At 41.8% G+C, this 144,179-nt stretch overlaps 1 protein-coding gene across 1 annotated transcript; it reads left to right on the forward strand.

Annotated features, from left to right (window-relative positions):
• The first annotated feature begins 22,882 nt into the window (after window positions 1-22,882).
• Window positions 22,883-116,029, forward strand: PLCXD3 (phosphatidylinositol specific phospholipase C X domain containing 3). Its single transcript, XM_069880127.1, has 3 exons — window positions 22,883-22,989; window positions 84,196-84,904; window positions 115,150-116,029. Exons 1-3 carry the CDS (start codon window positions 22,887-22,889, stop codon window positions 115,304-115,306), a joined length of 969 nt encoding a protein of 322 aa, XP_069736228.1. The 5' UTR covers window positions 22,883-22,886; the 3' UTR covers window positions 115,307-116,029.
• The last annotated feature ends 28,150 nt before the right edge of the window (window positions 116,030-144,179 follow it).

Raw genomic sequence — 144,179 nt, forward strand, 5'->3', positions numbered from 1 at the left:
TAAGTAGCAGTGAAATGCACCTAACACTGCTAAGGAGCCAGAAGTCCGATGCAATAGGAAAAACAAGTGCTGGAAGTTGCAGGAAGAAAGGTGCTAATGGAGCTTGAGTGTCTGTCCATTTTCAGCAGCATGTTCCACATCAGGGAGCTGCCTCTCATGCTCATGGCACAGCAAACACAGGACTTGTGGTGGTACAACAGTGGCACGTGCTGCAGCCTGGTGAGTACAGCCAGCAGGCCTCTTTGTGTTAATGACTGTGATAAAAATCATTGCAGGTCCAAGTCCACAACGATTCAAAATTTCGAGAAACAAGGAGTACCTAAAATGAAGAAGCTTTAGCCTTCATCTCTGATTAAACCCGTTATGAGAAAGTACAGCTGTAAAAGTAGCTCTAACCTTGCATGTTGCTGGCATCCTTGCAGCCAGCAGCAATACTGCTGTTGCCTTCCTCTGAGTTTTGACATCACAGGGGCTGATTTGGGCCAGGGATCATCCGTGGGATTGCTCTAATACATACAGCAAGCAATTTTTACCAGCAGCAAGGGTGCTCTGACTGCTCCTTTTCTATCTGGGGAGCTGGATGTAAGTGGCTTAACTTCAGTGTCATAGGGTGTCTGGCACTAAAGCTGTTTCTCACTCCAGGGAAATCTCTTGCTTCCAGAAGGGCAGCTTTTTGGCCTTTTCTGACATTAAAGCACTGCTTCCACTGTAATGGGATTGACCTGATTTTGATTAGGTGCCTATAGTAATACCTGAGGTCGCGAAAATAGACTAAAATGTAAAGGAGGAAAGGAAAACTTACCAGAGTTTCTAACATATATTTTTTTACTACCTTTATACATTTATTGAGCTATGTCTTTCCAGCAAGTTTAGCAGGGAAAACATGAGTTTTGTTCTTGCCTTGACTGCAGACACTAAATGCTACACTGTGCAGGGGTGCAGTTTTGCACTGTATGGTGACCCTGTTTGTTTATCCTCACAAACCTAGGAGGTCATGAGCCTTGTGTTCGTTGGGTGGCAAATGCCTCCACTCAGCCTCTCCTTGTCCATGGCCACAGCAGGAGATAATCACACATACAAAGTCACTTTTGGAGTGTCTGCATCAGATAAATGTTGTAGCAATAAAGCATTAAAAGTAATACATTTCACACTTCACTTTTTAATGACAAAAATCCCCACCGAATCTACTTAGAGGTAAGAGAAGCAGAAACATGCATCAAACACAGTGTGTTTTGAATTGTTATGGGAAAACTTTTTAAATGCATTTGCATGCGTTTACTATCTTGCTTTTATGGTATCTAAATAGTCAGAAAAATATTGACAATGAAGTTAGACTTCAGACACAGCAGTGGTAGCTTGAAATACCATGGCTGGTTTCACAGAAGGCTGCAGCTGCAAGCTGTGCTGCTTGCGGGATAGCAGTCATGAGCAGGCTCTCCAACGGGGACAGCCTAGTTTGCTTTACAGCTGTGATATCTGCACAACTTCAAAGCTCTGCTGTGGTGTTTGTGTTGCACTCTCATACATGCCTTGTGAGACCACAAGGATGGTGACCCCACCAAGGTGAAGCCCTCCAAGAAGATGAAGGAAGGCAGTTGCTGCCCATGCAGCCTGGTGCACGGGAGAGAGGACACACTCCAACAGGTCATCCTGTTTTGGAAGGCTCTGAAGAAAGCCCAGGTGTGGGTAGGAAGAGGCTGAGAGCCCCCTTGGCCTCACACGAGGTATGCACCAAACAGGGATGAAGGCTGGGTCTTTGGTTGATACCTGCTTGTTAGATGGTAACAGATTGCTGGTTCTTGACATGTTCTTTTGTATTGGGCAGTTGCTAAGCTGCTGCTGACTAAAAATCCAATGATGACTTTAGATGGCAGTTTCAGAAGCCCTACAATTTTTCTAAAATCTGGATCAACTGAAAAACTGAAAATCAAAATTACTATCAGTTTTCTTTATGTGACAGTAACAGGAATTTAAGCTTTTTAAGCCACCATTGCAGTTCCACTGGTAGAAGGCTGTGTGCAACTATTTTATTTCTTCTGACAGCACTTACAAGTTCACAGAATGAAAAACAATGAAATAAAAAGTGTTTTAGCTTGTTGAAGAGCAATGGTATCCTTCCTCCATTCTGTGTCCAGATTTCCAATGCAATGACCACAATATTGGGGTCCTTTGGAACAAGGATGCAAAACAGGTTTGGATCTTTCAACCCATGTAATACTTGTTTCATCTTAGTTATGGTTTTGTGCTGGCGTATAATATATATCACATCTAGGCGCACACAAGTACCTTCTGCCTACTTGCTTATCATAGATTTATAGAATGGAAGAGACCTTACAGATCATTCAATTTCAACACCCCTGCCATGGGCAGGGACACCTTCTATTAGATCAAGTTGCTCAAAGCCCCATCCAGCCTGGTCTTCAACACCTCCAGGAATGGGGGAACTACAACTGCTCTGGGAAACTTGTACCAGTGCCTTGCCACCCTCATAGGAAAAAATTTCTTCCTACTATCTAATTTAAATCTATCCTTTTTCAGCTTAAAACCATTACTCCTTGTCCTATTGCTGAACTCTGATAAAGAGCCCCTACCCATGTTCCCTGTAGGCCACATTTACATACTGGAAGGCTGCTATAAAGTCTCCCTAGAGACTTCTTTAGGTTGAAAAGGCAACTGTCTCAGCCTGTCCTCATACTAGAGGTGCTCCAGCCCTTATGTGTTTGTAATGGTACTCAAGCTTGGCTTTAGCTGCTTTTTTCTCTCTCTGAGCAGCAAAAACACTTAGAAAAGCTGGCTGCTCCTGATCTCCACCAGCAGTCAAGTTTCTGTACCTTCACTCAATATGGGCTGTGGGGTTGCCATCACTCTGTAGAGAGTCAGCCCTGGCTTCAGTGGCAGAAATCTTGCCTCCCCACTCCATAACAGTGGCCTCTGCTACATTTAGATTTAAACCATTAAATTTGACATTTAAAAATGACCAAACAGGGTTATTTTTAAAAAGACTGGAAATTTTAAATTACCATTTAAGGTACATCTAAAATTAACAGCCCAGGGAGCGCTTCTCCCTTGGTATTGCTTTTCCCACGCACGAGGGGTTGAGCTCATGATCCCTTGGACTTTTTTTCCCACCTGTGAGGTTTTGTGCCTGTGATCCCCATGAAGTCAGCGCTGCCCATAAGCCCAGCAGCCACAGCCCACTTGGCTTTTCTCCCACTGCCACTCCTTGTTCAGTAATTTTTTGTAATGCTTTCTTTATGAGGCTTCTCAGTAGTAAAGTGTAACTCGAGAGTCAGTTGGGCAGTAATTATTCTCCTCATGAAGTATAATAACACTCAGTATTTCCTAAGGGAGCAAGGCAAATCATACCCTTTTCAGCTTCAACCTCTGAGTGTTAAGAGTATTTTCCCTGCACTGTGAAAAGAGAAGGGCCCCACACTGTGAGAAAAACCATGCTAGGACACTATTGGATATGTTTATTTTACTGATGCCTCTCGGTCTCTGCTTTTGAGGACTGCAGAATGTTTTTTTAAGGTAAGGATCAGTGCTTTTGTTAGAGTTTGGAGTGAAGGCTGTCGACATGAAATGGAGACAATGCAGAGACATCTTTAGATGAATTTTGCAGAGAACCAAGTGGCTCACCTCCTTTTAGGTTCTGTGAGAGAAGCACAAAGTTTCTTGCCTCATTATATGGGTAAAGGTGTATGTGTCTGTATGTGGTTATATGCTTTTGTATATATAGTTATATATATAGAGATACATATATATACACTCTTATATCTGTCTATTTGTATATATACACATATATAGATACAAAACAATCTTAAATCATTCTTAAGAACTCTTCTCAGTGAAGAAGGATTTACAAAATCAAGCAGCTGGAACTTAAGTGGAAGGAAAGTCATCCAGGCAGTTCAAAATCCTAAATCTCATTTACAGTCTTGTTTAAAGCAAGCCGATTGAATATGTGAGTGTTCATCATAATAAATAGATGTATTTTACAGGGCTGTCAGATTATCTCATGGGAAAGATATCAGAATCTTAAAAGCAGTCATAATCTGGTTATCGGTTATAAACCCTATTGATTTATTTTTTAAATGAAAACATAACTGGGAAGATACAATATTTGCTTTTAAAAGAAGACAATTTTACTGATTTGTGTGGGTTGAGAAAAAAAGAAGTGGCTGATGGAAAGTCTGCAAATCTGATTGAAGACTCAAACAGAAAATTATTCCTGCATAAGCTGAAGCATAGACAAATAGCTCATTTTACTGTGTTTATGATGGCTGTAAGAGATCTGGGACCAGAGAGTGGCAGCAGGGATTAATAACATTTCATTGCTGTTTAGGGAAATTTTAAATGGAGCCATTGTGATCCTTTACTGGTTAAAGCTTCATCAGGGAGAGAGAAATTACTTTTCTAGATAGTGAGTAAAGAAGATGGAATTTCTCACAGGTGGGTTTTGCATGTTGACCAGAACTGGTACTTCTAGGGCTACGGTGTGTTTGTTACACAGGATACAGGCATAGAAGATTACCTCACAGTCACATAGGCAAGAGAAAAATTTTTAGGGAAGAATATTTATGTAATTGAAAGAAGTTTTCAGTTCTGCAAAACAGTTAAATGGGAGACAAAAAGGAAAGAAAAAAAAAAAGAAGTTAACAACCCCCCAGATACTTACCTAGCTGCTGCTGAAAGACGTGTACCAGGGCTGGAAACTCATCTCAGAAATGTCAAGCATAGACATTTCACAGATGCTTTTCAATTTCTATGGCAATAAGAAAAGCGGAAAGCGTAGCATTCAGGATATAAAGAAATCAATGATGAGCTGCCTCGAAGGGTCCGGCAGTGCAACCCATTCCCTGTTCATTGTTTCTTTCCTGAGATGTAGTAAATCATTCCGAGGGGGAAGCGCATTCGTCTGCCATCATCCCATCTGATATTTTTGGTCCAGCGAAGAAAGAGGACATGGGACAGTGCTCTTCTCTTTGCCTGTCCCCTTGTGACAAGTTGTGACAAGCCGTAGCTTTGTGGATTTGCAGGGAGAGAAGGGCATCTGTGGGACTTGGGCTTTGTTTCAGGAGTTCTGAAGGGGAGGGGAGGATATGGAGAATGTGCACTTTTGCAGCAGGCATCCACTAACCAGCAGTTGCTGGCCAGTGCTCATGGCCCCGAGTGCTGCTGTCCAGCCCTGTGAGCCACAATTTCCGTACAGGCCCCACAGCTGTGTCTGGGTTTCTTTAAAGTCATCTTCCTCTCAGCCTTTTCAGAGGATGAATTTAGTCATTACTATTTTGCATCCACTTACTCCTAGAACTGGGGTGGTATGGCAGAATATTGATGTAAAATACTGCCTCCAATTCCTCTAAGGGAACTGCAATGTGCAGACCTGCTGACAGCCTGTTTTGATTCTGAATATAATTAGTTTTACTAGGATGGGTGCAAGGCACTGTCAAAATCCATCTTTTATTATCCCATAATCTGCCTGATTCTTTGTGCAGAACTAAACATAAACTGAAAAGCCATGAGCAGTTTCACTAGGACACTGAAGAAATCAGTATTTATGGAAGAGACAAAGGGTAAGAGACTAAGACAAAAATTTCTCTTTAACAGTTGCAAGTTGCTTCTTCCAATTAAAATAATAAACTGAAATAAAGTCGTGCCACTTAAAGTGAGGTTGCCAGATGTAAACAAGTGCACATGAGGCATAATGGCTAATAAAAAGGATAGACTACTGATGAATAATAAAACTTCTTGCACTTCTATCTCATCCTTTAACACTCCTATAAGGAATGGGTGTAAAAGCCAAAAAAACCAAAAGAAGCCAAACCAAACTTGCGCATCTTGAACCATATTTTTTTTTTTTACTCTTTCAATTACAAAAAGTTGTAATTCAGGGAAAGCATAAAATAGACAGCTTTATTTCCATAGTAATAATTTCAAGCTTCATATTAAAAGTATATACAAATTTGTAAAAACATGGATACAAATAATAAGCAAGTGAGCAGTAAAAGAACTGAAATACATTTGCATTTTCCATAGGTCTAGTTCTCCTTTTCCAAGGTTTCATACCAAAAGAACTTTTCTTACATTCTTGCATCTACATATACAAGACAAACATTTGGTTTTTTCACTTTTCTAGAAGGACCTGAAGGCCCTTTGGCTTCCTTGTGTTTTGAAGAGGACCAGTTTCTCAATTTTAGCATCTAGTGCCACTGCACAGGGGAGGCAGCATGCCTCTCTGCAGAGGAGAAGATAGTTGTATGCCATAGAACTCAATCAGAATTTGCACTCCAAATTACAGAAAAAACATATCTGAGCTTGTTGATAGCACTATGGCATGAAATTAGTACAACATATTTAGTGATACTATTCACATGATTAAAATCCATCTGCAATTCATAAAAGAAATTAGACACATGTTTAACTACTTTGTAGTGAGAGGGCCAGTTACCATTTCTTGAATCTCTGAAGGATTTCTGATTGACATAAAAATCTATGTTTGATTACGGTGGGTTAACAACAGGGAATGGAAGAACAAGCCTGATTTTGGTACTGCATTAGATCTCAAAGACATTTTAAATATTCAAAATTGAAGTGAGACCTGAGCTACACAAGCAGTGTTACAAGAATGTAAATCTGCAGTCAGGTAACACACCCTAATTTTTATTATTTTTTTAATTCAATATTTAGGATAAATGCAGCAGGGAAAAAACATTTTTAAAAAATTCAATATTATGCTTAACAGTTTTATCTTATTTTTAAATTAGGAACAGCTGCCAGCTGATGAGAATTTTGGTAGGTTATCATAAAAGATTTAAGGGAGAGCTCTGTTAAAGAAGCTGCACAGAATGGTATATTTTAAATCAGGAAAAAAATGAAGTGCAGGATGACATCCTAATCCTAAGAAGTAGGAATTGCTTTGCAACAAGACCAAAGAAAAGACCTAAATAAAAAATAAAAATAAAAATTTTAAAGAAAAGAGAGAGAGATAGAAGGAAACCATTTAGCACAAACAAAGTTCAAAGGATGAATGTAAATTAATTCCTACCTGCAAAAGGCAGGAACTGTTGTTAACTCTGGTCAGCTGGGATGGGATAAACCCTGACTGAGAGTGAAACAAACCTGATCCTAGCCACTTGGCTCTCTGGAGACCTTCACACAAGTATTCTCACTGCAACTTCAGAGCTTGAGCCCCAAAAATGAGGGATGGTCTAGCTGTCTTTACTAAGTCTTTCCCTGCTACTTACTGATATTTCCAGGGTGTAAATATTGGCATTGTATCCAAGCCACAAAGGTGGGAGGTGCTGGCCTGGGGGTATTTTCCATCTTGCAAAGCGCCAAAAGAAAACACTCTTCACAGGGCAGATGCTTGTGCTGATGCTGACATGACAGGGAAGGGCCAGGGAGAGACAATGATCTCTGCCTGCTCTGCCCCTGCATCAGGCCTGGCATAGCCAGCATGCACTCAAGGACATGAAAAATGGGTGCATTAGTTCCACTGTCAGCAGAATGTGACCCTTGGAGTGATCCCAGCATTTCCATGTTCCATCCTCACCTGTTGGTGAGCAGGCTTTCCTTGATTTCAGTGTTACAGGACCTGACACTTCATACACAAAGCATCGTTATTTTCCATAGTGGAATACACACTGGTATTTCAGAGTTTTTGTGGCTCCAGTAAGAGCAAACTAGGAGTGGGGATGAAATGTTGAGATAAGGGAGTGCTTGCTTTCTTACATTTTGCAACCCACAGGTGTTAGCTCTGCACCTGAAAAGCACCTAACTAGTGTTGGATCAGGGAGACTGATGCATAAACAGTAGCTTCAGCTTGTGAAAACTCAGCTTCCAAAGCAAATATCACCTTAACTAAAACAGTAATTCCTTTCAGAAAAATAGCGCTGTCTATCATGATTGCATTTCATAGAATCATAGAATAACCAGGTTGAAAAACACCTCCTGGATCATCAAGTCCAATCATGCCAATCTGCCACTAAACCATGCCCCTTAGCACCTCATCCACCTGTCTTTTAAATACCTCCAGAGATGGGGACTCAACCACCTCCCTGGGCAGCCTCTGCCAGTGCCCAATGACACTTTCAGTGAAGATATTTTTCCTGATATCCAGTCTTGATCTCCCCTGGTGGAGCTTGAGGCCATTCCCTCTTGTCCTGTCCCCTGTCACTGGGGAGAAGAGGCCAGCACCCTCCTCTCCACAACCTCCTTTCAGGTAGTTGTACAGAGCAATGAGGTCTCCCCTCAGCCTCCTCTTCTCCAGGCTAAACAACCCCAGCTCTCTTAGCCGCTCCTCATAAGGCCTGTTCTCCAGCCCCTTCACCAGATTTGTTGCTCTTCTCTGGACTCACTCCAGAGCCTCAACATCCTTCTTGTGGTGAGGGGCCGAGAACTGAACACAGTATTCGAGGAGCGGTCTCACCAGTGCCGAGTACAGAGGGAGGATAACCTCCCTGGACCTGTTGGTCACACCGTTTCTGATACAAGCCAAGATGCCATTGGCCTTCTTGGCCACCTGGGCACACTGCTGGCTCATGTTCAGTCGCTGTCAACCAACACCCCCAGGTCCCTCTCCTCCAGGCAGCTTTCCAGACATTCTTCTCCTAGTCTGTAGCACTGCATAGGGTTGTTGTGCCCCAAGTGCAGGACCCGGCACTTGGCCTTGTTAAACCTCATGCCATTGGTCTCAGCCCAGCAGTCCAGCCTGTTCAGATCCCTTTGCAGAGCCTCCCGACCCTCCAGCAGATCGACACTTCCACCCAGCTTAGTGTCGTCCGCAAACTTGCTAAGGGTGCACTCGATGCCTTCATCCAGGTCATTGATAAAGACATTGAACAGGGCTGGACCCAGCACTGAGCCCTGGGGAACCCCACTTGTCACTGGCCTCCGGCTGGAGTTAACTCCGTTTCCCACCACTCTCTGGGCCCGGCCAGCCAACCAGTTTTCCACCCAGGAGAGTGTGCGCCTGTCCAGGCCAGAGGCTGACAGTTTCCTAAGCAGAATGCTGTGAGAAACTGTGTCAAAGGCTTTGCTGAAGTCCAGGAAGATACATCCACAGCCTTCCCCTCATCCAGCAGCCGAGTCACTTTCTCATAGAAGGCAATCAGGTTACTTTGGCAAGACCTGCCTTTCATGAACCCGTGTTGACCGGGCCTGATCACCCGGTTCTCTTGCATGTGCTTCATGATAGCACTCAAGATGACCTGCTCCATGACTTTCCCTGGCACTGAGGTCAGACTGACAGGCCTGTAGTTCCCTGGATCCTCCCTGCGACCCTTCTTGTAGATGGGCACAACATCAGCCAGCCTCCAGCCCACTGGAACTTCCCCATTCAGCCAGGACTGCTGGAAGATGATGGAAAGGGGTTTGGCAGGCACAGCCACCAGCTCCTTCAATACTCTTGGGTGGATCCCATCCGGCCCCATTTGGCAAGCCTCGCTTGCTTTACAGTTGCTGTTTAGAAACATAGTGTTTGCTAACATGATACAATCGTAGATGCAAGTCTTTTTACTTCAAAGAGGAAACAGCTTTGAAAAAGCAATTATAGTTTAGCAAATTTTGGCAACTACGTTAACAGTGGATTATTAATAAAAATACTTCTTTGCTATGCAATTACTGTTTTACATGAGAACTCCTGCTGAGTCAGTTCAGAAACAGCAGACACAGTGGTACTACTTTTATAAGCTAAGGCAATCCTCAGTAAAGTATTAACATGTCTAGAGCTGTCACCTAAGAGCTGACTGATTTAAAACATTCTTTGCATACTGAGCATTTGGCAGGCTGAGCTGAGATGCTCAGATTATTTGATTGATTTCCATTTCTATAATAGTTCCATGTTTGTCCAGTTTTGCCTCCTGTTTGATGAAAGGATAGGTATTTGGGCTCCAGAGTTTTCCCTCAGCCCTCTCCCCATGTTGTACATACAAGAGTTAGCATTGCAGTTTGGTTTGTTGCTTGGAGACAGCTGCAGGGACGCACAGTGGCATAAATCACACCTGACTCTGTTGCTAAGGAAATAAGACTGTCTCCTGCTTTTACTTCAGGCCTTCTAACAAGAGAGGTAAACAAAATTCAGATTCAGGATACTTAAAATATTGCTTTAATTTAACAAAAGTGAAAAGGAAACTACATAATGTACATCTGTAACAGCTTTCCTGGGGAACAAATACTGCATTTTCTTTTTCTGGAGGTGATTATGGGAAGCATAGGATCTGAATGCTTTGTGTGATGGAGGAGAATAATTAGACACAATCTAGATTTGGGGCATAAAAACTCAATAAACTTTTTGGAGGGCTTTTAAACTTGCATATCTGCGCCTGCTGCTCACCCTAATGTTTATGGGGATTCAAAGAAAAAACAAGACATTTTTGCTACCGAAAGCTTGACTGTAAAAATGAAAATTGGAAGCTGGTTTCTCCTTCAGGAAGACCAAAAAAAGAATTTGTCAAGCTAATGAGCAATCACAGATGCATACTTCAGTTGTCCTTGACAAGATGCTTCTTAAAGAGCTATCTAAGAAAATATTTTTAGAGAACAACAGAGAATTTGTGAACACATTTCTCAGTCTCTTCCAGCTTTCCCTTAGGCTTCTTTCCTGAGAGAAAGCTGGGGAAAGGCACAAGCATGAAGGCTGCTTGGACGGACATATTGCTGCTGCTAGATTCTCAGAGTAGTGGGAAGGAGTCAAACATCCTCTACTCTGAATTATTTTCTCCTCTTGGTGAAAGCAGTGTGCAAATTCCTTGTTTTGTAAACACAACTTCACAATATGCAAGGTATGTTATTTTGCCCTTTTTCAAGTAAGACAAAATTTCTCATATTTCATCCTTTGAAAACCTCATTTAAGTCCATAATCAGCATAGCATACCAAATCTATGTGTTGCACTGTGTTGGAAATAAAGTTCATCAGTACAGGGAAACACATACTTGGAAATTTTACTCTTCAGAGGTATTAAGTGGTTTAGAGTTACATAAACATTATTACTGGAACTAATTTGGATGTCTCATCATTATTTCTTTATGTGCCATTTATTTATTTTGATTTCTATAACCAATAAAAGAACCTGTCCTTGTCCATAAGCATTCCTCATAACTTTTGAGATGTGCCTTAAAATTCCCGAGCTTTATCAGACAAAGCACAAGGTAAAAAATCTTACTACCTCTCATGAATCTTTTGAAAACCCCATCTTAAATGCCTATCACGTATCTTCCTGAGAAGTTTTGCTTTCAATACTTGGGAAACAGAGCTGGGTTTGTAGGCCTGACCAGAATACCTTTCTTTAGACAAAATGAAAATGTCAAACAATACAAATCTTTCCTGGAAATTCCTCTCATCTGATGCAGGGCAAGTCTGATGGCATGAACAGCTAGTCCAGTGGTGGCCAGTGGAGAGTCAGGCGGGTGGTGAGTCCTGCAGCTTTCCCCAACATGAAGGACTATGGAGACGTGGGAGCCGCTGAGGTGAGCTGTAGAAATGCCAAAGCAAGAACCTTCCCAGGATTTCACATGCACATTTAACCATGCGACTACTAGCATGCTAACTGTTCCTTCAGGTTATTAATTTGTACTGCATTAGTGAGAAGAGGTCCCTATTAGCATGTCACTGTGAACAATATCTGAGCTGAAGAATTTACTACTATAGTAAAGAAAGTAAACTGCAAGAAGGGGGAAAAGTGAGGAGACAGCAAGGCATTTCTGCTCAGGGTAGTATGTAGTGCTGCCAGAGTTTCTGCCTAACCATTGCAAGGTGTTTCATAGGTGCTGTGCTGTAAGTGGATTAAAAGTAGAATTTAAAAGAAATTACTGTTCTTTCTCCTGCCCTCTTATCTCTCACAGACACAGGCAGTTTTAGCAGAGAGATTAATTGCCTTTTTGTACTCATATTTTTAAATATTTTCTTTATGAATTGTGTGTACATGACATGCCAGAAGTTCCTTCTATATCTAGCAAGACTTCCTTTTTTCAAGGACTGGGTGCACTGTAAAAGGACATTCAGATTATAACAAAGTACTTCCATGAGGTTTTTTTTATAAAGGAATTATTCCTTGGTTGGCAAACCATTTATCCACTGCTGGCATGTGCACAGCTTCTCAAATCTTTTGCTCTCATATTTTTCTTAATTATCCTTCTTCATTGTCCTACAACTCCTCTCTGTGCAGTAGAAAGAAGGTGGCACTTCAAACCAGTCTCAGCTGAACTTCCCAGACTTAATGGAAGTTGCTCAAACAGCTTCTCCCAGTAAAGCAAATTTCTAGAATGTTTTCCAGTAAGAAGTATTGGAGAAGACAGTTGGGATGGTGACTAATAGATATTCTTCTCTCAAAGAAGCCACACAGGTGGGAGGTGCTGGCCTGGGGATATTTTCCATCTTGCAAAGCACCAAAAGAAAACACTCTTCACAGGGCAGATGCTTGTGCTGATGCTGACATGACAGGGAAGGGCCAGGGAGAGACAATGATCTCTGCCTGCTCTGCCCCTGCATCAGGCCTGGCATAGCCAGCATGCACTCAGGGACATGAAAAATGGGTGCATGCTCCTCTAGCATGGATGATGCAGCATGTCCCAGCTGTATTTCCAACTTCAAGTGTTCCTACACAGAGCACGACTCAAAAAGACTTTGCTTTTCCTGAAGGAAATTTGGGGGATTAAGGACATCTGTCACCACACAGGTAAACAAATTTTCAACCTGGGATGCCAGGTTTGTTTCCAGGGAAAAAGAAAAACACAGGATATCAGTGTGTATTTCTGAAATAGATTTGCAGTGGAAAAAAGTAGCTCCTGCTTTTTTTTCTCCTGCCTCAACATTCTGTCTGTTTATCCAACAGTGTGACTTGTAAAGCTCTTGCAGCATCCCAGGGAAAGCCAAAACAGTGTTCATGAAGGCTGCTCCCTTGCATCCAGTGCCAAGCTTCCTATCAGCTTCAAAGGGGTGAGGTTCTTACCCACTGTGTCTCCTTGGTCTGTGCATAATTCAAGTTGTTTATCATCCAGACCATTCACAAAACTCCCACTGCCACTTCTCTCCCAGCAGCGGAAAAGTCTTCCAAATATTAAATTCTAAAAATGTGTCTGAGTTTTTCTGGCTATTTCACTTCATGGCTAGTTAGAATAACACATCAATTGTTCCATTTTTCAGATAGCATATACATAACTTAACAGTAAGGAGAAATTATCAATCCATCTTTATACTGCTGCACCATTTCCACACAGAGATTTTCAAAAAAATACCTATGCCCTGAATCTATGTACATTTTCTTCCATTTGTAAATATGTATTGTCTGATTTTTATATGCTTACATATGTGAGCTGTAGAATAATTGCATAAATTTATTGATTTACATGGAACTGCATCTCATCACACTTCAACCCAGAAAGGATCTTGCTAAAATAAAAGGCTACTTAATTGAACCTAGCACTTAAAATTACAGTAATTAACTCTATATAAATACTTTGTTATGTTCTGCCACTGTGCTCCGCTCAGAAAGGTCTCTTTGTTCAAATAGTGATGAAACCAAACACGGGGCTGCTTTTCTCCACCTTCTCCCTCTTCTCCAAGTTCAGCTGCACTTTCTTTGTCTCATGGTGCCTTTGCTAGCACTGGTGACTACCTTGACAGTAGCTGTGGACACAACCCAGCCGTCCCCTGGCTCTTCAGGCTGAGGCTTTGAGTCAGCCCCAGCCCCTAAATAGCTTTCTCTGCATCATAGCCAGCCAATGCTGACAATCCCAGCAGCACTTCCACCAGCCCCTTCTCGAGGCTAGTTTACCTTAATCCTCAAGTTAATTGGCTTTGCAAAACTGTAATTGCCATGAGGAGAACATCTGGGATCTCCAGTTAGGTGAAAGAAACCAGCATGTACACTGGGTGGATTTTCTGCTTTCCACAGGAGCTGGAATTAGAAATCTGTTGCATTGCACACACAACAACTGGTACTTCAGTAAAGTTTGTACATCTGTGTGCAGGTTACTGCAGAATTCTTTTGATTTTCATTGTCTTGCCTGTGTGAGCTCCCTTTGACCTCCACAGGGTCTGAGGCCGACATGGGGAAGAGCCAATGTTGCACATAACAGCACAGTCATGCCCTAACCTGCTGAGATGTTGCAAAAACACATGTTGGAAGAAGCTGATTTGTGGAAAGGACAGGGAATATTTATTGCTGTAAAGGACTCTTTTCCCTATTGCCCTGAAAAATCAAAATGAGAGTACACAGTACTTGAAAAAAAAAAAGCAGAATAATTAAAAGATCAGGTGTATATTAAGGCAAAGTGAAGGTATTCTGAGTTCAGGCTACAAGTTAAAGTAGGGAGCACTGTTTTGGCATTGGAGAGGCTCTTTGGATTTGCAAGCAACACTTTGAATTTAGACTCCCCTTTTGATAAGAAATCCTTCTCCCTTAAAAAAAAAGATATGCTCTGTGGTGCCTACAGTGGGTGTTGTGGGGCAGGGCATAAACAGCTATGCTCCCAGTGCCAGAAAGGCAGGAACATTGTCTATCCCTCCAGATGCTCATTCTGAACAGTCCCGTTCCTCCCACTGCTGTTCTACTGAGATTCGTTGTCCCTGACTGTTATTTGGTTTAGTTGATGTCAAAAGACAACTTTTGAAGGGGTAATTTTAATTTGGCTACTGTGTTTTGAACAGGGCTCTGTTCCACACATGTCAGGAAAACGTGACCAGGCTTAAGGTTGTGCATCCATAAAGCACATATTGAAACTCCTTTGTTAGACCATGCTTCATGCAGGTGCTTCAGTGGATCAAGGCCTCGTTCTGATTTCCAAGCTTCTGCATCCAATGAAAAACGGCTTCAATGGGTAAAACACTGTGAAAATATCAGCAGACTGTGAGGAACACGGTATTAAAGCTGCAACATGCATGAGCTGCTGGCGGTGTGCAGCACTTGCAGTGGCTGAAGAGCAGTTTGCGGACTCTCCCACCATGAGCACAAGCTCATTGGAGCCAGACTGCACCTCCTGCCCTTCACATTGGTTTATGGTGCTTGCGGGTTATATAGGAAGAATTGCTGATGGCCTTTTTAGCTCTGGTCTTTCCCAAGAGAATTAGGAAAATGTTTTACAGCCCAGCAGCTAAAATGTGTGACTTCATATTGCAAAAAATAATGAGTTTTAATCTTCAGGGGATTGTATTTTTATTAGGAATTTCTCATATCTTTCATTCGTTCCATGTCATACGGATCATTACATTTTCAAACTTAATTATCTTTATAATCCAGAGTGCACTGCATTTAATGAAACTGTTTTTAACAACTTTTCATTCTGGTAGTAAGTCGTGATACACAGCAATTAGGGCCCCATCCTGCAGGAAGAAAATTCTTTCAGAATTTCAGATGCCTGATTTTCAAGCTCTAGTTAGAAACACATACAGCCTTTTTGAATGGTTCATTAGGTACAGTGCAGTCAGGCAATTAAGGTCTTAGGTGCATAATTTAATTTGCACATAGGTTAAGGATGAGGCAGCAATTCAAAGCAGAGGGCAGCAGAGCTGAATCTACAGGGACTGGGAGGAGCCAGGCAGCAGAGGGACCCACATTCTCTGAAGGAAAAGCAGGACTAGCTCCACCTTATCATCACCCCAGAACCTGGTCTTTAAACTCTTGGTGATACTGCCACCTTTGGATACAAACTGTATGCCCTTGCGGGATTCTTTCCCTCTCTTTGTTACCACATACTTTTCTTTGTTCTGTCCTCTTTTCTCTCTCACCTCATTTTCTTAGGCTAGAAGAACAAATAACCCTGGTGTCAAGTCAGAGATTTTAGGTTGTTGCACAGGATATTACCTTTAAGCAATGACCACATAGCATTCCTTAACATCACAAGGTGGAGTGGGACTGTAAAGACTGACTTCTATACTGCTTTTGCTGGTGTCTTAAACATTGGATGAATGCAGGACTGCACGCGCCTGAGGGATGTTTCTGTGGCTCCTGGTTAATGAGAGTGGGAGGTTTAGGAGAAGGCACTGCTCCCCCTCACCCCTTGCCTGCACAACTGCCGAAGAGGCAGGGGAGGAGGTGCAGCAGTAGGCACTGCCTCCCCCAGTCTGATGGTGCATGTGTACCCAAAGGGTTCAGGCAGAGGTTATTCTGGCAAGGGTCTGTTGACCTGTCAGTGACCCTGGAGCCCCCAGCCTCAATTCGAGGAGTTTCCTGAAGGAGCTTCTGTGCATGCTCCAATTCAAGAACTTTCACAGCAAGACCACCCCTCACACACTAATAGGCCATGCACCTGCGCTCTGAATAGAGCCTGCCAATAAGGCATACCCACCACTCCATGCAATTGACCTGAGGAAAGACTACCCTGAAGAACTGCTGGACCGTGTGTTCCTGAAGAATTGCTGCTGGAGCAGTGGCTGCCGGATAGACCATGTTTTCTTGAGGAACTGCCAGGCGCTACTGGAGTGGTGACTATTTTTCTTTTTCCCCTGCTACCTTTCTCTCTCTCTCTATCTCTTGCTTATCTTACTACACCTTCTTTTTATTTCTTAGCACGATGGATTGAATCTGAGTTGTGTTGTAGTTTGTTTAGTGACCTTGGTGGTGTTCAGGGTATCAGATTATGGATCTCTTTTTGCAGCTTTGAGAAGTTGCGACTCAGAGCACACATGAGTATCTGGCTTGTTATTTTGACTGTATGCAAAATAAATAGTGCATTTGATTTTACCCTGGAAGATTTGTCTGTCTCCAATTTGCCATGCAGCTGCTGAAAGACCCTCCCTCTTTACCGTGCAGATCAAGGTGGACCTGAATACTAGTGGTGCTGGGAATGGGCCCTAACAGGGACACACCACAGAAGTGCTGACCTGCCACAATTAGTTCTCATCCCCGTTTCTCTCATGCCAGTTCTGACCTCTTCCTGCCTCTTCCTCTAGAGAAGCCAGATGTTTCTTTCTTTGAGTTCGAAACACTGTCCTGCATCCAGTACTACATGGCCTGCAAATGCCAAGATGGAACAACTCCACTGCTCACATCTATCATAGGGCGTGTGCAATTAAAAAAGAACATTACCTCTCATTCCCCCAGCAGGCACTGACTACAGCCTGTGAAAAGTGGATAGCATACTGATTTGAGTAGTGTGCTAAAATCTTGTTAGTCTTGCTGACTATTTTCAGCACCTTTTGGAAGTGCTTCATTACCATGCAGACAGCACAAGACAGTTCACAAAGACTTATGCAGGAGGCAGAAATATGTCTTTCATGAAACATGACCCCAGTTGCCACTGCTGGAACTGACCACTGTTAACACTCTGCAGCTGCTGTTGCAAAGTCTCTGTGTCATCCACCAGCCTTTCTATTTAAAAATAGAAAAAACTTTTCATCTCTAGTGACTTAGGATGTAAGCACAGTAAATGCATCAGTTGTTAACCAACGGATACTGGTTTTTCATCCAGAGTATTCAAATCCCACTGAATTCAGTGGAGTATTTTCATTACCTTCACTGATTTTGGACTATTCTCCAACAGACATAGAAGAAAACTGTTTATTATTTGCTAAATATTCATTGCTTAAGCAGCTATTATACATCGGTTTGCTTTCATTATTTTCTTTTTTAATGTAGTTCCCGTTTCTTTTAAATAACATTTACTACAGAGCATGAATGGTTCGATGGATGTTTGCTCTTTAAAAAAAATTCTACTGCAAAGAAATGGGAACTACATCCTAGTGCATATGTGCTGTTTAGTCATAGCCAAGATTAATTACAAGATGTCAATCTGAATATCTCGATGGTAAAGAAACAGCTGTAAAATCTGACAGTCCTTTTTATTGCACTTAATTTTCATTCTTTCACAAATTAGAAAGTAGTTTACTATCTATTTAGAAACACTGTTTTCCTCTTCTCCCTGCCTAGTAGGTCTGAACAACATCCTAAATGGCTGACACACAAACATATTGCATCTTCTGTCTCTGGTGAGCCACTGTAAAATCTTGCTACCACTATCCACTTCTGATTATCTCACTGATTTTTCAAAAAATAAATGCTGTCAATAAGAGTAGATTATATTCTTGACTTGGTTCTGGCTTGCATTTTTAATAGTGTTTACCTAGCCTTGAACATTCCGAATTTATCTATGCTAGATACAACACCAAAGGCAAGATCTCAGCATCCAGACAATCCGAATTCTTCTGGAGTGTGTTGTCTATTATCATATAGTTTTTTAGTGAAGAATTTTGTTAGACTGATTAAAATTTTCTGTTCATGTAAAGGACTCTATTTTCTGACAAAACTAAGTAGACTTATCTGGACAATACAACTGCCTTGAAAACTTCCCATTCTTTTTTTGCTGCTGCTGGAAAACTTAAAAGAGGAGGGGAGAGGTTGGTTTAGGGGTTTCAACACTATTTTTTTTTCACCTGAGAAATACTCTTCAGGAGGAGTAGGTATAGTGAAACTGATTTCCATCTGAGGACTGGATGCAAACAGTATCATTTATCTTTTAGGCTATTTTTTTCAAGTTTCCAGAATTTGGTTAACTATAACAAACTGTCTTGCCATATTTTATTCCATTCTAATGGTTAATTTTGGGCTTGATTTTTATATTCATAAAGGCACATGTTCTCCCTTAGGTCCTCCATATATTACTGTAATGTCTCTGTTTTGGTTATAAAATATACAAGTAAAAATGTATGTTGGATCGTTATATTAACCCATCGGATTCACAGTCTCTGTTGTTCACAACAACAAAGAGTGGTGATAACAATGTTTCAATATTTGTCAGCTGCTCAGGACAAATATGGCTCCTTCTCATATTCAATATCAGCACAAGAAAGAATGCTTAGAATTTTCTTTGTAGAAAACAACAAACCAGAGTGCAGAACATAACACATTTTCTTTTGCTCGAGAAGCAGAAACAGACATACTCTTTCCCATAACATGAAGAAAAGACAATTTACCCTGTATCTATAAGGGGTTTTCTTCTGTATACTCAGAAATTTTTTAAGCTGTTTTGCCAGGACAACTAGAGCACCTCTCCAAACAGAGATTGCTAAATGAATGGAAGGTGACATTGTCAAAGTAGCCAGATGAAGTATGAAATGACAACAAAAATACTTTTCATCTCATCCATTCACATGTATGGTCATTTAAAAAATGATCTCTTCTCATTCAGCCAATCTACTTACTTTGAATATCTAGGTTTTCATGTGCTTGTCTTACAGATAAAAGTGACTTTTTACACCTGTTAGCCATGAAGAATAACAAAGTTGAGAATAACACAGATTCACTGCATTCTGAAATAACAAGAAAACAACTGGGAACTCAGCTGCAAACAACTGGGAGGGCTCTGCTGCCCAGATGTGACTGACGGCATCATTCAAAGGCAAGAGATGGCAGCCACGATTTGTTCTGAAAAACTTCTATTAACGGAAATGGGCAGTAAGAAGGAGGAAGAGACCAAACCTCAGAAGCAGAATCCAATGAAAACCTACAAATACTTAAAGAGTATTAATTCTTATGTTCAAAGCCTTATTTTGAATTCATAAAGAACAGATTTAGAGTAGCCTCTAAATAAATCAGGTATAATAGGAAAATTATAGAGACAATGCCCATTAAGCCATTTTTTCTTTTACCTTTCAGAGTGGAATGTACTTCATGTAATTTAGAGAAAAAGATCCTGTTACTTGTTTATTATTTACATGATTAAAACAGAGGCCAAGGACACAAAAAAAGGGCAAAGTATATGACTGTTCAAATGACAAAGTATAACAGTGAGTGTTTACAGTTAAAATGATAATTTTAAAGAGAGTAAAACAATGGAAAGACTTTTTTAGCAAAGAAATTAATTTTGAGTGTTGAAGTGACATTCCTACTGGCTAAATTGCTCTGTTTTTCTGTGCCATAGAAGCAGAGGTGTCACTGTTAATCCATGCTATTACAGCTGAAGCCTGGAGAGAATACAATACATGATGAATAGATAGTACGATTTCAATTTCCTTCTCTTTGTGGTATCTTCACTGAGCTCAGCACAGCTGTCTATAAAATAGCAAAGATGGTATTTTTCAGTATTTTGATGTTGCCTTTCATTGTAATTGTACTTGGATTCTCTTAAGCTTTCTGAAGTATTTTATTCCTGGACTCCACTTTCACTAACAGTTCAGACCTGCTAATCATAGGGATTTCAGTAATTTGACCACAGATGTGATTTTTTTTAAAAAAAAATCTTTTAAATAGGAACAAAAGTGTGTACAGGTGCTCTGACTTCGATTCACATGCTGCCATAGTTTGTGACTCAGTTAAAATCAGTAAAATGACAGGTTCAAGTTAAGCCACAGTAAGCTGCTCTTCAGACAAGATAAGTGACAAGTTTGCTGTTTTTTATGAAACTCTTCTCAAGCAGATTACCTAGACAAAAACTGAAGTTTCAAACAAATTAAAATCTAAAAAAAACCCCTTGCTTTTTATTTTAAGTCACAGCTTCCACATAAAAGTTTCTTTGGGTTGCTGTAGACGTTTCCTACTTTGTGTCCCATAAAAGCTCCTCCTCCTATCCTACTTCCCTCCAATTATTTGAGCCTGTATTTCCACAAGTTCATAGAGACCCAGTGACAGATTTTAAGACTGCACTCTTAGCAGTTACAGTGCATTAGAAACACAGGAAAACTTCTTCAAGAGTGATTAATGTGAGACGTTACAGGGAACTGTTCTTTACAAAGCAAGGTATCCATGGTTTGAAAATCTTGACTACGAAGGATCTCATCTTGGGCATTAAAAAATGAGAAGGTACAAAAGCTTTAAGTACTTATGGAAGCAAAGGCCAACAAGTTTACAGTCAGTGCACCAGTAAAGTAGAAAACATTACTGAGAGAACTGGAATGATACCAGATAGTTTATTATATTTAATAATACATTTTTTAAATGACAGGGTTTTACAGGTATTTGTTTTATTTTGCTGTCAGATACCCTCAAAGCTTTAGAGACTGCAACAGATCAGCAACTGTATTAACAACATGTTTAGACTTTTAAAAAGCTGAATACTTTATTATCTCAGAAAAGAGAGAACAAGTAGTCAAGTGGACAAAAATTCAGTAGCAGTTTTCCAGGTAACTAGTGCAATTCAATGATAAATATTCCATTTAAACATATTTGATCTAATCATCTTGATAACAGCATATATTACTCCTTACTTGGATGCTCCTTAGATATCTTGATTTTTTTTCTATAATTTCTTACTATCCTTTGAAGATAATGTAAGGTAACATCTTCAATCTTTAGATTATTAGTGGGTTTTAAGTGGTTGTATCCGAGATGTGTATTTGACTTCCCCCCCTACCATGTTTACTAATATCAGTGATTTTGGAAGAGGCAGATTAGCATCCTAATAGGTAGGAAGTAATACTGCAAAAGTTAAACCTGTCTCAATGACCGTTTGCTTACTCCTCCTCCTTTATCATGTACTACTTGATTCAGATTCAACATCTCCCTCAAGGTCAATCAGCTGTTCACATTTCCCCAGTCAAATCCCACTGTAAGAGCTATTTCTACTGAAAAAAAAAAACAAAACCAAAACCAAAAAAACGAGTCAGCAAATTTTCCTTTACTTATATACCTCAGAAATATTTACTTATTATACTTCCCAAGAAATCATTCCTTTATTTTGTGGCTGAAGGAAGACATGTCTTTATACTTGCTCTGGAAACTTGGACAGAAAAAGTTTGTGTTACTTGTTCCCTGCATTTTTTTTTTCCAAAGCCAGCTGTTACAGAAGATGACGAGCGAGAACACAAGCTATGGGACCACAGCTGACCCTCCTGGGAATTCAAGGTGAACCAATAATTGATCCTGGCTCAGGTAAGGCTCCTTACAGACATCACTTTTGACAGTTCTGTAGGTGAATTTTCACATTTGTATCAACAGCTTTGATAAAAACCAGTCATGGTGAAGTCAAAAGATCAAGCTTGTTGTAACATCTCAAGATGGCTCGCAGACCTTTATCAGGTTGATTCCTTCATTGATGTGGAGGCAGGAATATAAACGCTTCAATAATGCCAACATTTAAGATGCTTCTCCAAAGGCCGTTAGGTTAGAATAAAGAGTCGAAGATACTAATTTCATAGAATCATAGAATCACAGAGTCATTAAGGTTAGAATAGACCTCTAAGATTATTTGGTCCAACCATCAGCCCAACAGCACCATGCCTACTAAACCATGTCCTGAAGTGCCACGACTACACTTTTTTAGCAGCTCCGGGGATGGAGATCCCCCTGCTTCCCTGGGCAGCCTGTTCCAATTCTTCATCACTATTTAAGTAAGGGAATTTTTCCAATCTAAACCTCTCCTGATGCAACTTGAGCACACTTCCTCTCGCTCTGTTGCTAGTTACTTGGCAGAAACCTCAAAGGGTTTGGCTCATCCTCAAAGGACACTAAAAATATTGCAAAAAAAACCCCTTACAGGTCTCCAAAAAGCGTTCCCGGAGAAGTTTGTTTGGCAGACAAGCTGCCGCGGGAGCCGGCTGCGAGACGCGCCCCGCGGGGACGGCACCAGCCCCGCGATGGCCAAGGTCAGGGAGGTCAGCGCCAAGCCTCGGGGCTCCGCAGGGGAGCGGAGGCCACCCGGTGCCCCTCCTCGCACGGCAGGAGCACCCCCTGGGCGGCCGGAGCCCCCCCGCCCCGCGGTGACGGGGCGCACCGCCCGCCCGCCGGGTGTGGTGCGAGGCGCCGGGGCGGAGGTGACCTTGCTCCCTCCCCCGAGCCGCTCCGCGATATTTAGGGCGGCTTCGCCCTCCCGAGCGCCTCGGGCGGCGCCGGCAGAGAGAGGGGAGCGTGGCGCGGGGCAGCGGCGGCGGCGGCCCCGTCATCCCCATCCCGGAGGCGGGGCGGCGGAGCGAGCGGCGGCGGCGGCGACAGCGACAGCGGGCGGGGGGCTCGGCGATGGCTTCGTCGCAAGGGAAGAACGAGCTGCCGTTCGCCGACTGGATGGCAGCGCTGCCCGGCGGCATCCACCGCACCCCGCTCACCAACCTGGCCATCCCAGGTAGGCGCTCCGCCGCGCCCCCCCACCCCGCTCTCCCACCCCTTCGACCGGGGTCTCTGACCCGGGAACGCGGCTCCGCGGGGCGGAACGGGCGGTGCGAGGTGCTCGTCCCCCACCAAAAAACCTCGTGGCGAGCCGGGCAGGTGCGGGGCCGCCGGCGCGGTGCGAGCCGCGCGACTTCGGGTCTCGTCGCCTTCCCAAACGCGCTAATTCGCGTTGAGAAATGGCAGGTCGCGGTGCTCTGGCCGCGAACTCTTTCTTCCCCGCGCTCTTTGCCTTTTTTTTTAGTGAGATATTAACTGTAATTACATACTATGAGACTTCCACAAGATACGTGTCCGAATACAAAGCGGCGATGGGTGCGGGTGATTGCTGGTTTGAGGGAGAATGTCGTTTTGCAAGACCTTCATCAGCATCCCGTGCCCTCTGAGATGTTCAGCGGGAGCTGGTTTTCAGAGATGCTGAAGCTGTGATGTCTCCTAACCTCCTTATGAGAAATGTGCATTTCTTGCAAGTTCTCTGTGGCGGCTGCTTGTGTTGCGGTACTTTCTGTAACGCTACACAAGGAGATTCTTTTTAAGACAAAGTAATTGCAGCAGTTTCTTGCTAAAATGTATCTTCTATAGTGTTTTTTTATACACAGGTGTGGCCTTACGGGTCTCCAAATTTCTAACAGTTCTGTCAAACTGTCTAGTGTTTTACTTGTTACACTGATTTTTGCCCTTCGAATATATCCTGTGTACAATTGTGTCCCTGCAAGGCACAGGAAGACAGCAGCTGTAACTGCTCTGTCAAATCATTTTGGAATTGTAGAAGCTTTTTGTGTTAATAACTTTTCATTAACCCCCAAGCTGTGGCATGCTCTTGCAGAATACTGGCTATATTCATTTCTGATTATGTTAGCAATTCATTAGGCAATTACAGGTTAAATATTAAATTTTTTTAGAGACTTTTTCATTGTTTTGAGGGAGTCATGTTCAAAATTACTTGCTTTGAGATGCAAGAAATTGCCTTTGATACACAATCATCTTTAACTGGCTTCTTTGACTGAAGCATCATGAGGTTATTGATGCATCTATAGATGCATCTATAGACCTTTCTACTACTTTTTCAGAGCCTCTTTGTAAAACGCAGAGCAGTTTTCATTTTTTCACAGTGTTTTTCCGAGCTTTGGCAGTAACAATATAAACTTTCACACTTTGTTAACACATTTAATTGTGGGGAAGAAAAACCCAAAACCCCGAACCTACTGTTGTCTCTAAGTGGCAGTTAATCTGAGTATAAAGCAGTGGGCAAGTTCTGCAGCCTGTAAGTGCAGAGATTGATCCCTTATATTGGCAGAAGGTTTTTCTTCATGTAAGAAACATGCACACAGTCTTGCTTTTTGTGAAATTAGCTGCAAAACTTATGTGATCTGAATGGCATAGTGTCAAGACTATGATTCTATGACTCCAAGACACTTGCAGTTTGCTCTCCTGTTCTTGTAAATTGGCAAAAACCTCACCTATCTATCTATCTTACTTTTAAAATGCCAACTTTGGCACTTAGAGTCTTAGGGGGAGAGTCTTATATTTCATATGAATTTGTCCATTAGGGAGCCTCACACACAGGCTGTACGTGTTGGTGCAGTTTAATTATTGTCTTCTAACAGTAGATTTAATATTATATTCAACATACAAGTGGATTTATACAATATTAGTACAAAGACAAACATGGGATTAGTTTCATCCTTTAAGAAGATATAACCTTTAAGACATTCATAATGTTTATTTAGAAGTTTCCTCTCTTATCAACACAGATGAACATTAATGCTGTGTATGCTTAATCTTTTAACACGCAACTGCTACTCGAGTAGTTAATGCAAGTTGTGTGAAATCCAAAACCTTGTATGGCAAATCTCCATAGTTTTAACTTGTGAATTTTTAACCATTTTGGAATCTAACACTAAATTACTAGTATATTCATACAATGCTGTATCTTGTAAATAAAATTTTTACATTGCCTTTTTCCTTAGCAAAAGAAGCTAACAGTACATTATTATTTTGTTTTTTCCAGCAAGATGTAAACTTCTTTTGAAGCAGTAAGAGTTCTGCTTTTGACCTAAATTCAGGCAGATAGAACTCAGTTCTGGAGCCAGAATTCAGCTCTGGTCCAATGCTAATGCTGAAGAAAACAAATTATTAGCTTGAAAATGTTAGAATTAATTTTGCAAATGAGGGTATTGTCACTTATACAATAAAGAGGATATTTCAGTATAGTAAGGGAAAATGTTGCTATTGGAAGTAATCAATACATTTCTTATTGTTTAGGAGGAGTGCTTGGAACTGAGATGATACACTGGATTATCTTTGCATAGAAATGCATGTTCATATTGTGCTTAAAAACATGTTCAATCACACAGCTTTTTGTTGTTTTTAAATTGGTCAAGTTTCAGCTTATGGACACACAAATTTATGCTATTTATCAGCACTTATGCTTCCATAATCAGTGCTGGATTTTGTTAATATTCCAGTAAATTAAAATACTCCTTTCATTCTTTGCAGTGTAAGCCAGATATTTGTTTACCTAAGACCAGGAATCCATTAAATGAGGTAGAGATCTCTAATATAACTTGTGCTGGCTTTTTCAATCACAAACTTTTCCATTTGTATTTCTTCCAGATATGAGGATGATATGTTATACCATGAGGTTTTATTTCATGGTGCTTTCTATGTCTGCATTCTATTTCACTGCAAATGGCAGATTTTCCTGATGTGAAGGTTGCCAGTTGCGAATAATAGTATACACTCTTTGGAAATAAAATATTCTCTTAGCTTGCAGAAATATCACACATTTTTAATCTTCTATTGCTATGACACTTAGGGCAAAGAAAGGATATACAGTTAGGATTTCAGCCTGTGGTCAGTGTCTCCTGATATTTGTAAACAGCCTGTTATGTTAAACTGGCAACAGTCCAGCTAAGAAAAGAAGTGGAGGATTTTGGATTATTTTGGTTGTTGTTTTTGAGGGGTGTATCTTTTGGTGGCTGGTCAAGTGTAGTTTTGTCCAATGACTGTGCCTCTTAGACCAGGATCAGAAATAGAGGATTTTGTAGTTAATGTACGCTTATCAAACTGAAATCTTTGTGCCCCCAAGTTGAGGCTAGAAGGTGAGGTGCAGAGAATCTATGTATTATGCTGTGTAAATTGTCCTCTTAACCAGAGCTGAGATTACAAGCTATGTGCAATGTTGTAAAATAGACATCAGTAGGCAGCAGTTCCTTATGAACTGACCCACATACTGATCAATTAACTTTACCTTACTGACTATCTGTTAATATGTATCTAGTTTTATGTCAATCTGAGTTTTTAGCCAAATAATATGTATAATACATGTTACCTTTTCCCGTGATGCTAATATTCCAAGCTTCTGGGAAGACTGTAAAGATAATTTGTGATGGGGAAAAGTATTTTCTTCCCCAAGTATCTTATCCCTTCTCCAAAACCGGTGCTAGCCTAGGATCTACCATATAAGCAATCCTGATGTGTGCTATGGACATGCCTGTCCTTTGTATAGTGTAGACAAAATCTTTTAAATGAACTTGAGACCCAAAATGTCCCTTGAGTGCATAATTTTGAGAGTTGTGACTCTTCGGGCTTCGTTTCTTAGGAGGGCTTTCTGGCTTCTTTGGGCAAGTAAAACCTTTGGCCTCAACATGTACTTTTGTCACCAGAGGACTGACCATGAGTAATACAATTCTCAGTGAAAATTATTTTCACAGTGATATCAGCTTAGCAGCTCTGTTTTCTTAATGTGGTTCCTTAAGAGGATTGTGCAGGACACAACTGATTTCTTTTCTTTCTTAGATATTTTTGTGTGTTTGTGTTTTGACCGATCAAGTTCTTTGTCTGTCAGCCAGAAAGCCGTTACCAGATGCAGTAAAGCTAAAGTTGTCTCACTTTAAATAAGAAGCTGTTGGCAGGTGGAACTTTGTTACACTACACATCTTTAGAAACAGGATCCAAGACTTGAAATTTCTATTTCTAACTCCACCAACATCATCATCATACTTTGAAGAGAAAGCAAGACCTCGTAGACAATTAGTTTATGGGAAAGGGAAGATGTCTGTCAAAGATATATCAAGAGGTGGGAGATGGTATGGGAAGGCTTTGGAAAAGCACGCATGATATTATAGCTGGAATACTTTAGCCATTTTGTGAGTGACAGCTCTGTTTCAAATTACATTTTAAATTCCCGTCTCTTGTTGCTATGCCTTGCAAATGTTCAAGTGATTTCTTCTTGGGCAGACACTTTCATTCTCAGCCCTATGGGGAAATGATTTCATTTTAAAAATGGCTAGAAATAATCCTTCTTGGTTATGTAGATACAGAACATTTTCACTGTTTAAATATTGTTAGGGAGCTTTTTAATTTTGAGCTTGAATAGCTGATAAATTGGATGTTTTTTGACTGAAAAGTAATAATTGTTTTTGGGAAGCACTTGGGACCTGTTTAATCCTTGTCTGTCCACTAGTAGTCAACAGTGTACTTCTGCCTCACTTGCCAGGGTCTGATTCTATACTAATTAGCTCTGCCTAGAACTGTAAACAGATAATGCAGGTACAGTTACAATTAAACATATAACACAAATTGGTTATTAGCTTTTGACATGCACATAAGGATCTTGAAGGAGTGTTTCATTTTCCAGTGCGCCTTTCAGTGTTCTTCTACCTGAAATAAGTAGACATATAAACATATTCTAACTAACACATTTTCAAAGTGAAGGTCTTCCTGACCCTCATAACTATTTTAAGATAGCTCTCTTCTTCCTTGTTGATGGTCTTCTTTCACATAACTTTTCTCCACAAAGCAGTCTTTTACTGGTTCTGCACATGCTGACATGTAATTTCCAACCCTTTCGAAAATATTTGTGTGATAAAATTTCATGTGGTATTCACCTTTAATTTCCCTGCCATGATGTGTTTCTGGCATGAACAGAATTAAGCCATTTGGTTCCTCTTACTACCATAAAAATCAAATGGTTCAAGCCCTTCAGTTACTTGCCCATCTGCTACAAGACATAGTTCTCAACCACTTTTGTTTGGTTTCCCAACAGGAGCTATTTATTTAATCCAACAATCTCAATCCACTCTGTCTCCTGTGTCTTAGTTCCAGCAGAGCTGGCTTCCTCTTTGACCTGCCTTGCATCCTGCTACCATGGCAGGTGCAATGGAGGGACCAGCTTTACTGCCATCTGGAATTATTCCTCTCTTTCCGCCTCACTGAATTTCTGTTTCATTTCATCTCTTGGCCGAAAACTTGGTAACTGTTCTGTGTATCCAAACTGCTCTTACCTTCTGACAATTTTTGACTTTGATATGTGTTTGTTTGTTAGCTTTCTATAGTTCTTATTGTAGCGTAACTTTCATGATGTCTTTCACACAGAATTATGCATGCTTTAAAGGTGATCGGACACATGCAACTATGCAAGTAATTGAACATGGAGATAGTAGACAAAGCTATGGAAACTAAGCTCCATAAGAGGGCTGTGCAATCCCTTCTACTGCTTTGCATAGAAATATTAATTAAAATTTTAGCTGGTTGATTTGAAATTGATTGTAAATTTAATAAATACTTTTCAGATTTAGTAAACAGATTTGTTTTTAACAGCTCTACTCTTGAAAGAGCTACCAGTTCTCTGGAGAATAACCTCCATGACCATCTTGTTCTTTCTTTAAAGTAAGTACAAATTATAGGAGATAATTCATGAACATATTTGCTTGTGCAATCCTTACATTAAAGCTCACATGGCACTGCAGAGAATATGATTTGGAAGAAACATTGTTCAAAACCCGAATGTCTGGATTTTAATCTAAACTTTTGCTAAGCTGAATGACTTTTCATTTGACCTACTCTAGCATACCTTGGTTTAATCATGTATTTTCCGTTATTTTGAACACAATTTCATGGTATCAGCTAATAACTGCACAGGAATACTGAAATGCTGGGGTATTTCATGGTAAACAAATGCAATAAAAATTCTTTTCCCTTTTCAAGTAGCCTGCCAGAAATGGGTGTCACTAGTGATTTCTTCTGGGGGATTTCAGTGATGAATAGGTTGTGTGCTTATTTTCATGTATTTATGCTTCTGATAGAAAACTGTACCGGTGCTGCATATGTTTGCACAGCTAGACCACTTGAGGCCATATTTCACTTTTTTATTTTAAGGGTCCAGTTTTCTTGTTGGATATAGATAAGTACCAAATAAATAATTTGTGCTAATAAGTGGTTGGTTATCCTGGAGTTCTGAAATTATTGTTGTTAGCTGTTATTCCATGTAGCCAAAAGAAAATTCAAATTGCAGTTTATAATACCAATAGTAACCTTCCTCATTCTGCCATCTGTTCAAAATGCTTGAGACACTTTCAAGGTCTTTCATACCTCATAGGTTGGTGCCTGGTAGATAGGGACTGAAATGCGCTGGGTGGTGCCAGGTCCCTTGGAAGCTGTAGGTCCTTGGTTTTCTGTTATCTTAGGTCCAAGTAAACAAGGAGAATCTTCACTGTGTGACGTTTCTACCATAGCAAAATATCATAGCCACTTAAAAGTTGTTTTTCCTCAGATGAAGTGGAATGTTTTCTCTGGAAATATAGATTTGGTCTTTCTGTCTGCTTTAAAACCATCTCACAGTTTTCACTATGATCTAATTTAAAACAAATCACTAGAACAATTTTCAGATGCTTTGCCACTTTTTAAAAATCATCTCTGTTTGTATTAAATTTACCTAATCTTATCTGGTTAGCTTGCATACTTCATGTTTAAACACATCATTTTAGCATTTCAACTATAAAACAAAAATTGCAGAATAGCTAGAAAAAGAGAGGATGGATTTTCTTAGTTGTGGTTCCAGGCTCAGCTCCTCTCTTAAGTGTGTGACACTTAAGATATTTCGGGTGATTGAAAGTGTATGACATGCTGCTATGAAGGCAAAAACCTATCCATGAAGTTCATTTGAATATAAATTTTGCTTGTCATTTTATAAAGCCAGGATAAAGGGCATAGAACTAATCTGGCCTTTAAAGAAATGGTAAGGGTTTTTTTAATTTTTTTTTCTTACAAAACAAACCCTAGCGAGATGAGTAGCATACTTCATGCTTTGCCTCATTGGCATGCTTTCATCCACAACGTATTTGTGTATTGATAGATTTAAAAAAAAAAATCCTCTTAAACATTTGACATGCATTTATACTTCAGCAGCCATGCAACTTATTTTTATAACTACGAAAGGTTGCTAAATTGGGATGTAAGCGAGAGTAGGAAAAATGTACAATATGAGTTGTGTAGTGCTCTGCAATCACAGTATTGTCTTAGGGCTTCCAAGAGTATTAGTTGTTTTTGCTGTATCCATTTATAAAACTTTGTATTCTTCCAAAAATGCATGCCTCCAACTAGTCTGGATGTTCACACCAAAGCTAAATAATAACTTGTTTGTACATCTTATTGAACCAGTATGTGACTAGTACTGTCATCTTATATGTCACACTGATGCCTGCCATTGAAAGGTAGAAGAGAAGCAGAGAAGTTTTAGTCGTTTCCGTTATCTGTGAGGCTGCTGTCTGATCTCTTGAAAGCTGCTAGAAATCTCTGTGGTGTTTTTGGTGGGTTTTTTTTGGGGGGGGGAGGGAGAGGGGAGATGTTTCTTTTTTTTTTTTGGTAGACTGGGGCTGGTAATATCAACAAGATCACTGATACTATGGCTGGCTTTGTTCTTGGGAGGAGAGCTGGGTTAGGAAGTATGCTCCATGGGCTAAGGAACAAGTCACGGACCCCTAGACAGTTCTTCGGGAGAAAGGCTGTTGGTTTGGTTTGCACTGTAAAGCTCACACAAGCTTTTGGTGAAGTTCTGCTCTCCAGCAATGTGAATTCCACCCAGAAGTTGCATTGTCAGCAGAGGAGAAGTCTGAGTAGGTACTGAACCTACTTACTAACTCAGGAGTCTAGCCATGTTTGCTATTTTAAGGTTAGTCTTATTTCTTTCTGCTGAAGCCCTTACATTTTGCAAGACTTCTAATTTTGTAGATCATTTTCACAAATACTATTTCAGAAGCCATACAAGCCAGTGAGGTAGCATTCCTTATATATCGTGTCTTGTTCCTACCATGTGATCCAAAGACGTGAAGCTTTTGCATTGGTTCCCTCAAACTTGGAAGGGTTCTGTTTTCACATCTCAAAATTTACTTATCAGTGTCTGATGAACAGATCAGGACATTGCTTTGAAGCTACTGGAGAAGACATCTGCCTGTTGCTTTTCACATTGCTTGAAAGCAATGAGGACTACAGTGGCAGTCTGTTTTGCACTGCGGTAGGAACGTATCATTAGTCAGTGCACTGGGGTAACCTGGGACAGGATGAAGGTGTTTTTGAAGAGAAATTAGAATGATTTGGGTTGGAAGGGACCTTAAAGATCATCCAGTTCCACCTCCTCCCCTGCCATGGGCAGCCAGTTATCCTCAGTCCCCAGTTTTCCTCAGGCACAAGAAAAGGGAAAGAAGGCGTTGGTTGAAAGTTCTCCTGGCAGCAAAGATCTGACTTAGACATCGTCTGCATTTGTCTTGATACCCTCAGTGTACTAAAAAAAGGGCTTTGAGGGAGTTGTGTTGTTGGATCCTCAGAACCTCTTCTCAGCAGGTGTGCGCTGGAATTGGCTGTGCTTGCTGCTCGTGTGTAGTGGATCTCAGAGTATGCCACAGGAGTCAGCAGTGTATTTTTTCTGGTTAAAAAACTGCATGTCTAAATTTAGGACTACTCAGGAATTCTGTGCTTCAGTCAGTGCTTGTGGGTTGTCTCAAAAGAGTTCTGTTTGGGATGAGACCATGTATTTTAACCTTCTAGTCATGCTTCAAGGCTTATCTAGTCATGCAGGCTTTTGCTGTGAGAGGGAGCTGGACTCAGCTGTTAGCCAAGTGTTATTTAGCGCACATGCCTGATGTGTTTTTTGTGAAACCTTTTGTAAGTTGACAGTAAATAAGGAGAAGTCAAGCCAGCTTCAATAATTTTTGGATGTAGCTGTCTTATTGGGGAAACAAGGCAGGGGATACTGTGAAGGACATGAGCATTGCATGTACAGATAAGCGCACTTACTTTTAATGAGCAAGAAGCACAAATCGCTTTAGAAATCACAGTGTGGAATATGGAAAAAACTGGCATTCCTAAGATCAGTTTTAAGGAACTGGCTGTCAATGAGGGATGCTCTTCTGGCTGGAAATGATGTGACTAGGAACTGATACAATCAGATCTTGACTTTTCTGAGAGCTTGGGATGGTGAATTGGTAGAGAAACGGTTTGCTTTTGTGCTGTTAGGTGTTTGGCCCTGTTTTGTCTTCCTGCTCTAGAGGGGTCAGAACAAGTCATGAAAAGGTTGGCTGATCTGATACACCTTAGGACTTAATTTTGGTTTGGCAAGTGCAATTCTGGTTTGAAAGTTTTCCTCCTACACTACAGAATTCTTAGTTTCTTTTGAGGCTGCATCCTTTACAAAAAGCGAGTAGTCTCTGCTATCGGTTAGTGATTTCAGTTTTGTAGGAAAGCCCTGTTGGTACATGAACAAATAAATGTAATGAGGATTAAACTGAGCCAGGGCTACACAGTGTGTGCGATGTGAAGGTGGAGATCTAAGGCTGGGTAAAGAGAACTGCAGTGCTGAAGATGATCAAAGGTGTAGTTAGCTTAGTGTCTTGGCTCTAGCATTTCCTCTGGCCTGTGTCAGGGACAAGGCTTGAAGGACAAAGTGAGAGTAAAGGGATATTACCCCAGACACACACCCCTTCACTCTTCCAGCCGGTGGATGAGCCAAAAGGCTGCATGCAAACTAGTATGTTGTATAACCCCTGGTGAACTGTTTTTCTAGCATTTTTCAAGGGGCATCCATGTCCCTTAGGCTGTAAATGAGGCTAGATTAGAGACTTTCCACATTCTCCTTGGTTGCTAGATAGTGCGAGGTTTGTATGGGCATGAGGAAAAGGCATAAGAGCGTTTGACACTGTTTGGTCAGTAATGGGAGAACTTGACAGGGACAAGTGTGGGTCCTTGCTTCTGGGATTGCATAGGTTTTTGACACTGGATAGATGCTGGATAAAGCCACAAAAGCTACTAGGAACAGCAGCTGCAGTCTGAACACGTTCCCAGCCAAGCATGGGTGTTGATCTTGTTTGTGGTCTACAGGGGCCTATGAATCTCCCCCACTGTTGCGGAGATGTAGAGGGATGGCTGGCAGTTGTCCTCTTTCTCCCAGTGCTCAGTAGTTTCTGGCTATTTGCAATCTGTATAAATCAATGTTTCCCTTCTCTGGAGGAAGAATATATCCATCTGAATCACTTACCTTGTGCCACTTACCCTAGAGGAACTAACACTTGTGGTGGCCTCTTTCCAGCCCAGACTGCTTCTCAAGTAAGTCTTCAGGCAACAGTAGGTCACAAGTGTAATTTTCAGGACCGGATTTTATCTTTCTTTGGCATTACTTCCCCAGATGTGCCAGGAAAGATAAAGTTTCTTAATCTTAAAACCATCTTTCTAGGCTGTGAATTTGCTTGAATTTTATCAGAGAGAGGGAAGATGATGGTGTTCTGTTGTCATTTTAAGGTTTTAATAACAGGTGTTTTCATTTTTCAAGCAGTATTCAGAAGTGCCAATAAACAGACTTGATGCCTTGAAAACAACTTCTCTGAATCAAGTGAAAAATGTTGCCCTTTCCTTTCAAAAATTGCTATTGTCTAAAAGTGCATGCTTTTTATGCAACACTGAAGCCAAGAAGTTAAATGTAATCTCTTTTACATCGTCTTTTAATTCAGGAATCATTTCAACTCAGTTTTAAGTGTGGGATACAGGCCAAAAATACCTCATTAGTAAATACATAAAGCCTGTAGAAATGTGGAGCCGTACTCTTCTAATATGGAAACTGCATTTTAAAGTAAGTGTGGAGAGGCTAGTGATTGCGTCTCTCTGTCTCAGGGAATTATTTGTAAGGACTGTTTTAATCTAGGAGGCAAAGTAGTGTGTTTTGAAAACTGCCACAAACTTATGCACAAACTAGGAAAGAGGATGGAATGAGGGAAGAAAACATAATGCTTGATGTAAGCTTCTTTGAGTTCAGCCCAGTTTGCAGTTAAGTTTGGGTAGTGGGTGTTTTGTGGGTTTTTTGTTTGGTTTGGGGTTGTTTTTTTCTTGTTTTTTTTTTTTTTTTCTGTTGGTTGGTTTTCAGTGTTCTATTGGCTAATAGAATTCTACAGCTTCCAGGAGAAATTTTTTACATTGGTCTGTCCAGGCCTGGTTTTCTACTGCCTTTTACCATGTGTAAATGCAGATCTGTATGAATTATCACTAAAACAGAGCAGTAACTCTGCATTTTTTGTTTGTGCACCATGCAGTATGGAACTGAGTCTATCTTGGTTAGCTCTTGATGGATAAATTACTCTAAGCAGCTAAAGAAAGCAATACTGATGGGCTTAAATATGGTGGTCTAAAATAACCAATGCAACTCATTTGTCAGAAGGATGAGTACAAGCTTATGGTGCTTCCACTCCTTAAGCAAACCAGTATTAAATAGCATGTGAATGAAAAAATAATGTCTTCAAAGTGGACAAAAAATCAAAAGCTTTACATTTCGGCCTTATCAAAAAATTCCATTATCTCTGATTATGATCTAATCATAAATTAGGGAACAAATAGAGAAAAGCAGAACTTGGGATTTTTCCTATTGCATTAAGTCAACTGACAGACGCATTGATGACTAATAGTGCTAGATCAGGCCCTTAGTTTGTTACTGTTCTGAGTTAAGGAGCATGAAAAAGAGGAAGAAATAGCATATAATCTAATCTTTTTTGAGACAGTGTGCTACTGAAATACCACTAGGTACTATTTTAGTTTTGATCTGCATTGTAATGGTACTGGATTGAGGTGGTCTTTCACAGATTTGCCCTTTTAAACTGTAAAGCTGGTAAAATACAAAGGCTTTCAAATGTATTAGTGTTTATTTACAATAATATGTTGTAACGTCTAGGCAGGAATATTTTAAAAACAAGCTAGCTGATTTTCAAAGTCTTTAACACATCTTTTAAGATGTTCATATAATTGAAGCCTGGAGAAATCTTGGGACAAGTTACTGTTATAATTTCTGGATTTTGTTTGCCAGTCCAAAACCATCAGTCTGTTCCTGGAATTACTATGGAATCGAGATACATGTAGAAACAGAAAATATTCCCAAAGAAAGGACTGCAGAATGTCGCAGACTCACTAGGTTGCAAAAGACTCCCAGGATCATCGAGTCCAACCATTCCTATCAACCATTAAACCATGCCCCTCAGTACCTCATCCACCTGTCTTTTAAACACCTCCAGGGATGAGGACTCAACCACCTCCCTGGGCAGCCTGTTCCAGTGCCCAATGACCCTTTCCATAAAAACTTTTTTTCTAATGTCCAGCCTGAACCTCCCCAGCCACAGGCTCGAGGCCAGTGCCCCTTGTCCTATTCCCTATCACTTGGGAAAAGAGGTCAGCACCTTCCTCTCTACAACCTCCTTTCAGGTACTTGTAGAGAGCAATGAGGTCTCCCCTCAGCCTCCTCTTCTCCAGGCTAAACAACCCCAGCTCTCTCAGCTGTTCCTCATAAGACCTGTTCTCCAGCCCCCTCACCAGCTTTGTTGCTCTTCTGTGGACTCGCTCCAGAGCCTCAACATCCTTCTTGTGGTGAGGGGCCCAGAACTGAACACAGGATTCAAGGTGCAGTCTCACCAGTGCTGAGTACAGAGGGAGAATAACCTCCCTGGACCTGCTGGTCACGCTGTTTCTGATACAAGCCAAGATGCCATTGGCTTTCTTGGCCACCTGGGCCACTGCTGGCTCATGTTCAGTCGCTGTCAACCAACACGCCCAGGTCCCTCTCCTCCAGGCAGCTTTCTAGACAGACTTCTGGTCTGCAGCACTGCATGGGGTTGTTGTGCCCCAAGTGCAGGACCCGGCATTTGGCCTTGTTAAACCTCATGCCATTGGTCTCAGCCCAGTGGTCCAGCCTGTCCAGATCCCTTTGCAGAGCCTCCCGACCCTCCAGCAGATCGACACTTCCACCCAGCTTAGTGTCATCCACAAACTTGCTAAGGGTGCACTTGATGCCTTCATCCAGGTCATTGATAAAGACATTGAAGAGGGCTGGACCCAGCACTGAGTCCTGGGGACACCACTTGTCACTGGCTTCCAGCTGGCGTAAACTCCATTTCCCACCACTCTCTGGGCCCGGCCATCCAACTAGTTTTCCACCCAGGAGAGCGTTCGCCTGTCCAGCCTGTCCAGAGGCTGACAGTTTCCTAAGCAGAATGCTGTGAGAAACTGTGTCAAAGGCTTTACTGAAGTCCAGGAAGACACATCCACAGCTTCCCCTCATCCAGCAGCCGAGTCACTTTCTCATAGAAGGCGATCAGGTTAGTCTGGCAAGACCTGCCTTTCATGAACCCATGTTGACCGGGCCTGATCACCCGGTTCTCTTGCATGTGCTTCATGATAGCACTCAAGATCACCTGTTCCATGACTTTCCCTGGCACTGAGGTCAGACTGACAGGCCTGTAGTTCCCTGGGTCCTCTCTCTGAGATGTCCACAGTGTATTTGAGGCCGCATATAGTTGTTTAATGACTTCTTTTTCTGAAGACCTACTGTAAGGCTCTTCAAGTTTCTTTTGAACAGCTTATTACAAAAGACAAATTCTCTTGCTTTAGTCTCTGACTGTGGCTGGATTTTCATGTGATAATACTAACTGTTAAAAATAAGTAGTTTAAGTAATAACTGAGGTGTGAGGAGAGAGCAGAAGAGCAGGAGTCAGAAACACTGTGTGGATTTGTGTATCATATTAAAGGTAAGGATCTGTGGATGTTTTTTAATGACTGGACTGGATGCTGACAAGCAGTAGATACGGAGATAGGATCATGGAATCATAGACAATCTCAACCTGGGAGGGACCCATAAGGGTCATAATGTCCAATTCCCCTCCTCTCAAGACCATCTGAAACTAAACCATATGACAAAGAGCATGGCCAGGATATTCCTTGAAGTCTGACAGGCCTGATGCCGTGACTGCTTCCTTGGGTAGCGACTGGCCACACTCTCAGTGAAGAACCCTTTCCTAATGTCCATTCTGAACTTCTCCTGATACAGCTTCATTCCATTTCCTCACCAGAGAGAGAAGATCACCACGTCCGTGCTTCCACTGTGTCCCAAATGTTATATAGGTATCACTTATGAGAACTTAAGTTCATGCTTCCTTTTTTATATTGGTGTCAAACCATGTATTCAGCTGTTTTAACTAGTGAAATCTCAGTGAACCAAGCTTAAAAGGGTCTGAGGTTCTTCAGACATTCCAGTGCAAAGTGACCAGTCTGGGTGATGTTGATATTAGCTCAGCCAAAGTGTGCAGCAGTCAAAGAAGCATCTCTGTATCAATGTGTAAAAATACTCATGGTTGGTAGTATAGCTGATCAAGGACAGGGCTCCTGACTTCTGTCTTTTGCTCCTGCCTCCAGAGGGAGGTGAGAGATCAGGTTCAGTAAAGTGAACAGAGAGCTGAAGACATCTACCGAAAGCTTGTTAAAAGAAAGAGTCAGAGCATGGGAAGTGTGTGCATCATGTAACCATCTCCATAGCCTCTGTATTAAACACAGCCTTTAAAGGCCTCATATTTTTTATTATGACAGGATGTTTTCTGCGTTTCATGGACTGGAAAACTAAATGGCTTGCTTAAAATGGGAGAGGCTGAGACAGTATTTGGAAGTGAACATGAGTTTTATAGATCTTCATTTAGTGACAACCTTTGAACCATGCTGTTTCTTAAACAGTACTGTAATTTAAAATGTATGTATTCTGCTCTGACAGTAAATTACTGTGTCACGTAATAGAGAACAAAGAGGATGTCCAAAGCTTCTCATGACAGCTAACACATCAGGTTTTGATGTGTAGTATGTGAGGCTTCTGTGGTTTGCAATTTGTCATACCAGTGAGGAAAGGCAACGTTTCCCACAGGACAGCAACACAAGTCATCAGAGGGTGTGAGGCATACTGAGCACTAGATTGTATTGCCTGCCCCTGAGGTGGTTTCTGAAGAGAAGGGCCATTCAGAGATGAGGCTAGATCTTAAGCAACTGTGGCAGACCCCCACAGATTAGAGGGTGTACTTCAGGAGATGAGGTTTCTGGCCTAATTTGAAAAGCAAAGGAAGTATTATAGCAATCTCTGCTAAAAGTGAGACTTGCAAGGTTTACAGAGAAAAAGCTGATCAGTTAGGAGTATATTCTCTGTTACATTAAGGGTTGCGTATGCCATCCATCAGTGTGATGAGCAAATAATGCCTCACTGTTTCACTGTATGTTTCCTGGTGTCATCCAGCAGCACTTCCTCACCTTTCAGTAGGTGTACCATAGACCCCTGGTTTTATCTGCATCCTTCAGTCATCTGTGCAAAAACCCAGTGTGGGGGTTGTTTCCCAAAGTGAAGATTGTTGAGCAAGTTGCTCACTTCCATGTGGCAGGATAGGGTAGAAAATCGGGGTAAAAATATGAGAGAACTTGTGGATTGAGATAAAGACAATTTAAGTAAAGCAAAACAAAACATTTATTCACTACTTCCCATTGGCAGGCAGGTGTTCTGCAGTCTGCAGGAAAGGAAGGCTTTATCATGTGTAACAGGTACCTGCAAAGACAAGCGCCATAACTCCTTCTCTCTTTATATGCTGAGCATGATGTTGTATGGTATGGAATATCCCTTTGGGCAGCTGGAGTCATCTGTGCCAGCTGTCTCTCAACTCCTTGTGCACCCTCAGCCTTGCTGCTGTTTCAGCACTGCTTCGCAGTAATGCAAAACATCTCTGCATTATCAACACTGGTTTTGGCACAAATCTGAAACACAGCCACATACTAACTACTATAAAGAAAATTAACTCTGTCTTACTCAAAATCAGTACAACCATTTATTACCATAGTCTTTAATATTTGCCACTGGGAAGTGGGACAAGGTGTGAGCACTTGGAAGCCTCCTCTAGCGCTGTCTGAGAGCTTGAAGGCACCAGTAGTTTTATCCCTTCACCCAAAATCATGCGAGAGAGAATATAGTAAGTTAGAATGTGAATAAATATGCTGAAGACTGGAGGGATGAGGATAAGCTATTTAGGTTACTATCCTGAATCCCTGCCAGTGGATTAGGGAGTGAGCACTGCCAGATATAGCTCCATCTTTTTGCAAAGAGTTGGTTCAGGAAGCATATAGAGCACAGCTCATGAGTGGTTTGCTGACTGATACTGCTTCTAGGACTTGAGCAGAAGTGAGGGAAAATGTATGCTCAGAAAGAGGGGATGCAGGCTGTTATTGAGAAAATAGGTGAAATTTACAGTGATAAAAACCACATTTTACTGCTACATAAAAGGATATAACCTGGCACATCACCAGCTGCTAAGTTCGTTTGTGGGCTCTGAAAAGACTGCTTTACTTCTGTTGTTCTTACATATGTTCTGAAAATACGTATTGCTGCTATATCTGTATCTACTAAATTTTGTCCTCAGGACTTCTGCTTGAAAAGGACTGTCTGTATACCATTGCAGCCCAGGCCTTACTTTAAAAAACATGGAAGTAATAGAATTTGCTGTGGAGAAGTTCAATTATAACAAATGGTAAACTATATAGGAAAATGGTCTCTGTGAGCTCCTAGCAGAATGGGGCTGTGTTCTGACAGTTCAGGGCTGAGATAAAGCTGATTTTCAGTATTGAAATATTCCACAAGTGCCAAGATAGGATATTTAAAGTGAAAACTGTTGATGGAGGATTTTTTTTATAGCTGCCAAATTTAAATGAGGATGCAGAATTGCTGAGGGCCTCAAATGATGTTTGCCAGTGGCCTATGCCTGCTGTTGCGTGCTTCTTGCTGTTTCCCTTGACGGTAAATTTATGCTATGTTTAGAGAAGTAAGCTTCAAGTAGCTAACTAATGTCTTTGGCAAAACTGCAAATTAAAACTTGTTTGTTGTTGTCCTGTTGTGCTTGATGCTTGTTTAAGAAAAAATCATATAACCTTGGTAGTAGTGTTTTCATGCAATCAATCTTAAAAGGCCTTAAGGTGAAGGCAGCATTGAATTGGCAAAACTGGGTTCTAAGCAGGGTATTAATTCATTGCTGCAGTGGCTGGGTCCTGTTTTATTTAATATTTTTCATTATTGACCTAGACATGGAAATACGTGAGTAATAATGATTGGAAAGAAGTACATGAGGCAGTAGTCCATGTTGCACCATACTGAAATGAACTTCATTTGGATAAAATAAACTAATAGGCTGGGGCTGAACTGCAGAATTATTTGAAAGGCAGTTGGTCTTTCAGAAGAAGGATTTAAAACCTATCTGGTAGCTACCTGGGGGGCAGTGGTGGCTAGGATTTTGATATGTGAGGGAGCAAGGAATAAATAGCCACTGCAGGCTTTGCCTGCATGCTCAGACGCGTGTAGACAGTATGTAGCATGTGGAGGTGGTAGTGTGGTGTGGCCACAAATAAGGCATGGTACTCACTGTTTCTAGAAATATAGACAGAAATGGAAGCTGGAAGTGAAGTGACAAAACCCTTTGAGATAATGTGTTAATATGAGGAATAGTGAAGCACCTAGGTACACCTCTGGAAATGGGGCTGAGCTCAGCAAGAGGTGACAACAGGAAAAATATTAATGGTGGATTACCTTGCTACATGTGGCTGGAAGAAAAGAAATGAGGTATGATGACTTTGAACTCCTTTAAAGGCAGAGTGGAAAGACTGCCCTGTTGTAAAACAAAGTTAATCATGTTACCAGATGGGTGCCCTGCCTGACCTCAAAACCCCTCTCTTCCCATCCTTAACGCATCTTCAGGAAACCTAAGTCAAAATGTGGTATTTTTCAACCAATGTCAGTTGTAGTAATAAGTCACAGTAGCTCATATGCGAAAACGTGAGGGCTCCTGGGGTATTAGGCATATGCAATGTTGTTGAAGCTGCAGCTTCGCACAGCTTCATATAGCTACCTTCAAATCTTGATTCTCTTCTAGCAACTTCAGCCATTGACCCTCCTGGGGAAGCTGTGTATGGATAATGTCAAATGGGTTCCAGCAAGCACTGGTCCTCAGCTGTGCAGGTTGCTTTCTGCTGTGGGTTGGCAGCATGTCTGTCACGGTTTACTAACGAGGGAACCTTCCATGGAACACTTTTCGAAACTTCTGAAGAGATGGAAAATGTTCATCCATGCCTCATTGATTTCTTTCTAATTGAGATCACCTTCTGGCAAAATATTTAGGAAAAGTAGTTTACAGAATAGCAATTACAATTCTTTCATAATTCTTCATCAGGGACAAGTTTGGATGGATACTGTAAGTTCAGAGAGTTTGCTATTGATACAAACCATGGCTGAGTTACCAGAACTGTTGCTCTATAAAAATTTCTGCTGCTCATGCCTTGGAGAGATTGGGTTTGCCACACTGTATAAAAAGCCTAGTCAAGCACTAGAAGAGTGGACTTTTAAACATGGCCTGACCTTTCACTGAGCTCTTCTCTACAAGGGCATCTTAAACTCTATTAAAATGCAATGCTCCTTTTCAGTGAAGTTTTGTGCTGAGTAGATCTGTCTGGTAAACAGCCAAGGTCTGTGACCTTGAAGCCTCTCTAGATGGCTTTCTGTATGGCAGAGTTTTGCCACCTGAGTTACAGCTGGATAATTTTGCAGAAATCACTCCTTATCAAGAAGCGGATTTTGAATTCTTTTGCTCTTACCAGTGAGGTGTTTTACATGAACAAGCCAACTAGTAGGACTGCTTACACCCTAAGAAACCTTTTACAAACTGGAGGATGGCAACCACAGCTCATTTTTAACTAGCTATGGGTGTAATTCAGGTGAGAATCAAATCTATGCCTTAATGCTTTGCTGGAATCAAAGTATGTTCTGTCTTAGAAGAAACTCTAAAGCAGGGAAGATGTGAGGAAATATATTAACAATGAAAAGCAATAATAATTTCTGAGGTACAGTAATCCTTTGAGGTTAGTTGTCCCTCAGCCATGGGGAAAACCTGACCAGGGCAATTCCCTGACAGCCATACTGCCAGTAGCTCACTTTGCATTTGTCTTGAGCTAGGGAAGCAGAACTATTATTTTCTGCTACTGCCTACACTGTCCTTACTGCTCTGCCAGTACTTCAGCCTTAACCACTGTGCAAGATCCAGGCAGAGAGAGAATTTGGCCTCTCCTTGTGTGGTTCTGGGTGCTAATCACATCCTGTGTTGCAGAAATGCTTCTGTAAGACAAAGGCAGACCACAGGTTTGGCGATCTGGACAAAATCACTAGTCTCCCTGCCTGGAGTTTATCTTGTGAAAAATATGTACTTGAAAGACCTGCTGTTAGTTTTAATTTACAGAGTTCCTGAATGTGTCTGTTAAATGCTGTGATGACTAGCGGGGAGTCCGTATGATATCAAATTACCCTCTTCACCTTTAGAAAGCGATGGTGATTGTTTGAGCTCTTCCTGAATCTGCCAAGGAGAGAAAGAACCAAGCCAAATCTCACACAATGACAATGGTATTTTTTACTCTGTTCTTATTACCTGCAGCCTTTCCATCCTTAATACAGTCCTCTTTTTACCCTCATAAAGGCATTATGCCTTTCAAAGAGTATTTGACGTTCAGGTATGTGTATTCTGTATAAAGGAGTGTTTCTGACTGTGCTGTGCTCCATAATCATAGTTCTCTCCTTGCCTAAGAAGAGGTTGTTGCTGTAATATTGTGTAATATGCTGGAGCAGAATTTTAAAGCCTCAAGAAAAGCAAATCGTGAGGACTGCACTACCTCAGACAAAGGGAGGAGGAGGAAGCTGGTGGTGTTGGGAGAAGAGGCTGATAGCTGTGCTGCTACTGTGCATTTCAGTCCTAGTATCCTTAGAGGTCAGTTAAAGATGATGTCCCATAAAGTATTCCATGAGCTGTCCTCTTAAGGTTTTTAATCACACATTTTATTCTGACACTAGAAATTATATAATCCTGAAGAGACCATTTGCTGCATCAAGACCATGAAGAAGGCTGGTGTTAGAGACCCTGTGAGAGTCATATTTTTGATGGAACTGTCTCTTCCTACAGAGTATGAAAATGCTTCTGAGTCTGATTAAAGAATATGAGCAATGTTTTTTGAGGTTGGCTCTCTGGTAGGAACATAACTAATCACGGCATGCTCTGGAGGTAGTCAAGAAATGAAATATAAATGTAAATTTTACTGCATTTTTTTTCACCATGGAATTCAATTGTGCATTTTTACCAATGGGACTGTAAGCTCAACTGATATCTTGAGAAGTGGAATCTGTTAGAACAAGATTAGAGTTGTTTACTGAAAAAACCCACTCCATCTTGGTGCAAAGTTTCAGGGTTGCTGTAGAGCCTATTGAATGGAGTTATTCTTGGCTTGAACCAATTTCTTCTGTGCTGTGCAGCAGTCCGCCATTACCTCTTGTGGCCTTGGAGGTCTGTAAAGAGACCTTGATCCAAAATTCTTTAAGACCATAGTTGTCTATTTTCCCAGTGTTGTTCCTATGTTGGTCAGGAAAAGAACTTGGGAAGTTACAGATGTTTTTTTCATTAGCAGTTGACAGAAGCCAGAGAAAAAGGAATACATTATTTGGGATTGAAAAATAGGCATTTTTTCATTCAAAAATAACAGGTTTTACTTCGGTCATGAGCCAATTTGTGTATTAACTCAGTAATGGCAATATATATCAAGCCCAAAGGATTTATTTCAATGAAGATGTTGTGTTTAAGGTGTCATTCAGATGGTTGTGCTGCTATGTCCCTGTCGTCCTGCTCCCCAGAAGTGACCATATGCAGAGTCACAGGGAAGAGCAAGGCTAGGGGAACAAAAACATATTGAATCCATTCTATGTTTCTGCAGTTCCCAGCTACCAAAAATGACATAAACTTTGGTTTTGTTTCACTGAAATAGTTGCACTTCTTCAAAATCTTCTGGTGATGCTGGATGAAGAGATGTATGCTTTTTGAAAACTATGAACAATGTTCAGCTAGCTCTGTTCAGAAAGCCTCTAAATTTAAAGTAGCTTTTTACTTTGATTTTTTTCAGATCGCTAGGGTTTTCTATCTACTGTCTGTGATATTACCTGTGCAGGATTCATTTCCAGGGAACTGAATGCCCCCATACAGAATGCTGTTCCCAAACATCCCAAATCAAACTCCCAAAGCTGTTTCAAAAATGAATGATTCCTAGTTGGAAGCTTCCCTATCTGTGATATCTGTAATATGGATTTTTTTTAAAAAAAAAAAACCAAACCAAACACTAAACCAAGCACCCTACTTGTGTTACATATTTCAGTTTTTGATGAGTATGGACTTCAATCAGAAGTTGGATTTGCAGGATAGGAACTCTTGACAAAGAGCCAAGATTAGCTACAAATAGCTGAGAATGAAGTACATTTCTGCTTCCAGTGTTTTAAATCAATGTGTCTTATGGAGCTGGCTGTTTCAAGCTGGTTTTGTTGAACAACCTGTATAAAGTTTGAATATGATTCTGGTGTGAATCTGTATATATTGTCTGTTAATTCCCTTGGGTGTGCCTGTTCTGTAAAGCAAATAAAATACTTTCATCCAAAATAACGCCTTGCAGCCACTCTCGGCAAGTGAATCGGTAAGTTTGGATTGATGGGTGATCACACATTAAAAATGCTATCTCTTACTGATTTAAGTAATAGAAAATATTTTATCAAATGGACAGCATATCCTGTTAGTTCAGGATCAATGGTCTAACAAAACCAGCCCTTTTTCTACTACCTGTTTTGTAAAGGCCTCTGAGATATCTGTCAGAAACTAAACTGTTATTGTTTCTTTTTATTAAAAAAAAAAGCCTGCAAGAGGCAGAGGCCACTCCTGACAAGTTTAAGGAATATTTTACTACAATGTCAATTTTGCTGTCTGCTTCAGGAGGCATTTTACTTGGATAGCTAAATAACTGGTTTACTTGTACATGCCTTAAAGAAGTGAGTCTTTTTTAGTCTTTTGGGAGCAAAAAGCCTACAGAAGAGAAGGCTCTGGGGAGACCTTATGGCAGCCTTCCGGTACTTAAAGGAGGCCTACAGGAAGGCTGGGATGGGGCTCTTTATCAGGAAGTACAATGATAGGACAAGGGGTAACAGTTTTAAACTGAAAGAGGTTAGATTTAGATTAGATATAAGGAAGAAATTTTTTACTGTGAAGATGAAGTACTTGAATAGGCTGCCCAGAGAAGTCATGGAAGCTCCTTCCCTGGAGGCGTTCAAGGCCAGGTTGGATGCGGCTGTGAGCAACCTGATCCAGTGGAAGGTGTCCGTGCTTATGGCATGGGGGTTAGATCTTTAAGGTCCCTTCTGACCCAAACCATTCTATGATTCTTTGGAAAAGCTGGGTTTTAGGAGGCAGAAGCTGGCAATGATATCTGAAAATACGTGAACAATATGCAGAGAACATGAGGGCTGACACAGTATTGCTTCTCAGGTGAACAAGGAGTTATAATTGTGGCACAGTTAATCAAGGACGTTTGATCATGGCCACAACAATTTGTTATAAACATATTTTTTGCTCGCATTATTCCTTCATTAATAATAGTTCAACTTACTTAATTGGCTTATACAACAGATTGTGCAATACTATTGACTTGTAGAATGTTTGTTTTCATCGTGCTGTCTTTTGACATAACTTATGGAATTTTTCATCTTCAATCCCTTAAAAACCAAATCGTTATTGTGTAGTATTGGAATTGGGTAGTCCCTTCAGGTTTTTGTCCTTTTTTGGCAGAAAAAGGAATGTTTTTAAGGGTTTCCCTTCTGGATATTTATTTTCCCAGCACCAAAGTAAGATCTCAACCACGGACAGTTTAGAATGAATTTGTAAACATATTGTTATGGGGTAGATTGTGGTAGACAGCACAGGGTAGTAGAGAAAAACCCATTGTTTTCAGCTATAACTTGTATTTAGATTTTCTGGCTGAGAAACTATCAACTGTCCAAGTTGCTCATTCTCAAGATGTTTTATAAAAGCTCAAATTTCAAAAGCTTACTCATATCCTCAAAACAGAAAAAGTCAGAATGTGAATACAATACAGAGTGGCTGTGATCATGGTTCAGCAGGTTAAAAACATTTGGGATATATTAAATTAAAGTATGAAAAGATTCTTCTTGAATGCAATGACCCAGTGAACCTTCCTGAACACTCAACATAGCCTTTATAAGAAGTAATTATCAGTGGGAAAATAATCTGATGGTGTTTACTCACCTCTGTGTTCTATAAGAACTATTCATAGGAGAACAAGTTGATTAGTCTGACTGATAAATAGGCTGCAAAATGGAGACAATATTATTATATGCTGATGTTGTAGTTTAACCTCAGCTAAAAACTAAGCCCCACACATCCGCTTGCTCATGCCCCTCCAGTGGGAAGGAGGAGAGAATCAGATGAGCAGAAGTAAGAAAACTTGTGGGTTGAGATACAGACAGATTAATAGATAAAGCAAAAGCCACACACGCAAAAGCAAAGCAAAACCAAGGAATTAATTCACTAGTTCCCATTGGCAGGCAGATGGTCAGGCAATCTCCAGAAAAGCAAGGCTTCATTGCACATAATGGTTACTTGGGAAGACAAATGCCATCATTTCTAATGTTCCCCTTTCCTCCTTCTTCCCCCAGCTTTATATACTGAGCATGACCTCATATGGTATGGAAGATCCCTTTAGTCAGTTGGGGTCAGCTGTCCCACCTGCATCTCCTCCCAACTTCCTGTGTGCTCCCAGCCTGCTTGCTGGCGGGGTGGTACAAGGAGCAGAAAAGGCCTTGACTCTGTGTCAGCACTGCTCAGCAGTGACACAAATCCAGAACATGGTTCCATATAAGCTAACATGGAAAAAAATAACTCTATGCAAGTCAAAACCATCAGAGATGACCAGACTCGCTCACATGCTGACCAGACCCACTTCTCAGGGAAGTCTGCTGTGTCTCTGGGGCCTGGGTTAAAGATGTAGTGAGGGAAGTTCCAAAGCTGGTGCAACCCTTGGATTATTATGCATTATTTCTTTATCACATAGGCAGTGATCAAGTTGCCATAAGAAGTCCAAGGACAACGAAAAGAGACTTTAGGGCCTTGGGATAACTGGTTAAGGGATGAGGAGTGAAAGTAATATTTTTCTCTATCTTTCCAGTCACAGGGATAATGTTGAAAGAAACAGGAAGACCCAGCAGATCAATATCTGGCTTTGAGACTGGTGTCACCAGTAGAGTTTTGGGATTTTTGATCGCTACTCAGTTTACAGGACACCAGGCCTGCAAGTGACAGATGGGGTTTACCTTTCTTAAAGGAGGAAAAAGATCCTTATGCCAGAGTTAGCAGGGCTCATTGAAAGAGCATTAAACCGGGTATGGAGAGGGAAAGGGATAAAACCAGCTTCACTAGAGATAAATCTGGAGGTGGCACACCAGTGTTTAAGGGATGGTGTGCTATGGAGGTCCTTCAGTGTGCCCCACAATGTGCTGGGTATGCTGGAGCACGTTTTAAATGCTTCTGCATTAATGCATGTAGCACCTTAGCAATCTCGGTAAGATAGGGAATGGAGATCCATGTGGCAGCAAAACCACAAGGGTTCTTGAAGTGTTAGAAACCACAGAAGCACCTGGGAATGGTCACATGGGATTTAGAGCTTCTCCCCACAAAAAGGGTGGCAGGATCAGTAGCTCAACTGAAGTACATCTTTACCAAAGCATGCAGCAAGCACAGCAAACAGAAGGAGCTGGAAGCAGTTGCATAGCTGGAAAACTATGATATAATTGCAGTCGTGGAAACATGGTGGGTTGACTCGCAGAACTGGAGTGCTGCAATGAATGGCTTATAAATCCTTTAGAAGGGATACTCCCTGTATATTAGGGACTGTTTTAATTGTCTAGGCGTTGAAAATGGTGACGGAAGTGTTGAGTGTTTATGGGTAATAATCGAGGGAACAGGCCAACAAGACAGCTGTTGTCATGGGAGTCTTTGATAGAAAACTCAGACAGGATGAAGAGGCAGATGAATTATTCTGTAAGCAGCCCTTCAGTAGCCCTTGTTCTTGTGGAGGACTCAGCTTAGCAGGTGTCTGATGGAAGTACAGTGCAATGGAGAGAAAACAGTCTCTAAGGTTCCTGGAGTGCGTGGAAGACAACTTCCTGACATGGCTGGGGAGTGAGCCAACCAGGGGAGGTGCCCTGCTGGACTTCTTGTTCGCAAACAGAGAAGGACTTGTGGGTGGTGTAATGGTTAGAGGTTGTCTTGGGACCAGCCTGGCTGAACAGAGAGCTTTGGCTGGAACTTGGAGTAAAAAAAGGAGAGCTTATGACCTTTGGAAGAAGGAACAGGCAACTCAAGAGGACTACAAGGATGTTGTGGGGCTCTGCAAGGAGAAAATAAGAAGGACCAAAGCCCGGCTAGAAAGTAATCTGGCTACTGCCATAAAAGACAATAAAAATGTTTCTGTAAGTACATTAGCAAAAAAAAAAGGAGAGCAAAGGAGTATCTCCATCCTTTATTGGATGTGGGGTGGAACATATTCACAAAGGACAACGAAAAATCTCAGATACTTAATGCCTTCTTCACTTCTGTCCCTAACTTTAAGACCAGTTAGTCTCAGGGTACCCAGCCCCTTAAGCTGGAAAACAAGGATGGGGAAGAGAATGAAGTCCGCATAATCCAAAAGGAAATGGGTTAGCCACCTGCTATGCCACTTAGACACACACAAGTCTCTTAGGCCAGTTGGGATCCTCCTGAAGGTATCAATGGAAATGGTAGAAGTGCTCATGAAGCTCTTTTCAATCATATATTAGTAGTCCTTGCTAACGAAGGAGGGAGGTCCCGTTTTACTGAAGGTTAGCAGATGTGATGCCCATCAACAACAAAGGCCAGAAAGAGGATAAGGGGAACTACAGGCCTGTCAGTCTGACCTTGATTCTGGGGAAGCCTTATGAAGTGGGTCATGTGGAATAACATCACATGGCACATACAGGACAACCAGGTGATCAGTCCCAGTCGACATGGATTTAGGAAAGGCAGGTCCTGCCTGACTATCCTGATCACCTTCTATGACAAGATGACGTGCTTAGTGGATGAGGAAAAGGCTGTGGATGTTGTCTTCCTAGTCTGTAGTTATAGCTTTGACACACCAGTTCCCACAGCAGTCTCCTGGAGAAACTGTCTAGTCGTGGCCTGGACAAGTGTACTCCTCACTGAATACTGACTGTATGGTCAAGCCCGGATAGTTGTGATGGATGGATTTAACTCCAGTTGGCAGGCAGTCACAAGTCGTGTTCCCTAGGGCTCAGTACTGGGGCCAGTTCTGTTTAATATCTTTACCAATGACCTGAACAAGGGGATCAAGTGCACCTTCAGTAAGTTTGCAGATGACACCAAGTTGGGTGGGAGTGTTGATCTGCGTGAAAGTTGTGAGGCTTTACAGAGGGATGTGCACATGCTGGATCAATAGGCTGAGGCCAGTTTAATGAGGCCAAGGGTCAGGTCTTGCACTTACGTCAAAACAGCCCCACTAGAGGCTTGAGGAAGAGCTGTTTGGAAGGTAATGAGAGGCAAAGACTGGGGTGAACAGACAGCTAAATATGAGCTAGTGGTGTGCCCGCCTGGCCAAGAACGCCAATAGCATCCTGGCTTGTATCAGAAATAGTGTGGCCAGCTGGGCTAGTGAAGTGATTGTCCCTCTGTACTCAGCACTGTTGAAGCTGCATCTCGAATACTGTGTTCAGTTTTGGGTCCCTCAGTACAAGAAAGACATCGAATGTCTGGATTTTGCCCAGAGAAGGGCAGCGAAACTGGTGAAGGGACTGGAGCACAAGTCTTATGAGAGGCACTGGGGTTGTTTAGTCTGGAGAGAAGGAGTCTGAGGGGAGACCTTATTGCTCTTTACACATACCTGAAAGGAGGTTGTAGTAAGGTGAGTGTGGTCTCTTCTTCCAAGCAACAAGAGATAGAATGAGAGGAAATGGCCAAAGTTGTGCCAGAGGAAGATTAGACTGAAAATTAGAGAAAACTTCTTTGCCAAAAGAGTTGTCAAGCACTGGGACAGGTTGCCCAGGGAAGTGGTTGAGTCGGCATGGTGTTTAAAAGACATGTAGATATGGTCTTTGGGGACATGGCTTAGTGATGGACTTGGCAGTGCTAGGTAAGCAGTTGGACTTGATTTTCTTAAGAGTCTTTGTCAGCCTAAATAATTCTATGATTAGTCCCACCCAAGTCTGCTGTTTAGTAAGATAAACAATCTGTGTGCTTGGAGTACATGCAAGGTCTGGAAGTGTGAACAGCTAAATTACAAAATAATGAAAAAAATGTGTAAGTCACATTAATGCAGCAAATCTTCTCGTTAGGTGATCAGCAAAACGTAAAAGTAATGTGCATGAACGTATTTTTAATTCCTTGTTTACAACACAAGCACTGGACTCCCAAAAAGCAAATGATACTGTAGATACATTCTTGGTGCTTCTTTGCTAATGCTTATTGCCAATGCCAAGAATACAGTTTTCTGTGGTATTTAACAAGTGCATACCTCGCTTTCTGGGATTTTTGCTAGCACATGCTTAGGTAACATGCATATATGAGTTTACTTCTGTGGGACCTGTTAAAAGTTTAAATGTGGATTTTCAGCTGCACCTGGAAGAATTCACCAGATAACACTCTTGAATTCAGAATTAGGTCAGTACCATGGTACATGTTGCCCTAATCTGGATGACACGAACCTTAGGCAAATGCTTGTAAAATCCCCTGAGCACAGCATTTTTTTTTAATGTTTTCAGGGTACTTTGAATGTAACCCCATTATGTGACTGTGATTCTTGCCCCTACCCTAATGCAGGCCAGTCTACTTTCTGTCCATATCCAAGTGCCCTGATTTCAACACACTTGGAGAGGGCAATGAGTAGGATTATGTTGTAAGTAATTATTGCAAGGATCCATCACAGCCTTTTATAGGTGGCTGCACGTGTTGCAAGGTAACTCTTTAGGTTCCCATGCAGAGGAGTCCTGCACACTTTTTAATTCATATATATGTATAAATGAAAAAAAAATATTATTTTTATATTTTTTGAACTGATGTGTAATTAATTTTTTTTTTTCAGCTGTTGAATTAGGCTTTCACCTGTCTTCTCAAGTAATTATCCTCTGTGTGCAGGTCTTCAGGGTAAAGAAGTAAAAATGCAGTATGGCTTTTCTGCTCAAGGTTCATAACTACTTAACTGGTACATAGGAGGTGGCTATATTCAGTGCTCTTATGTCTGTGTCAGACGCCAGCTGTGCTACTGATTTGAAAGGTAGTTATTAAAAATACCTGAAAGACTATCTTCTCTTCACCACATATTGTAAGCAGCTGAGCATAAGGCATTTTAGCTAACTTACCTCTTAAAAGCTGAGTTAAAATACCACTTGTATCTGGACTTAAGGACTACTTGCTCACCTTTCTTCCAGGGAGATGCTTTAGTGATTGAGGTTTCTTTCTTAAATTCTGGAAGGTACCTGTTTGAAACACATTGTTAAAAATGGACTCCCAGGGGCAGGACGGTCCAACCTGCCCCTCTCTCTGCTGTGCCTACTCAAAGGGCTTGAAGATTAAAGAGCCTGGGCTTGCACTGCACTGTACCTGAGCACAGACCTCACACACTGAAAAAAAGTAGTTGAGACATGTTATTTTAAAGTTGTGTTAAATTTGCACAGGTTCATGATCAAATACTTGCTAGAGACAAGCATGACTGATATACTTTGGTGAGACAGCTGCTTGCTGAGCCAGTCCTCCAGGTAGGAGAACTGAGAATGCCCCTAGCAGTAGTTATGTTACTCTTCCTGCACTCGCAACAGGTTTGCAAATCCAACATAAACATGAACAAGGATCTAAAAAAATGAATTTTTTCTATGTTCATGGCTGCCACCAGTAGTGTTACACAGCATTATTTTTTTTACTTCCTTTTCATTTTGTTGTCTGTCCATCTTCTGTCCCTGTTTTAGATTGTATGATGTCCAGGGCAGAGGCTGGCCATGGCTTAACATGCTTAAATCCTACACAGGGGTAATTTAAGTGGAATCCCAAATTATTTAAAAAAAGAAAAAAACCTCAAACCAAACGACAACAAGAAAAACCAGGATAAAGTACCACACTTGGTGTTGTGCTGGCCACTGGACTTCATTAATGAGTGAGTGAGAGCAGAACTCTCAAGAACTGAAGAACTCACTACAAGTGTTTTACTACCTCACTACAAGAAAGACATTCAAGTCGTTGAGTAAGTCCAGAGAAGAGCAATGAAGCCGATGAAGGGGCTGGAGAACAAGTCTTATGAGGAGCAGCTGAGAAAACTGGGGTTGTTTAGCCTGGAGAAGAGGAGGCTGAGAGGAGACCTTAGCACTGTCTACAACTACCTGAAAGGAGGTTGTGGAGATGTGTATGTTGGTCTCTTCACCTGAGTCGTGGGTGATTGGATGGTAGGGAATGGCCTCAAGCTGTGCCAGGGGAGGTTCACATTAGACATTAGGAAAAACTTCTTCCCCAAAAGGGTTATTGAGGACTGGAACAGGCTGCCCTGGGAGGTGGTTAAGTCACTGTCTCTGGATGTATTTAAATGACAGGTAGTTGAAGAGCTTAGGGATATGATTTGGTAGTGGACCAGGTACGATTTGCCTTAATGATCTAAAAGGTCTTTTCCAACCAAGTGATTCTATGAACTATCCTGGGCCAAATCTTTTGAGTTCTTTTGAGTTCTGCCTTTTTTAAGTTAAAGCAGAAGTTTTAGGCAATCTTTAGGCAATCAGGAAATCAGATTTCTCTTTCAAAGTATAAAGAGCTAAGTTTCATGTGATGCTAGAAAAATTACCTGGTAATGGATATAATAATTTGGATGTGCCTTGCATCAACTCTGCATACATATATGTGTGTATGTATGTATTTTTCTATGTTTTCATCTTCAGATAACAGATTCCTATTGAAAGTTCTTAAGGAGTGAAATTAGAATTTATTTTGCAAGCTGCACAAGGTATATAGGACAAATCGAACAATGGATGAACAAGCTTGAAAAGGAAAACTTGTTCTGCAAGTTCTTTACATCCTTGTAGGAAACACTACAGTGCTACAACTTTTTCAGGGTAAACATTACCATCATCTTCTCCAGTTCTCTGTTCTCTGCATGTAGGGTACTGTTGAACGCATGGGCATCCTTCACTGGATAGTGCAGAAGGAGCTGAATAGCAGTAACTGCCTCCTTCTGAGAAGAGCCTATATAATAACTCTTGGACAACATGTCTAAGTTGTGCCTGCTCAGGTACCTTATAGTAGTGATTGCCATACTGTTTCACAAAGAAGGTGTATTTTTCAAGGCAAATTATTTTTATTTAGTAGATGGTTCATGCCTTTACCTCATGTAAATGAAAATAACTCAGAAAAGTTAGGTTCAATTACCACATGCTTACACAGACACTCTACAGTAGTGTCTGGACATCTTTTAGGTATTTAAAATTTATTTAAGTGGAAGTTATTTTCTTTCTCTTATTGTATTCCCCCCCCCCCAACATGAGTACATAATCTATCTGATTTGACTGGAAAAATAGCTGCTGGGGGAAGCAAGTTGAAAAAGTGGGGATCCTCTGCATGTGAGAGCTGCAGCCCACCTTCCTGCTGCAGGTGGCTGCCAAGCACTTGTAGTGGTCCTGAGCTTTGATCTTGCATGTTTAAAAGATTACGCTGGAGTTCAGTTACCCTGTCCTGGCGACATGTTCCTTGTGAATAACTTGGGGTTGATACTTCTTAGGTTATGAAACTGTAGTATTTAGGGCCCTAGGTCAAGTGCCTTCCTTCTGCATGGAAACCTTTCTAGCAGCTGAAGCACACCTTGGGCAAAACTCCATCTGTGCATGCACAGCAGCGTAGAATAGGCTCCTTCAGGACCCTCTGAACAGCAAGTTCATTCACAAGTTTCCCTGGAACACACGTGTTTTACACGTGGACTAAAGCAAAATAACAAATTTGTATTTGCAAAACCTCCTCTATTTCCTTGGCTTTGCTGAAAATCTCCTGCACAGTAGGCAAGATTATTGTGATTCTGTTTCTGTTTCTGTCCCCTTGCGCAGCCTTGTCTTCTCTTCTTGATTGGTCTTTTCTGCTACAGACAATCTGCTTTACTGCATTGTTTCTTCCTGTCCTGTCCTTGAGGTTTTTCCATTTTACAATTGTGTTGTGATTTTCAATATCTTCTGTCTGCTCTCCTCCCCCCCCCACTGCCTATAGCTGTTGTGTTTTTGTTTGGTTATTGATTAGGAACCATTAGCAATACAGTCATCTCTAGCCAGGAGTCATCATTGCTGAGGATCAGTAATTACTTTGGAATGACACAGTGATATTTCAACTCCCTTTTTGAGAAAAAGAAACAAAAAAGGGCCTTGAATGAAAGTTAAGAGCAATTCAGAGAGCTACTACAGTGAGACTGGACTTTTTAAGATGATGTGGTCAGATTACTGACATTCATCTGCTGCCACTTTGTTTCTGGCTCCAGTGTTTTTCTGTTGAGTTTGAAGGGTTTCAGAAATCGTGATGGTTGCAGAGAGAGAAGTCACTTCTCTGGGGACGATATCAAGGCGGCTGTGTGCCAGGCCAGAAGTCCGCAAACAATGTATGGATCATGTTTTAAAGCTGAAATGGATGCTGTCTCTGTAAGTGCACATATTATCAGCTGGACCAAAGGAAGAGTCTTACTTAATTTCACTGTGATGCTTTTGAAGTGAAAGCTTTGCATCTGTAAATCAAATAAAATGGATACAGGAACCTTGATTGCCAGGCTTCGTTGGAGGTAAGGTAATTTTTCAAAGTGTGGAATACAGATGTAGAATTAAACTTTTGTCAGTGAAATGGGCACTGGCTTTAGAGGCTCTAGGCAAACTATGTCCTTCTGCTTTCTTCAGTTAAATGCTTGCCATATTCTGTGATTGTTCTGTAGGATGGCACTGGATGTGTGCTAAGGACATTCGCTACTGAATGGAACCTAGTAGGGCTTTGAAATACTGGTGAATAAAAGATTAACTTTTAATTCACCATCACTTTGAACTAACTGGAATTCAACGTCCTTTTGTCCAAAGGAGTTTTTGACATTACATGGTTTAATGTGTCTGCTTATTTATATAAGCATGGAGTTACAGGATTTTACTTTCCTGGAAGCCAAGGTGTTAGTTTTGGTAGAAGAAAATTATTTTGTGTGCTTCTATTTATAGTTATGCCAATGCCCAAATTCTGCTTTTGCATGTTCTTTGACTGTAGTCACATAATATGGCATCCATTGAACTAATCCACCCAAAAGTTCTTCAAGAGCTCATACCATGGATCATATATTAATTAATTTATATTGAGCCCATCTGAACAATGATATCATGTAAGCACAGGTATAAACATTTTGTTGTGTATTTATGCATTCCTTCCTTGTGCTGGTTCCCTGACTTGCTCTGGGTTCAGTCTTGAATGCCTGCATTTGTGCTTGTGGTTTGGAAGACATGAGACAGTTATAGTGACGGTTGTCTCACTTTTGTCCTCATTCATGTTTTGGTTGTATGATGTTTTTGCCTAACTGAACTTCATGAATTTCTGTCATGCCTGTATTTGGAAATTTAGAATGATGGGCACAAATACTAGTTTTCACTAGTGGGATAGAACTTAACGAAGTACAGTGGAAAGGAAGTGTTAATCCCAGTTTTTCATAGGCAAACATTATTTCATTCAAAATGGATTAAGTAGAACTAACATATTATAGCGTCTAAACTGCCAGAGTAAAGGAGCTGCTTAACACTACAAGAAATGGTGGCAAGGAACTGAAGAATACAGGGAAATGTTTCTTTCTGTCCCAGGAAAATATGTTATTTAGTGACTGCGACTATAATATGTGCCTGACTGAACGAAACCCCAACATGGCGCTCAGATTGAATTTCTATTTAAATAAGCGTGGTCTGTGTTTGTATACGCAACAACCACTCACCAGGTATGGCCACAAAAAGGAGCTGCTAATGGTACATCACCAAAACATCTTTTTCACTGGTGGTTGTCCAAAACATCAGTTCTGTTTGTGTATTTGTCATCAAAGCATTCATGTGAGACGATTTCTGGTATTAAGAGTTCAGCCACTCCACTGCCAGACAAGATAAACTTGGACTCTTTTGCTCTTGCCTCTGTAATGCTTTTTCCCTGTAAAACTGGAGAGATGATTGCTGGTATATGCACGGTAATAAAGCTTGTCAGACACAGCCAGCCAGAATTCTTCTGAATTTGTGTTTAATTTTATTCACAGCACAGCATGTGGCAGAGCTGATGGCTGCAAGTTAATGTGCTGCACTTTAATGAGATATAACTGTTGGCCTCCTAGGTTTTGAGGTTTATGCTAGTCTTATTTGTCAACCTGGCCAAAGCCAGAGCCATAAGGAATCACAGCTCTACACTGAAATATTTTCTTTATTTAGCTGTTGATTTTTCCAGAAGAGAAAATGGTGAAGTAATTAAATAATGCTTCTTCTATTTTAGAACAGGATTTTTTTTTAGGAACCTGCAGTTTACAGTATGTCCTTGTCAGTGTTCTGGCTCACGAATATTACCTAGATCAAAATATTCTATTCAGAATTTCTTTGTACTCGTGGAATTAAATTTCTACCTGTCTTTGAAAATTGATCTCCTCCTCTCTTTTTCTTTAGAGATGTATATGACTGGGGAGAAGGAGGAGGGGGAGAAATGCAGGAGCTCCATAATATCAAGTGCAAATGCCGAAATGTCAGTGTGACAGATAGAGCTGTGAAGTCTCCCATTAAACAGCAGATTATATGGTTCCACTCAGGTTTTGAAATCCAGTTCATGCCTATTGAATGCTTGTGTTACAACTCAGTCTTTTAAAAGTGGTAGTTCCTCCTCATTAACTAATTATGCATCCATAATAAAAAGAAGATGAAAACTAGTCAAAGAAAATGAGATTATGATGCATTACTAATGAGACAATTTTTGTCATGTGGTGGAAACATGCAGGGGTCAGGAGGCACCTGGGAGCATGACCCCAGCAGATGGCTAACAAATGCTGGCACTCACAGTGTTGCTGTCCAAGCCAGACGAACGCAGAGGGCATGGAGAGGAGCATAGAGTGTGGGCACGTCTCTTACAGCAGTCTTGCAGTCTGAACTGCTTAAATCAATGTAAGTGTCCTCTGAGAGGCTCGCATTGATTTGTCTAAAGCTAGTTAAAATATCGTTTTGTCTCCCTTGTACTCATGCCAGTCTTTGGTAGACTTGACAGTGCTAGGTTACCGATTGAACTCGGTGATTTCAAAGGTCTTTTCCAACCTAAAGGATTCTGTGATTCTATGCAGAAACATTGTTTCTGTACACAAAATAGTGCTTGGGAAGTAGTTCTTCAGAGGGAGCTAACATCTTTTGTTTGTGTTAACCTTTAATGTCTAAAGCTTGTCAAAGTGAAGCTCAGATTGACCTTTCACTTCACTATTGTACTGTTGCATTATGTTTTCTGCAAAACCAAAGCCTGTTAGTTTTGCTACCTTTTTCAGCAGGAATATAGCAATGTTAACATGTAGTTCTCTGTCAGTTTTTTGCACCATTTTTGATGCAAGCTCTTGTCTGTTTGGCTACAAAGGCAAAAATAAATAATTATTAGAAAATAGCTGATAGATTTATGGTAAAAGGCTTTAACAGGCTTTAGTTGAAATGTGCCTGATGTTATAATCTCCTCTCCTCTTCTCTTGATTCGTTGCTGCTAACAGAAGGTTAGGGGGAGTGGGGAGGGATGAGGAGGGAGTGTATAGGAGGGGACGTACCACTAAACGTAACTGGTTTTGGGAACAGGGAAAGCTAAATTTATGTCTAGCCCTTTGCTGAAAGACTTATGAAAAAGACATATGGGACAATATTTGGAAATACTAAGTGGCATTTGGCAATCAGGTCAGGTGATGTAACTCACAGAAAGCATAAGATTGAGCTGATCTTCTATGCAGTTCTTCAACCAATTATAAATTTTTTGATTTCCAGTGTCATGCAGGTGGAAAGAAGCACATACACAAAATACTAGCATATTTGACTAAATGTAATGTTTTTTATTTATAGCCATCTTTCCTTTCTCTTGGACCATGAGGAGCTGCCTGTTAATGTTTTTGCCTTCCCCAGATTCCAATAGCATTTCAAAAGGGAGTGTTGTGCTTATGTGCAGGGGAGGGGTCATAGAGATGGCTGGGAGAGATCGGCTTTTGCCTATGATCAAGTGCCCCATCTGTAGCAAGACAGTTCACACAGCTTCTAGGCTTTCTTTCTCATCTTAATGACAGAGCCTTAGATATTAGAGCAGTCTGAGATTAATAGTTATTTACTTGGCAGAGGAAAAGGTAAATTACTGCCGCAGATTGCCAAGTGCTGTTTCCTGTATCATTAAGAGTTGGCAGCTGAGGTTTGTTACCTGTTAATCAGGATTTAATGGGATTAGCTTAACGAAGAAACTTAGGGTTCACAAAATTATTAAAAGTTTAAAAGGTTTAGGTTTTTAATAGTCCCCTGCTGTTCAAGAAATAGTCTCTTTAAGGACTTCACTCCAAACTTCTGTCCCAGAATGGCCATTATTTTTCTTGATGCTTTTCTTGCTGAAATTATTTTTCTTGATGCTTTCATAGGGTTTCCAGGGCAAGTTGTTGCTGGTGGTTGGGTGTTTTTATCATGTTAATGAGATTTTTTTTTTCTTGTTTTGTCTGTTATAAAACATTTTAGGGTTTGCTGTACAGTACTTGATTTTGTTTCAGGAATTTTATTTTTTTAGTGCGTGGGAGCACATTTCTTGCTTCAGTTATTTGCTGTGGAGTTGAGTAACTGAGTGAAAGGGATGACTGCTCAGTGTTAGAAATTCGCTACGTAGTTCTATATAGTAGTTAAATATTAATAATACTTAGACGTTTGGGAGCTTAGGTCTTCTGGGTCTGGTGTGCAAATCTGAGAACTAAATTGTAATGTGATTTCATTTTTCTTCATTTTGGGAAATCTCCAAACAGACATCAAATTCAGTATCTTACCACATTTTGGTAGTTTCCAAACGGCTGTGGTAGTCCAAGACTATCTAGAGCCAGGCATGTAGAAAAGATAGCATCTTTTGAGGACCCATGGATATAGTTAAAAAAAGAAAAATTGATAAACTTTTAGGTATAGGAGCCTTTCTCTAGGCCTGAAATGGAAGCAGCAGACTTCAAGTTAAATACAGAAATACAACCTGACAGTAATCTAATGCTATGCCTTCTAAGAATAAACACAGTCTGAGTAGCTCAATCTGTGAAATATGAAAGTGTCATTGTCTGGATATCAAATAGAAACTAGCCTGGGTTTTGCTGAGCATATCCTGAACGATGCTTTCCCTCATACCACCAAGGATGGGCCATGTGGACACTATCCTCATGTTGTAGACAATGGAATACCAAGAAATACCAAAATGGATTGTGTAATTTTGCTTTGTCCAACACAGTGTTACGAGTTGATGTGCTGTTTCTCCCTGTTGGATGTCTATCTTGTAGCTTGCGGGTAGCATTTGTGTTTGTGGTGGTTCTGTCTGAGCTATGCATGGCTACATACCTTCTTCTCTATAGTGCTCTTTTAGAGTAAACATGCGAAGAGAACAGTGCATTTCCCCAGTAGTGTTTCTGCAGGACTCCTAACAGCAGCTCTGGTGTTGCAGGTGCTTCTTCCATCTGTTCTTTTTCCACACCTCCCTACCTGTCACATCAAACACAGGGTGCCAGCCCCTGGTTTCTGAGTCTAGCTTGCCCTAGCTTGCCCAGCTTGTGAGCCCTGGATGACACAGAGGTTTGGTTCTTGCTGTTGTTCCCATAGTAAAGGCCTCTTCTCTTGAACCTGAGTCAGCATTTCCAACAAGCACTTTCACCTTTTCTCTTATGCATTTTTCCTGTATTTCTGTGGGGCAGAACCGCTATTTCAGAATGGGAATGTTATTCTAGTCTTTCCCAAAACACGAGCTCTACCGTGATGTAAAACCACGAAGCTTTTAGCAAGCAGTTGATGAGCTGTGACCTTTTTTATTCTGCTAGCTATTATCTTAGTGTTTCTTTCAGCTCTTCTCTTTCGATTTTTATTTCTACTGCATGCATTTCTTTTTATCCTAAGTTGGTGTGATCCTTGCAGAGATGCAGGGTGTCTTTGTTGGGTCTCACTAGTATTTTGAGCAAGGAAGCAATGCCTCTTGGTGAGGACTATTTCTTCAATCTATGCCAATACAGAAGCCATTGCTATAATTGTAGTTCAATGAGACCGAGAAGAAATAGAAATATCACTGAATATGTGAGAGTACTGGAGAAAAATACATGCAAACCAAAACAAACCGAACATTTCTGTTGCTCACTTTGAAATATTGTGGGCCTGGATTTCCAGTCTTTTTGCAAGCTTAACTGTTCTCACACTCCCTTAACACCTAGTCCTTATCCCTTAACCATACTTCTGGACACGTGGCCTGATGCTTGGAGTTACTGAGCACTGTCAGGTCTTTCTGATGTTCTCTTGTGTGTGCTCACAGCTTAATTCTTAAGTAGGGATTTTGAGCAAGAACGCTTTTAAGTTTGTGCATCCAAATGGGGATTTTATGCTGTTTGGGCACTGAGCTGTTCATCCGTGAGATTGGCTCATTTCTGGGCAACTCTTATTGCTTGGGAAGGGCTGTGATGAGAAGTAAAGCTTTCTACTCTTCACCTGTCTGCGGCAGGGTGGTTTTCAGTGCCATAGTTTTAGACTTTAAACTTCTAAATTCCATGTAGGGGGACTTTAAATCCTTTTAAGGTACAACTTTCCACCTCTTGAGACCCTAACTTGCCCATTAGTAATACTGGGATAGTATTTATTTCCCCTTAAAGACGCATTCATTAATAGCAGAGGTAGGCTGGGGTTCATCTTACCTGATTTTAGCTGCCCAAAGTGAGCTGTTTGTCTCATTTAAAGAGTGGAGAAAAAGAACCACTTCTGCTGCTGAATTAACCTAATTTATATTTGGAAGCCTATATCTGGTCAAGGTAAGCACACACCAGAAGTCTCTCTCATTCTCTTATCTATCTATGCAGGAATTTAAATGACCAGCACCAGTTTTGATGAGATGCTTAATTTTAAGCTGCTACAACTGGGTGACACGGTTGGGTTGATTAACATGGACCAGCTAAGTGGATGTTAGCCTGATGAAATTACACAACACAATGTTGCTTCTGCAAACAGCATGTGTTCAGGTGGGGCAGTTTTACTGCTAGAGTTTTGTAGAGATTTCCCAGAATTTTCAACTTGATGCTGAGGATTCAAATCCACCTATTATGAGATCCTGGAAGTGTCTATTCCTAAAGATCACTGTACAGTTGCAGGAATAAAATAATAAAAAAAACCCCAACACATTTCTTTCCTTTGGCATGGTTTCAAATAGGGTGACATCATTTTTTTTCAAACTACTTCTAATAGGGCTTTAATTCAGCAAATGGAGATTGCTAAGTAAGGTTCTTTTTCCAGCCAAAACGTCAGTCAGAACTGCATGCTCCACAGAGTACTGTACAAATTAACATTTTAACATTGCTATTGTAGTAATTATTCTGAGCATCTTTCTTGTATGACACTCACAAGAAAAGAAATGACTAGTAGCTGAGTTTCCAGACTAATTTTCTCCCCATATAAGTGTGCTCTGCTGACATCTTTCTTCTCTGGCTGTGGAGGGATTTTTTTGCTGCTCATACCCAGCTGGGAGCTCCCTGTCTTAGTTATTGAGCTGCCGCAATAGAGGGCAGGAAGGATCTAAACAGCCTTTATGTATGTGAACAGGTGGTTTGAATGTTCAGAGGATCTGATGAATAGACAAACATACGATTTCACTGCTAGGGGGATGATTTGATGGCAAACAAAAGGTCACATACCAGCAAAACTGTTAACTGGTGACATGAGGGTGGGCACTGCAGTTCTGCTCACTATTAATTTTCCTCCTACACCAAGGGGCAGATTGTGCTTCTGTTGCAGCTCTTCTTGCTGCACAGGATTGATGAGGTTTTTAGTTGATCTGCATGTGTGCAGTCACTAAACAGAGCATGCAGTGAATAGGGGTGGATTTCAGCACAGATCAGTTGCTGTATGTCTCCTGTTCCTCTCTATGATGCCATGTATAAACAGTCCATACACAAACCTGTGCCTGGCACAAGCACTCACACTTGCCTTGTCATCTGTGAATGATTCATTTACTGTCCAGAGTGCAGTGCCCTTGCATGCCTTTGTTGCTGCAGTGAAAATCAATCAGTGGCATGAAACCTGGCTTCCTGGTTTGGGGATTTTGGAGGGGGTTGGATTTTTTAAATTTTTTTTTCCCCAGAAACAGCTATCTTGTTTCTGGAGTTCTTCAAAGGAGCCTTACTTGTGTGTGGAAGAAACACACCATTAGTGTTTAATATGAATTCATACCTCTGCATAGAAATAAGTGCATTAGTGAAAGAAGGCAAAATACGGAATATATCTTTTGCTTGGGGATCAGGTGCAATTCTGGCATGATGTTTTCCTTTGGATAGCTAAGCACCTAGAGTGGGAAGTACACTTGAAGTGCACTTCAGCAAATAAAGAAGCCATTGTATTGCTAGTCTTTGCACAGACAAAATAGCTTATGATTCAAAAGCTTTTCTTTGCAACATTTTGTGCTGGTTATTCCTTTTGGTTTTCATTCATCTACACCAGATTTGCTTTTTATTCTTACTACTTAGAGGAAATTACAGTTCACCTAGCAGATACAGCAAATTCATAAAACTCTGCACTTGATAACTGGTCTCCATTGAATCTAGCTGGTAAAATGCTCAGAAATCAACTGTGCAGGTTGACGAACTGTATAATAAAGATATCTGAACTTTGGTAACACCAACAGCTATGTCACTATTATAAATGGTAAAAATCTTAAATTCCAGTTTTAAATTCCTGCCTGTTCAATATCAATGGTACTGCACATGGTAGTTAAGCACTGCCAGGCTGACAACCATCTTCCTCCCTTGGAAGAACCTAGATGCCATTGACTCCCAGCAACAGACTCTTGCAAATTAGAGTTTGAAAGGTCTTTGGGAACAGAAAGATAGAAGTATATGCTGAGAGGTTCTTTCAAAGGCACTGGAGAAGATCAGTGTCTCTGTCCTTTTGAAACATATTTTAGCAAAATATTAGTCCCTGTTGCAAAGGAATTACTTCTTCATTTTTTCTTCATTGTGTTAGAGGAAAGAGGTTTCAACACTTTTAGCTATTAGTTTGCAAATGGCTTTCAGAGATACAGAGGACTTAATTGGAAGATAGGTATGTCATAATTCATGATGTGAAAATAGATCTTTATTGTGTGACTTCTGTAACATGAAAGCAACTGTGTGTTAATAAGATGCAAAACTGCCTCATAACAAGTGCATCACTAATTTTCTTAGACAGTGATTATAATGTGTGAATTAGAGCTAATTAAAGTATGTCAGCAACATAATGTACAAAATGGCTGATTGCCAGTTGTGGGAACAGATTTAGTAGCTTCCTGCAAATTTTAATTTTTGATGAATATGTTTAGATTTCAAAACATGACCTCTGAGAAGAGGTATTTATTCTTTGTTTACATGTTAGTGCTGTTGCTGGTAACAGATTATGGTCTCGGTGTTTGTCATACATGAGAAATAATTTGCCATGCAATTATTTTGATACTTTCTTCTTAAAATATTGAACATTTTCACCATATGCAAGGGTAAATGTTTTACAGCTGTGAGCACAGCACAAAACTGAAATTCTGCAAAAAGGCATTTTGGGTTGTACATGCTATCTGTCCCAATAGTGATGATGTCCGCCTGGTGGCACCATCTGGAGCACTGTGTGCCTCCCAAGGACAAAACACACACTCTGCAGCTGCTGTGTTTGACTTGCTGAACTGGCAGCAGCGCCGAAGTGCTGCCCAGCTGCCTGAGGCATGTGGGTTTGTGGGGTAGAGGGTGGCGATGCTGCAAGGTGGCTCTTGGGGGCAAGAGAGATATCCTTATGGCCCATGACAGGCTTTAACAAGAATATTGCTGACTGAGTGTCTACTTGCTCTAGGTAATGCCTCAACTAAAAATTCAGCAATACCTAGTTCCTATGCAGCACTTTTTATTGAGACACCTTTCATGGAAGAGAGTGTAGTATCACTGTCTTCCACTGAACAGAAATTACAATTGAGCAATGAAGAGATTTCCACCAAAGCTAAACGCTCTATTTGAAATCAACACCTCTCTCTAGGACACAACTGTGTGTCAGAAGGATGAAGGGTCCCAGAACATTGGCTCCACAGCTTCAGTGATGTCCCAGCAGGAGAGTGGTTCTGCATTCAACAGAGTGGTTAAGGTTGTGAAAAAGCTTTTTAAACAAGTTAAATACAAAGTTCTAGATGTCTGTCCAACTCTGTCTGCTTTTAGATAATTGCAAGTAGCTTGCTGGGTTGGTTTTTTTAGCCAGTACAGCCACTCCTAAAAAGTAACAAGTATTTTATTTTTCAAAAGATCTGTTTCCCCAAATTTGTCAAGTTCCTGAATTAACATATATTACTAAAACAGGTAGAAGTGCAGAGGTGAAAAAACCCACTGTCTGATAAAAACTCTGCTTTGACAGTCTCCTTGAAAATGGCAGTAATAGCAATGTCGAGCAGCTGCTATTGTGTTTAGCTGTGGAATGGGACTGTTGAACTGAGATACTGTCTGATGCTGCCATTTTACTGAAGAATCACTTAATAGTTTAAAACAAAAGGTCTTTCATATGCTCTCACAACTGGATCAGAAATGGGCTGTCTTGAGAAAGTTCTTGCACATGCCTTGAAATAATAAGTATTCAGGATGGCGTAGAACTAGAGAGTGGAGGGGAAAGAGATATTAAGGCAGTTTGGTCTGTGATATTCCTGCTTGAGTAACAAGGGCAATCTCTATCCAGAAGAAAAGGGTGACACAGAATTCAGTAGGAAATTCAAAGGAAACATGAATTCAAAGGAAACAAGAATTTGTCAGCTTATATAGTATTGTCAGCTTTACCAGTATCCCCAGCTGTTGGGTTGTTGCAGGTAACAATATTTTTGCTTCCAAATTGAGGAAGTGTCATGTTAAAGCCAAAACACAATAAGGCTAGGTGGACTGCTTTCGTTGCCATGATATTCACAGAAAATGGCACTTCTTTGCGTGCATTCAAGACTGAAAACATGCCTTGAATGCTTTGAAAGGCCATTAAAATACACTTACTAATTGATATGTTTTAATGTGTCAAAGTGAACTTCTAAACAGAGGGAATGAAAACCACTGAAATAAGTTGAGGATGAGTATAGTATCCAGTTACATGTTACAAAATTACTTTAAAACGTTGTGTTTATGTAGTGTTAGTATGAAACAGCTAAAATAATTATTGTTTTTAAAGTTATGAGCATATCCAGTATAAACTGAATGTATCCTGAGTCTTGACAAAGTGCAGATCAGCTGACTGTTCATTCAGATAATCAATAGTAGTGCCTGTGCTTTTTCACTGACTTCTTAATGCTACATGGTAAACACTAACAGCTAGATCTGCTGAAATCTGAATTGGCTTAATGGGTCATTAGAGCTATACTGACAAATACCAACTGGGAATCTGGTGTGGATTGTAGGCTGGAAATTTAGGAAATGGAATACTGCTGTCTTATAACTTGTTTCATTCCTTACAGTTTTCTGTAGTATATGATTGCTATATTGAATTAAGTGGGGATACTGTTAGCAACAAATAATGCAAGAACAAGATTGGAATTGGATCTCTTGGAACAGCGTTTTTGACATGCCACAAAATTGATTGATCATGTAGAACTTAAAATTGCTTGTTGGTAGAAGAGACAAATAAAAGGCAGGCATTGATAGTTTGATTCCTCTCTATTCAGTGTGTCTTTACTTGGTGCTAGTCTGTTTGCAAAATTAAATTATTGGTCTCTTTATGTTCCTGGACCAGAGAGGATGTACACCAGGTGATATAGCTGATAGACATACTTCACAATCCTACACTCTTCCAACAGCAGGCCCTATATTAGTGTGGTTTCTTGGTTTTTTTCCCTAATTTGACCTACCAGCCGAAACAGCATCCATTTGAGTCCTGCTGCTTGCCTGTTGGTTGAGATTGAGACATTTATTTAGGTCTCTGCTGTTTTGCTGTGTTTCTTTTCCTGTTCTTTTGTGATATCACGTAGTCTTCAAGGTCAAAAATGAAACTAGTCCCTTATATGGATAGGAAGGTTATTTAGAGTTACAATTAAAAGCACAGGAACTTTGAAAGGGATATAATTAAACCTCATATTTAGGGCTTAACCTTAATCAGTTTGTGAACATTTGAGGAAGAAGGGATGACAGATTATCCCATACCTCTGTCTCATCATGGACCATCAGATGAAGACAGGCACTGAGCTTGCTAGCACCCAGAGATGCTAACAGATGCACCCATGCTGCTCACAGCCAACATCGTACAAATGTCACAGATGTCTTGAATTGCTACGTGTAAAGTGTTTGGAGGAGTTTTTTTCCCTTGCTCTGCAGTCAGTTGTAGAAGACAAATACTGATTATGAGAAGGAGACAGTTAAGCTTCCAAGAAAGGTGGTCTTTTTTTTTCCTCCTGTAGCCCTTTCCCAGAAAGTCATATTGTAAAACATTGGCTGTACATCATAAAGCAGAGCTATGCTGTATTTGCAGACCTCTGGGCTTGAAAAGGCCAGTAGTACCTTGGTGTGGTATCTTAGTGAAACAGTTATATTTATGGCTAGCTGAATGACAGTGTGTGCTTCTTCCTGATAACGCTGTTGTGGTTGCCCATTCTCTTGCACTCTGTTTAGTTACAAACTGACTCCCTATGCTGGGCAGGCATGTTATTTGTATGTGCATAGCTAGTGCCTTCCTAATGCTTAGGATTCAAGTGCTTAGGGCTGGTTTTCTGGATGTTTGCAGGAAAAATGTGCTTTGGAAAAGGTGATGTTGTGTTTTCCATTCACATCTTGAGGGAAAACAATTATTTCCCTCTAGTGAACATGAAGTCAAGCATTACAGTATCTTTGCATATAGTTAAGGAGACCTTGCATGAGAAAGACTTCTAGAGCACCTGGTCTCAGGAGATAAGTCTTGCATTCAGTGCAGTGGCTAAGGGAGTCATTATGTTTGTAGCAGTTTGTCAAATGTGCCAGGCAGTACATAGAAGCAGAATAATGTCTGGTGTGAAGATCTGATGCAACCAAAGTATAAAGAATGGTGCAGAACAAGGGGAATGGTCAAAATATAACATCTTACATCCTTCCTTCTTCTTCCTCTTCCTTTGCAGTATTTTACATCCTTCTGATATCTCACAGATTTGGTGTAGTCAGTCAGCTGATTTTATATGGACAGCTTATTAAAAATGGTCTTTTAAGAGGGTTTATGTGTGAAAGCATTTGCAAACTGACTCAGAAAAGGCAATAATGTTTCTCCCACTTGCTTTCCGAGCTTTCTCCAAAAAAGCATCAGATTAGCTGCTCAGATTTGTCCCTACTTTTCAAGCTCAGTGACTGAGAAAATGAAAAAGAATCTAGCCTAGTTTTCTTGCATGGTAATAGTCAGTCAGATGCTCTGTCAGTGTCATGCCTAGGACAGACCGTCATGGAGTGCTGGTAAACCAGCTGTCAGTGCACTCATTATAGTGTGGGAGAAGTCCTTATTCTCTGTGTTGCAGGTGTCCTTTCAAGAGAATTTGATGCTTATACAAACAATTGGAAAACCTTGCCTTTAAAGTTCTTGTGAAGATCCATCTCAGATTGCAGTGGCTTTCTTGCAGAGATCTTCTAGTGTAAGAAAACCTATTTTAAGGCATCAATCTTCCACTGGCTTTGCAATGCAATTTCATTTTATCCAGCCACGCTTCCTGGTTTTCTTTTTTTGAACTTAAAATAATAGGTAAAGATGCAGAAACTACATAGGCTGTGCAAGTAATTTTGTAAAGTGCAAGATCACTAGAACTGTTCAGTAGTGATTCTTAGATTTAATAGAAAATATTGCAGTGTTTTGTTGTTTGTCAGGCTTGTTTTTAATAAAAAAGGAGAGCAAGGACACAATGGAATGAGAACTGTACTGAGGCTAATACATGGGTCAATACAGCCATGAATTAGGGAAGGGTTATATTGTATATGCCATAGAAAATATGTACATCAAAGAAGAGAGAAGAGGCAAGAGATGAAGAAATGCAAAATAAAGTATCCAAAATATTCTGTGTTGCTGAAAAGATGCAAAAACTGTGAACACTGAATTACTTCTGGCTATTCATAATAAATAATTATTTGTTTCTCGGTGCATGGAGAGGAAGAGATATGAACAGATCAACAGTCTATTCTCTTTTTATAACCTTTCTCAGTCCATACTGCCATTCAAGGCTGTGCTGTCAATGGTCATGTTAGGGTTATGAACAGGAAGGGTTATGAATAATCGGAAGGCAGTCACAGTTGGGAGTTGCCATTTTGCATGCCTAGTGGAGCTGCCCAGGGTCATCTCAGCTTCTGGGTAGTCCCAAAGCGACTGGCTCACAATTCAAGTGTTGCTGGTTGCCTCAAGAAGTGTCTTGGATTCTGATTACATACTTGGCGAAACCAAGCTGGTGCTGGAATAAAATTAGCCTCAAACTATTCCTAGCACATTAATTTTAAGCTTAGAACTAGATATACCTATTGCTATTTTTTTACTTCCTGAAATGTTAACATTCCTGTATGCTTATCCCTGAATTAAGCAGAAAAATAGCTACTACAGTACTTCTGAAACTAGTGTTTAACTAAAATGTCAGACCTGATAGAGATCTCTGATAGATCTGAACCAAGCAATGAGCTTGCAGAGCAAACCCAAAAAATAGCATTATTAGATCTGTTTGCTCTGTTCCCCCAAAATGCAAAAACTAGAAAGAATTGTCATTTCTGAAATGCTACTGATATGCGATAGCTACAGCTCTGCTTGAAGTATGTTATTTCTAAGTGATTAGAGAGCTAAATTGTCTTTAAATTATAGTTGTCTGTAAAATACAAGGTTGTATATAAATGATATAGATATATACTATTTGGTCTTCATATATGCAGTCAAATTCATAAATGAACAGGCTGTGGCAGTCTGCCTGTGATAGCACTTGACTTGCCTTGTGCAAGCCATAGTCTTGTGTCCTGTTTGCTGTTGAAGCTGAAACTTCTGATTGTCTTAAGCCATACGTTTTAGGTGCTTGGGCAATCCTGATGTAAAGATTATTTTTAAAAATTGGTAGTTACTCCTGCTGTCTCAGAAAGAAGCGCTGATTTACTAATATTTGTTAGTTTGACTTGAATCACAGAATCACAGAATAACCAGGTTGGAAGAGACCCACCGGATCATCGAGTCCAACCGTTCCTATCAAACACTAAACCATATCCCTCAGCACCTCATCCACCCGTGCCTTAAACACCTCCAGGGAAGGTGACTCAACCACCTCCCTGGGCAGCCTGTTCCAGTGCCCAATGACCCTTTCTGTAAAGAATTTTTTCCTAACATCCAGCCTAAACCTCCCCTGGCGGAGCTTGAGGCCATTCCCTCTTGTCCTGTCCCCTGTCACTTGGGAGAAGAGGCCAGCACCCTCCTCTCCACAACCTCCTTTCAGGTAGTTGTACAGAGCAATGAGGTCACCCCTCAGCCTCCTCTTCTCCAGGCTAAACAACCCCAGCTCTCTCAGCCGTTCCTCATAAGGCCTGTTCTCCAGCCCCTTCACCAGCTTTGTTGCTCTTCTCTGGACTCGCTCCAGAGCCTCAACATCCTTCTTGTGGTGAGGGGCCCAGAACTGAACACAGGATTTGAGCAGCGGTCTCACCAGTGCCGAGTACAGAGGAAGAATAACCTCCCTGGACCTGCTGGTCATGCTGTTTCTGATACAAGCCCAGATGCCATTGGCCTTCTTGGCCACCTGGGCACACTGCTGGCTCATATTCAGTCAGTTGTCAACCAACACCCCCAGGTCCCTCTCCTCCAGGCAGCTTTCTAGACAGACTTCTCCTAGTCTGTAGCACTGCATAGGGTTGTTGTGCCCCAAGTGCAGGACCCGGCATTTGGCCTTGTTAAACCTTATGCCATTGGTCTCAGCCCAGCGGTCCAGCCTGTTCAGATCCCTTTGCAGAGCCTCCCTACCCTCCAGCAGATCGACACTTCCACCCAGCTAAGTGTCATCTGCAAACTTGCTAAGGGTGCACTCGATGCCTTCATCCAGGTCATTGATAAGGACATTGAACAGGGCTGGACCCAGCACTGAGCCCTGGGGAACCCCACTTGTCACTGGCCTCCAGCTGGATTTTGCACCATTTCCCACCACTCTCTGGGCCCGGCCATCCAACCAGTTTTCCACCCAGGAGAGTGTGCGCCTGTCCAGGCCAGAGGTTGACAGCTTCTCAAGCGGAATGCTGTGAGAAACTGTGTCAAAGGCTTTACTGAGGTCCAGGAAGATACATCCACAGCCTTCCCCTCATCCAGCAGCCGAGTCACTTTGTCATAGAAGGCGATCAGGTTAGTCTGGCAAGACCTGCCTTTCATGAACCCGTGTTGACTGGGCCTGATCACCCAGTTCTCTTGCATGTGCTTCATGATAGCACTCAAGATGACCTGTTCCATGACTTTCCCTGGCACTGAGGTCAGACTGACAGGCCTGTAGTTTCCTGGATCCTCCCTGCGACCCTTCTTGTAGATGGGCACAACATCAGCCAGCCTCCAGTCCAGTGGGACTTCCCCAGTCTTCCAGGACTGTTGGAAGATGATGGAAAGGGGTTTGGCCAGCACATCCACCAGCTCCTTCAGTACCTTAGGGTGAATCCCATCCGGCCCCTTAGACTTGTAGGTGTCTAGTTGGGCTAGCAAGGCTCTGACCACCTCCTCTTGGATCACGGGAGCCTCACTATGCTCCTCTAGCTCCTGGGTTTGTACACAGACAGAACGACCCTCCTTACAACTAAAGACTGAGGCAAAGAAGGCATTAAGTACCTCAGCCTTTTCCTCATCCCCTGTCACTGTTGTTCCTTCTGTGTCCAATAGGGACTGTATGGTCTCCCTAGTCCTCCTTTTATTATTTATATATTTGTAGAAAGATTTTTTGTTATCTTTCACAGACTTGGCCAATCCAATTTCTAGCTGAGCCTTAGCCCTTCTGATTTTTCCTTACACAATCTCACTTCCCTCTTGTAGTCCACCCAAGAGGCCTGTCCGCTCTTCCAGAGGCCATAAACATTTCTCTTCTTCTTGATATCATTCAAGATCTCTCTATTCAACCAAGCTGGCTTTCTCCCCTGCCGGCTTTTTTTCCGGAACATGGGGATGGCTTTCTCCTGAGCTGCTAGGACCACCCTTTTGAAGAGCTCCCAGCCCTCCTGGGCTCCCTTGCCCTTGAGTACTGTCTCCCATGAGACTTTGCCAACCAGTCTTCTGAAAAGATCAAAGTCTGCCCTCTGGAAATTTAATGCTACCGTCTTGCTAACTACCCTCTTCACTTCACCTAGAACAGAAAACCCTATAATCTCATGGTTGCTTAGTCCTAGGCGTCCACCTACTGCCACATCCCCTACAAGGCCTTCTCTGTTCACAAACAGCAGGTCCAGGAGGGCACCCTCCCTTGTGGGTTCATTCACCAACTGTGCAAGGAAGTTGTCTTCCACGCACTCCAGGAACCTCCTAGACTGCTTCCTTTCTGCTCTGTTGTACTCCCAGCAGATATCAGGCAGATTGAAGTCTCCCACAAGAATGAGAGGCATCGATCTAGAGATTAATCCCAGCTGTTTATAGAAGAGCTCATCAGCTGCTTCTCCTTGGCTGGGTGGTCTGTAACAGACTCCCATCACAAAATCTACCTTCTGGTGGGCTCCTCTGATTTTGACCCACAGGCACTCAACCTCCTGATTGCCACAAAACGTTGATCATATTTGGAAAAAATAGTGGGAAAGGCATACCAACTGATTCTCTGTCCTCAACATGATAATTTCTAGTTCTGCATCTGTAATGCAAACATGTTCCTCTTGCTGTTTACATTCAGACACCTGCAGGAAATCTGGTGACCTGCCTCATGCTCAGCAGAGCAGTTGGATATGGCTCTTGGGGCCATGGAGGTGGGGGGAAATTGTGAGCTACTGCCCAGAGCTTGCCCAGCTGCCACTGTGGTGTTGGGCAAGGGCTCCACTGAGTGATTAAATGTGAAAATTGTCAAGCTCTGCTCTGTGCTATGGCCTGATCTTGCAGCCCTTTTTCAGGTTTCCAGTGGTGTTTACTTTACATTTGTATGAGGGAACACTGGCTTGTTTAGAACCTACATTTGATGAAACTGATAATTTGCGTAATGGTGATTTTTTGGAGTACAGTAATCTGGTGACCTTGAAAAGCCCCCACTATCTGTGTACTGCTCCACCATCCTGCCTGTGTCTGCAAGGAAACCTGTCTGTTGGTGGTTTGACTGGGAAGAGGTGGGAGGCTATCTGCACTTAGCAGTGTATCAGAAAACATTATAGCACTTCCTCCTACACAAATAGTTACAGGACAGTGAGGCAGTTACCAAGTGAGAGGAGAAACATGCTCTCAGGAGGGCGGTATGCGTTAATTTTCTGTTAAATAATAGCTTTTTTAGTAGAATTGGCCTTGTAATGTCCATAGTTGTGAACATGCTTATGCTATTTGGAGAGCCAGAAATACAATTTCAGCTTGTTTTTTCTTATTTCCTTACTTTTCAGCAGAGCATGGAGAATTTGAAATGTGGAATCAACTGATTTAGTATTCTAAGAGCAACAGGAGCTGGTCTTTGCCTTTGCAGGAGAGATCTGGAAAAGGGTGGATGTGGATACTTTTATATACACTAAATAGGTTAGAATGATTTGAATAATGAGTAATGTAATTTAGCCAAGCTTTCCTGTCGTACTGTGACAACTGTACGTTATCTTAGGCCTTAAAGCCAAGGAGATCCTCCTCATCTTCTACACTGTTGGATTTTAGAAGTGAGTTCCTTATAGGAAAGAAGCAATGCTTAGATGAAGTCCTGATCTTGGTTCATTCTAGTGACCAGAAACACTTCCCCAGATCAAGCTGTCTCTTAAGAAACAACTTAAAGTGATAACATCTTCAGCCTGAGTCAAGAGCAGTTCATCATACTATGGAGAGTACTGGCAATGTCAATAGTCAAAAGCTCCCCTTGGAGATGATTGTACTGATGTTCAGAAGCACAAAACAAAATGATCCTCAGGAGTATTTCATGTATGATAAGGAGATTCCAGAGGAACAAGAGTAAGTAGTTGCTTAAAATCCATTCTTGTGTGCAAAGATTAGTTTACAAGTCTGAAAGTTGGTCACTAGATACGGGATGCCGTCTTCAGACTGAGGGACTACCAGTTCTTCCTAGTGAAGAAGCTGATTTATACAGGGGTTTTTTGATCAGTCTTCAATGACGTCTAGGAATTTGCACAAACATCTTACTTCTCTATGGATTCAGGAGAAGGTGGATTTGGGCCAGATGACCTCCAATAGTCTCTTCCAAACTCGACTGTTCTGTGATTCTCTGAAGTTCTGTGTTCTGTATTACATTGATCAGAACAGTTACTTTGTGCTGGGTTTTGACTGTTCTGTACTTGGTCATATATGCAGCTCTAGATTGGGTCCATTCATCCAGTAGCTGGTGCACCTGTTATATTTGTGCTGTGACATTCAGTGTGGATTAAGGTGCTCCAGCTGAGATGTTTTGGCTGAGGAGTGCAGAGGTCCACTTATGGCATAAGCAATATTAGAAACCATGTCTGGCAGAGGTTGGCAAAACATGACTTGGAAGTGGGTTTTAATACGAAGTAGTTAAAATGTTAATACAAAATATGTTAAAATGTTTGCATAGAAATTACTGTGCACTTATCTGGTTTCTCAGATTGTCCCTTTGACACACATCTATGCTTGCAATAACAGCCCTGATAAGGAAAGACAATGCAAACTTCTGATGCCTTGTGGCTAGGCACAGGACCAAGGTCCGACATATTTATGTGCATTTCTGATAGCTGGTCCAGAACTCAGCTGGTGGCAGAGTGAAAATGCATCTTCATCTCCTGCAGGAGGAAGGTGAGGGTTGAAGGTGGGGCTACCAGTTCCAGGAAGTTAGGGGGCAGGAAGAAAGAAAACATTTCCTTTCCTTTTCCCTCCTCATCACTGAGATGTATCAAGGCAGAAGGGGGTGCAAGCTGAGGAGAAGAATTTGTTGGAGGCAATAGAACTGGCACAGAGAACGTGGGCAGACTGGGGAATGGATTTCTGATGGGGAACTTGTGATTCTGCGGTATTTCCAGCAGCATCTAAATTATTGCAAGGTTAATAGTAATGTAACAAATGTTGCTTTTGCAGCTTCACGCTGTCACTCCTGTCTGCTTACATTCTCAGACACAACCAGAATACATTTTCTCTGTTGTCTCTCCTTGCCTCTTTTCCCTTCAATTTAGCCTGGTGTTAATGTAACTCCAAAGCAATTTAGAATTCTATTATTCTGAAAGAAGCTAAAGCAAAACGAGGCTCTTTCCTGCAGACATTCATGCACATAATTAAAATAATTCAGACAGTTAAGTGTGCCTAGAATTGGCCTCTGAATTTGTACTTTATTGGTAATCTCCCATTGAAAACCAAGGTTAATTCATATCTATAGTTACAGTTTGAAAGCATTAAGATGCTTACTTAACAGGTTAAAACTGCTGGCTTTGAAAGATTTAACTGTGGGTTTGAAGTTGTTTGTGCTGCTTGACTTGGAAAAAGTTTGATTTAAGAAGTGGAATGATCTGTGCTCATCTTCACAAACATTTCAAGTTTGTTTAATGGGCTTATCTTAAAAATGTCTTTTGGTTTATGTCCTTTTTTTTCAATAGACTCTTCAGAGCTTTATATACAAGAAGTGAAATAGCTCTTCTGTTTTCACTGCTTGAGAGGGGGTGTTTCAGGTTGATTTGAGTTATGTACGTGCTAGCTCACCAGCTACAGAGTGCAGGCTTATAAAATATTTTTCTTACTTTCTAATCAGACAGTTCATTTGGATAAAACCCAGATATTCTTATATATTAGAAAGTATTCCTCTCACGTAAAGAAAAGTCTGACTTCTTATTTTTAATGAAAATACTGATTTCCATGCTGAGTCCAAGTTACAAGAATGTGTGGTTTGTTGGCGGACTAGGGTTCTGGGAAGGGCACCCTGTAGTCTGACTCCGCTGGGGAGGCTTCTGGAGCCTTGAGAAAGTCAGAAGGTAGGCATAATCTTGTTGGTGCTGCAGGCAGCCTTGCCTGAAAAGCTGGGCTAATTTATGGGCAGTGTGGGAACTTCTCCTGGGTAGGGAGTTGCAGAAATCCTGTGTGACTCTTGGAGGCTGAGGTGGGGGAACAAGGCTGTGTAGGAGCTTCCTTGCCACGTACCTGCACCCTTTGCTAACTGCTGTGGTTTGGCTGGTTGTGACCATGGGGTTTGGATGGGTGAGACCTGAGAGGTGGCTAGCTCAGTCTCTACAGGCTTCTTAGTTAAGTCACATGACAAAAAAAATTGAGATGGTTGCAGGGAGAAATCTCCCTGATGTCTCAGCAAAGGGATGGTTTTTGGACACAGCACTACAATGCTGTTCCTCCTCACCAGATCTAAGTTGGCTTGCATGTGCCTGTCTGTGCATTTTTCACTGGCTTAGCCAGGAACAGCATTGTAGTGCTTGGAGAACCAAGCTGTTTCTCCTAGGGTTCTGAGAAAATTTGAGTCTAGAAAGACATTTCATGGATAGCAGAATGTTGTCTGTACACACTGCAACATGACGATGTGGTCAAATACATAGCCAGTGGGCCTGTATATGTACAAGAATGAGTCTTACGTGTTACCCAGGTTCTGACTCTTGTTCATTCATCTGCCGATCTGCCCATTTCTTTTGATCCTGGCATGCTGAGTGTATATAGGTGGCTAAGCACGGGTGTCAGGGAGAAGTGAGGCAGTTACCTGTGGGGAAGCTGAGTCACTGCTCAATCTATAATCTCTCTTTTCCCAAGTGTTTTTGTTTTAGTCTTATGGGTAATGTTTTATCAAACAAAGCTTGTGTCAACCAGTCAGTTTAAATGCTAAAAGTAACTAGACTAGGAAGTCTGAATTGCATTGCTCCTGGTAAAAACTCCTGAAGAATCTCCTGAAGAATGCTGTGGCTTTGGTAAAGGGAACAGTGCTCAGCCATCTTAAAAAGAAGGTAAGCACAATATTGAGGTGTGCCAGTTCTAGTGGTCAAGACTAGGCTTTGCTATTCCTAGAAATAGCAGTGTAACAAGGTAAAGATTCATAGGGATTTTTTTTGTTTGTTTTATGATCTTTAAAGCCAAATGAGACAGTGCAAACAGACCAAGTGAGATTGGGAGGACATCTGCATTGGTTTCGTGTGACAGAAGTCATAGAATTAGTCCTTGCTGTTCTCCATAACATCCAAGAAAGTTGTGATCCAGTGTCAGTCACTGCATAGTCCTTATTGACAAGGGTGTTTTCGAAATAGAAAGACTGTACATCATGTGACATTTCTGCAATAGTCACCAAGGTATGTCATATAAATGTAGGAAGACAACAGCCGATAAAGCTTTTAGTGACACCCAAAGGGCAGTAAAAGAGTCCACTTCCAACAGCTGTTGGAAAATTCCCACTGTAGAGACAAGAAGGAGCGTGGGGTCTGTGGGAGAAAAGAAGAATAAAAAAACATGCCAAAACCTGATTTGCTTCAGTGTGTCTGTGGGATTCCTGTGACTTGTGGATCTTCAGGGTGTGATTGCTGCTGTCAGGAGCATGTTGGGCAGTGCAGATCGATTCAGTACCTCTATTTTAGGTGCTGATTACCAAGCCGTTGTTCAGGGGGCTGGCCAGAGCTAACAGTCAGGCTGAGTGAAATTCAGCCACGGTTGCCTGCTTTATGAATGATATATTAAAACTTAGACTCCAAAAATAGTAGCTTTGTGCTTCTTGTTAAATGTCTGTGGGACTAAAGAAACAATTCTGAACTGAAATGCACTCTCCCTGAGGGACTTTTTTCAGCACTGAGCCCAATTATTTTTTAAATGGGGGGTTTAGCCCTCCAGGGAAGCCATAAATATGTCCATAGCTGAGCTGTAGTGGAGTTATATATTCCAAATTGTCCTGTTAAGAGAATTCAGTAAAGAAAACAGGAGACTGATCTCCTTAGCAAAAGCACTAGCATCTGTTTTCTTGCATTCTAAGTGGTACTGCACATTTTATTCTCGAATATCTAGATAGTGTTTGGCTATATCTAAGTTCATGAAAATTTAATAGCTCTGTGATGGAAACTGGCCACTTTTGGGTTTTGTATCACAGCTGGTGCAGACATTTTCAATGTCCCTTGATAATTATTTCTAAGGTTGAGAGACAAGAAACTAATCTTTTGTTTCTTGGAGGAGGGAAGAATAAGCAGACAGAATAATTCACATTGGAAAGGAGCTCCAGAAGTCATCTGATCCCTTCCCTGCTCAAAGCAGAACTACATATTAAATGAGGTTGTTGAGCCAAACGTTGAGAATCAGGGGTACAGAGTACAGCCCTGCTGGGCTCCCACACCAGGGTTTAACTGGTCCTATGGGGGATTTTTTCCTAATGTCCAAATGAACAAGTCTTGTTCTACAGAGCTGCTTTCTGCCAGTTGGTCCCCAGCTGTGTATTGTCTGTCCTAGGTCCATCTTGCCTTTGAACTTCTCAAGGTGCTAATCATCTGGCTTCTCTGCTGTGCTGAAGTACCTCTGACTGCCAGATTGCCCCTCCAAGGCATTAACCTCTTCCCCCAACTTAGTTTCACCTGCAGACTTGCTGAGGGTGCTCCCCATCATGTGATCTGTTATTGATGAAGGTGTTAGACAGAATTGCTTGTAATCAGCTGTGAATTAAGACTTTGACTCTTCAGCCACAACCTTTTGAGAGTGGTGGTCCAGCAAGCTTTTAACATACCTTATGAAGCACTTGTGTCCTGATTCTGGGTAGGAAAGAGTTAATTTCATGGGTTTGGTGGGGAAAGCATTAATGTTCACAAGAATCTGGGAAGGAACACAGCTGGGGCAGCTGACTTGAACTGGCCAATGGCGTATTCGATGCCATAATATCATGCTCAGTATATATAAGAGGTATTGGTGGTATAGTGCAGGGACATAGTCCCTGTGATGCAGTCTCCATTGTGCAGTCCCTGGCTCAATCCCTTCAGAGCAGTTTCTGGCCTGGCTTGTGGATTCCAGATCTGTAGCAAGTGTAGTCATTTGTTCCAGGGCAGTAACTGATAACAATTTTTTATCGCCCACTTTGTATATTCTTTTATTGTATTTTTCTCTCTCCTTTTGATGTTCTGTTAAACTGCTTTTATCACAACCCAACAGTTGTACTTTTTTTGTAATTCCCCACCTCATCTCAGAGATGGGGGGGAGGGGTGAGCGAGCAGCTGCTGTGGTTCTTTGTTTGTTTGTCAAGCCTGAATCAAGCAGCCACATGGCTCTTTTTGTTGCTGGCTTAGGGCTAAACCACAACAACTTGTCTGGTTGGTGTATTCCCAGATATAAGCAAGAATAAAGGAAGGCTGTGTTAAAAGCATTGCTGAAGAAAAAGGAAAAAAATTGTTTTCCCCAAGTTCTGTCGTAGAAGGCAATCAGATTGGTCAGTCATGATTTGCTCCTGCTAAATCCATGGTAGCTGTTCCAGTCACCTTTTTACTGTTCAAAAGCTGGAAATGGTTTCCTTGAGGACTTGCTCTGTGATCTTCCTTGGGACTACAATGAACCTTACAGACTGTTGTTCCCTGGATTATCCTGCTTTCTTATTTTGAAGATGAGTGTAACTTGCCTCCTCTAGTCATCATGACCTGTCAAAAGTGAGAGTGGACAGACTTACAGCGATCTTGGCCTGTGCCTTCTGCTTGTTCAGATGAATCATCTCTAGTCCTGTCTACCTATATGTATCTAATCTTTATAAGTAGCCTTTAACTTGGTCACCTTTTACTAATGAGAAGCAGTTTGCAAAAGAGTAAGTACTAAACAGAGATATGGGGTGCTTCAAAGCAGACTTTGCCTGTGAAGACTAAGGCAAGGAAGACACCAAGTACTTCAGTAGTTCTCTTGTCCTGCATTGTGAGGTCTTCTGCACTCCTTACTCCCTTTTGCTTCAGACATATCTGCAGATCTCTGTTGCCTTCCCTATCCCTTGAAGATTCCCCTTCCCTTGCAGGTACTCCATCCAAGCTGTGGACTTCTTATCTCTCTCCTTGCATTCCTCTTTTGTTCCTTCCCAGGGAGCCTATCCCTGCTCACACCATCTCTACCTGGCGTTTTAAGTCTGAGCTAATTCCAGACTTATCCATTCAGCCAAACTTGCCTCCTGCCTTCTTGTTTTCTTGCACACTACAGTGGATTGTTGTCATGCTTTAGAGAGGTTGTCTTTCAATTTCAACCATTTCTCCTGAGTCCCTTGGCCCTTAAGGTGATTATCCTACAAGCTACCGCTTACCAATTTCCTGAACAAGCAAAGGCTGCTGCACTGAAATCCAGGTTCTTTATAAAGTTATTTGCCTTCCTTGCTTTTCTCAGTGTTTTAAATTCTTAGAGCACCTCATAGTCACTCTAGCTAAGGCTGTCATGAGCTTTCATGTCCCTAGCCAATTCTTCCTTAATTTGTACCACATCCAGCAGTGTGCCTTGTGTACTTACAGGTACTTACAGGAGTGCCTGCAGAAAATAAGTCTTTGCTCTCCAAATTGTCTGTGCCCTGCTGTTCTGCTCTTCCAGCAAATGTCTTAAAGTTCCCCATAAAAACAGGCACTGTAATTGTGAGACTTCTTCCAATTGTTTAAATAAGGCTTTGTCCACTTTTTCTCTTGACTGGGCAGTCTGTAACATGCACACCATGTTTACTCCTTGTTTGCAACCCCTGTGATCCTGATCCATGAGCTGTCATCCTTGACTGCTTGGATCAACGCTATGTCCTGGAGAGGCTGGAGAAGTGGTCCTGTGAGAACCTCATGAGGTACTACAAGGCCAAGTGCAAGGTCCTACACCTGGGTCAGGGCAATCTGTGGTTTCAATACAGGGTGGGGGGGAATGACAGGATTGAGAGCAGCTTAGTGGAGAAGGACATTGGGGGTGCTGGTTGATGAGAAGCTCAACATGAGCTGGAAATGTGCACTTGCAGCCCAGACAGCCAACCTTATCCTGGGCTGCATCAAAAAAAACCTGGCCAGCAGATTGAGGAAAGTGATTCTGCCCCTCTACTCTGCTCTTGTGAGACCTTATCTGTAGTATTGTATCCAGTTCTGGAAGCCTCAACATAAGAAGGATACAGAACTGTTGGAATGGGTCCAGAGGAGGGATACAAAGATGATCCGAGGGCTGGAACACCTCTGCTATGAGGACAGGCTGAGAGAGTTGGGTTTGTTCAGCCTGAAGCAGAGGAGGGTTTGAGGAGACCTTATAATGGTCTTTCTGTACCTGAAGGGGGCCTACAAGAAAGTTGGGAGAGAGACTTTTTAGAAGGGCATGCAGTGATAGGATGAGGGAGAATAAATCTTCCCTCCTCGAATTTAAAGCCAAACTAACATGAGGAAGAAATTCATCACAATGAGGGTGGTGAGGCACTGGTACAGGTTGTCCAGGGAAGTTGTGGATGCCCCATCCCTGAAAGTGTTCAAGGCCAGGTTGGAAGGGGCCCTGAGCAGCCTGATCTAGTGGGCGGTTTCCCTGCCCATGGCAGGGGGATTGGAACTGAATGATCTTTAAGGTCCTTTCCAACTCAAACCATTCTAGTATTCTATGATTCAGTGTCAACCAAATTACATCAAGCCTTGTTTTCTTTTTGTAGTTTTTAATAAGGCCTCTTTGTTTGGATTAAAAAAAAACCAACATGGACATCCTCAGTGCACTCTGTGCTTTTCTCTGTACCTCACACATAGAATCCCCATTTTTAAACTCAAATATGTGCATGAAGACCTTGATTAAGAAGTTTTTTTCTTAACTATCCTGCTTATAATTTTCAATCTCTTCTAACTGGGGATTTTCCCTACCTCCTACACTCTCTTGGTGGTGTTTTGCCTTAACAATAGCTAAAAGCAACATGCTGATAACTGGTTCACCTTAGTTTTCTGCTGTGAGAACTGTTTTCCCTTTCTGGACTTACTAGTGTTTAGCACTATGTTGCATACTGGCTGTAGTGATCAAGTTTAACTATCTCTCTGCAGATTCAGGTTGCTATTGCCTGTAAATCAGACAAGAAACAACAAATGGTTTAACTGATCTTAATACCATTTTGAACTTGCTGCTGAAATGAGTTGCTCATGTTTATACATGTACTTATTCTGACATAAAATGCTACTGAAACAAAAAGGACTTCAATGGACAAAGCACAGGTTTGCAAGATCCATCCCTTTCTAATATCAGTAGCTATGCCTGGTTTTGAACAAGTCTGGATTGACTTTGATTTCCAGATTAGTGTAGGTTACATTGAGCAGAGCATTTAATGTATCTCATTGATTTTCCTTGTAATACTGTTGCAACAAAAGTCACTGCTTTAATCATTTGTTTTAGCATTAAAATTCTGTATGCAGATCTGGTCCTCTGGGATATCAACGTGTAACCAGATACTCCATCATCTAATAAGGTTCTGCAAGGAATATGCTATTGCTTCAACACTTGGCTGTAGGAAGATTAATCAAAAGGGAAAATTTATCTAATATATAAAGGAAAACACAGATCAAAGAAAGAACTGTGAAAGCAGGGATGTACAAAATTTTAAGACATTTCTGAGATTAAACAAAGCAAAATCCAAGCCAGAGTTTAAGATGATTTGTCATGACTCCTTTATTGTTAAAGATGTTATAGTTGTCACTTCAGTTTATAGGGTTTGTTCCAGATCAGTTAAAATAGTATCACCATCAGAAATTACTGACTAGAGGGATTTAATTAATGTGATACTTATTTGCCACAGTAAGCATGCTTGGGAAAGTAATTTTGAAAAGCACCTACAAAAGCATCAGTGGCAGGCAAGACTGCTTGTACTCTCAAATCATTTTGGTGCTACGAGTTAGTTCTCTGAGGGCCTAATGCTACAGTCTGGTTCAGAAATGCAAGTCCTGCTGACCTTGAGAAGTTTTGCAAGGGATGTGATTCAGTCTGAGGAGCAGACCTGCTTACTGCAGTGAGTCTGACCCAGAAGCATCCCCTCTGGCTGGGACAGCAGGACTGCCTGCAGCCTGACAGTATTTCTATAGAGACTGCCAGATTTCACCACTAGATATTCAGGATAATGATAGACAAGGGTGATGAGCTTATCTCTTCATAAAGCAAGACGAAGTCACTTACAGAGCAATTATCATATGTTTGCAGATGTCCTTAGCTTTATCAGCTGCTTTTATGTAGGTAAATGCTGAGTGAAATCAGGTTTTGGGGTGCTTTTTGTGAATTTTTTTTTTTCAATGGGCAAAACTCAAGAGAATTTTGTATAGCAGAGCGTCTTACATGTTTTTATTCAACTTCGTTATGTTGTGGAAAATTTTACTCTGTGTGTAGTGCATCTTGGTTTTGTCAAGAGCATGTAGTTGAGTTTCTGTATATTACTAGTGGAATGCAATGTTATCCTTGGTAATATATGTTGTATGTCTCAGGAGGACTACAAAGATGTTGTGATGTTATGTAGGGAGAAAATTAGAAGGTCTAAAGCCTAACTAGAACTTCCTCTGGCTACTGCAGTAAAAGACAATAAAAATGTTTCTATGAATACATTAGCAACAAAAGGAGAGCTATAAGGAGAATCTCCATCCTTTATTGGATGTGGGGGGAAACACTGTGGCAAAGGCTGAGGAAAAAGCCAAGATTCTTAATGTCTTCTTTGCCTCATCTTTAATAGCAAGGCCAGTTGACCTCTGGGTAACCTACCCCCTGAGCTGGAGGACAGGGACAGGAGCGGAATGAAGCCCCCATAATCCAAGAGGAAATGGTTAGCCATCTGCTACACTACTTACACTCACACAAGTCTGTGGAGCCAGGTGGGGTCTGCCTGAGGGTACTGAGGGAGCTGGCAGAGGGACCCACAAAGCCCCTTTCGATTATTTATCAGCAGTCCTGGCTAACCAGGGAGGTCCCAGTTGACTGGAGTTTAGCAAATGCGATGCCCATCAACAAGAAAGGTCAGAAGGAGGATAAGGGGAACTACAGGTCTGTCAGACTGATCTTGGAGCTCAGGAAGTTTATGGAATGGGTCTGGCTGAGTGCCATCGCATGGCACATCCAGGACAACCAGGTAATCAGGTCCAGTCAGCGTGGGTTTAGGAAAGGCAGGTCCTGCTTGACTGTCCTGATCTCCTTCTGTGACAAGATGATGCACTTAATGGATGAGGGAAAGGCTGTGGATGTTGTCTATCTAGTCTATAGAAAAGCCTTGGACGCAGTTTCCCACTGCATTCTCCTGAAGAAACTGGCTGGTTATGGTTTGGATGGGTATATTCTTCACTGGGTGAAAAACTGGCTGGATGGCCGAGGCCAGCTGTATGAGGTTCAGCAAGGCCAAGTGCCAGGTTCTGCACTTGAGTCACAGCAACTCCACGCAATGCTACAGGCTTAGGGAAGAGTGGCTGGAGCGCTGCCTGGCAGAAAAAGACCTGCAGGTGTTGGTCATCAGCTGGCTGAATATGAGCCAGCAGTGTGCCTAGGTTCCTTTGGTTCTGCAAACTAGACAGCGCGTGATTCAGTGTGCAGGGGTAGACTCTTCTCTGCTCATTGGCCCTAGGGATTTATTATGTGACTAGCATTACTAGAGTTAGACCAGGATTGCTTTGACATTCAGAGTCCACTGACTTCAGTGAGCTTAAAGGAATAAGTAAAGGTTAGAAGAGAGTAAAGAAGTGCTCAGACAAGCAATGAAACAGGCCCTACCTCTCCAAGTTCCTGTGGGGTGCCAAGTGGGGCAAATGCTGCCAGAGAAATGTTGTGTATTGAGAAAAAGAACAGGGGAAGAGTCCATTGGTGAATGTTGGTTCAGGTAATAAAAGTATGTTTATTAAGAAACAACCACTAATAACTTGTAATACATGAATATAACATAGATTGTTTTCTCTGTTGTGTTTTTAGGGTCTCATGACTCATTTAGCTTCTACATAGATGAAGCCTCTCCAGTTGGGCCTGAACAGCCAGAGACGGTCCAGAATTTTGTGTCTGTTTTTGGGACTGTGGCTAAAAAGCTGATGAGAAAGTGGTTGGCTACTCAGACCATGAACTTCACCAGCCAGCTGGGGGCAGGTATACGGTATTTTGATCTTAGAATTTCTACCAAGCCCAGAGACCCAGACAATGAACTCTACTTTGCTCATGGTTTATTCAGTGCCAAAGTCAAGGAGGGTCTGGAAGAGATCAATGCGTTTCTCACTGACCACCCAAAAGAAGTGGTCTTCTTGGACTTCAATCACTTCTACGGGATGCAGAAATACCATCATGAAAAGCTTGTCCAAATGCTTAAGGACACTTATGGAAACAAAATGTGTCCTGCTATATTTGCCCATGAAGTCAGCCTCCAGTACCTGTGGGAAAAGGAACACCAAGTGCTGGTGTTCTACCACAGTCCAGTGGCTCTTGAGGTACCATTTCTTTGGCCAGGCCAGATGATGCCAGCTCCCTGGGCAAACACAACAGATCCGGAAAAACTGATTCAGTTCCTCCAGGCATCAATCACTGAAAGAAGAAAGAAGGGCTCCTTTTTTATATCTCAAGTAGTGCTGACGCCAAAGGCTAGTACCGTGGTGAAAGGGGTTGCTAGTGGCCTCAGAGAAACTATCACAGAAAGGTAAGTTTCTGGTGGGTAACTTGCTGACTGGGCTGAATGTGTGTGTTGGTAATGCTGCTTTTCTAATTCCTTTTAAAGAAACTACAGCAGATGTGTTTCTTCCATGCTACTGTGGGTTAGTCAGACCTTGGGTGTAATCCTGAAGTGTTTAAAGAGAAGCACACTGAAGGAGAAGCTTCTGTATCTTGAAAGACAATCTGGCACTAAGGTCTAATGAGATCTTATAGGTTTGACTTAGCCTTTTTTTCTGAATGCAGTTTTTCCATTTGGGGGGCTGGGAGGGAAAGGTTGGTGGTTTGCTTTTTCAAATGTGGTTTCACACCGTGTGCACTGAGGATCTTGCTGCAGATTTCTGTACTGAATGAGGGCAAATCTATCTGAATGGTCTGGGTCATTTAAGTTTTTATTTATGCATCGTGCTTCAGGTATTGAGTATTTTTTTCATTTTGCCTTATCAGCAAAGCCTGTCACTGCAGAATTTGCATCCTTAAACATTTTCCTGTCTGCATACCATCACACATTATATCAAAGGGATCAGGACATTGTAAGAGTGAACTTTCTTCTTAACAGGCCTTTGTTTATCATGCAGGAAAGAGACTTAAGACCACTGTAGTGGTTCAGTACATGGAATACTATGTTGACAGGCTATTAGTTGTTACATTACCAAAAAAAAAAAAAAAAAATCTGTGCAAGACATGCATTATTTATTCCATTCTAACTTTGACAAATCACAGCCTGTTTCCAGCTTAAAGGCATCTATGTGTGTCGATGTTCTTGACAACTTGGTAGGAAACCTGAAATTTAATGCCAAGACACAATAGCTATTTTTTCCCTTAAAAAAAAAAAAAGGTTGCAAGAGTTTTAAAAATTTATAATGGTGATCAATGTCCTGCTAATGTTTTGCTGTCTGCGTGGATGTGCCTGTGCCGGGAAGATTTGTCCCCCTCTATGAGGTGAATGACACAGTGCCTGTTTGCAAAGAAAACATGCCTCAGTTTTTGAGAAAAGTTGAGCCATTTTTATGGCAGCTTTCCCAAGCAACTGTAAACTTGAAAAAACAGGCAAAAACTCTACCTGCAATGGTAAAACACTGACACAGAAGGTTTCATAAGCAGTGGAGTATGATTCAGAAGTGCTTGTGTGACTGTACTTGCAGAATCACGAAATCACAGAATAATTTGGGTTGGATATCCTCCACATGTGTTTTTATGGGCTCTATTAGACTGGGAATCTCCCTTTCTGATGGATCTGAAGAGTATTTCTCTGTACTGAAGTGCTACTTTGTTGATGGATTTTACTGTTAAACACTCATCTTGTTGTTCAGGGATTTGTTTTCCATGGTAAAAATTTTTCTGAGTGTTCTTTATACCATGAAGTAGCACAATCAAGAAACTACCAGATTCTTCTTAAAACTTGCTGCATCAATAAAACAGCCTTTTTAAAAAACCTTTTTTAATATTTCCTGACTCATAATGTGCTTCCTTGTAGCTATTTGGAAAAATAAAAACTTCAAATTGATTCAGGATATGTGTGGCTGAGCTCTGAGTTACTTGAGCCTTTGAACTCTCAGTATGCTTTCTTTAAAGTAAATTCTGAGATTATAAGTAGCTTGAAATATCTGTAAGTAGTTGGGCTGGAATACCTGGAAATGTTGTTTTTCCAAGTTGCAACTTGAGATTTTTCACATAAGCCACAAGTCTGCAATCCCCTCTGCTGCATGAATATTTTTGTCTTCTTTGTGTAACTCTTCTAACCACTGCAAAAGAAAAGGACCTTTAAAATTATTTCCAAAGCTTATATTTAGTCTTTCAAGTGTAGCATCTCATTTTGAGTTTTTATTCGTATCTTTGTTACAAAAATGTGCTGCATGAAGACATAAGCTTGGAATGCTTATTAATCTACATAGAAACTGAGCTTGTATATTGAGGGGTTTTTTCCTCCTATTGAATTTTAAAAGATGAATGCAAGTGTGGAATAATGTTGAATTTTTCTATTAAGTCTGGTGTGGGTTTTTTCCCCTTTGATGAAATCATATATTTAAGAAATGTTCTTCAGCATTTTTTACTAAAACCCATAGTTGTCTCTTTTCATTCACCTGTACCATGGCCATTTTCATTTACATATTGACTTAATTCTGAAAATAAAGCAAAATAACTGAACCAAAACAGTTTCATGCTTCTAAGACTAAATGCAGTAGAAGATAGATACCAGGACTGGTTTTTGCTGATAATGCTTGCTCAGAGGCTTTGCTGCTGTTATCACAGGTAATGCTTTGTGGGACAATCATTTGAAAGAAGGTGAAATTATAAAGTCACAAAGCTTCTATTCTGCAAAAATACATGAGGGAAAAGCCATTTATTGTCAGCTCTTCCTAGGACCACAGCTCAGCATTACAAAACTTTGTAACACAGCATTCATCTTCATTACTTGAATGTGAAGAATCACTTGCATGTGTGCATGTCATGTTTCTTAGATTTGATGAAAAACTTTGAGGGCTAACAATATGTTTTCAGGCTTAATATTCTGTCACACGCAATTTAGATGCCAAGAAATATTCTTTGATTAGCAAAACAGTACATACCAAATGAATTACATTCCCTCAGCTTATTGAATTAACTTCACAGTGATGCTGCTGCCTTTAGTATATCTCAAAGATGTTTGTGAAGCAATGTTTTGATGAGGATAGAGCTGTTCTTCATAATAATCAAATTTTATTTTCTGATTTGCAGTGAAATTACTAGTTTTATCTCTGACACTGGAGATGAGCATGATATTCTCTTTGTTTTCTCTGAGGTTGAATAATATCGCAGCAGCAGAATAGATCTTCTTCAGAGCATAGAAAAAAAATCCTGTTGTACTTTTAAAGCTTTTGAGAAATAGAAAATAAACACAGAGCCAGGTGATGAATCTGTAAGGATAATGTTCCCTGTAGCTCACAGGTCACTAAAACCTTGCCCACCAAGCTAACATTTCCCCCTTGGCAACCAAAGCAAGTAAAAAAAAAAACCAACAAACCCCAAAAAATCCTACACATGAAAATGAACCTTTGAAGTAGAGGCAAAGCAGCCACACTATGAACTAAAGGGATGGTAAGTAGGCCACAGAAGCTGTCTGCAGAATAGCCATTTCTGGGGGCAGTCATAATCTATGCAGGGTCGGATTTAGCTAGTGAATAGGTGGATATTATATGAAAAATAATCCCTGAAGTTGCAAGGAGTGCCATTTTTGAGTCAGTTACTGAGAATGCACTCTTTTTCCAAGCTATATCTCAGCCAGCTGAATTTTTGGGGTTTTCTGTATTACTGGAAAAGTGGGATTTGGTGGTGTTTATGATTGATAGTTGGTACTGACTGATGCCACCCTTAAACTGTTTTATGTGAAAAAGAAAAACTTCAACAAATATGGCAACTGTGGCAACTGTTGCTAACTGTCTAGGCATCCTTCATGCTTGACGTCTGCATGTTTGACTTGGGAGACAGTTGTCCTTTTTATTATTTTATTTTTATTTTATTTGATCCTAGAAGGCACTAGCTATCATTCTAGCATATTACTGGAGAATTCAAAAGTACTCTGGGCAATCCAGCCAAATCATTATTCTTTTTATTCTTCCTCAAACTACCCTTAATTACTTTTCTAATCTTCCCACACAAAAGGCAATCTCCATGTTTGCACATAGAGCAGCTCAGGGAGGCCTTAGTTTCGCTGGAAGTATCTATTTGCCAGGTCAACAGGCCTGCACAGTAAATTCCCAAATGGGCTTTGTATGTTCAGGCTGATTTTGCTGGCAGGCACTGCAATGGTATGTTATCATCAGAGCATCTGCCAGCACATGGGTTTTAGTATATTGTTCCCTTGGGAAGTACTGGGTGGTTGTGTCTGATGACTTTGGTCATGAACCTGGAATGGTATTAAAATGCCACAAGATACAAGAGGACGGGATTTTTTAATAACTTTGTGAGGGAAGAGTATTTATCTACATACTCATTAGAAGCCTGGGGGATTTAGTCCAGAAAGGAAGTTGCCATGGTGATCACTGGCTCTGTGACCACCAACATGATTGGTGGCTTGGCTTTGGGGTAATTTGGTTTGAGGTAATGGGCTTGGTGTTTTCTTGGGGGGAGGTGGGGCAGAGGCTGTTGTCTCACAGTTTTTCCCACTGTTTGGCCTGCTTCTAACTTCTGTGTTATGCACCAGAACCCCTGCTTGCAGTTACTGTACATACTATGTGACTACTTGAGAAGATACGTTATGTGATCTCATCATCACACTCTGAGCATAATCTGACCACTACTCTACAGAAAGCAGCAAGTATTATTCATAATGAAATGTTCATTCTCCCAGCCCCACTGTTGCAACCTGTCACTATCATCTACTTGTCTCAAATATTTTATGCTTCAGTCTGCACAGCTGCTGTAGATAAATTGCAAATGGCTCATTAAGTCAGTTGGGTTTTCTTTGCTCTTTCTGACATTACTTAGAACACTAGGAATCTCTACAGCTAATAGATGCTAAGAGGTGCTGAACCTGGGGGAAAAGTGTTTATTGATACTGGGCCTTGGTCTGCAAAGCCGGATGGGTTGGTTCCTCACCTCTTCAGTGGTATGGTACAAAATGAGCACAGAAATTTACACAAACAAGCCTTTCCAGATTTATTCACAAGGCAGCTTTCAAGATGATGAGTTTTTGTAATACAAAACCATTCAATACAGAGTCAAGCAAACGCAAACTCAGCAGGTATGACAACATCCTTGTCTCTATGTTGTATTATCACTTGCTGCAAACCATTGCCCATAGTAAATCTACAAGTAAGTAGATTTATAGGTGCGTCATTTTCAATTCTTAGCAAACTGGGCAGTTCTAGACTAACTAACACACAGTCACTGTGTGTTTGCGATTTTGAATTTTTAGTCTTCTGTAGCTCCTTTGTGGTCCTGGAGTGGAATTATTTGGATAGAAATTGTCAAAAAAAAATAATCCTGTCACCTCTTAAAACCTTGTGGCACATGCTGTGTAATTTCTGATGGATTTGGACAGTTCTCAGGATCCTTCAAAGCCTTAGAGGGCTTTCAATTGTTATTTAGAGAGAATGCATCTACACTTGCCCCAGACAAGTAACCTGCATATCCCCAGCTTCTGCAATGGCTATCTCTGCTTGGACAGTTGGCTAAGGAAGCCTTAGTAGCAGAAATCCCCTGGGATCCATTGTCAGTAAGGGCACCAAGTGTGCAGTCAGCTCTACTACTTCCTTTTATTTAGAAGTTAGTGTCCTTTGTGGACTGAATGAGCGGTTAGGTATGCAGGCTACAGCCAGAGTTGTATTGGGACAGAGCATGCAAAGAAAGCAGTAAGGGATCCTGGCACTAGGCAAGGCAGCCAGGACAGAGATCTTGGAGATGAAGCACCTTCTCTGTGATGCAGAACTTCCATGGACTGTAAAAATATCCAAGTTTTTCTTCTATTAAAACAGAGATGCTAATGTTCAGTCCCTAGGAATTCAGTAATGTCTGTGTGATGTAATTAAATTCTTTTTTAGGAAGCCACTGTCTCTGTGAAAGAGGCTGCGTTGATACAATGTAAAGCTTACTTTTATGTCTTCTGTTGTTAAAGCTTGGAAGTGTTTAACCTCGTTTTACTGATCTTTTATCCACAACTTTCCTCCTAGGCCAATGTTTCATAAATCTGTTTTCTTTGAGGATTTTTTTTTTGTAGGGGGCAGGGAGGGCAGTGCAGGTAGGCATGGCTGCTAAGATAAAAACTTAATGTAGTCAGAGATTACAATAATATTTTGTTTATAATTATAATAGCATCGCATATATTATCCCAGTCTGTACAGTTGCTTCAGCAGAGAACAGACTGTTATAGTATATTTTGGTATTTATTCCAGACACTAAGAAAATAATACAAGACATGTCTTTAAGGCACTAGATGATCATACAGTGGAATTCGACCTTCGGCAAGTCTTTAATATTGTAGCTGTTGATCTGAGAGTCTTTGTAACTAAGCAACTGTCATCCAGAATGTATTATATCATGAAATAGTATTAAGGATATGAAGGAGACTGAGTTGTTGGAGTGGAGCAGAAGCCATGGAGAGATACAGGCACTTTCACACACAAAATTTTGTTTTCTGAGCTGTAGCACAAAGGAGGAGCCTTACCATGATTTGTTTCATGGTAAAGTATTAAAACTTACATAACTTTATCTTTCAAACAGTGCCATGGTGCTGTCAGTTTTATCAGGAAGCACTGTTATGTAGTAAATCAAGAGTGAAATCATATCTTGGGTGATGGGCTCCTTAATTTTGCTTCTCAACAGTGAAGGAGAACGAGGGACCTTTATTCCCTTCCTATATGGAATTACATACTCTGAAGTCTGAAACTGGCTTCTCTCCTTTTCCAGCGAGACTCATTAAAATTACAACTCTGAGGCAATACAGTAATCCAAATAACTCCTACAGGTAGGTTAGCGTACTGTGTTTGTTGGGTAACTGAGAAGGGATAATTGTACCTAGTGCCTTGTTTCTCAAAGTTTGAGTGGATATTGCAAAGAAACTTGCCTCTCTGTGTGCAGGATATTTCTCAGAACTATGTTCATTACGGTTTGCCTTGGTTTTGCTGATTAGAGTCCTACGCATCCATTTGCTGCTTTTCATTGAGGAAAATAGCGAAGCTGTGATGACTCTGCTCTTCACTACACTATCGCTGTTGTATTAACTGAGACATCAGCTTCAGGATCTTCTGACTGACGTCCCTGTATTAGGAGGAGAGTCTGCCTCCACATCTCTCTCCTCTCTTGCACGCTCCTTCTCCTTTTTAATTTCTTCCTCTGGGTTGTTGCAGACAGTCATCCCAGTAAGTCTCCTTTCTACTTCAGCTGCATACATGGTGATGGTTAGAATCCGGACAATTGAGATGAAATAATTAAATCTCAAGCCAGAGTGTTAACATCAGCCTTTGAAGATGCCACTGGGAGGAATTAGGAAAGGATGTTTCCTACCCAGAGATGCTTTTTAAGGCTTTCATCAGATGCTAGGCAGGTGGTCCTGAAGCTCATTACTGAAAGGTCATCAGGGTTCTTGCGTGTTGTCTGAGACTAGTACTGTTTCTCTGAAGAGCATGAGCATGTGGCATGGTGAGCATCTGTCCCTGGTTTGGTTCATCTGTTAAATGGCCTTCTGCAGTCGGTAAAGGACAGGGCTCAGCCAAAAGTAGCTAGTGAGGCCACCACTGCAGCACTGGAAATGAGAGCTGCCCCCTCGTCCTGCTCTCACACCAGCTACAGTAAATTCTTCTAAGACTGTTACTCATCTTAGCTCAGAGAGCGTTTTGCTGATAATGGTCCAACTCAGCTAGTGGTGTTTGGTGCTTGCTCCCTTTCTCTATCAGACAGCATTTCAGTGCTCTCATTCTGGCTGTGCTAGAACAGAAGAGACATAAATCCAACTGAATGGTTTCCTCATTGTGGAAGGCTCCTTCCTTTGAGCTCTGTAATCTGAGGAACATTTGTGAAAGAAGTAATCCATATGATAAGCATACGGGGGTTTTTTATTCAAAGCTATTTCTTATGAGAGTTACAGGTGGGCTGTTGCTTCGAAAATATTTTCCAGCTCAGACAAGACTTTCCTTTATTCTGCAGTAACTGGAAATAATGCATTGGAGAGATTGTAAGGCTCAGTGACTGTAATTTCCTCTCAGTAACCAGCTGAGGCTGATCACCATCACTGTCTGTTGTGAGAGATGTGTAGAGGAAGGAGACTGCTGCAGCTCTGTGGTGAATATGGAGCTTGGGCAGTATCCCACAAGAGGTGTGTGAGGCACTGCAGAGACTCTTGTGCTCGGTGCATGGCTGACATGACAGGTCTGCTTTTCCTTGTGATGCAGTCCAGCACAACTCCGTCTCATGCTTAAGGATGAGGTAATGACCTCTCTTGGTAACCTCTCTTCCCACACCTCTCTAATGCATGGACCACAGGGCAGAGTCGGGGGTGCAGAGCAGGGCAGGGGGAGGGGCAAAGTCCCTCCCACTGTGAGAGAAGATCAGGTCTGAGACCACCTTAGAAACCTGAATATACCTACGTCTGTGGGGCCTGACAAGGTGTGTTACAGAGTCCTGAGGGAATTGGCTGATGCAATTGCCAGGCCACTCTGTGATATTTGAAAAGTCATGGCAGTCAGGTGAAATCCCTGGAGACTACGAAAAAGGAAATTACACCCATTTCTACAAAGCATAGAAGGAAGATGCTAGGAACTACTGACCTGTCAGCCTTCCCTCTGTGCCTGAGAATTTCAAGGAACAGATCTTCCTAGAAGCTATGCCAAGGCATGTGGAAGACAGGGAGGTGATTCAAGAAAGCCAGCATGGCTTCACCAAGGGCAAGTCTTGCCTGAACAACCTACTGGCATTCTCTGGAGGAGTAAGGACAACAGTGGACAAGGGAAGAGCGATGGATGTAACCTGTCAGGATTTCTGTGAGGCCATTGTCAAGGTCCTCCACAAAATCCTTCTCCTTAAATTGGTGAGATACGGATTTGATGGAAGGACTGTTTGGTGAATGAAGAATTGGTTGGGTGGTCATGTCCAGGGAGTAGTGGTCAACAGCTCAATGTCAATTGGTGACAAATGGTATCCCTCAGGGGTTGACCTGCCTGAGGGGTCAGATGCCATCCAGAGGGACATGGAGAAGCTTGAGAAGTGGGCCCATATAAAACTCATGAGGTTCAACAGGGCAAATGCAAGGTCCTGCACTTGGGTCAGGGCATCCCTTTGTATCAATATAGCCTGGGGGATGAAGGGATTCAGAGCGGCCCTGTGAAGAAGCACTTAGGGGTACTGGTGGATAAAAAGCTGGGCATGAGCTGGGAACATGCACTTGCAGTCCAGAAATCCAGCTGTATCCTGGGCTGCATCTAAAGATGCGTGGCCAGCAAGCTGGAGGAGTTGATTCCGCATCTCTACTAGACTTTGGTCAGACCCCACCTGAAGTGCTGTGTTAAGCTCTGGAGTCTTCAGCACAGGAAAGACATGGACCTGTTGGAGGAGGTCCCGAGGAGGGCCATAAAAATGATCAGAGACGTGGAACTCCTCTCTTATGAGGACAGGCTGAAAGAAGGGCCTGAAGCTATAGGGCAAGGGGTGATGGTTTTAAAGTACGAGAAAGCAGATTTAGAGTAGATGGAAGGTAGAATTTTTTTTTTCATGAGGATGGTGAGACACTGGATGTGATTGCTCAGGAATGTGGTAGGTGTCCCATCCCTGGAAACGCTGACAGTAGGGTTGGATGTCCCTATACACTGCAGAGGTGTTGGACTAGATGACCTTTAAAAGGCACTTCCAACCCAGATTGTTCTTTGATTCTATGACTGTTTTCTTATGGTGTGTCTTAATCAAATATCTATCCTGGATTCACTCCAGGCGGATTTTAGTTTATTGTTGATGCATTCTCTGCAATCCCTTGCTATACTTTTAGACAACATGTAATGCATTTTTAGCCTACCTTTTCCCTGACAGTCTGTGATGTGGTTTGTTTTGTTTGTAGTATAGCAACCCTAGTTCATCAATGTGGGGTTCGCATTAAATAAAATATGAGATAAATTTAGAAGTTAACAGTATTACTGGAAACATGATACTTCTTACGACGTTTGCTTATTTTCAGTGCTGATCAGAACAAGTAAGAGCTCTACAAATCATAAAAACATCTTTGTTTTTAAAGATAATTTGAGATCACATCAGTGGTATATTGGTTAGTATTTTATCTCTGTTTTAAGAATTTGCTCTGCAGTTGTTAGTGTGTTAGATGTGGCAGCAAGTGCATATTTGTGTTAATTGTTTCAACCCAGTGATTACAAAACCATTTGGTTTTTTTCCTATTGAAAATTGCAGATATCTTAAATTACACTCTTTTTTTCCAGGAATATCATTCCGTGTTTTTCTCCAGTAAGACGTCTACTTTAGCAAAAAAGATCATTTCAAAACATTTCAAGTTTGTACTTCTATTAATTCTGTCTTGTTTTCAGATTTATGTTATAGTATTAATTGCAATATTTAATTCTGTTTCTATATTCAGAACTTCTAATTTTTATATTCAGAAATGGGTCTTGAACTTTATTTGATGGAAAGGCCAAGAATTTGTATTTGCTTTCTAATTCAAAGCAAAATCACATTTTGAAATGCTGGAATTTCTGTCAGAACGGCACTTCTTGATTTCAGGCCAGATCTATTTAATACCATAGTGGGTGTATAGCACTAAAGTACCTAGCCTTTACTTGGCCCTCAGTATCACTGTTGATCAAGTGACAATCTCCTGACAATATCGTACTGTTTCTCTCATTCCCAACATCCATTTTGATTTTGCCTGTGAATACTGGAAATTACAGCTTTATCCACTAGCTTTAGGATGAATACCACTGGCCAAGCAAAGTAGTGGTATTATTATTAGTAATCATTCACCTGGTGTGAATGGTAATAAACACTGTAGAAGGATGGAGTTCTTCAGAGATATTCTATCATCTAAGTAATGCTGTGGCACATCTCCAGGACTTCTGTTTTTTTCTCCACGAAAAGTAAATCAGAATCTGATTTTAATTTTCCTCTGAGAAAGTTCAGCCTCATTATTTTAGTCGAAAGTGAAATTGCCTGACTGCCCTCTTTAAAATTTAAAATAGTTTGAAGTCAAGGCAGGCAGAATGATGGTCGATGTAGTCTAGAGTTAGTGATTCGGGATTACACAATGTGGAAGAGTCTAACTCAGCTTTATGACTGATCCGAATTTTGCTGTCATGTTATGTTGCCATTGATAGCACCATCTGGACATTTCAAGACTTGAATATAATGTTGAGTTAAGAGAAAAGATGACTATTAGCATTTCATCACAAAATCTGCCAGTAATTAATGTTACAAAAAATGGCTCAAAGGTCAGCAGAAGTTTCTACTAATGTGAAACAAGCAGATTTTATTCCTCCCATTGAATTCCTAAGTAAACTGTACCACTGTTACCTTAATAATAGGCTCTTGTGAGTTGATTAAAGTAACTGTATTAATGCCACTTATCTTCATGTTAAGTTCTGCTGTATTCATTGTGGAACTTGGAAGTTAGTTTTTCATCCAGTGTCTGAATTGTCACGATTCCTCTTGGAGCCTCTTTGCAATTCCTGATATCACTGAGAAAGATGTCTTGTAAAAGCTGTAAGAAGTGAATTTCTATGTAATCTCTGCAGAATTGCTAAAGGACTAGCATGAGTATCACGCACGTTAAAGCAGGACTACGAAAATCATAGTTTAGAGTGGAGAGCAGCAAACATAATGCTCTTACCTTCAGGGGAAGGCAAGACTGAAGGTCTTAATTGGAATGATGTGAAAATTAAAGATACAGAGGTTAATAGGAAGTTGGATAAATTATGAGGTTTTGTCAAAGGTGGATGGCATAAAACAATCTTTATTTGGTTTTGTAACTAACTTCATGGAAATTTTACAGGAAAATTTTGAGATTTCAGTCATGTAACTAGTAGAGTGTTAAGTAGTTTATTTTCAAACAAAATGGGATTTGAGAATCAGAAATTAAGTTGAGACATGTCAGAAGAACCAGACTGAAGGGAAGGTAATGGTAGCACTCCTCAGAGAGCCTGATCTTCTTTAGAATGTCCATGAAGGACCAGTAGGAGACTGCTGATGGGGTTTGCTGGTAACACAAAGCAAGAGACTATTATCATAGAATCATAGAATAACCAGGTTGGAAGAGACCCACCAGATCATCGAGTCCAACCATTCCTATCAAACACTAAACCATGCCCCTTAGCACGTCGTCCACCCGTGCCTTAAACACCTCCAGGGAAGGTGACTCAACCACCTCCCTGGGCAGCCTGTTCCAGTGCCCAATGACCCTTTCTGTGAAAAACTTTTTCCTAATGTCCAGCCTAAAACTCCCCTGGCGGAGCTTGAGGCCATTCCCTCTTGTCCTGTCCCCTGTCACTTGGGAGAAGAGGCCAGCACCCTCCTCTCCACAACCTCCTTTCAGGTACTTGTAGAGAGCAATGAGGTCTCCCTTCAGCCTCCTCTTCTCCAGGCGAAACAACCCCAGCTCTCTCCGCTGCTCCTCATAAGGCCTGTTCTCCAGCCCCCTCACCAGCTTTGTTGCTCTTCTCTGGACTCGCTCCAGAGCCTCAACATCCTTCTTGTGGTGAGGGGCCCAGAACTGAACACAGGATTCGATGTGTGGTCTCACCAGTGTCAGGTACAGGTGCAAAATAACCTCCCTGGACCTGCTGGTCACACCGTTTCTGATACAAGCCAAGATGCCATTGGCCTTCTTGGCCACCTGGGCACACTGCTTGCTCATATTCAGTCAGCTGTTAACCAACACCCCCAGGTCCCTCTCCTCCAGGCAGCTTTCTAGACAGACTTCTCCTAGTCTGTAGCACTGCATAGGGTTGTTGTGGCCCAAGTGCAGGACCCAGCATTTGGCCTTGTTAAACCTCATGCCATTGGTCTCAGCCCAGCAGTCCAGCCTGTCCAGATCCCTTTGCAGAGCCTCCCTACCCTCCAGCAGATCGACACTTCCACCCAGCTTAGTGTCGTCCGCAAACTTGCTAAGGGTGCACTCGATGCCTTCATCCAGGTCATTGATAAAGACATTGAACAGGCTGGACCCAGCACTGAGCCCTGGGGAACTTGCAACTGGCCTCCAGCTGGATTTTGCACCATTTCCCACCACTCTCTGGGCCCGGCCATCCAACCAGTTTTCCACCCAGGAGAGTGTGCGCCTTTCCAGGCCAGAGGCTGACAGCTTCTCAAGCAGAATGCTGTGAGAAACTGTGTCAAAGGCTTTACTGAAGTCCAGGAAGACCACATCCACAGCCTTTCCCTCATCCAGCAGCCGAGTCACTTTGTCATAGAAGGCGATCAGGTTAGTCTGGCAAGACCTGCCTTTTGTGAACCCATGTTGACCGGGCCTGATCACCCAGTTCTCTTGCATGTGCTTCATGATAGCACTCAAGATCACCTGTTCCATGACTTTCCCTGGCACTGAGGTCAGACTGACAGGCCTGTAGTTCCCTGGATCCTCCCTGCGACCCTTCTTGTAGATGGGCACAACATCAGCCAGCCTCCAGTCCAGTGGGACTTCCCCAGTCTTCCAGGACTGTTGGAAGATGATGGAAAAGGGTTTGGCCAGCACATCCGCCAGCTCCTTCAATATCCTTGGGTGAATCCCGTCCGGCCCCATAGACTTGTGGCTGTCCAGTCGGGCTAGCAAGGCTCTGACCACCTCCTCTTGGATCATGGGAGCCTCATTATGCTCCTCTAGCTCCTGGATTTGTACACAGACGGAACGACCCTCCTTACAACTAAAGACTGAGGCAAAGAAAGCATTAAGTACCTCAGCCTTTTCCTCATCCCCTGTCACTGTTGTTCCTTCTGTGTCCAATAGGGACTGTATAGTCTCCCTAGTCCTCCTTTTATTACTTATATATTTGTAGAAAGATTTTTTGTTATCTTTCACAGACTTGGCCAATCTGATTTCTAGTTGAGCCTTAGCCCTTCTGATTTTTTCCTACACAATCTCACTTCCCTCCTGTAGTCCACCCAGGAGGCCTGTCCCCTCTTCCAGAGCCCATAAACATTTCTGTTCCTCTTGATATCACTCAAGATCTCTCTATTCAACCAAGCTGGCTTTCTCCCCTGACGGCTTTTTTTCTGGAACACAGGGATGGCTTTCTCCTGAGCTGCTAGGACTTCCTTTTTGTAGAGCTCCCAGCCCTCGTGGGCTCCCTTGCCCTTGAGTACCGTCTCCCATGAGTCTTCGCCAACCAGCCTTCTGAAAAGATCAAAGTCTGCCCTCTGGAAATTTAATGCTACCGCCCTACTAACAACCCTCTTCACTTGTCCTAGAACAGAAAACCCTATAACCTCATGGTTACTTAATCCTAGGCGTCCACCTACTGCCACATCCCCCACAAGGCCTTCTCTGTTCACAAAGAGCGGGTCCAGGAGGGCACCCTCCCTTGTGGGTTCATTCACCAACTGTGCAAGGAAGTTGTCTTCCACGCACTCCAGGAACCTCCTAGACTGCTTCCTTTCTGCTCTGTTGTACTCCCAGCAGATATCAGGCAGATTGAAGTCTCCCACAAGAATGAGAGGCATCGATCTAGAGATTGACCGCAGCTGTTTATAGAAGAGCTCATCAGCTGCTTCTCCTTGGCTGGGTGGTCTGTAACAGACTCCCATCACAAAATCTACCTTCTGGTGGGCTCCTCTGATTTTGACCCACAGGCACTCAACCTCCTGATGGCCACAATCCATCTCAATGGAGTCCAAGTCCTCCCTTACAAAGAGGGCTACCCCGCCTCCTTTCCTACCCTTCCTGTCCCGCCTGAAGAGCTTGTACCCCACCATAGCTGCACTCCAGTTATATGAGTTGTCCCACCACGTTTCTGTGATGGCAACGACATCATAGGCCCCTTGCCCTACGACAGCTTCCAGCTCTTCCTTCTTGTTCTCCATGCTGCGTGCATTGGTGTAAATGCACTTCAGCTGAGCTGCCGAGCCTTCAGCCCTCTTAGAGGGAACAGAGTTCGTTCCCAATTGCCTGGTAACTGGAGTAGCTAGCTCCAGAGTGCCCGTATCTCCCTTAGCACCCCGAGGTGTGTTCTCCCCCACTTTCTGTGTGGTGAGGTACTGGTGGTCCTCACCAGCACACCCTCTCCCAATCACCAGTGCCCCACGTCTAGGCTTGTTCCTGTCTAGCCTGGGCTCAACCCCCTCCCCCTTCACATCTAGTTTAAAGCTCGATTTATGAGCTTAGCTAGGTTTCTCGCAAGGGCTTTTGTTACCCTAGGAGACTCACGTGTCCCGTCCTTATCAAGAAAGCCTGGGGGTGCGTGAGCCATCCCGTGATCAAAGAATCCAAAGCCCCTCTCCTCGCACCAGGCTCGGAGCCAGGCATTAATCTAATTCTTCTTCCTGGCTTCCCGCTCCTCTCTATCTAGCATTGGGATGGAGCAGAATACTACTTGTGCCCCAGAGCCCTCCATCACTTTCCCAATGGCCCTGAAGTCATTCTTGATGGTTTTGGCGATATCATAATGGAGGAAAGCAGAGGGATAACATACAACAAGGGCTGGGTGCCTGCAGTATTTAGAAAAGAGCTGGAATTCAGTAGTATAAAATGCAAGGTCATGGCATGCTCTGGTAAGGTGGGGACTCATCATCTTGGGAAGCCAGGCAAGCTGGAGTGTCACCCATGGCTGGCTAAAGTGGAAAGCATCTGGGAAAAAGAATGGGATCCTTCTGATATGCACCAAGACGTTTCCAGCATGCACAGAAAAGTGATGGTACTACCTCCCAAACTGCAGTTAGGGTATCTTTTTGGATATCCTGTGTAGCTCTGATCACCCGTGTTCTAGAGAGTAGATTAAAATCGGCACAGATGCAGAGAGGGAATACTAACTAGGATAATCAGGGAACGAATAGCTGAAGACATTGAGAGAGCTTGTCTTGTTTATCCTAGCACAATGAAGCCTTAGAGGCTATGTGATTACTGTCTATAAATATCACAGCCAAACAAATACCAGGGAGGGAAAAGAACAGTTTAGGGTAAAGGCCAGTGTTCTCACAAGAGCATCAGTTATACACTAAATAAATTAAGGCTGGAAGTGAGAGAAGGGCTCCCTGCCATCAAAGCAGTGGCGGGTTCAAACAGCCTTGCAGCTGGAAAAGTGGGAGTGAGAAAACTGACTGCTTTTAAGGTGAGCTCTATGAGCTTCCAAATAAGGAGTAGAGATCATTAACAGATTCCTCCAAGGCCGCCTTTTACAGAACATCACAGCTGCTAACCCACCTTTTCAAAGTCAACTGTGCACAGGCTTATCTGTGCCATTCTTTTCGTCACTGAAAATGGAAGGACAGGACTGGAAGATACAGCATCCTTCTCCCTGCTAGGTTGCTTGCACTAGCCCTGGGAGCAGACTGGTCTCAAGGGATATGAGGAGCCACCACCGAGTGATGGGGAAGCAGGTACTCTTGCAGTATTCGTTCATATCCTCACTGATTATTGTGGAGACAGAGAAGTCTGTTTAAGAGGGTACAAATCTTCCCAACATGGGACCACCTTGGCAGGAAGATAGCCTGGTGAGCTTGTCACTCCCAGCTGTAGCCAGAGCAAACACATCTCTAAGTGCAAGAGCAGTGGCTATTCTGTAATATATCCTAGATACTGTATTTGGCATAATTATAATTGGTATAGTATAAGGTTTATTAATTATATGAAGGCTTTGGGCTTGATGATGCTGGGCTGTGAGAAAAGCAAGCGGAAGGAATGAGGAATAGCTCAGGGAAGGCTGTTCCTTGTAGATGATTCACAACAATGCCCAAGATGCTGTTTGGGAGGATATTGCCTCTGCAATTCACCTGATCAACACAGCTGGTTTAGCTGTGTGAGACCAGTGCTAGAAGCCAGAAACTTATAAGCAGCTTAGTTTCCATCTCTGGTGAGATAAAGAATTTATTGTGAGGGAGCTGGTGGTTGTGTGATAACCCTATAATCCTGAAGCCAGCAGTACAGGCACCATGCTGGGTGGCAATGACAGCAGTGTAATAAGGAACCTTAGTGCTCTGTATCTGTTTGAGTCACACATTGCATGGGAAGTGATAGAACTAGCTTTGCACATGAATCATAGAATCATAGAATAACCAGGTTGGAAGAGACCCACCGGATCATCGAGTCCAACCATTCCTATCAAACACTAAACCATGCCCCTTAGCACGTCGTCCACCCGTGCCTTAAACACCTCCAGGGAAGGTGACTCAACCACCTCCCTGGGCAGCCTGTTCCAGTGCCCAATGACCCTTTCTGTGAAGAATTTTTTCCTAATGTCCAGCCTAAACCTCCCCTGGTGGAGCTTGAGGCCATTCCCTCTTGTTCTGTCCCCTGTCACTTGGGAGAAGAGGCCAGCACCCTCCTCTCTACAACCTCCTTTCAGGTACTTGTAGAGAGCAATATGGTCTCCCCACAGCCTCCTCTTCTCCAGGCGAAACAAACCCAGTTCCCTCAGCCTCTCCTTGTAAGACTTGTTCTCCAGCCCCCTCACCAGCTTCGTTGCTCTTCTCTGGACTCGCTCCAGAGCCTCAACATCCTTCTTGTGGTGAGGGGCCCAGAACTGAACACAGGATTCAAGGAGCTGTCTCACCAGTGCCGAGTACAGAGGGAGAATAACCTCCCTGGACCTGCTGGTCATGCAGTTTCTGATACAAGCCCAGATGCCATTGGCCTTCTTGGCCACCTGGGCACACTGCTGGCTCATGTTCAGTCACTGTCAACCAACACCCCCAGGTCCCTCTCTCCAGGCAGCTTTTTAGACAGACTTCTCCTAGTCTGTAGCACTGCATAGGGTTGTTGTGGCCCAAGTGCAGAACCCGTCATTTGGCCTTGTTAAACCTCATGCCATTGGTCTCAGCCCAGCGGTCCAGCCTGTTCAGATCCCTTTGCAGAGCCTCCCTACCCTCCAGCAGATCGACACTTCCACCCAGCTTAGTGTCGTCCGCAAACTTGCTAAGGGTGCACTCGATGCCTTCATCCAGGTCATTGATAAAGACATTGAACAGGGCTGGACCCAGCACTGAGCCCTGGGGAACTTGCAACTGGCCTCCAGCTGGATTTTGCACCATTTCCCACCACTCTCTGGGCCCGGCCATCCAGCCAGTTTTCCACCCAGGAGAGTGTGCGCCTGTCCAGGCCAGAGGCTGACAGCTTCCTAAGCAGAATGCTGTGAGAAACTGTGTCAAAGGCTTTACATGTTTCAAAAGGCTTTTATATGTTTCAGAACAGCACTAATGGCAATTTCACAATATTTCTCCATGGAAGTTTTTGTACATTTTGCTGCTTTCTGAGGAACACAATGCTCTCCTCTTGTTCTACGTGAGCTTGGTGGAGAGAGGGGTGGAGGAAGTTCAGTCCACACAAGATGACAGTTGCTAATGTAATCAGAGGAAATTACAGCAGGAAGCAGAAGAGGTGGTTGTTTGGGTAGAGAGAGGTACAGCAAGGAAGAGTTTTGACAGTAAACAGAAATTTGCTGAAAAAACAGATTTGTGAGCACCATTGATACTATTTGTGAACTTGGGTCAAACTTGATGACTAATTGTATTCAATGAAAATATGTAGGAAAATAATTAATATTGTCTAATGTAACATGAGGCCTGAGGTTTAACAAGGCCAAATGCCGGGTCCTGCACTTGGGGCACAACAACCCTGTGCAGTGCTACAGACTAGGGGAAGAGTGGCTGGAAAGCTGCCTGGAGGAGAAACACCAGGGGGTGTTGGTTGACAGTGACTGAACATGAGCCAGCAGTGGCCCAGGTGGCCAAGAAGGCCAATGGCATCTGGGCTTGTATCAGAAACGGCGTGACCAGCAGGTCCAGGGAGGTTATTCTCCCTCTGTACTCGGCACTGGTGAGACCACACATCGAATCCTGTGTTCAATTCTTGGCCCCTCACCACAAGAAGGATGTTGAGGCTCTGGAGCGAGTCCAGAGAAGAGCAACAAAGCTGGTGAGCGGGCTGGAGAACAAGTCTTACAAGGAGAGGCTGAGAGAGCTGGGTTTGTTTCGCCTGGAGAAGAGGAGGCTGTGGGGAGACCTCATTGCTCTCTACAAGTACCTGAAAGGAGGTTGTGGAGAGGAGGGTGCTGGCCTCTTCTCCCAAGTGACAGGGGACAGGACAAGAGGGAATGGCCTCAAGCTCCGCCAGGGGAGGTTTAGGCTGAACATTAGGAAAAAATTTTTTACGGAAAGGATCATTGGGCACTGGAACAGGCTGGCCAGGGAGGTGGTTGAGTCACCTTCCCTGGAGGTGTTTAAGGGACAGGTGGATGAGGTGCTGAGGGGTATCGTTTAGTGTTTGATAGGAATGGTTGGACTCGATGATCCTGGGGGTCTTTTCCAACCTAGTGATTCTATGATTTTATGATTTTAGAAATACTGAAGTGTTTCAGCAGTTTCAAAACAACTTCATTTTAAAATGACACTCAATTTAGAGTTATTTACGTTACAAAAGACCAACATATAAGAAAATAATGTTTAATTGGCTATGTTAAGTATTTTAAATAAAATCTGTTACTTAATTGAAAAACTCTATTTTCGTGTATGAATATTTTGTCTCCTACAATCTCATTTCCTGACTTGTTTTAACGACAACATCATTCAGATCAGAGATGATATCCCTGATTTCTATTACTCAAATATGCCAGCCTGAATCTATAGTCTCTGCTTCTCCTTGCTGTCCAGACAGCAACAGTGACGAAAAATTACTCTTTCCCTGTGCCTTTTTTCAAAGGCAATTATTTTTGTCCTAATTTTTCATTTAAACTTTGTCGGCTCAGTTGCTTCATTGTAATCTGCTTGCTGATGTTTCACAAATGAAGCTGATTTCTATCTTCTCTGAAGAATCAGAATGTGTTAAATTCCTGGGAATGCTGCAAGATCCATCTCTTCCCTGCAACTTTCTCTAAATTGAATATCATTATTTTCTTTGCGACTTTCAACATTACAGTCAATATGAATTATTCTACAAAATGTCTGTCCGAATAATATACTGTGAAAGATACTGAGCAAGGTACTATTGCAAACAGCTACATGCAGTTTCATATGTACTGGTTGTCTGTTCTCCACTACTGCAGACCCTAACTCTGTAACTCCACTTGATGGAATAAAAAAATTAGAACTACTTAGTGCTGTTTATCTGAAAGAAAATGGAAATTGCTTTTCTCTGTATTCAATACCAAAGGATTCAAATATAGGTGAGATTTAATTTCAAAGCATCTGCAGGATGAAAACTTTAATTTTGCAGGCTCTGCTGTTAGACTAAAAAAAAAATCCTTATTTTACCTATTCAATTAAGTATTTTAGATTTATTTGAGTAGATTTATTCTAATTTATTTAGTGGAAACTGTAGTGATGTGTGACATTCTGTTACAGATTATACAGCAGAGTAATAGTGCTACCAGCCAGAAGTTTAAGAAACCTGCCTTCCCCGTAGTTGCTCTGCTTTCCATGATAGTGATACATACCTTTTTACTAACTTTTCCAATTACTCAAAAGTGTGGGTTTTATTTTTCAGAATTGCTCTGCTAATTCTTCTAGCTCCTGGGAATAGCAAAACATGGTAAAAATAATATCTTCTTATTTAATCTGGTAGACCCTATTTCATTGTTCTCCACATTAAATTTCAGAGTATTTTCTCCATGTACAAGAGTTGTTTTGGTTTGGTGTTTTTGTGGGGTTTTTTATTAATTGCCTTTTAATCTCCTTCTTATTTCTTACATCATTCAAATTTTCCATGCTCAAGAAAGTAAATTCCATATTGAAGGCTTGAGCAGAAACTGTGAACTGAGGTGTAGCAGCTCCATTCCTCAAGACTCCTACCAAGTTCCTCAGCAGGACATCTCTTTGAAAAGTTCCAAGTGACCCATGGTGGCAATCTTTGGAGAAAACAAAGCCCTTGGCCAAGTTTGGTGGAGGGAACCTTGACCACAAATGGTCTACAGTGATTCAAGAGTAATGAGTGTATAAATAAATCATAACTCTATTTTTACAGAACTAGAGTGGGGGAAAGCCCCAAACCTGTAGCTATTCACTCAACTGGTGACAGATGTTTTCTTAGGTAAAGCAGATGTTTTCTCTGTTTCACCAGCAGTGGAATAAGTTCCTGTACCTATTTCCATAGCCCAAACTTACTGTCATTTCTGTGAATTTCTTGACATTCCATGAAAGATCAGATTTCTACCTGGAACTCGGACCAGAATTGTCTGTGTCAGTCATGTCATCTGTGTAAATGAGTGTTCAGGCTTATCTCTGTTTGGGCCACAAAAGCTTAAAAGGAATTGTATCTTAACAGCATCTCTCTATCCCCTCTGTTTTCATAGCTTAGGATTTGCTCAACTGTTATGAAAATCAGAGAAGCTTCTTCCACGTATGATCTCCAAAGAGATAACTGGTTAAAAGAACAATTGATGAACGTGCCTGACTTAGTCCACTGCATCACTGAAAGAAAAGCCAGGCTTTGTACACAGGCATCCTCATGGAAGGCAGTAGTCTCCCTATTAATCTGTAGTAGTTTTCCTATAATGTATTTATCCATACTAGCATAACTACATGTGTTACAAGATGTCCTTCACTCAGGATGTAAAAGCTAAATGCCTTACTGATCAGGCTCTTGGCTGTGGCATTTCCCACTTTATCTCCCTGCTATGTTGACCAAGACAGTAGCCAAATTACTAGAATCGCCTTATTAGTGACACCTTTTATAATACAGGTACCACTGAGTCCTTTCCGACCTGTCGGCATTCTCCATGCTGTTAGTTAATGTGCTGTAGGTGCAATGCTAAAGGCACAGAATCACCTACAGACCCATCATTTGCTGTTATTTAATATCTCATTGCCTTTTTTTTTTTGTACAAACATAATGGTGTAGGTTCAATAAATTCAGCTGAAATATTCTCTGAAGGGAGGGTAGGAAAGGCCCTTTTGAGCTGGTTTCTGTGTCCCCTTAAAAATGAAACCCAAAAAGCCAACAACAGCTCAATAGGAGAGCAGACATCTGGCCCTTGGTGACTCTACAGAGTACAGTGCCGTGATCAATTACATTAAAATATTCATCTGACCCCAACACAGTAGTCTGTGTCATCTGTTTAGATGCATTTCCAGACTATTCAGAGCAATTATAGATGACTGAAATATAGATAAGCATTTCAGAAGAATAAATCCAGGACTGTTGGATGTTAATGGAGGTAGTTCTTGCAACATGACAGCACAGGAGCAGTGTAATGTCCACTCAGGATCCAGGGAAAGGAATTCCCACCTGAGTGCCTTTGAGACTATTAATAAAATTCCACTTGTATTTTCTGATTCTCGTCAGTTTGGCCTTGGTAGTGCAAATTTTGTGGCCACACTGCTGCTGCCTAATGTGGATCTAAAGGGTAAAGAGCCAAATCTAAGGGATTCTTCCCCAGCCCATCTATCACAGCATCACACAGAAGAACTAGGTTGGAAAAGATCCCCAGGATCATCGAGTCCAACCATTCATAGAATCATAGAATCACCAGGTTGGAAAAGACCCACCAGATCATCGAGTCCAACCATTCCTATCAAACACTAAACCATGGCCCTCAGCATCTCATCTGCCTGTCCCTTAAACACCTCCAGGGAAGGTGACTCAACCACCTCCCTGGCCAGCCTGTTCTAGTGCCCAATGATCCTTTCCGTAAAAAATTTTTTCCTAATGTTCAGCCTAAACCTCCCCTGGTGGAGCTTGAGGCCATTCCCTCTTGTCCTGTCCCCTGTCACTCGGGAGAAGAGGCCAGCACCCTCCTCTCCACAACCTCCTTTCAGGTAGTTGTACAGAGCAATAAGGTCTCCCCTCAGCCTCCTCTTCTCCAGGTGAAACAAACCCAGTTCCCTCAGCCTCTCCTTGTAAGACTTGTTCTCCAGCCCCCTCACCAGCTTTGTTGCTCTTCTCTGGACTCGCTCCAGAGCCTCAACATCCTTCTTGTGGTGAGGGGCCAAGAATTGAACACAGGATTCGATGTGTGGTCTCACCAGTGTCAGGTACAGGTGCAAAATAACCTCCCTGGACCTGCTGGTCACGCCGTTTCTGATACAAGCCCAGATGCCATTGGCCTTCTTGGCCACCTGGGCACACTGCTGGCTCATGTTCAGTCACTGTCAACCAACACCCCCAGGTGTTTCTCCTCCAGGCAGCTTTCCAGCCACTCTTCCCCTAGTCTGTAGCACTGCATAGGGTTGTTGTGCCCCAAGTGCAGGACCCGTCATTTGGCCTTGTTAAATCTCATGCCATTGGTCTCAGCCCAGCGGTCCAGCCTGTCCAGATCCCTTTGGAGTCTCCCGACTCTCCAGCAGATCAACACTTCCACCCAGCTTAGCGTCGTCCGCAAACTTGCTAAGGGTGCACTCAATGCCTTCATCCAGGTCATTGATAAAGACATTGAACAGGGCTGGACCCAGCACTGAGCCCTGGGGAACTTGCAACTGGCCTCCAGCTGGATTTCACACCATTTCCCACCACTCTCTGGGCCCGGCCAGCCAACCAGTTTTCCACCCAGGAGAGTGTGCGCCTGTCCAGGCCAGAGGCTGACAGTTTCCTAAGCAGAATGCTTAGGAAATGTGAGAAGCTGTGTCAACGGCTCTCATGAAGTCCAAGAAGATACATCCACAGCCTTTCCCTCGTCCAGTAGGCAGGTCACTTTGTCATAGAAGGCAATCAGGTTAGTTTGGCAAGACCTGCCTTTCATGGACCCTTGTTGACTGGGCTTCATCACTCGGTTCTCTTGCATGTGCTTCATGATAGCACTCAAGATCACCTGTCCCATGATGAGCTCATGTAAATCTCTATGCTTCAGTTAATATGTTTGCTGGTTGTGCCAATTGAATGATTTGTGAGGTCCTGTTGTAAATCAAATACAGCTGTTTGGGACAGACTGAGAGGAAAAAAATGTTGATTTGTTTCAGTTAAACCAGACCATTTCCATGTGCAACTTTTTTCCCCCTACGGGTCTGTTAACACAACTGATGGAATGGTAAGTTTTGACCGGGGCAGAAAAAAAAGAAATGGCTGACATGTAAAAGAAGAGGACCTTTTAATCTAATTTTCCCACAGAAGAGAGTTATGGTAGAATGACATACCGTGGAGTGGAACCTAAGGTTCATGTTCTGCAGGGAAGCTTATTTACTGATTAACTGTAAATCTTTAGTGGAAACAGGATGAGTATGTGTGGAACGCTTTTGAGTAACACACTTTAATGCCATTGGTTTTGGTTGCATTTTTTTCTGGGTAGTCCAGTTGAAGCTAATGAGGTTGTATAAGGATATTTATGCAGGCATGCTCTGAATACAGGGGAAGGATGTGACATGATACCTGTAAGAACTGATTAAATAGAACATTTGCCGGGATTGGTTTGTATAGGTGATCCTGCCCAGAATGAGGTGGATGAACTTGAATGACTTTCAAGGTTCTTCCCAGTTGTGATTTTTATGATTCAGTGATACATGAGACATCCACTGCTCTTACTGGAATGGAGAATTTTCAGCATCTCTGAAAAGCCAAAGTCAGTGTGTGCTGAATTATGGCTCCAGAATTAATCAATGTTTTTGTAAACATGGGTAAAATTGGATGGAGTTGAGCGGAGAGTGAAAGAATTTAGGCTTATATGAGTACATCCTCCTGCAGGGGAGTGCTGTTTTTCTTGAACAATGATATGTATTTGCAAAATGCTGTGGGGAAGCAGACTGTGTGCCTTGCTGGAGAGGGAAGAAATGCCATATGTCACTTTGCCCAGAGCAAGTTCTCACTGGTGTGACTGGTAATGGGTGCCTAATGCTAGTCAGCATCCCACTCTGTAAATGAGACCAGTTTCTCATTCTGGATTAGGTTGTATTGGCTCCCTGCAGTCCAGAAGAAAACCGGTTCTCTGCCTTCAGTGATAAAACTCTGATTAAACAGTGAACAACCCTTTTGTTTGGTGTTCACGAGGTTGCTTGTCTTCTTCTTCTCCCTTGAAAGCTCTGCAGTGAGGAAAGGCTGTTTCACCACAGGGGGTCCTGTCTTAGAGCAATGCTGTCATTAGTCTTCTGTCACGTTTTCAGGCTTTGATGACTCAGGCATTAAAAAAAAAACCACTCCTTTTTTCTGAACTAAAATAGCCTAAAAGCAAATTTTAATGCAATTTGTTAGGTCATATTTTCTTTCTGAAAGCTCGTAATGGGACTTGCAGTTTCACTGCTTGAACTGAATGTACTTGAATGTTTAATTATTATTTTTTAAACAAAATTCAGTACCATTGGAGTCCACTTGAGATCTCTGATAGATTAAAAGAATTAAAAAGAGGACTTGAATATTCAATAGCTTTGAAACGGCTATGCATGTTTTGTAATTTAGGGCAGTGTTTCACAGCTGGGTTGTCTAACGCATCAGAAAATGGTTCCTGAAAGATGTGAAAAACTTAAACTGCATACTTCTGTATAGCGGCAAGTAAATAGAACAGAGAAAATAGAGGTGATAAAATAACTGTCAAAGCTGAGCTTAGATTTTACTGTATTATAAATGAAAATAACTCTGGCGGTGGTATATGAGAAAGTACACAGCTCCTCAACAACAAAAAAAATTACTGGAAATGGTGATTGTAGGGCATGTTCGCATGCATAATGTAAGCCATCATGATATCCAAACCATGCCCAAATGATTAGTACCTCTGACTTACCTGGTGAAGTGACACCTAGAGATAAAAGCTTTAGTCTCAGAACAAATATAGCCACATTAAATATTTCTGCATGACACTGCATTGCCCAGCATAAGTAGGTGCCTAGATCTCCTCTGCTGTTCCTCAAACTTTTTGTTGGATTGAAGAGCCCCTCTGGGATGCTGCTGGGCAGCATGGGTGGTGGGGTGGATCTCATGGGATGGTGGTTGTGGGCTGGGGATGGACTACAGCCCTTAAGTTGAGGTCCTTCCACACCACATTGGGTCACATTGCTTTCATCCCCCTGCTCTCTCACCTTCCTGGAAGCGAGGGGCATATGATATGTTCTATGTCTTCCTTCAGGACAGAGTTTTTTTCACCAAATTTACTGGTTCCAATCTGTAGCCAAATCCAGGTAACGTGCTGTTGCCCTCCTTCCTCATCACTGCTCCCACCCCTCTGCTGCTTGTGTGGCTTTCCCTTCTCTTCCTTTACCTTCCCTTCCCTGCCCTGCTTATGCCATTAGCCCTCCTCTTGTACTGGGGACATGGTAAAGGAGTCAACTTCTTCTGTCTAGAAAGCTGCCTGGAGGAGAGGGACCTGGGCCTGTTGGTTGACAGCGACTGAATATGAGCCAGCAGTGTGCCCAGGTGGCCAAGAAGGCCAATGGCATCTTGGCTTGTATCAGAAACGGCGTGATCAGCAGGTCCAGGGAGGTTATCCTCCCTCTGTACTCGGCACTGGTGAGACCGCTCCTCGAATACTGTGTTCAGTTCTGGGCCCCTCACCAGGAGAAGGATGTTGAGGCTCTGGAGCGAGTCCAGAGAAGAGCAACGAAGCTGGTGAAGGGGCTGGAGAACAAGTCTTATGAGGAACAGCTGAGAGAGCTGGGGTTGTTTAGCCTGGAGAAGAGGAGACTGAGGGGAGACCTCATTGCTCTCTACAAGTACCTGAAAGGAGGTTGTGGAGAGGAGGGTGCTGGCCTCTTCTCCCAAGTGACAGGGGACAGGACAAGAGGGAATGGCCTCAAGCTCCGCCAGGGGAGGTTTAGGCTAGACGTTAGGAAAAAATTCTTTACAGAAAGGGTCATTGGGCACTGGAACAGGCTGCCCAGGGAGGTGGTTGAGTCACCTTCCCTGGAGGTGTTTAAGGCACGGGTGGATGAGGTGCTGAGGGATATGGTTTAGTGTTTGATGGGAACGGTTGGACTCGCTGATCTGGTGGGTCTCTTCCAACCTGGTTATTCTGTGATTCTGTGATTCTGTGAAATGCTGGTTTGTGGGGCAGTGCTACAGTGGCCTGGCAGTGTTGGATTTGGCCAGCCCTTACCCAGGTCTGTGGAGCTGCAGCAGGATGAAAACAGTACCCTAGGTGAGAGGAGACTCCTGTCTGTTCCTGCACAAGTTTTACTGACAGTCACACCTTTTCTCCTCCCTAGCTCTAGGCTAAGGCAAGCAGCACCCTTCTGTGTATGTGGTTCAACATCATATAGTGGCTTTTGCAACAGTTAGGGGTTAAAAGTGATTCCTTCCAAAAACTGGGATTGTGGCCATAAGGTCTGGGCTGCACAGCTGTGGGACACAGCCAACTTCACTAAGTTTAAGGGGTGACAGTATTCTGTATCTGTCAGCTTTTCCAGCTGGCTGGATTTTCATTTGTAGCATGTTAATGCAGGACTTTTCATCTTGTTTGCCCTTCAGAACTTTTACTTGTGATGATGAAATCTCAGAACACATCTCTGAAGCCAGTAGACTCCTTATCAACTCACTCAGGTTTCACTATGTCGTTTACAGCAGTATCAGCTGAGGCACAGTAGCACTAGAAGACCGGAGGTTGCATTCAAGAGAGCTAGATCCTGCTCTGCATGCAGTTTCAATAGTGGCATTGCTGTCTTTATTACCAGCATGAGACTTTCATTAGGAAGACTTGTTACACTAGCACAATGGGTCTGCAGTTGTGGTTAGTTCTAATGTGACTAAACAACTGCAGTTATTTTGGCAGCAGCAGTTTACTAATCTTGAGTGTCTACAAGCGTGGCCCAGACTCACATGGTGGAGCTGTCCTCAGCCCTTGCAGAGCTGGGATTTGAACCATTAGCGCCAAAGCTTCAGTAAGAACCTTAACATGAACACCAACATCTTCCATAGGAGCACTGGGACCTACCCAACACAAAGGCAGTGATATATTCTCATACACAAAATAATTTCTTATTAACACTACAAGAATACAAGTATCTACAAAGACCATATTACGTACTGGGTTTCTGTGAGCACAGTTGTGTAGGTGGCTGCCACACAGCATGGTTTGTGTTCCTCTGACTAAATCCCTTAATGAGAGCAATTACTGGTTTGAGGCATGCAGAGACTGGAAATTATAAGGAGGGCTGAACAAGGTTTGTACTGCTATCACAAAGACACCCTGAGGAATGTTAAAGCAGGCTTATTCTAATAATTATGGCGATCATGTGAGATATTTGTAAGGAAACTGAGCAACTGTGGGTTTGTACAATCATTGATGTAATCCACTTTCAAGATGGCAATATGGGAGGGAGATGATCTGTGTGGGTTTTTTCTATGAATTTCTGTTTCATAAGCAGAGTTGCATAGCCTTGATCAAATATATAAGGTCAGTGGAGTCTCTTGTTCAGGTTTTGGATTTTTTTTGCAGGATTGCATTCTTCAGATTTTCACTGCAAATAAGCTCTTTGTTAGATAATCTGACTCACTTTTTGACTTTTCTTTGAATGTTCCCTAGTCCTGTGAACAAAAGATTTCTGTAATTTTATCTAACAATTTGCATATGAGAAAAGGGTCACGGACTGTGTCCTGTGTGAAATATCAGTAAAGTTTAAATAACCCATTTAACTACCAAGCCTGTCTAGAGATGAAATGGCAGGGCAACCTGAGTTTAAGATAGTCATTCCTTCTTTTGGTTAGTGCTCTATCTATTAAAGGCTGTCTTAATAAGGACACAGTAGGAAAAAGAAAACAATATTTCAGTCTGCTTGGCTAAGTGTATAGACAGCAAACTCTATGGTCCAAAGACAGAATTACATCAGAACCAGCTTCAGAACAAATAAAGGACATCCAAAGAAGTTAATTATGCCTCAAGGGGGAGTAAAATATCAAGGGTATCAACTTATGCAAAAGGAAGGAAGAAAAAAGTCTCTGTCTGCCTACAATCAATCAGTTCACCTTTAAACCTGAAACTCTTTGAGCTTAAATAGGGTGATAGTAAAGACAAAGGCGGCATACTGCCATCTTAGAAGTTCAGCCTTGTGTCTTTTTCCAGTGTTCAGCAGTATCTCTTGCAAATGAAGATGCAGTGAAGTTTTCAACTGCTCTGAGCTGCCTTTTATCACCTGGTGATCTGTGGTGTTTTGCTGAGATCTGTCCTGGTTCTGATTGCTCACAGATCTTTTTGAACAGTCCAGGCGTTGCTGACCTGTGTCTTTTACAGTTCCATGGAGTGCAGCACTTCAGGATTGTGTAAACATAAATCTAAAGATGCTGGCTGTGTTTTTGTATAGCAGAATGCTTAAGCTAGTTTTGTGATCTGGTGTACATGCATACTTATGCTTCAATCATACTGATTCAATGAGTGATTTGAAATGTGTTGCTGGGCTGAAATGTGAAACTTATGGTGGATTTAAGCACATTTTGCTGAAACATAACCTTACTGTTGTGCAGTCTTGTGTAAAGTCATAGAGAGAACGAAGAATAACTGCTTGGGGTTTTTTAAATATTAAATTGTTTCAAAACACTGACTAATTTTGGTGGCCACTGACAAGTGCAATCTCTGGTTACTATTACTTCTTTAGATCTCTTTTACTAAAGCTTTTGGAAGCAAATTTAGGTTCAGCGTGTTCACCTTGATTTAAACTACTGTCAGACCAACATTTTAGATGTACCTTGCCTATGTGAAAGAGGCTATACAACCTTCTGGCTGAGAGGAATCACAGATTTATAGATTTTAGAGCAAAGGGAGAACACAATGTTCATCTAAACTGACTGCAGCCCTGCCCAGTCCATAGGTTCTTTTATTTAACTCAGCAGCTTGACTTGACCAAGAGCGTATTTTTGGAATGACATCCAGGCTTGATTTAAAGACTTCATGTGCTGCAGTTTGTCACAGTCATTCAGAATTTGTTCCAATGACCAATTACCCTTTCTCTGAAAAATACCTTTTCTCTAAAAAATCTGTAGCTTTTTTTTTTTTAACTCTCTTACTTTCTGCTTTCTGAAAACTGGATCTTGCATCTTGACTTCCTTAACAGGACTGGGGAGGCGTTTATTTTCCCATAGATATTTTTTGTGATTGTTAGTTTATGGTTTTGTCGTGTCAGAAAAAAACTCTTTATATTCACAAGTGCAGTTAGGCAGATGCCTTTTATACCCTAGTTTTCTCATGCTGAGGGGAAAAATAAAATACGCCATCTTAAAGGAACAGTCTATGTGACCATGATGTTTTTTGTGTCAGTTACTAACCATTCATTTATGATTAAATATAATTCATTGCTGGGATATTAATACTGGGAAAGAAAGGGTATTTGGTATGTGCTGTACTTACAGTATAGAAATCAGGGTTGCTCCAGTGTCCTCCAAAATATTATTTTCAATATTTCCGTGAATGTCTCAAGCATGCTTTGCAAATGCCTTGAGTTCTGTGTTATTTCTTTTTCCATAGACAATTCCTATGGAGTCATGTGACCAGATGATACTGAAAAGGTATCTGGTCCATGCCCTTGCCTTGCAAGATCAATAACTACTGTGAGCCTTACTTTGTTTCCTTTCTACGGAGAAGTTGAAATAGAATCAACTTATAATTTCCACAGAGAATGAAAATTACAAAAAAGAAGGTTTGCAAAAAGCCCAAGCAGTAACCTGTGTCCTTTCTCACGTGGTTCTCTTAGAAACCAGGATCAGTGGAAGTCACTGTTGGTTAATCCTGCCTCAATGCATTTGTCTCACTGCTTTATGAGTAATCGTTGTTCCTGTTTTCTCTTTAGGGCTCTTCCTGCAATGATGCAATGGGTCCGAACTCAGAAACCGGGAGAAAGTGGTGTGAATATTATCACTGCAGATTTTGTAGAACTTGGTGACTTTATCAGCACAGTCATAAAGCTCAACTACACCCTGGATGGAGGTGAAGATGACACTACTTGATAGCACTATAATATATGTGTTGTTGCATTCTTTAGAATTTAAAAAAGAAAAAAATTGCATTTTAAAAGAATTATCTTATAAAACACTGATCTTCCTATAACACGCTGATGTGTTTAGGGCTTTAGTGGGTGGGCGTAAGAGAAATGTTTTAATCAACTATGATCATTTTTTACATTTGTGTTTCATGTAAAGAGCAAAACTAAACATGTTTACAGTGTTTGATAAAAGAAGGCCATTTACATGTTTTCCATGAGTTACCAAATGCAATTCATGTGTTTTCTGTCGTTATGAACAGTGCCAAGAAATTTGCTGCTTTTGGAGCAATGGGGCATACATTGCCCTGTGCCTGCCCCTAGCAGGATTCCCAATGGTGTGAGCTTTACACTGGGAGTCTAAGGACAGTATCTCTGGCATGAAAATTTTAAGCTGCTACACTTTATCTATTAGCTAGTTTAATTGATCATATTTATCACTGAGCTACAGGTTTAAATGCCTTTGTGAAGTAAATCCAAAGTCATGCCTCTAACACATGCATAATCAGTGGACAGTGAACATGACATATTACGTAGCTTGCACGGAGCACAGACTAAATCTTGCTTGCTTTTCATTCTCAGAAGGTGATTTTCCAATGTTTCTGCCCTAGGTCAAGTCAGTAGATATGTGGTGCTGCCCTAACTCTGTGCTAGGAGCAACCAGCATATATTTTCCCTGGTTCTAGCAGGAACAAAGTTAGACCAAGTTGGAGCACCACTTCCTCCCAGGGTCAATCTTAGGTAAGAGCTTAATCAAACATCCACTGAATTTAATAGGAAAATTTCCTGTGTTTAGCATGGATTGTGCATTGGTTCAGTAAACTGTGTGTACTACAAGGTCAGCAGGATTTTGTCCTGTATTGCAAACTGGCTTTCTGCAGGGCTAAAATTGCATTTAAAAAAATAGATGCAGTCTAAGCTTCTCTTTAAGGCAGCTATGAACACAACACTTCTCTGCTGATTACAAATCGGTGGCAGTTTAATCAGTGAAAATTTGCTGCTCTAAGGAGTGTGATAGATCAATTTCTAGCTAATAATTCTCTATACTCTTTAAACTGTTTGTGGGGATAATACTGCATAACTCAAGTTTCGAAGTCTGCTGAATGGCACTGTTCTAGCAGCAGAACCACTGATTGTCCTACTTTTAATGACACGTATATAAACCTCAAATATGTGGAAAACTTAGTGAGTCATAAAATGAGAGCATTGCCACTGTATGACACCTAACTGGATACAATGCAATCAATCACATCTTCTGGACGCATCAATGCACAGACATGTGACTTTGAAAAGCAAAATATTTCTGTACAAAACAATAGTTGCTGTAATGTCTTACAAGGAAAATGCTCTTTGAAATATTGCAGGGTTTTATAGGGTAAGTGTACGGTCAAGTTTCCATTGACATTACTAGAAATTTTGGTTGAGTGAGAAAAGAGAATGACATCGTACAATACTTTGCTATTTTCTATCAGATGTTAAGGACTACCATCTACCATCAAGAGTTCAGAAAAACAAAAATGGTGTTATCAAATAGGTGGGTTATAGGGAGGGTTTTAGGGGTTTTTTTTTGGTTTTGTTTTAGGAAGAAGTGGACTAAACTGAACACTTGCTGCTATTTTGTACTGAGAGGGTGCCTTGGAAAAAGTGTGTGTCTGTGTATACTATAAAGAAACATTTAAGTGTACATGTACTATAAAGACACATTTAAATATATGTCTATGATCTAAAGACATTTGTGCACACTTGCATAATAATACTTTGGTTTCTGGACACAGGGGTATTATAAATTTGGTCAAAAAAAATGTGGAGGTATGACAAAGTTATGATGCCTCCTTCAGTAGCTGTGTTTTTTCAAATGTTAGGACTGTAAGATTCATCCGCAGTGAAATATATTGTCTAAGCCAGTTAGGTTTTTTACAGCATTAAAACTTTACCCGAACTGCCCCAAGTTTACCAAGGGTCACAGCCTGTCTTGACATGGAACAAGCTGGAGGACTCTAGGGCTTTCACCCATGCCTAAGCAAAATATGGGGTGGGTTGATGCATTTTCTTTCCAGTTCTTACAGGTTCTCCAAGCAAAATTCAGGTAATAGACACCTGAAATGAAACATGAGCATATGGTTTTTTGAACCCACACTATGCGGAGGTCCCAAATTGAAACATTAAAGCATTTGTTTAAAACATTAAAGCATTTGGTTATTAATTGGTGATGTAGTGTGACATTCTCTTTTCATTTTTCTATTTAGCTGGATTTGTTTACTTTCAGATCTTGCCTGTCATATTTCCCCTCCTTAAAGGTGATCAAGAGAGCTAACCTATTCCTTTAATATAGTAAAGTAATCTGGATCTTTGAGTGGAGAAAAGAAGTAGGTTTCCTTTTTTAATTCCAATTAAAATTCTGTTAAAACACCAAGAGCACCAATTCCTCCTGGGACCCCCTACTCAAACACACCCCAGACGCACTGAGCTTTTTGCTTGCGCAGAGGTGTACTCAAAGCAAATGTTCTACTTTATCTAAGAAAAGTGTGTGTGTATACACGCCTGTGTATGTGAATAAATATAGAGGCATCTTGAGCTTGTTAGCATTGTTATGAAAGGTTTACTTAACGTCATTATTTCTATTCTAATTGTTACTTGGGTGCTGGAAAATAAAAACAAGGCAAAAAAAAATCCTCTGACCAGAAGGATAATAAGGATAATAGACAAATCATGTAGTTTCTCCATTAATGGGGAAAAAGAAATCTTAGCAAAGTATTACTTGTGGTCAGAAAAATTATGTTTTCATTTAGCTGTCTATCTCCTTTCTGTTGGAGAAGCACAACGCTTCTTAGTTAGGAAAGGTAAACAAACTTGCCTTAATTACTAAAATAAAAAGGAAGGGAGAGGAGTATACTATCCGTTCTTTTCTGGCAATTTCATCTGCAAGGCTGCAAAACTGTAATTGAATTGTCCTGATAGGGATGCGCTTCCTGTTATTGTTTGGGGGATCTTGCCAGAAAAGAACAAGCAAGAAAGGACTATACAGCACAACTGGACTATTTGAGAACCCAGTTTTGCAACCCATATGCAGCTAAAATTCTCCATGATTTCAACCAGAAATGTGCTCATGAGGGTGGGCCAGATGAGTTGTCTGACCTGATTTGTTTGGGAGGTACCTACACATATATTATGAGGAATCTGGCATGGGAAATTAGATGACTGAGGAAAAATGCCTGTATGCACTATTGATTTTTGTAAACATCTTTTTGCTCAAACTATCCAGTTATTTTCTGCCAAAACATTTTTTCTTCCCGTGCCTATTTCCCCCTTTGCTATGTTCGTTGTATACACATCAAATAGTATTGTTTTCTGATTTTTCGTGTGATTACTCGATTCTTTCTTTTCAGTCATACTTGAAAAATGTGCAGCGACGCTGCACAACACAGGCAGTGCTTCATCTGGTGTAAATCAGCCTAGTTCCACTTCTCAGTTTACAGAAGCTGAGATGTCTTTGTTCGGTACTGATCCAACCTGCAGTGATTTGGACCGAAACACCAGCTGGTCCCAGGGTCTGATTCCTGTCTTGTGTGGAAAGGAGTGAGATCAGAATCAGACCACAGGAGGCAAGACATGAAACAAGATCACTTTTACTAACTTCAAAGCAATTACTAAAGTTTTAACCTGGGATGAGAGGAAGCAGATAAGTCAGTGTGTAATAAGTATACGCTGTGTTGCAAACAAAATATAAAATTGTGGTGGTTGAGTCTACAATATCAAAAAAATGGAGTGCCCTGAAAAAAAACTGCTCTTTATTCTGAATATAGTACGTGGAGCACTAGGTATTAGCAACTAAGTAGGCTGTTTGGTGATTTCAGCAGTTCAGTTAACATCATGTTAAAATTCTAAACTCCTTTTCAGTGAAGTAAAAGCTAATAGTGTATATGATATATTTGCCATATCTCAGTGGTAGCTTCTGTGTTACATACAGTCAATGTTGTTATGAATTGTATATGTTTACCCAATGATGAGGTTTAAAATATGCTGTATAGTATGTGCAACGTATTGATCATAAGTATGTTGGAGTTCAGTGATCTGTTTAGTTTTTACTGTGCTGCTGTTTTGTAGGTATGTTTGTGTATGGGAGTATATGGGGAAATAATTAATCCTAAAGGAAAAGGGCAGTTATGTAACCTGCCTTAATGCATTCACATAATCTTGTTTAAATGCCATGATTATCAGTTCTGATTTCAGATATTACTGGGGATTGTCCATAGGGCTGATCCCTCACTTTCTGGCACTAAGGAATTAAACTTGAAGTTACTTGGAGCTCACTTACTTATTGGTAAAGAATAGGATGTTTGCCTGTTTGACTGCCTTGATTGTACAAGGTGACAAAAACACGGTTTCTAATGTGAGATGGATCAAATCACTTCTGTATGCACACACCTCCTGCTGATGCTGGCAGGAATTGTGACCATGTAATTGAAGGGCCTAAAATTCATCATCTGGGATACAATCATTATAGGAGGGTGGTGATACCCTGACTTTGGAAGGTGCTCGGATGCTATGCAACACTGTTCATGTCCCATGCTAGAACATAGCTGTAAGTTTGCAGGAAGAGCTTTGAACTCTGCTATGATCTAGACAGGACTGTAAAAATCCTTTTGTAAAAATGATAAATGTCAGAGGCTGAGCAGCCTGGCCTGGCTTGCCCATGTACAGCATTCTGCTTTCAGGAGCCATGACAGCTTTGATTAAAAAACTGTAATAATTTCTCAGTGGCTGGCAGGACCTAGTGCTCTAGATAGGAGTGCCTGTCTTGCCCACAGATATGACACACAGATACTCCTACAACTAGATCATGGTTTCTCTCTGAGATGCCTCTGTCAAGGGTACCAAGGGTAATTCTGAAGGTCATACTGGACACAGAGAGGGTCTACATTGTGCCTGGCTGGTTGGAAAGGAGTAGGCAGAGTGTGCCTGCCTGACAGTATGTTTGGTGTGAGGTCAGCTTCGGTCAGACCCATCTGAACTGTGACTGAGGGAAGGCAGAACTCTGATGTCAGACCTTTTTCTGTTACCTTTGTCTAGTTAAAATCAGCATCTTCCCAATTCTCTCCTTTGCCTCTGCTTAGAGCTCCTTATCTCAGCTTCTGCACACAGATCCCTTTAACTGCCAGCTGTGAGCAGCTCTGCTCAAAGTGAGTATTATAGGTTTGACATCCTCAGCACACCAAAGTAATTCAACAGTTCTTATAAGATGTTGAGTTTATGGGGCTAAAAGATGGCAGTGTCCCACATCTGATGTCCTGGGTTGTTTATCTCCATGCTCTAAGTTATGTACACATGTCCTCTTAGATGGGCTTCACCATGGCTGATGACACAGATTGGATGATATGCTAATGAGTATCTCCTAAGACGGAGTACACTTAGGCTCTTCTAGTGCAGCCAGATGACGTGTACTGGTCTCCTCCCTCAGGTCTAGATCCTACAAAAGTCAGTTTTGATCAGGAGAGATTCCTTGAGTAGCTGAAATCAATTTTGCTAGGAAGCTGGGATCCTTAAAGCAGAATCCTGGTTTTATGTGTAATTATTACTGAAAGTAAAAATATGTGGTTAAAAATATAATTTTCAAAGGAAAAAGAAGAAATATTTGGGCTTGCCAGGACAGTTGTTAAAATTTTTACTGCCTCAGTCATCGGTAGCATATGGGTAATGTAGGTGAAGATTAGGATGTTATTGCCACACTGCCTCCTGACACCATTCAGGGTCTCTGTACAGAAGCCTTATTTTTCCCAGTGAGCATTAATGCATTTGAATGACTTTTCTCTCTTTTGGTGGGAAGGACAAGTGTGTAACACTGAGGACATGGAGCTCCCTGGTATTGTGCCCACAAAGGTTCACAGAGCTGCACCTTCTCTTTTTAGGATCTATTCAATGGTACTTTAATAAATGTTGTGTAAAAAATGCCTACAGTTCTGTATAGCAAATGTGAATTTTTATGACAAGAATGTGTATTTAATGTAAAAAAAAAAAGGAGTAATATAAAATACAGTTTCTTTGTATCCAGTGAAACATCTAATAAAGCTCTGGTACCTGTATTCTTGGCTTATGGCTTCATTTTTACGTTCAAAGGTTTACATGTAGGAGGTTTCTAAAGCACAGTTTTGCAATATGGGGTGGGTTTGGATGTTAGGCTGTGTTACTATGTTAGGGGTGTACAGGGACTGCCCCAAGAGGGCATTGCAGTGGAAGTACTGTTTCCACATGGTTACTGTGGGACCCTTGAATACCACAGGATGCTGTGATGTGTTTGACACAGCCAGGGTCACAGCACACTCTTGGCTCCCCCTTTCACCAGCAGGGCTTTCCAGCTCCAGTTTCCCTCTAGCATCAAAGTGTCTGATCCGGCTCTGTAGCTTGTGTGAGCCCATGCTGCTAATTTTGCCATTGGTGGTATTTTGTAAGAAGGAGGGAGAAGGAAATCACCGACCACAGAGTCACAGAAACACTAGGTTGGAAAAGACGCACTGCATCATCAAGTCCAACCATTCCTATCAACCACTAAATGATGCCCCTCAGCACCTCATCCACCCGTCTTTTAAACACCTCCAGGGATGGTAACTTGACTGCCTCCCTGGGCAGCCTGTTCCAGTGCCCAATGACCCTTTCCATGAAATATTTTTTTCTGATGTCCAGCCTGAACCTTTCCTGGTGGAGCTTGAGGCCATTCACTCTTGTCCTGTCCCCTGTCACTTGGGAGAAGAGGCCAGCACCCTCCTCTCCACAACCTCTTTTCAGGTACTTGTAGAGAGCAATAAGGTCTCCCCTCAGCCTCCTCTTCTCCAGGCTAAACAACCCCAGCTCTCTTAGCCGCTCCTCATAAGGCCTGTTCTCCAGCCCCTTCACCAGCTTCGTTGCTCTTCTCTGGACTTGCTCCAGAGCCTCAACATCCTTCTTGTGGTGAGGGGCCCAGAAACGAACACAGTATTTGAGAGGCGGTCTCACCAGTGCCGAGTACAGAGGGAGAATAACCTCCCTGGACCTGTTGGTCACACCGTTTCTGATACAAGCCAAGATGCCATTGGCCTTCTTGGCCACCTGGGCACACTGCTGGCTCATGTTCAGTCGGCTGTCAACCAACACCCCCAGGTCTTTCTCCTTTCTTCTATTCTATGATTCTATGATTCGGGCAGCTTTCTAGCCACTCTTCCCCTAGTCTGTAGCACTGCACAGGGTTGTTGTGCCCCAAGTGCAGGACTCGGCATTTGGCCTTGTTAAACCTCATGCCATTGGACTCAGCCCAGCGGTCCAGTCTGTTCAGACCCTTTTGTAGAGCCTCCCTGCCTTCCAGCAGATCAACACTTCCACCCAGCTTAGCGTCATCCGCAAACTTGCTAAGGGTGCACTCAATGCCTTCATCCAGGTCATTGATAAAGACATTTAACAGGGCTGGACCAGACCTCTGAAATGTTATTCTATCCCACTCTTCCCTTGGACCCTCTCAGCACTGCTGGCTGCAGCCCATGTAGGCACTGTGAGGAGTGCCTACCACTCAGATTACCTGCAGGTACTGGTGGAGCAGACTGGCCACTGCCTCAAGCCTGGCTCCAGGCAGACGGTGACTTCCCTCAATTATCTCCCTGGTGCCTCCCTTGAGGTTCAAGGACCTGTTCCTCAGAGGGGCACACAGGCAAGTCCCCATGAAGAAGTCTCTGCACACAGGAGCACAGCCAACAAGGCTGGGCTTCGCGTCATCCGACAAAAGTGAAGTGTGGCATGTTAGAAACTAAAGCTTTTCTGCATGGTAATAGCTTGGAATTTAAGGTTCATATTACTTTTCCTCCCTAGCAGTGCTAGAAGCCTTATTTTCCAGAACAGAGCTCTTTTGCTCACCACTCCTACCTAGCGACAGGCGAACCAAGCCCAAGTGCTCCATTCCCACTCGCTTCACACCCTCTGCCTTGGCCCAGTTTGAAGTCAAGGAGCAAGATGCAGGCTGCCTGGGTTGCAGAAGGAGATGCCATGAAAGATGACCAGTGCCAGGGAGTCAGTGTCTCCCTGCAGAAACCTATGAATTAAATTTGCCTACTGCTTAAAATATCTCCTATCATCTTTCCTGTCCCATAGGTACTGTCTTACCAATGGGAGCGTATTTGTTGGTTGCTCAGTACACAAAACTAATTTTCCTCATTGCAAAAGCAGTTCTCTTCTCTCTCCTTTTTTTATTTTTAACTCTAAATCACTGCAATAATCACCAGGCCAACTTTATCCTGCTGTTGCAATAGCTACTTTATTCCAAATACGAGTTGTCTCTGTCCTGTTAATATAGTGGTCTGATGATACATGAGAACACAGACAGCTGAGATGCTGATGTCTTTAGGAGAGCTTGTGTAACACTAGATGAGACAGGTATTTAAGATATGGTTCTAATTCCAGAAAGTAGTGATACATTAAATCACTGCATTTGACAGGAGGGGCAAAGGAATTGTTCTACTCATATGTTTTTAATTTTATAGAATCGTGAAATTGTTTGGGTCAGAAGGGACCTTAAAGATCATCCAGTTCCAAGCCCCCTGCCATGGGCAGGGACACTTCCCACAGGATCAGGTTGCTTGTAGCCTCATCCAACCTAGCCTTGAACACCTCCAGAGATAGGGCATCCATGACTTCTCTAGGCTATCTGTTCCAGTGCCTCACCATCCTCACAGGAACAAATGTCTTCCTAATAAGTAATCTAAATCTACATTATTTCAGCTAAAACCCATTACTTCTCATCCTGTCACTGCATTTCCTGAATAAAAGACCTTCCCCATATTCCCTGTAGCCCTCATTTAAGTACTGGGAAGCTCTTAGTACATAAGGTCTTCATAGAGACTTCCCTGGGCTAAACAAACCCAACTCTCTCAGGCTGTCCTTGTATAGTAAGTGCTCCAGCCCTTGGATCAACTTTATGGACTCTTCTGGACTTGCTCATGCCCTTCTTGTGCTGAGGACTCCAGAACTGAATCCAGTGCTCCAGGTGAGGTCTCATGAGAGCAAAGGGGCAGAATCCCCTCCCTTGCCCTGCTAGTCACACTTCTTCTGATGCAGCCCAGGATACGGCTGGCTTTCTGGGCTGCCAGCACACGCTGCTGGCTCATGTTGAGCTTCTCATCCAGCAGCACCCCCTGAGTCCTTGTCCTCAGGGCTACCCAATCCATTCTCCATTCAGCATACAGTTGTGCTTGGGATTTGATAGGAGAGTTCAATTGAAACGCAACTATTTTCTCAGAAGTTCAATTTTAAATAGATTTTAGAGATATAAGCAGTTTCACAGGCATAGGCAAGGGTACTTGATAAAGAGGATATTTTTGGCCCAGTTTCTTGCTCCTTAGTGCCCTAGCTGCAGGTTCTGACATTATTCATTTTTTTTGTTTGTTTTATTCTCCCAGCAACTGTGACATTTCTGAGGGGAAAATAATTGCATTGTAAATGTGATGATTGAAATCAAAGTACCTTAAATAACAGGTTTTAATCAGGTTTAAATCTTCAAATACAAAACAGCGATTTAGATAACGAAATGTAGCCTTAACTTCCTTTTTTCATCATATTTTGTGTTGTCTAAGGACAAGTTAATCCTTATAGATAACCATTAAGACCTGATTTAGCAACTAAGTGGAACAGCATATTAGACTTGGTATGTCATTGCTAAAGAGGAGATTAAGCTATATACATGTGTAAGCAAGTATCTGTTTTAACATACATTCATGTAGATTATTATTTCACCTTTTATTTTCTGAGGGAACAGTAAAAAGCATTTCTTATAAAATCAAATTTTTTTTTAGTTTTTTCATGCTGTCTTGTGAAGACAATTAAAACAATTTGATATATATAAAATCAGTATTATGGCTAATAAAAAGATGTGTTGTAAATAAAATGAAGTTAAATGTGCTGGATCCCAAAGAAAATCTGTTAACACTGAAATTCATGGAAAGTCATTTTCTAACTGAAAAAAAAATAATTGCCTAGAGTTACAGATTTAAGTAGGGGCTTTTTTTTCCACAAATATATATAAAACTATCAAATTTTCTAATTCTTTTTAGGACCAAAAGGCCCCAAAATGTGCACATATTTTTTTCTTCATAGAAGAGAAGAAAAGGGAAGGCTTGATGGCTTTTAAGTCAATTTTTTTCAGCTTTGAAAAAGCCATTTATTGAATTAAACCAAAGAGAGGAAAGCATATTGATTTGTGCTGCAGAGACCCCACATGCCCCAAAAAGTCAGTAGTTTCTAGATACTTTATTACTTGGTACTTAGAGCTGGGAACGTCTCTCATGTCAGCTTTTTACTTTTGTCCATTTTTCAGTGGGAGCAAAGTGGAAATAATTTTACATTACTAAATAGTAAATATAAGCTTGAATTTGGATCAGTATCAATCAACAAAGCTTCCATCTCTCCTGTAAAATGTTGGAATTGATACACAGTTTTCATATAGTCATGAATAGCTAGCAAACCTGCCCACAGATGAGTGCAGCTGGAATAAAATCTGCAGCTCTTGGAAGGTAGGGAGAATTTAACTCTTATGTTGATGGAGAGAAGCATGGCAGGGGTGGCACAAGCTGCAGAAGGAGCTGATCACCTGGAAGAAACCCAATTCACAGGGCTGAATTTCACAGGATGACTCTGAAAGGAATGTCCTGGGGGGCTGGGGCTGTGGTGTGGAAAAAGAACATATTTTGGGCAGAGTCAGTGAAAAATTGGGAAAACCTTAGAACAGGGAGGCTTCGTTCACCTGAGAAGGGAATTACCGCCTCAGAATGCAACCCATGGGAAGGGACTGGGTTTGTTGCTTTGTAAAAGGCAACAGTAAATGCTCCAGGTGTTTTGTTTTACTTGGAAATGCTGATGTGAATAACCTGCCTGGTTGATTACACAAATTCAGCTCAGCCATAATGTCCTGAGAGACATACCTGAGCACCTTCACCTTCAAATACGATATTTGAGCCAGACAAAGCCATAAAAGTATAAAACTGTTAAGACTGAACAATGAGTTGCAAGCAGACAGGCACTCACAGGGCTTCAAGAGAGCCATTGTGTCCTCACAGAATTTGGATTGAAAGGAAGAGACTTTTAAAAGGCAGCTGTGTTGGATTTACATGATGCATGTGATCCTTGCTCGTTTACACTCTGCTATCTATGCAGATCTATTCTGTTTTCTTGTTCCTGTGTGACTTGCACAGGTAAGGTTTCCAAAACTCAAACATGTTAAAATAGTCTGTGCAATTTGCAAAGAAGAACTGGAGGGCACGAGCTGGGGTGTATTTTAGATATGTTGGGTACCACATAGATGAAACAGCCAGAATAGATGTTACCTTGGGAGTACCAAAGACTGTTATTAGCCAGTCATCTAGGTCCTCTGGCTTTGATTTTTCAGTAACTCAGAAAAAAAACCATGAAACCCATCTCTGAGCTTGCATTCAAATACAGGAGGACAGTGCATTATGTTACGGGGTGATACCTAAATGAACTACTTATTCTTGAGCTTCCAAGCTCTGCCTGCCCTGGTGCAGATCTGTTCTGTAGACAAGGTGCTGTGGATGTGAGCACTGGCACCAGCCAGGGTTCAGCACTTCCACCATTCTCTAGTGCTACACTTGTCAACCTGACAGTTGCCCAACCAGGCTCATCAAAGATCTTGAAAAAGGGTTTTGAGGGTTGCTTTCTTGATAGCAAATCCCTGTTTATCTCCCTGCATCAATGGGAAGGTTTGCCTATGTTCAGTAAAATTCTTGACCCAAAATCTGATTGAACTCCTTTTCCACCCTGTTATATCTGCTATGCCATAAAATTCACCTCTGCTTTTCATCTAATTACAACATTAAAAAACAGAAAGCATAAGAAGTTGTCAGAAATAAAGCATGCTGGATGCACATTTACATGCTCAAGACTTGCAGCTCATATAGAGTTAGAGCCAGCTCTTGAAGTGGCCAATATATCTTAATAATCCTATTGGCATTGGATTGTTTCTAAAATAAGTGTCTGGTTTTATATTTTAACTTAAATAAAACACACAACTGGTAGTGAATACACTCAGTAAATGGCTGTAGCCTATTCTCTGGGCTATTGAGAAATGTGTGTATGTCATCTGTTTACCTTTCCATCTTCCAATGACTGTTAGCGTTAGCACTGAAACAAACTGTACATGATAGAGAATTAAAATTCATTTGCTTAGGCTGTCACAAAAGCGAATCACAGTAGGGATCATGAGGAAAGAAACAGGAACAAACCAGAGTACATCAATATGTTTTCATCTAAGCAGCATTTGCATCTGGAGAACTGAATGTGGTTTGGTTACCCCATCATAAGAAGCAAGTGACAGATCTCAAAAAGAATCTGAAAGGACTCAGAGAAGGGCAACAAGGATAAGCAAAGTTATAGTTTAGTTCCACCTCAGGAAAGACTAGGTGAGGACTCTTCAGACTGAAGAAGCAACTGATTGGAGGAGGTATGATAGACGGTTATGAAACAATGAGTAGTATGGAAAGGGTGGACTGCAACCAGTATCCCACAAGATGGAGGAGGCATCAGCTGAATCTTGCTCTACACCTGTTCAGAGCAAATAAAAGGAGGGGGTTTCACATGTTGTGTGGTTACATGGAGGGTCTCCATGCCGTGGGATGTGGGGGTGGGTGCTAAATGTTCTCTTCAACTCAAAGAGACACTAGGCAAGTTCATGAAAAATGAATTTATTGAAAATTACTGAATACATGGACAGTGGATTCATCTCAGAGAGTCCCTAAGCTGTGAATAGTTGAGGTCTGGGAGGGTGCTTAGGAGCTGTTGTTTCATCACAGATAGAAAACTTATTACTTTTGATGGTAAATAAAATCAAACTACAATAACACTTGTCTAGTGACAACAGCAAAAAAATTAATTCATGTTGTGTGTATGTGAAGGTACTCTACTTGGATCACAGAATCAATAGGTTGGAAAGGACCTCTTGGATCACCAAGTCTAACCATTCCACTAAATCATGCCACCTCATCCACACATCTTTTAAACACCTCCAGAGAAGGTGACTCAACCACCTCCCTGGGCAGCCTCTGCCAGTGCCCAATGACCCTTTCTGTGAAAATTTTTTTTCTGATGTCTAGCCTGAACCTCCCCTGGTGCAGCTTGAGGCCATTGCCCCTTGTCCTGTCCCCTGACACTTGGATAGCTCACCCTTGAGCATCCAGCTGATCTGCTATCAGAGTAACAGAATTATTCAGGTTTATCTATTTCCATATTTAATTCTTACTAATATGCTTAGATTATCAGATGCTGAAAGTATTATCTTGGAGGAAAAGATCCTGTTGTGCCTACATTCATCTATTTGATGTACACATTTTCATAACACCTGTTTATTCACCCAAACCAGATTTCATAGAGTTTTTCCAGGAACTGGGCACATACCACTTCCCTGGGCAATAATTTCCAGTGTTTGATTACCCTCATCATAAAAAAAAAAAATTCTTCCTTATATCTAGTTTGAATCTACCCTTTTTTAATTCACAATCAATATTCCTTGACCTGTTGCAACAGGCACTGCTAAAAAGTCTGTCCCCATCTTTCCTGTGAACCCCCTTTTGGTACTGTCAGGCTGCTATAGGGTCTCCCCAGAGTCTTCTCTTCTCCAGGCTCAACAATCCCAGCTCACTCAGCCTGTCCTCACAAGAGAATTGCTCCAGCCCTCTGATGATTTTTGTGGCTCCCCTATGATCCCAGTCCAGCAAGTCCATGTGTTTCGTCTGCTGAGGATTCCAGAGCTGAACACAGTACCTCAGGTGGGCTTTTGCCATAGCTGGCTGACATACCTGTACCAGACCTTCTTATTATTCTTTGTGTCCCTTGCCAAGTTCAGCTCCAGCCACACCTTGGCTCTTCTGACCCCATCCCTGCACAACTGGGCAGCGTCTCTAAATTCTTCCCAGGATACCTTCCCTTGATTCCATTGCCTCTACATTTCCTTCTCATGTTTTACCTATGGAAAGGGTCCTTAAAGATCTGTCAGCTGTGTTCTGCTCCCTTGTTCCTGAGAGCAGTTTCTCCAGGAACAACTTCAACAGCTGCAAGTTTGCTTCCCTAAAATTCAGGGTCCTGACATTACTCTTTGACTGACCCATATCCCTCAGAAATGCAGACTTCAGCAGTGCATCATCAATACAGCCCAGGCTGCCGCCAGTCTTGACATCACCAATTAGCTCACTTGTGTTGGTGATTATCAGGTGAAATAATAGTATTTTTGTGGGCTAAAGATTTGTGTATATAATTTACAGCAGAGCGGAGAGCCAGGAGCACTTTATTAGCTGCAGCCACAGCTTGTCAAAGGGCCTAGTATCAAACTGACCTACATGCCTTGTCTCCATAGTCCAATCCAGTAAGCTATTGTGTCTTCACGCTCTGTGTTCAATGTCATAAAGACTGCAATGACCTTTTCCAGATGAAAAGCTTCTACATTGAATGCTTTGGGATGATTACCTATGTAGTTATACAAATAGGTAATCATACCCACAATTCATGGAATTTGCACAAAACAGCAGTGCTCCAATTAATCAAGCCTTTTAGAGACATGTTTGTTGTCTGCTTGAATTACTGCATTGCTGAAGCTCTAATACAGGCAGATCAGATGTTTTTTTGTATTGCAAGGATATTACTCTGTACATCTGTTTGTGCAGACAATGTACTCTGCAAGAAAATCAGGTAATCTGTATTCTCCTTACTGGAACAGTTCAATGTGCAAGCTAAACTTGGCTGAACCTTTTTGTATGTGTGCATAATGGGTCTGCATGTAACAGAGGAGGGAAGGAGGGAGGAAGAACTTCAAAAAAACTGCTTGCGAAATCCAATAGCATCACCGTAGCAGTGACTACATATTCTGGACATCAGGATTTTAGCTTGCACATAGAAAAACCAAAGTTGAAAGTGAAGGAATGGCTGGGGCAATTAGCTGACTCCTCTTTGATATGCAGGAAGTCAAAGCTGATGTATTTAAAGGCCAGTGAAAATTAATAGGGGCTGTTATATCATGTATTGCCAGCCAGTGCTGGAGTACACTTGCTTTTTTATTGAGGACTTAGACTCCTTGTGTTTCCTGCAGAAGAGGATTATGAGCCACCCAGCCAGCCATTACGGAGTATATAAGGTACAAGAAATTTAGGCTTTGGGTTTTAATTGCAATAATTTATCGAGTGCTGGTGGCCTAGGCCACCTTACGTCTTAGTCCAGTGGAAAGAACATCAGCTAGGATCTTAGCTTTCTAAGGGTTCAACTAAGTGGTTCTGGCTTTAGAGTATTTGGCTGTAATGTAACCTGATGATGACAAATTGGTGATTTAAAACCAGAAATAGGAGGAGATGAAAGCATCCTCACCATTCCTGGAGCCCTGGAAAAGGAGGCTGTTTGCTGGTGAAGGGTGTAAACACGACTGCTGCTCTCAAATACTTATGTTCCCTTTGCTTAATAAAGTCTAAGTCGTAAATTAGGGCTTGCTAGGAGGACTTGACAAATCAACAGTTTATGATGAACTTTCTTTTCAACTTCCAGGGCTGCTTTTTCTGAAAGTGTCAGTCGTGCAAAGGCTACAGTTAACAAGTATGTGCTAAGTGTGCTGATTTGCCAGTTATCATAATGTTTAACACAGCAGGGGTCTGAGAATTTTCCCCATATTCACGTTGTGCAGCTAAGATTGAATTTCAGATTAAATAAATAAAACTTTTAGATTAAAAAGGAGCTTAATATAAGAGACTATGTAACTGATGTGAGAACTGCTACGTATGACACTAGTTTAATTATTCAGTAAATGTCTTGCCACTTTTTTTAATTTGCACTTTTCGCAGATATTCAGAAAAAGCACTTGACCTTCTAGAATAATTAAATAAAGAGCTTCAAAAATTACACTGATTTCAGCAACGTTCTCTTCCAGCAGTCCTGACTGACTGGGGAAGTTCCACCAGACTGGAGGCTGGCTGATGTTGTGCCCATCTACAAAAAGGGTCGCAGGGAGGATCCAGGGAACTACAGGCCTGTCAGTCTGACCTCAGTGCCAGGAAAAGTCATGGGACAGGTGATCTTGAGTGCTGTCATGAAGCACATGCAAGAGAACCGGGTGATCAGGCCCAGTCAACATGGGTTCACAAAAGGCAGGTCTTGCCAAACCAACTTGATCGCCTTCTATGACAAAGTGACTCGGCTGCTGGATGAGGGGAAGGCTGTGGATGTATCTTCTTGGACTTCAGCAAAGCCTTTGACACAGTTTCTCACAGCATTCTGCTTAGGAAGCTGTCAGCCTCTGGCCTGGACAGGCGCACACTCTCCTGGGTGGAAACTGGTTGGATGGCCGGGCCCAGAGAGTGGTGGGAAATGGAGTTAACTCCAGCTGGAGGCCAGTGACAAGTGGGGTTCCCCAGGGCTCAGTGCTGGGTCCAGTCCTGTTCAATGTCTTTATCAATGACCTGGATGAAGGCATTGAGTGCACCCTTAGCAAGTTTGCGGACGACACTAAGCTGGGTGGAAGTGTCGATCTGCTGGAGGGTAGGGAGGCTCCAAAGGGATCTGGACAGGCTGGACCACTGGGCAGAGACCAATGGCATGAGGTTTAACAAGGCCAAATGCCGGGTCCTGCACTTGGGGCACAACAACCCTGTGCAGCCCTACAGACGAGGGAAAGAGTGGCTGGAAAGTTGCCTGGAGAGAGGGACCTGGGGGTGTTGGTTGACAGCGACTGAACATGAGCCAGCAGTGTGCCCAGGTGGCCAAGAAGGCCAATGGCATCTTGGCTTGTATCAGAAACGGTGTGACCAGTAGGTCCAGGGAGGTTATTCTCCCTCTGTACTCAGCACTGGTGAGACCGCTCCTCGAATCCTGTGTTCAGTTCTGGGCCCCTCACCACAAGAAGGATGTTGAGGCTCTGGAGCGAGTCCAGAGAAGAGCAACAAAGCTGGTGAAGGGGCTGGAGAAAAAGTCTTACGAGGGGCAACTGAGGGGACTGGGGTTGTTTAGCCTGGAGAAGAGGAGGCTGAGGGGAGACCTTATTGCTCTCTACAAGTACCTGAAAAGAGGTTGTAGAGAGGAGGGAGCTGGCCTCTTCTCCCAAGTGGCAGGTGACAGGACAAGAGGGAATGGCCTCAAGCTCCACCAGGGGACGTCCAGGCTTGACATCAGGAAAAAATATTCCGTGGAAAGGGTCATTGGGCACTGGAACAGGCTGCCCAGGGAGGTGGTTGAGTCCTCATCCCTGGGGATGTCTAAAAGATGGGTGGATGAGGTGCTGAGGGGCATGGTTTAGTGATTGATAGGAATGGTTGGAGTCGATGATCCAGTGGGTCCTTTCCAACCTAGTGATTCTATGATAATTTTGTACTAACTTATAGTATTGTGCAGAATAAAGAATTGGACAGGAATGTCTGACTTTTCAAATCAAACCAAATACTTAAACTGCTACTGCTGCAAGGAATAATTTTTTTCTCTTTCTTGGGTATTGTGCACAAAACTAGGACAAAAACCTGATACCATTAACTAGCAGTGCTTAATGTCAATGTCTTACAGCCTTTGTGTGTCAGTTGGATCAGGTGAGTCGAAGGACATGGTTTGGCAGATCCTTGGTGGGAGCAAAATATTGGTTTAAATTTTTGGTCTTGTGTGTCTTATGGGACCTGGTACATGCTGAGAAATAGTTTGTTAATAAATATAAATGAGATTTATTTACAGCTTTGCACAAGTTCTCTCTTACTTTAAAGCAAGTTGTAAATCTTGTAATATTAATGATCTGAATGCTATTTTGATGAATTAAGGATTTATGACGCTGAATTACAAGAAGTTTGTCAAGTTTTCTGGAAGGCCATGTAAAGGAGCTGACCTAAACTATATTTACAAACATTTGTCAGTAATCCTATGTTTTTTTCTCCTCTAAGAAAAAAGAAAAAGTGATTCTGCCCTATAAACTTCATATATGCATACGTGTGAACACTTGCATATGGGTATGCACTTAAAGCCGAGAGAGACAACCTCCTACAAAGAGGCATTGTCATATGTTTCTATGTTTTACAAGGTTGCCTATAGGTTTGGTGGGGTTTTATTTCTGTTTTTTTTTCCTCTTTGAAATTTGTTTCCTGAAACAGTTTTTCAACATGAAATTGCTAATCTTCATCATGTTAGACAAGTATTTTGGTGATATGGGAGCCCTGTGCTCTAGTCCCAGGTAGCTCCCCAAGAAAAACATCTATGTGCTGGCTGGTCTACAGGAATTCCATTCTCTTCTCCTGAGGCTCTTCTATGTTGCACAGAGCACTTAAATACCAACAGATATGTGGAAAACAGAAAATCTTGATTCAATACCATACTCCTCTAATAACTGAACAAGATGGAAGGGAACAAAATAGTTTGGGGATCTTTCTGTAACTATTTTTGTGGTTATAAAGTGGATGGGTAGTTTTGGAAGCGTAAAGGAGAAGAAAAGATGAACATGGTTGTCTCCTGTTATTTCTCATGCATCTTTTCTTATATTGCTATACAAACTCTGTTTGGCAGGTGATTCAAAGCACATAGACCTTCCAAACAGAAATCCTTTTTGCTTCCTGAGTAAAAACAGACATTGATTTTCTCTATGATATACATATTTGCATATGTGCAGCTGTTTAGAGGTCAGGCACCATCTTCTAACATGGGATTGCCTTGTGTCTGCCTCTTACATTATTTCTGGTGTGAGAATGTGCCTAGGTTTTGCTCTGTTTTGGTTGTTCTTGGCTTATTTTCTCCACTACCTCAGATCTTGCCAAACATTTACACCTCTACAAAGCGAGGGTAAGGCGTTGGTGATTTAATTTGTTAGCACTTCATATTTACTTGGCAAAAGCATAAAGCTTTGGGAATGGAGGCTTCTCTGTGGATTTTGGAGGCAGCTGTGGATCATAGTGGCAGGAAGTTTGGGGTCTGGCACACGCCGAGCTTCCCATGGATGAAGAAGAAGAGCTTTTCCCTATGCTGGGGAAGACAACCTCTACTACATCATGTTGCAAAAGTTTTCCTTTTTAACTACAATATGACTGCCAGTTTCTATACCTTCAGATTGTCTTTAAACAACAGCATAACAGTTGTATATAAGTTATGTCATTTGAGATTCCATTAATTAATTTCCATCAGTTATAAAATTTCTGTTTTCAGAAGCGATGGAAATGCTGCTTTTGTTTACTTGCTGTATGTCAAAGTTTGCCTTCAAAGCTGCAGACAGTTCTCCTGCATGCATAAAATCTTCTTGATTAGTTCCTGGGCATGTCAGGGTATAACAAGCCTCTGTAACTTGTACAGGTACTTCTATGTTGCAGTTGTGTGTTCAGATGACAGATAGAAAACTTTATTTAAACACTGTCTGCAAGCTACACCAATCCTGTTGCTTTGCAAGTGGTGGACTGTGAAATTCTGAGTGCATTTATGCATTGATGAAAGAAGGAATTTGTGGGAAATTCAGGAAGGACATTTGATCCTGATACGAGCTCCTTCTTCAGACCAGTCCTTGGGCTTGGATAAATCTCAGCTTTCAAGAACCCTTTTCTTAGTTCCTATAAATCCATGTATTCCTGTTGCAGTTACTAGAGCAGGGTATTGTCTGGCTCACATCTATGTTTGTGTCTCATTTATTTTTAATCATGCTGAACCCAGCCCCCTGGGAATCATCAAGGGTTTAAAACATTGCCACTTAGGCAAGCACCTCTACTGACCCTTCTGTTTTCAAACCCAAAAGACTATCATGGACTTTTTTTGGTGAGGAGGGGAACAAGAAAACATCCATTTTTAGGACAGTGTCTTCCTTCTCTCCTATTCCTTCCCTGCCCAAAAATGTGTTTGTGAATCCTAAATACACTGAAGTTTGATAGGATTTAGAGGATCTGGGTTATATCAGTCTGTGAGAATTCATTTCATTGTGTTGCTCAAGGACCAACTCAGGAGAAAACGGGCTGTTGGAAAACAAACAATGAATGTGCGATGTGGGCAGCTGTGGGGCTGCAGGAGCAATTTACCTTAGTGTGTCCAGCCAAACATCCAAATGTGTTTGTGTGGTACTTCCAACGGTTCATGACTTAGGTCAAGACTAGTGCTTTACAGTGGCTTAGCAATCTATAAAATCCTATATTAAGGAGCCAAAGTCATGTAACATGCTATATGTTTGTTTTGTTCTGAAGTCCATCACTGTTACTCTGCAGGTGCTCAGTATATTATTTTCAGCCACAGCTAATGGTGGCATGGCTTGCTTCTTAATTCTCTGCTGCTTCTTTCAGCAGTATTGTGATCTAAAAGTTATGTTGTCATGAACTGTAAAACACAGTAATTCTTACTTCAGCACTGATCCATAGAGTTATAGCTTATGTTAGCTGTCAACTTGGCACTGCATACTAAGGCATTAAATGGCAGCGTTTGCTTCCCCATTGCCAGGGAGGATGGTGCAAATCACTCACCTGAATGCAGATAACAATATTCGGCTGGGACTTAATTAATACAGATCCAGTCTTCATGGTTATCCCTGAGGACTTGAAAAAGATCATATATTGCTTATGTTTGTAAATTATCAAGTGAATAGTGCAATTAAGCTTCAAGTGATATTTAAAAAATTAAATCAATATTTTAGTGGAACCTCTTCAGTATTCTTTTGTTGTGTTGGGTAGAAAATGGTAAGCCTGTCTATAATAAATACACACACATGTACATATACATGAGGCAATATTTGTATTGAATAAGTTGTGATTTCTCTTGGGAAAGCATTCAGCACAAGCTCCCTGTTGCACAGCACTGCTTTCTGACTTCAGCTGTAGCTGATTATATCCTACAAATCCACCATGTATAGTTCCAGTACTATTTTGCTTTATTTAATTTAGTAACCCTAAAAGGTGCTTCTGGATCACATCATTTTTCATTTTAGTTACACTATGAGTATACTAGAAATGGCAAGTCTTCATGCACAGCTGCTATGAGATTATCAGCTGGATCGTGTCTAATTAGCACACACTCTGGGTAATTATTTTTTTAGGCAATGGATCATTCTTTTCCTCAACTGTACTAATTCTTTCAGGAGATCTTTATGATCATCAAAACAATAAAAGCAAATTCCATTCAGTGAAGCTGAGTCTCACTTCTCTCCTTAGAAAGAAAAACAAAACTGAGTTATTCTGGTGATACCAAACCTGTATTTTTTTTTATTTAGGTATCTTGTTCAAAACTAAAATTCCTTCACAGGCTTGTCATATAGTTCATGGTCCTCTTTACTCCCATCTTCTTCTCCAAACTTGCAGTTCTAGCCACTGTACTAATCCCTTCTCTGCAAAATCACGTTCTGCTATACTCACTGAGTCTCTCTGGCATTTCATCTAAGAGAAGCTTCTCACCTGACTTGCTCTAGACTTTTTTTTAAATGAGGAAATCCTCCAGCCATTATGATCACAGAATACCAAAAGAATTTCAAAATGAAGAGTCCTTTACTGTTCTTCCCAATGCTCTGCTTATGATTTTGCTTTTAAGTTTGACCTTTTCTAATTTTTGTCTGAAGAAATGGCCTGATTATACATGGAGATGGAGATAACCGTGGCTGTAGCATTGTAATTGCACCGTGCTGTTTCTATGCAGCTTACAAAATTCAGGTCACTGGCCATTTTCTCACCTCTGCAGAGCAGAATTAACACTACAGTGTCAGCTGGACATTAATGACTTAAATTGCCTTTAATGAAATGAAAGGTATTTTGCATGACCTTCTTGGCTGGGGTGAATAGCAAAAAAAAAAAAAGGCAAATCTCTGGTACATGTTGCTTAATTTGTTTCTACAGGCTCCCTTGGGCTAAATTACTGCAGTGATGCAATCAGCTTTCTGTACAAGGCTTGCAATCATTAGCAGTGCTGAAAAACCTCTTATTATGACTGTCTTCACAGGGCAAAGGTGGTGTTAAGTAAGTGTTCGCGCAATGTACAGTGGAGCCAGTGATTACAATATGCTGATGCAGCATTAAATGTTTGCCTCATTCCAGGTTCTTTCACCAAGACTGACTTCAAACGTCAAGCAACCAAAACTGTGATCTTGCAATATCCCTTTCATAGTCATCAGAAGGCCTACATGTTCCTCTAGCTGGCTGTGAAACAGCTTATGATGCCTCAGCCAGAGGGAATATATGATGATTGTCTGGAGCAGCCTGTAGAGGAGAAAATATAACCAGGACAGGCTAGAGTGATGCCAAGCCTCTGAGCAAGCTGGGTCGGTGAGCAATTGAGGGAGAGAGGCAGAGAGGGATAGAGAGAACAAGACCAGTGTAGGACAGTGACAGCAGGTCATTTTTGCACTGCAAACTGGACAAGAAAAGATGAGTATCACAGCTTGGGTAGTTATGTAGTGGGAACACATACAGAAGCTGGGAGCCAGAGCTATTTGTGCCCAAGCACTGGGAATAAGAGAATTCAGTGGAGAAAATGTGGGTGGGAATGCAAGCCTCAAAATGCCTGCAGTTAGCAATGTTTACATACCAAGGGCTCAAGTATGGTGCATTAATTGAGACCTTCTTCACTGGCTTCCTCCCTCAACAGTCTCCTTGCACCCTGCATCCTCAGCAGCTCACAAACACAGAGCAAAACCCCTCTAGCATGTTCCCCCACTGTGCGTAGCGCTGTCTCTTCTCTCCAGTGTGAGTCCATGCAACTGGCAGGAAGCAGAGAGAGGAGCCCAGGCTGTACTCAACTGTGCTGCAGCATGGGATGAGAAGCAGAGCTGATTGTTAGTAATGTCTTTAACCAAGAAAAGTAGTGACTTGAAGATTGTGCAGTGGATTTATAAGTGAAAAATTTTTATTTTTTTAAAATAAGTGACTAAACTCCTGAGTCTTAAAACACACAAGGAAAAGGGCAAGGAAAGTAAGTGACTTGGCATAATCCATAGAAAAGAAGACATGGGACAAGGTATTGGAATTTCTAATTCCTAACCTCATGGTTGGCTGTCTGGATTCTGCTTTCCTCTGCAGCCTTATCTTGAATTTCATTAATTTAATTACTTCAATGGGAAAAGAAGCAAGACCATAGGCTGGGATTTTCAAGACAGCTGAAGGAGTCATAAATTCACTGCTGATTTCCAGAGTGGTTTAGTTAGTTTTAAAATCTATTGCAAAGCCAAAATCTGATTTACTTGTAAATGGTGGCTTAGGCATTTTGAAGTTCTATTATTTGCCTCCTACTTGCAAAAGAAGGAAGTCAGAATTATGTGGACTCTGCTCGAGGCATCAGTTGATTGTTGTATTTGTTGACCATTGCATGTAAACATCATGTTCCTCAAAATCTAAGTATGCGCATATGCTTTCTGCAGTACATTTTTAAGACAACTCAAAAAAAATTGTAAACCTAAGAGTTATCTGACAGGTAGACTTACAACAACACTATCATACTATGACCTAATGAATCCACCTCTTCAATACCTCAAAATGTGTTAATACAGGTAAGATTGATGATGATAAACTCAAAAATGAGTCACTGATGACCTATTGACAACGCGTGCAAGGAAAGGATCAGTCTGTGGCTGCATGGAAATCCACAGCGAGGTGTAAGGAAGTTAATTTTCCCTCTGCATTGGTCTAACTGTGTGGGTTTCCACCCATGTCTGCTACAGTGAGTAGATTGTGCAGGCATAGTGGTGATCCTCCTTTATTTTCCTGAGTATACAAGGATTTATAGTGCACTCAGGAGATTAAGGCTACTAGATGCTGCCAAGCTGGGAAGCTGGATCACCCTGAGAATCTCACCATATCCTCTGAAGGAGTTCAGTGGGGTGGATGAGACGGAGGGTACCTGGCAGGATGACTGCCTATGTCATTTTCTTACATATTCATACAGGTGTTCACCCGCACACAGTTATCATTCCATACAGAAGCATGCACGTTATATTTGCACATCCATCTGAGCTGGGCTTGCAGCTCTCCTTCAGACATACAAAGGCATGAGAATTAGACACTCACAGCTGAAAACCTACCCATTAGCATGCAAAAGAGTTTCAGTATCATCAGAGTCCCCTGTGCTTTGTCTTACCATAAATGGATCATGAATAAAACATTCTGAGTCATGGAGAACAGCACAGCTCCCATAATTGCAGGTGAACACCGTAAAGATGGCACAGCAACACCACCAACTCCATCCCACTGTAGGGCATGGGGAGTGACAGAAAAACAGTCATCTTTGCTCCGTCAGCAGAGCCACATCAGGAGCCTGCCCGCCTGCTGTGGAGGCACGTGTGTACCTGAAAAGCACCATTTGATATATCTACAACTGCAGCTCCCAACTGTGCTGCTGGGATGATAGACCAGGAGTTTAGGTCCATCCCAAGGCTTGAGTGGAGAACAGAGAGCATGCCTTTCTGGTGCATCTCCTCCGCTGACTTTAAGATTTCATCAATAACTAAAAAGTGGAGGGAGCTGCCTTTGAAGCAAAACTCCTTTCAGGATTTGTGGAAAGCTGTGGTAACTTACATCTCCCATTCTCCCCATGGCAAAGATATTGCAGGAACTGTGGTATAACCTGACAGCTCTAAAGCCTTTTTATAGGAGTAGGGACACTAATGGCTAAAGATAGAGGTGAAGTTCAGACCCAGGGAAAGGAAAGCAAAGCACAATTTCTTGACTTGCCATTTTTCTGGGAATACTTTGTATAGGGTTTTCTGTATGAAGAAGAGCCTGTTGCTTCCTCCTCTACTTCTATTGTGGGTGATCCATTAAACAAGCACACAAATATGCGTGCACGAGTCTCTCATTCCAGCAGTGGCTCTGCTTAGGAAGATCTAACCATATACATGTTCAAGTAACTTTCTAAATCAGTCGTGATTGGTAGTGTGTCATGTTTCTTGGAAGCAGCCTGTTTCAGGTCCCAAAGTGTAATTAAAGGCAATTAATGCAATTACTCACAACCGTGCTACTGATAATGCTCCAGATACCATTATGGCACTGTGTTTCTTGCTGCTGGCCCCTGCAGGCTGCACGTTTGCATTCCCCTAATGTTGTCATTGTGGTTAAACCATGAAGCTGGAAATGGGAGAAAAGCACAATTTATTGTTCCTAACTCCCCCCACTCTGAAAATTTCAAGTGTGCTAGGCAGACCCCAAGCCCATTAATTTATTCTGTTCTCTCTTCACTGACTGGTGAAGAATATGAAGGAGATGAGGGTGAAGACTGCCACAGAAAATGGCCAAAGTTGAAATGTTATAAAGTACTTCTATATAAAAAACAGTTTTTATGTTATTCTGTTCTACAATTAAGCATGTACTAAATATGTCGAGTTCTGCTAATGAGTTTTATAATTGTGGAGTAACTATTCAAAGTGACTATTACATCAGACAGTAAAATCTGAAAGACTTGAATTAACCGTGAACTTCAAACTTCTCCTTTGGCATCCAGCCCTGTCTTTCCCTTTTGTCTAGGCTGCTGCCAAGTAATTTACAGTTCAAGAAAGGCTAATGAAGCTATAAACAAAGCACAGATGCCTCTCACATTTCATTCATCTGGGCTGTGGTATGAAAATAGACACTGCTTCCAGAGGAGGGTACACACATAATTAGAGAAGGGTCTCAAGGCTCCAGCTTATGTGCAGAACAGGTACACCATAAATCATCTTTCCTCTTCAGAGGAGCTGGCTTGTAGGGCTGAACCCTAACTGAATTCACTCTCTGTCTTCTGGGTTTATTTTTGTAAAGTGAGCATTGGCCTACTGGGATGATTGTTAAACTCATTAAGTCTCTAAGAAGGTCTGACTACTGTAAGCTTGGTTTTTAAAAGCTGTCTTAGATAGATAGTGAGATATCTTTGGATCACCTCATGAGCCTGTCAATCACTGCACACACATTAAAGGTCAACATTTCCCACTCGCACTAGCGTGAAACAAAATTATCTCAGCAGAGATGAATGGTGTTTAAACTAGTTTATAGCAATGGAGTCGTGACCAAGCTCATTAGCACCAGGTGAGGGCTGCCTCAAGTTTTCCTATGTCTTTCCAGAAATGTGCATTTGGCATTGCTGGAGCCTGGGCAAACAGCACTGTCCTTTTGCAGCTGATGTCTCTGAGCACTGCCTTCTTCCAGGAACAGCTCCAGTTGCTGCTGCTGAGACAAGGGCATGGGGTGGTCTGAGTTAACCAAAAGCTTTGGCAGGGAGGGCTGAGCCTGCCTCTCTGCCTCCTACTGGAAAGGTTGCAGGAAATGGGAGTCCGTGTCCTTGAAAAAATGCAGCACAATACATACAACGATTCTTTTGGAGAAGGCTGACTATAAGCAGGTGTCAGTAGCTGATGATCAGGTTCACTGCAAGGTTCACATCAGCTGTCTACTAATGAACATTGCCCTACAAGGAAGAGCCAAAGAGGCAAAGTTTGGTATGTATCAGCCAGCCATAGGAAAATCTTTCCAGTTTGGCACTTTCAATGAGAACTGATGTTGAGCATTTTCATCTCAGCTGACAAGAGCTATGATTTGATTTTTAGGACTGTATAGAAATATCACAGGTGAAACATGATGGAGTTGCAGTAGAGAATTTAGGACCCCGTCCATCTTGAGACCCTGTTCGTACAACCCTGCTTCCCACCAAATTTTGGCTATTTCACTGAGTATGTGACTTGCATGGAATTTTGGAGAGCCAGCCTTTAGATGTGAAGTCAGAAACAGTCTCTAAGATGCACTATCTAGGATAGTTTTTCTGATAGTAAGGAGAAAGCAGATCCTACCTGCACAGGGTGTTGTTTTGGTACTGTATTGTAGAGCCCATGCAATGCTCAGCAACGCTCAAATCTTTCATCATCAGTATGGTTTTTCTCATCCAGCTTTCCAGAGTGTATCAAGCATATCTACGGTATGTACCTGCTGTTCTCAGTTCATTTTAATCTCAGCAGCCCCGGTTCTGCTACCATCACTATTGCCCTCAAATACCCAGTGCCTACGTAAACTAAGGAGTCCGTAGCTGGGGATCAGGGTCCCTGGCTGGCCCAGTAACACTGTGGCACAGAAGCTATCCCTTTGCATGTGGCCAGGAATGTCACCTTAAATGTAATTGCAATGCACACATGAACAGGAGCTTTCCTGCTGAATTCAAACACATATTCTCTTGATATTTAGAGAACATACACTACGGCAACAAGAATTTTGGGAAGAAAATATATGAAATAACATGCTATTTTACCTTAATCCCACTGGAAATGGGCTGCAACAGCAGTTTAGATGAATGCAGTTTAGTTTCCATACAATAATTAAAAGGGTTTTTGTAAGAGTGCTCCATGTGCCTTCATCTACTGCATCAGATTTGTAAAGCATTGCATCTTGTGTTGTCTGACAGCTACAGCATGGGCACATTTGCTTGGAGACTTTCCTTATAGTCATGACTGCAAACCATGGAGGAGAGCCCTTGTGAGAAGCAACAACATACTGGTCCTCAGTCAAACCTCTTCTGTTTTTCTTGGAATCTGTGTGAGGTATGTGAGGGCTGCTTTCCAATCTGGCATTGTTATGAATACACATCCTGGTTTTTAGGTAAGATAAAGAGTGGGAAGAGCTGCAACTTGATTGGCTCCTGAGTCACTGAATAACCAAGGTTAATCCCATCTTCTAGCGTCAGAAGCAGAAAATGAAATGTGAAATCTTATGTTAATTATCATTTTATTATATACATTGTTCTGTATCCACAAACCCATTTAGAAGTGAAGGTTGTCTTCACTTGAGCCTTGCCTTCATTTCAATGTCCTGAGGTTCTTCAGCATCCTCAAGGAGCCTAGTTGATGGAATGTACAGCTAAAACCAGGACAAGCAGAGAGTTTCACAGCACAGTCATCATCCTTAATGTCACCTCCCTCTGCACAGACTTGACAGCAATGCTGATGTTTTGTGTCCAGCTCAGACAGCAAGAGAGGATAAGGAGGACACACAGTTTTTCTTCTGGCAAGAGGAAGAGGAATTGAAGATTTATAGAGTGAGCTGGTAGCAGCCATCTTCGGTCAATCGGTTCTGCCATGTAGACTGGGATTAGAGTTACAGCTCAGAATCTTCTCCACCTGCCTCTGAGTCCCTGCCAAACACCCTCAGGAAACTCTGATCCTGGTTTGCCACAGAAAAAAACACAAGCTATTTTCTTGGCTTTGTAATATGCTTTAGAGTTGACCTAGAATGTTCATATCTTGTGGAGAAAAGCTTCTTTTTTTTATTGTGATAAAGTTGCCAATCATACAGAAACTCAGAAAACGGTATCCATGAGTTGCAGAAATGAATCAGCAGAGCTCTTGATTGTTACCGACTTACAGACCCTGTCTAGTAATCAAATAAATTAGAATATCTTGCCCTGTTACTCCTGATTAACCTAGTTTCTCAGCAGGCAGTTTTAAAAGATAGCAAGTTAAAATATTTAGTATCAGTGTCAAATGCATTCTATAGTTCATATTTGTAGTTTGATTTCAATACAGAAAAGCTCTAAAAAACTTTGTCTGTTGCTGCTCCCTAGTGGTGAAGTTTGCCGACAGTAAAGCTGCGGGAATTTTGCTAATGTTTGTTCAATTCCATATCTCAATTTCTTTATATTTAAGTTCCTCAGAAAGCCTGTTTGGGGGTATAAAGTTATTCATACATATCAGTGCTTGTAGGACTGTGCTTTCTTGTAGCACAGGATTTTCATGATGTGAAAAATGCACACAGCATTAAAGAAAATCTTTTTTCCTTCCTAGGCTTGTTTCATTTCTGTCCTTAATGTTAACATGCTACATAAAATTTTCTAAATAAGACGAGATACATCACTTCCATTTCTTTTCTCATTCTGTATTGGGCAGAAAGCCAGGCACCAACACAGTCAGGAAGACATACACACAG

The sequence above is a fragment of the Phaenicophaeus curvirostris genome, chromosome Z, assembly GCF_032191515.1.
Source record: "Phaenicophaeus curvirostris isolate KB17595 chromosome Z, BPBGC_Pcur_1.0, whole genome shotgun sequence".
NCBI lineage: Eukaryota > Metazoa > Chordata > Aves > Cuculiformes > Cuculidae > Phaenicophaeus > Phaenicophaeus curvirostris.

Bases quoted from the DNA above. Each gene is read 5' to 3' on its own strand.
- PLCXD3 (XM_069880127.1), top strand. From the start codon at position 22,887: ATGGCTTCGTCGCAAGGGAAGAACGAGCTGCCGTTCGCCGACTGGATG. The intron at 22,990-84,195 runs GTAGGCGCTCCG...TTGTGTTTTTAG, and splicing joins CACCAACCTGGCCATCCCAG to GGTCTCATGACTCATTTAGC. The intron at 84,905-115,149 runs GTAAGTTTCTGG...TTTTCTCTTTAG, and splicing joins AGAGAAACTATCACAGAAAG to GGCTCTTCCTGCAATGATGC.